The 119,176-nt window shown below is 39.3% G+C and overlaps 3 protein-coding genes and 1 long non-coding RNA gene across 12 annotated transcripts; 2 read left to right on the top strand and 2 right to left on the bottom strand.

Moving 5' to 3' along the window:
- Nucleotides 1-8,260: 8,260 nt before the first annotated feature.
- On the top strand, nt 8,261-47,253 carry ARHGEF38 (Rho guanine nucleotide exchange factor 38). Its single transcript, XM_068187469.1, has 14 exons — nt 8,261-8,584; nt 18,730-18,923; nt 21,389-21,512; nt 25,795-25,942; nt 28,912-28,929; nt 32,891-33,090; nt 33,584-33,717; nt 35,695-35,799; nt 36,984-37,106; nt 38,898-39,218; nt 40,914-41,054; nt 42,181-42,379; nt 42,561-42,817; nt 43,537-47,253. The coding sequence occupies exons 1-14, from the start codon at nt 8,398-8,400 to the stop codon at nt 43,720-43,722; spliced, it is 2,337 nt and encodes a 778-aa protein (XP_068043570.1). The 5' UTR covers nt 8,261-8,397; the 3' UTR covers nt 43,723-47,253.
- On the bottom strand, nt 35,292-42,103 carry LOC137472398 (uncharacterized). The gene is made up of 3 exons (XR_010998147.1): nt 42,023-42,103; nt 40,174-40,297; nt 35,292-35,661 (listed from the first exon to the last, which is right to left on the bottom strand). It is a non-coding gene; the product is annotated as an uncharacterized lncRNA (long non-coding RNA).
- Nucleotides 47,254-49,917: 2,664 nt separating the features above from the next.
- INTS12 (integrator complex subunit 12) lies at nt 49,918-67,353 on the bottom strand. Of its 2 annotated transcripts, XM_068187466.1 has the most exons (8): nt 67,218-67,353; nt 65,637-65,790; nt 60,625-60,788; nt 58,637-58,783; nt 57,922-58,109; nt 54,109-54,268; nt 52,658-52,810; nt 49,918-50,874 (listed from the first exon to the last, which is right to left on the bottom strand). In XM_068187466.1, exons 3-8 carry the CDS (start codon nt 60,778-60,780, stop codon nt 50,293-50,295), a joined length of 1,386 nt encoding a protein of 461 aa, XP_068043567.1. In that variant the 5' UTR covers nt 60,781-60,788; nt 65,637-65,790; nt 67,218-67,353; the 3' UTR covers nt 49,918-50,292. The 2 variants fall into 2 exon arrangements, with proteins under 2 accessions (XP_068043567.1, XP_068043566.1); XM_068187465.1 differs by lacking the exons at nt 65,637-65,790; nt 67,218-67,353 and having other exon boundaries at nt 60,625-60,824.
- Nucleotides 67,354-67,411: 58 nt separating this feature from the next.
- GSTCD (glutathione S-transferase C-terminal domain containing) lies at nt 67,412-113,216 on the top strand. 8 transcript variants are annotated; one of them, XR_010998144.1, is made up of 14 exons: nt 67,412-67,422; nt 69,327-69,384; nt 69,935-70,039; nt 71,506-71,937; nt 73,126-73,587; nt 76,818-77,078; nt 77,799-77,892; nt 101,220-101,335; nt 101,571-101,615; nt 102,004-102,132; nt 104,548-104,681; nt 106,352-106,382; nt 108,031-108,254; nt 110,242-110,311. XR_010998144.1 is itself a non-coding variant. In XM_068187459.1 (14 exons), the coding sequence occupies exons 3-14, from the start codon at nt 69,947-69,949 to the stop codon at nt 112,672-112,674; spliced, it is 2,004 nt and encodes a 667-aa protein (XP_068043560.1). In that variant the 5' UTR covers nt 67,412-67,422; nt 69,327-69,384; nt 69,935-69,946; the 3' UTR covers nt 112,675-113,216. The 8 variants fall into 8 exon arrangements, 6 of the variants coding, with proteins under 6 accessions (XP_068043560.1, XP_068043564.1, XP_068043565.1 ...); XR_010998145.1 differs by having other exon boundaries at nt 109,767-110,311; XM_068187459.1 differs by lacking the exon at nt 108,031-108,254 and adding an exon at nt 112,538-113,216.
- The last annotated feature ends 5,960 nt before the right edge of the window (nt 113,217-119,176 follow it).

Raw genomic sequence — 119,176 nt, 5'->3', positions numbered from 1 at the left:
ACCAAATGCAATATTTTCAGGGGTAATCCCCTGAATTGAATATGTAGGGGTGAAATTCTTCATAGAATCATAGACCTGGTGGGAAGGGTCCTTAAAGATCATGTAGTTCCCCCCTGCCATGGACAGGGACATCTTTTACCAAACCAGGTTGCTCAGAGCTCCATCCATCCTGGCAATGAACACTTCCAGGGATCACATCCACAACCTTTATGGGCAACCTGTTCCAGTGTCTCACCACCCTCACAGTAAAGAATTTCTTTGTTATATCTAATCCTAGACATACTCTCTTTCAGTCTGAAGCCATTCCCCCTTGTCCCATCACTACATACTCTTGTAGGAAGTCCCTCTCCATCTTTCTTCTAGGCTCCCCTCAGATACCAACAGCTCTCCGTAGTTCTAAATTTTTAAAGTTTGTCTAGAAGGCAAACAGTCTGTTTTTCATGTGGAGTAATTAAAAAAGGAAAAACCCATGTAACTTTTTTTCTATTATAATAAAATCTGTTATGTGCTTTCTTTGAGTTGGCCTGCTGCTGAAATGGGCAAAGCTAAAAGGAGACACGTGCCATAAGCCCAGCATTCCACTTCTGCTTAGTTCTGAGGAATCTGGATTTCATTTATGGAAGGTCAGAGCCTTTGAAAATCACTTACTGAGAATACACACAGGGTTTTTACACTTGCAAAGCTGACAGATGGGTGTAAGGTTATTCTAGTAGGAGTCCAATTCATATATATTTTCCTCTACAAGCTGGAAAGTGAAACACACTGCAGTGTCCAGGCATCCTGGTAAGATGCACAAAGTCTGAGCACAGAGTTCTCCATTGCCTTGTGTTGTGAACATGGTCTTACCTAAAACTCTGTCATCTGTAATGGGAAATCAGCTGTGAAACACTTAGAATTTATGAAATACAAACGAGTTTTTGTGCAGGTGCTGTTTAGATGCATAAATAAATGCCATCATGTTACTTAGCAAGGGTAGATGATACAGCAGAAAACCACAGTGACACCCTGCTAATGCTACCAGAGCAGAGAACACAATGTTTTACTACTCTAAGGTATCAAAAATTATCCTAGTACTGCAGAAATAGTAATTCTTTAAATAGGTTTGATTGTATTTTTCAGTATTGTGCAGTGTATTACACAGAATATAAATGAAGTACACCAATATTCCTCAAGTCATATTTGGGTAAGACCAACTCCCTGGTTAGAATAAATTTACCTACCATCCTTGAATCTTTGAAACAAATCAGTGTCTTGGTTCCAATATTTACCTTGAGCAAATTCTCCAGAATTACCAAGTCTTTTACTGCCAAGGGATTTTTTCGCATTCAGTGCCAAGCATTTTGCATCTAGCTCCTTGCATATCATTCCAATTGGGCCAGCAAAAAGCATTTATAGGACTGATCCCATTCATTGACCTTGTAATAGCTCCCACTGAAAAACAATCAAAATATTGCTATTTATTTCAATGGAATTAGAGCCAGGTCCTTAAGACTTAAGTAGAACTTACATGGTGCTTAGGTTTTATGCTTGCCCTCTGCACAGGGGTGAATCTCATTCCAGCAAAATGCCACTGGAGTATAGCAAAAACTCAGCAGCAATATAACCATCTAAGCCTGAAGGACGTCCTTATTTTAAAACTTTGTGCTCTGCAGTGTACATTTACATGGATTTTTGATAAATTTTTATATACACACATAAATATTTTAAAATTAATGGTTTGCCCATTAAAATGCTGTACAAAATAAATGCAGAAAATATTATCTGTATTATCATTTAAGGAAACCCATCCTCCTGAATGAAAATAATTTTCATCTTTTCACCTAATAAAGCTTTGAAGTATTTCATTAGTATGACTACGTGCTATTTCAGTGCGTTTGCTCTTGGCTGGTGATCACATCATTATCATTAAATTTTGCTGTAATAGAAGTTCTATCTCCATGGCTTATAAGACCGTTAATCTGAAGGAATCAGTTCCTGCCAGCCTTCTGTTTTGCTGCTACCTGTGTGCAAAAATCACAGCCAGGCTTCCTCCCTGCCCAGCCACCTCAGTGGAACAGGTCACTCCCTGGGCCTGCTGGCCAGTGCTCACTGGTTCAGCCAACACCATCTCCCTCAGCTGCCAATGGATCAGCTGGAACCAGTGCTCCCCAGGGCAGATCAAACCAGGCAAGGCTACCTGAGGCAGTTTAGGGACTTTGGGCTAAGTTATTCAGATTGCTTTTCAGCCAAAGCAAGTTAAAGGTCATGAACAACTCCTGCAGATCTTAGCACTGACAGTCCTCAGCAGGAGAAGGATGACAAATCATTGGAGTCGGTGACCTCTTTCATTGGCACAGCTGGATTTGGCAGAGGATGTCTAGAGAGCATGTCTACAAGCAGCCAACTCACATATGGATTTGTATATTGCTCACTGATGGATGCCTGATGGCAATGAAAGACTGCATCATCTAACTGAAAAGAATCATTGTGTATTTCAGTAACTAGAATTAGGTTTATCAGGTTACATTACTTTCCATCCCAATGTGAATAAGAACAGAGGCTCCTATCCCAAAGACACTAAGTACCTTGGGTCAGACTGTGAGCTCTTGTTTTGTAGCAGTGAACTCACTTCAGTAAGCCAATTGCTTTAAAGAGACTGGTCTTCTGTATTTATGCAAAATTTGGATTTAGTCATAATACTCATTACTGTTAGGAAGATTTTAAGTTTACACGCTGTTTTTCCCTGAATAAATTGTTTGTCTGAGCTGTTTTGTCTAAGCTGTTTCTTTTTTAACCATGCTTTTTGTTAGGATCCCCTGTGAAGTGTGTTAGGATTCGCTTGCCAGACTTAACTTCTCTGGACCTCTGCCTAGAAAGTGATTTGCCTATCAAGAGGCCAGGACACCACGACCGAGTTTCTGACTAATTTTGTCAGATATGTCCATTTCTTCCCTCCTAGGCATCTGTACTGAGTTAATTTTAAGCTCTGTGAACCAAGAATTTTCAACCTACCCTAACACCAATTAAACTTGTTTGTGAGTATGAATTGAAGCTTAATTTTTTAAAAGACTCTTATCTTTGCTACTCCAAGGCACCTCCTCCATCACAAAACAAAAATCACCAAATAGTATTCTCTCTGGTTCATTCTTTCATTCATTCTTTCACAAATGTACACAAATAAGAACATAGAGAAAAACAAAAAAAGGCTCCAGTTCAGCTGTAAGAATAGTCTGGAAATATGAAATTTTGGTGTGAAGCTGCAAATCTATAATGATTCAAAATAGAGACCTAGAAGAAAAATCTTTCCAGTTGCTCATGATAGTCCATTTTTAGGTTCCATTCCTCTCTTGATTTGTGAATTGCCAGACGGAAGGTTCTCAAAGAATTCCACAGAAAATATTTCATCTTGGTAATTTCTATGCCCTCTTATTTTACATTGAAACACACCAATAATGAAGAATCATCTTCCTATTCTTTTACCTATGCCTCGCTCTCTTGCTTGTCTTTCCCCATTAGCTTTGATATCACAGTGCCATCTACTTGATCAACAGAGTCAGGTTATTTTCCTTAGAAAATTACACGGCTGTAACACTGAAGAAATCAAAGGGCTGCTCGATTTCCTGGCAAGTTCTCTCTCCTTCTCACCTCCCAACCCTTTCAAAGTAGCACTGCCCTTACATGTCCCCCTTTGGGAGCTGGCCCAGCTCCAAGCCTATCAGACCTACACAAAGCCCTGGCTGGATAGTGACAGATCCACAGCACTGCAAGGACAATTCAAGCCCTGCAGACCCTTTTCTCAGCATCCCTTCTCCTCCCTGGCAGGTGTTTCAATTTGAGAGGGTCCCCCTCTGTAGGCAGAAAACACATCAGCCTTTTGTGTGTGTAAACTGGAGCAGAGGCTTTGTTTGGAGTAAGAAAGCGTCACAGCAGTCAGAGGAGATAGATTGCATATCTTGAAAGGTTGAGCCATCCCTTCTTAGAAATATCCACAGCCTAGCCTGAGCCCCAGCAGGCATGTACTTTATGATTTTTTCCTACAAATATTTAGACAAGAAACACTGTAGACAGGGCTAAAAGAAATTATCACTATGCACTTACTTCTAAAGACCTGTTTCTCTACAGGAATCACCAGTCTGGCAAGATCAACAGTAGGAGTGAAGGTGAGACTGCCACACTAAATAACTTTTCACCTACAAGACAGGCTTTTTTCTCTTTTTGTACTATTGAAAGGTGTTTGAAGTTTTTTCCTATGTATATTTCAAAGTAATTGTGATTCATTCATTGTGAAAAATCAGCATGTAGACTCCAGTTTTACCTGTCCCTAAGCCTTATCTTTTTATTGCTTTTTTCCTCACCTGTCATGCTGTTCTTATCTTACCAGTACTGTTGCAAACAGGTAGAGAGTACGTACCAGCCACTTTCCTGTGCTCAAAGTCCTCGATAGGCCTTACACAGGATTGTTCTTATCAAAGCCTCCACGTTTTGTCCCTCAGAAGACATCTTTGCTATGACACGTGCATACAGGCTGAGTGACATGGTACAGGCTTGCTTTTATTTGCACTGAGGCTTCTCTGTATGGAGATGGGGAGCTACAGAGACATCTACACTCTTTGCTGTCATGCTCCACCTGTGGGGAAGGTAGGACAGCTTTCTGCAGCAGTACCATGGCACCTTTCTGCTTCTCCACGCCCGTCAAGTATGATCTCTTTGCATAGGTGAAACTGGCAGTCACTCTGCAGCTGCAGACTGAGATTTTCTTTTCCTTGGTGTGTGTGCCGCCATGGCAGTGAGCAAACTTGGAAACGCCAATCCCATGCCATTGCCACAGGTCTCCAGTGCTGGTCTGTGCATCCACTCAAAGGGAACAGGCATGGCACTCTATCCACACCGGTATTTTCTGTATAACTTCTGGGATCCTAAGTTAAAAAGAAATCTTCTGTAACAGCTGTGAGGTATGACAAGAAAACAAATAACTGTTTGCTTATTGAATGGCCATCAGTCTTTATGGCGCTTCTGGTTCATTTATAGCTCAGGACTGAGATAAAGGTTGGCATTGACCCTACAACAATCAGCTCTTGTATGTGGCCAATACAGTTGCTGGGGAACACAATGCCAATATTTTCTGCGTTGACACCAGCACCTGTTCTGTTTCTTAAGCAGGATGGCTTCCGTGCAAATAACTCCTCTGTGTGTTCGCATCAACTGGATTCCAGTTTGCTGTGTAGAATTGAGCGTAACAGAGTAGTAAAAGAGATTTCCACATTCATTGTAAAAAGAGCATCTTGTCTACGTAGATACCATATATTCCTCTTGTCTTATGGATTAGTGACTTTGGTACTGTTTTCCCATCAGTAGCTAATGGGGGCCAGAAGACAGCGGGAATAAATTGAAATTGAGAGAGGGTTGCTCATACTATTGTGAGTGGCAGTGAATGCTTCTGACCCGTGCTTTCTGTGGTCAGAACACACAGTTCTGACCCATGCTTTCTGTGGCATTTTGTTATAGTCAGTAAAGATCAGCAAACAGTTATAAGAGTTTATAGGGGTCTTGCTCAAATCTGTTACAAAACAATTACATTTTTTTATGTAGTCTCTCTGCTGATTGCCAGCCATAGCCCACTGGTGTAAATCCACGATGGGATTTAATGTGATGATGGATAAACCCGGTTGTCTCTCAAATTTCCCTCCCTCCAAAGGGGATAGGGAAGCCACCAGTTCTGAACATGTCCCACTCATTTGGAGTATCACAGAAGATATGGTATTTTCAGCCTTTCCTATGCTGGGTGGCACAGAGGAATTATTTTGTAAGTTCTCATCTACATTCTAAACTGTGGTGTAGGCCTGCTTTGGGCTCCTGACTTTCACCAAAATAATGCTGCTGGCTAAAGCCATGTAAACCATTCTAAGTACAGCAGCAGCAGCAACTACAGCTGGCTTTCCCATAACAATTTTGTTGCTGGATGAACATGCATTTTTTCACTCCCTGTGACTGAGATGAAGAGGAAGAAGAAGACAACTTTTGCATGTGGGGAGATTGCTGTCGTAATAAACACCTGAGCAAATTTAACTATATCCTGTCTTGGCTGTAACTCTGCACGTGTGCCAGAATTTAAAATGCCAAGAATTCTATTAAGTTTGCTCTTCCACCTTCACCCGGCCAAGATACATTCCCCAGTTCTCCTCCAAACCATTTTAATTTAAAATAATATAATGAAATCTCATCTTAAATGATGGGACCTCTGTTTTCTGAGAAGCATGACACTGAAATCCTGGTGGGGAGAGATATCTTCTCAGGGTAATTCTGGCCTAAGCAACCATCAGCCCTACCCACAGCTGCTCATATGTGCCCTGCGTCATCCCCTGCTTCATGCTGCCACAACTGCTTCCTTAACTGGTTGAGGAACTAATCAGAAGCACAGATCCAGATGGAAAATAGCCCAGGGGAAAGGGGCGAGGAAAGGAGTTTTCTGCCAGATCAGTTCCTCCATCTCATCTCAAATTTGTGTGTTTACACCCTGCAGCAATAATGGGAACAAATTCATCTGGGGAAGGGGGGCAGTCAGGGTGGTGACTGTTTAAACCAGTTTTACCACCCTCGATGAATACCAAGCTATTGCTTCAAATAAAAGCTCCTCCCCAAGTCCCCAGTGTAAGGAAATTGTCCAATTGATTTCCCTAGCTCCCACTTTAGTCTGTGTACTACTTGTTGCTAGAGCTTTGATGCTTGTCACAAGTGTGTCACCAGTCTGTCCTTGCCTACACCTCTCCCTGCTGTCACCACTGCTTTGCCTTTCAAGGAACTTCTGTGGTCTGACTTGCAAAATAAAGTTTCTTAGGAAATATCAAAGAGGAGGCAGGACGTAACACATGAATTGCCTATGTAATATGTGACTCTGTGTGAGCACGAAGTCTTCCCAGTATTCCTCTCACCACTTTATTCCTCTGCCAGGCTGTGTTTGGGCTGGACACTTTGTGCAGCACTGGCATGGTGCTGCAATTTGACGTAGTTTATTGCTTAACAGTTTCATAACCTCTTATTTTCACTACTGGGTAGAAATGAAGGGCTTTGATGAGGAGATTGCATTACAGGACCAGTTTTGTAAAGAAAAACAAAACTTGGAAACGAGGTTACACTACTACGTCTCATCCCAGCTTGTTTTTTACTCGACAGTCCTTCAGGGACATAGCGTGGCAATGCTGAAGCCAAACGCTCTGCCAGCCTCTGTCAGAGGGACATTAGTTATGTCCCCTGGCAGATGTTGTGGCAATAATTGTGCGTGAGACCGACACCGATTAGGCTGCACCACGGGGCTCCCACCAGGCATTTCCTACAGCAGTGAGGGCCACAGGTTTGGGTATCACAGCAGCAGCAGTGATTGCTACTGATGGCTTTTGGGGCTCTTCCCAGGATAAGTCCGGTCCAAGCTTGGATGCCAGCAACTCCTGCTGTTTTGACAAGAGCTTGATTAGACTGGCGCACAGAGGATCACTAGAGAGCACATGTGTGCCAGAGGCCATTGCTAACAGACAGGATAATAAGATCTCTTCCAGGAGCTAACCCAGAGGTATCATGAACAGGTGTTTGTTTTGGTGTCCACTCCCCTGGCTATCACAGCATGGTGCTTGGCTGTGGTATCCTTCTCAGGCCCTTGGCCGGCTTTTGCCTTGGCTTTGGCCCCTCTGTGTGGAGCGGGACAGAGCCTGGTTTGAGACAAGCATCAGCTCCATGCTGCTTCCTACCTCCTGGAGGGGCTTTCATGTCCTCAGCCCTTTTCTTCATTGTCCTGGGGGATTGGTCGCCTTTCAAACCTGTAGATCCGGTGTTTCCAGCCCAAAACCTACACCTCTCAGTGGGGTCAGGAGACTGGCAGATGCAACTTGATATGCAAGGAGCTGGGGTCCTGACCAGGCTGCCGGAGTGAGGGTCGAGTGGGTGGCTGGTCTCCCCTTCCCAATGGCCTTGCTCTGCTTCCGCCTGCCCGGCAGTGCAGAGAGGGAAGGGTCTGCCGTGCCACGCTCGGGCATCTCCCTGCCAGAGCCGGGAGGAGGCAATTCCCGCTCCTCTGTGCCGGCACCCCCGGCCCTGCGGCGGGGTGAGGAGCGTGCCCTGCAGCAGGGAGAGGGCCCGGGAGCGGCTGCGGTTTGGGGCTGGCTCTGAAAGCGGCCCCGCCAGGCGCGCTTGCACACAGGGCAGGTGAATGCAAACGCTGCCCGGGGCGGCAGCTTCCCGGGGGTGGAGCTGCTCCGGCACAGGTGGCAGGGCTGACCCCGGGGCCCTGCGGAGCCTGGCGAGCTCTGCTGCAAAACCAAGGCCAAAGCAACCAGCCTTCACCTGGGCAGGGAGGTCACCTCCCTGAAAATCGAGCTATTGTTCCCCCTCCACCACCACCACCACCACGCAAAGCTGTCCCTGGCGAGCATGGACTGTCCGGGGAAGGAAGGCACCGGGGGAAGGAAGAGGAATTTGACCCTGCTAAGGAACAAGCTGTACATGGGGCAGAGGAGGAGGACGGAGCCCGTGGTAGAGAGCACCACCACCGCCGGGGACCACGGCAACTTGAGGAGGAGTCAGTCCGACAGGACAGAGTACAGCCAGAAATTGCAAGGTACTGGGGAAGCTTGCTGGGTGCTCTGTTGCCAGGGATGCCCTGAGCCGGGGTGGTGTCTCCATGCCCTTCAGGCTGCAGCCTTCAGATAAAGAAGGGAATGGCAGGCTCTGTTCTCCCCACACCCCCCACACCCACAGCTGGAATGAGCAATGGCCCCTCTCAGCCTTGCCCCCCACCTCCAGGCTGTGAGATGTTTCCCCTAATTTTTCTAAATGGTGTTTTGTAGACGGGACACAAAATATAATTGAAGGTTTTGGTGAGTGCCTGCAAAACTCGTATGCAACCAAAATCTTTTTCATTCACCAGAATGCATTTGCAGCACAAACAGTAATGTGAAAATAGGATGGCTCCATCCTATCTGTCTTTGGCTGTCGCATTAAGCGGGGTATGTGCCAAGTCATTAGAAGCATCAAGGAGTTGTGTTTTTTTTCTCAATTAAAAATATTGTGGTCTATAAACTGTTGCATAGATTGTACAAGCCTGAACTAAAGTATGTCCAAATACATGCTAGGATGGATATACTGATGAAAATTATACCATTCTGTGATTATGGAGAGAGTTGCTTTTCAAATAACCAAACTGCATATGGACCACAAATTGTAGTGAAGTATGTCAGTAGTGGGTTTGTCAATCAAAAATTAAATGTGATGCCACAAATTGAGGAAAAGCATGACAAATGTGAATGGCAATTTCTGGGAGTGCTCTGGAACACCAACGGATGAATTTCTGTGGGTTTCCAGGGTCTTGAACAACAGTGTTTGAGTATTATTATAGTATAAGTGTGTATTGCTAATAGTGCTATAACTGCTTAGTGACATTCTTGCAACCATAACCCTTTATGAGGAAATAAAATAGAAAAATTCTTTGGATTGCTGTACTGTGGTTTTGATGCACTTAATTAGGAAGTAGCATTGCTTCAGAGAGACAATAAAAGCAGAAAATAAAATAATAAGCCTGAAAAGAATAGGTTTTCTGTGGGGACTGCATATGCTGAGAATAGAGAGGTTCATCAATTGTGTTATTCCCTTCTCATGATAGCTAATCAATGAGAAGGTGAAAAATGCTCAGGTCAGGCCCACGATTCAGGAATCTGCCAGGGGTGTTTCAGGGCAAAAGCACGGATGGCTGTGTCAAGCTCCTGGCACATATCCCATCAAAACAGCAGATTTTAACTCGTGAATGGGGTTGGCCAGGTGAGGTCAAGGTTATCGGAGAAGTATCCAGCAAAAAAGGTGTGAAATCTTTCTGTCCTGTGTCAGCTGTATTCAAGCCACGAATGTCTCCTGTTTAAAACCTGAAGCCGAGGCGGTGGGGAAGCCCAGGAAGTCATGGCAGAGCGTGAGGTTATGTTTATGGCAGCAGTCCAAGAAGACAGTAAATCCAGCTTTACAGCTCCTGCCACATGCTGAGACTGCCACGGCCATGTATTGCAAAGCACGGTCTGGTATCAGCTCACTCTATTTGCTTGCGTTTGTTTAAGAAAAACAGTGATGGGTTAAAAAGGTACCTGCAGGCTTTGCATTGGATTAGAAGTTGCCTGTCCTCAAAGTGAAAATACAAAGGCGGTAGAAATTCCTATAAAGTGTATTTGCAGTCGCCATAGAAATGCAGTTGTGTGCCAAGGCCTGACCTGGATCAAATTTTTCTGAGGAAGCTGTGCCTGAATCTGATAACGATCACGGATCCCGGACCTAATGTGCTGCCTGCCAGCACTGAGGATGTGCTGTGGTTGTACACCTTTGAGTTCTGCATTTTTCTCGTAGCATTTGGATGCAAAGCAGCTTACAGCAAGGAAGCGGTTTTGTTGTCACAAAGCTTTTGAGTTTTTCATTATTGTTAAGAAAACCAGCAGCTCTGTTGGTGACATGCAGTACATTTGTGCAAGGTGAAGCGTAGGCGAGGCACTTCTCGAGGGCCCTTCCAGCCCCCTGCATAGTCTTAAGTTTTCCCTGAGTAGGAACCGGCATGCTGCCCTCCACAGCCATTTCTAGCAGCTCTGAAGTATATGCTCAAAATGCAGCTCAGTCTGGTGGAAATAGAGGCCCCCAAATAAAAGCCTGTGAAGAAAACAAAACAAAAAGCCCAAGAGAGCAAGCAGTCAGGCATAAAAACTCCTAAGAATTCAATTTCTCCGTTTGGATTTCTTTTAAGTTTTATTTTATACAGTAGACCAGTGTTTTCTATGAAGATTGAGAAAGCTTTTCTCACTCTAGATCTCCAGGGTAATCGAGGTGGTTTGTTCTGTCAGTCTACAAACAGCAGTGCACAATAGCATTGCCAAAGGTGAAAACTTCTGCAAGTGTTTTTCACTTTAAAATTAAGGATTCGTTGAGACACAAGAAAGCATTTTCATGGTTAATGACTACAGTAGATGCATCTATTCAATAGCTTATCTGGTGTGAATGGCCATGCAACATTTCCTGACTTTACTCTTTTTAAAAAGGAAATAAGATGCAAAGTAACTATTATATTCTCAAGGAGCTTGGCAAGCATTCCTGCCTGTACTACAGCTCATCCTGTGGGATAACCAAATGCTTGCCAGCCTCATTTTAGATAGGGGAAAATAAGGTGTTTGCCATCAAATGCCAGTTTCATGATAAAACCATGCAGTCATTTAGAACTCAGATTACACTTGCATACTTGGAAGAGTCTGGGAATAGCTTGATCAGGCCATATATATTTCTTCCATCAACTGGACATTACTTTTCTGAAGAGGGAAGAGTGGGGTTGAGGAAGATATATTCATTAGCATCTGTGGTGAAGATGCAGAAATAATATCAAGGATCATTAATAAGAGCTAAGGCAGAGCTCCTGTGACATTTCTATGCATTGCTCTGCTCTACATTCACTAGAAAATTCAGCAATTCTTTCAAGAGGAATGAAGAAGTTGCAAAACAAAAAGTGATATTTAGCATCTCTATTTTCAAATGTGTTATCGATAGCTGGTTAGCTGGTATGAATTATCTTTTCTACAGTGAAAATCCACCAGTAGCAGCTTTAAAAGTAACTATATTAATATTTATATATTATATGAATGTTGGGATCAGTCTTTGAATTAACCCAAAGCTTCCAGTCTGTGAGTACCTGTGTATTTCAATAAAAGGGGTTTGCTTGATGCAGTTATTGGCACATAAATGTTTGCAAGATCAGGGCAGATTAGCATACAGATGCTATTAACTAAAAAGGGCACACCATGAAAAGGCATTTGAAACATACTTCACTGTCTGTGAGGTTTTGGGCAGATTGCTGGGTCTTGTTAATAATTGTATGCCAGACTTGAGCTTGCTGTGAAAAATAAGCTACAGAAAGTGGTGAGTTTCCTGAAGGAATCAAAGATCACATTTTCAGTGCTCAGCGAAACAACTAATGCCTCAAAAAAAGCATCCTGTCTTACAAATTATTACATATTAACTCCCTTACAACTTTGGCTGTGAATGGGTCAACTGCCGTGGTAAATTATTTGCACACAGTTCAATTTAAAATGCATCAGGGACATACCTGTATAAGATAGTGATTCAAATCACAGAGCTACCACAATGCACTGCCTCAGAGCTCATGTCTGAACCCTGAATGCCGTGTGTTTTCTCTGTCTAATGTAGTTATGAGAAATAACTAACACCAGTAATGATGCAGAAAACAGCAAAATTATACAAATTCTTGGAAAGCTACTATCTCTTGGTGTACAAAATCCCAGTCAGAGGCAGCTCATCCACCTTTGCTCCATCTCAAGCAGGTCACCTTTCTCCATCCCATCCTCCTCCCTGCTTGCAGAGCACACCACTCCTTCCTGCATGGGCTGCCCATGCTGTCAGCTTCTTGCACCTCCCACCTGGTGTAAAGATCCTCTGTGCCACTCCTCAGTTCCTTATTTGCTTTGTGTTAACTTTCTATGGACTACAATGCAGATAATATCTTATTTCACTGCAGAATGTATTGATCCGTGGTGCTACTGGCTTGCTAAAGTACAGTAAGGAGTAAAATTTCAAGTTATTTCCTGACGTGCAGGAGATGGCTTGATGAAAATTCTCCCCCCTGTGATAAGAAGTCACGATCTAACAAATACTTCTATTTTCTCCCATGCAAATTTAGGCTCGGGGGAACTAATTCTGTTAACTTGTGCTGCAATAAAGCTGGAGTTGTTCCCTGAACTTATTGCAGTGTCTGTCAGGCTGGGAAGCGAGCTCATCTTTTCAGAGCAGAATCCATTTTGTGCCACAGTGTTTGCACAGCACTTAGCACAACCAAGCCCTGCCGTGGGGCTGAGGACTCTTAGGAGTTACCACAGTAGAACTGGCAACTGCAGCCCAAGGGAAGACTGGGACACAAGGAGGGTTACGGATCCTCCTCTGAGCATATTAGCAAACATTTTATTAATTGGGATACTTTGCATTGTGGGCCACAGTTCATACAGCTAATCCATGCCAAATCTTGAGGTTCTTCTGTCCCAGAGGAAGTGGTCCAGGTACAGCCCTTCCCCAGTTCCTGCTCTATTAACATATTAGCTCAGTGCCACAGGGATGGTGTATTTATACCGGTATGTGACACCCTGGGAAGGTTTATTTGTAAGTATTGGAGCTAACAATAAGGGCATTCTTCTGTCACCTGATGATAAGCTTTCTTCTCTTCCACCACGGTCACATGGGAGCTCTCTGTAGTCCTGTCAGCACACACATAATTAGAGCGGTCTGCTGTCAAGGAATTGAAGAAAGAACCTGCATGTTGAATGTAAATATTCTCTGTACCTTATGGAACAGAAAAATGATCAAAGATTGAATGACCTAATTGCACGGAAGTCTCTGATGCAGATTTTATAAGCAAACCTGTTGCCCAGGAATACGGGTGCAAGGTCATTCTAGTCCTGCAGTGTTTTCTTCCTGGGTTCAGAAAAGGGGCTTTTTGCATGTGTTGCTCACAGCCTGTGCACAGCAAATCTGCTCCTGTACAATGCTGCTGTTTTTCTTTTATTGAGCCTCTCAATTAAAAAAAAAAAGATTTTCCTCAAGCCCCTCCCAGTACTTTTCTATTTCAATGCCCAAGTTGGTCTTCGGTGGCCTAATTTGCACCATGTTTGCACTGTATTGTTGCACTGTAAGAACTCTGGTGGGAACTGTAAGGTCACTCCATGTGGTCCCTCACAAAGGGAGGGGCATCTGGAGTAAAACTGGTGCGTTATCTAACGTGATGCACTTCCTCTGCACATAGAGTCACACTCCATCTTTCCCCACTGCTTGTCCTGTTTCAGGCTTCCTCACTTCCTTGGATTCCAGTGTCTCAGTGCCCTGCAGCCTTCCCAGCCTTCCACTGCTCCTGCAGTGGATGCAGGCGTGTAGAGAACAGAGCCAGAGCGACAGCATGAGGAGGGAGAGGAAAGCTGCCACGGCGGCAGTCTCTGGACTTGGCTGCCTGCATTTCATTCCCAAATCCAGCTGATAAAAGTCGGTGTACATTCCCTTGTGTAATTGCTAGGTTATCTGAGGGTAAAGGCTATCTGAGAACTTGCTTTCACAGAGGAATAATTTATCCAGGGTGATAAAAAACTCATGTTTAACATGTGAAAACACAGTAATTCTGTAATTTGTTTGTTATACCTTGATAACTTATGCCTTCACCAGTCCCTTGTGCCAGGCAAAATCCGTGTATCTGCGCAGTGCGAGTACAGAACTCGCATTCCTTTGGCATCTTTCAAATGCTGCCTGGGTAACAAAAAGGTCTGTAACTCACTCCACGCACCAGCATCACTGTACTTCTTCCTATATTCTGTGCTAGTTCCTTTGGTTCTACAGGGGAAGCACTGGATGGGGAGAAATCTGGGTCCCCACACCAAGAGCAAACGTAATATCCAATCAGAGCATCTTACCTGGGAGGAAGGAGGGATAGAACAGACCTCTTGGAGCTGCTCAATCTCTAGACATGAAAACCAGGGAGATTTATGCACAGAGGCCTTGCAGGCATGCTATGGCTGCTCCTCTGTTCACTTGCTGTGGGTCCCTGTAGTAAATGAGTAAAATGTAAGGAGTGTTTCTTCATTACCTCTTTGAAGATTACGGTTTGAAAATTAAAGTATTAAGTTACCTTTAAAACAAACCACTAGAAACTGCTTTATTTCAGAAAATGAGGCATCCTGCTGAAAGTTATTCATAGAGCATTTAGTTGATACATTAAGCGAGCAGCAGACTTTTGATACACCAGAGTAGTGAGCAACAAAATTTTGATACGTTAAGCGAGCAAGCAGCAAACTTTTTGATACACCAGGGAGCCAGCCAATGAACTTCATTAAGTGGATGTGATGATTGCCGCCTTCAAAACCCTCTAAAAAAAATGCCTAAATTGTCACTGGGGGGGCTGCACTGCAAAAATCTACACAGTACCGGATTCTTTGCTGTCTGTGCTGTCCTTCGCTGTCCTGGCTGCTCCAGTGAGGCTGCCCATGCTCCCCATCTCGCTCTGGTCCTGCTGCTGTGGCGCTGCTCCCTCGCTGGGTCACTGGACTGCTCTCGGAGAGACTTCACTGGAGAAAGACCCACTGCACCCGTGTGGATCTTCCCCATCGCACTCTATAAGCCAGCACTGGAACCATGGTGGTGGTAACCCCTTTCCTGTGCTTCTTGTAATTATTCTGGCATTTTCCTACTTTTCTGATTTTCTCTCTTTCTTTCCTCTTTTATGAAAAATAAAATCACATTATTGCTCTGGATCCCAACATTTAACCTCGTTTGTGTTTTAATCTCGCTTTCAGGTATGTTTAGCACCTGGTTCCTTTTTGCAGTTGTGGATTGAGGCAAACCTGCCTCTCCTCCCTTTAAGCAGATTGGAACAGTCCCCCAGTACCTCCCCTGGGCCTAGAAGAGAGCTGCTGCATTTACACATTGCAAGCTCTGTTCCTCCATGCCCTCACCACATTGTGGGATGTCTCCCACAATGAGGGACATCTTTAGACTTCACACTTGCAAGAAACTGCTTTTATAGCTTTTGTCCTTGTCATCACTAATGAACCTCTTGTTTTGTGCAACTACAGTCATGTACTTCAATACACAGTTGAAAAACCTAAGTCATCTCCAAAGGAATGTCCTCTAGAAAGGCAACTCCTGCAGACAGCTGACATCACAAAAGCATTAATTACAAACATTGCCTTCTACTTTTTATTCTTATGTCTAGTAAAAGTTCCAGTTCATTTTTTGTAAACCAGGCTTAAGACGTAACGGTTTAATAATCTATTCAACAGGCTATTTTTTCATTTTTCTATACTTGGTATCTTTGAGGACAAATGAGTCAAATTCTTACTGTAGCAGTTAATCCTCAGCAATGCCTTTTCCTGCTAATCCTCTCTTCAGCTGTTCCAGGGCTGGTACACATTATGAGGTAGAAATGAGTCTGATTATATTGCAGATATGCACTCACTGTTTGTGCAATCATTCAACTTGCACTTACTCCACAAGGATTTCAGCAAACTACTAATGTTCTCAAACTGGTCAAAAGCAATCAGCTGAACATGAAATCATATGTTTTGGCTGTAATCATCACATCAAAATCTTGCTGTTGCATTCTATAGAGACAGATATGCCTGGAATGAAAAAGTGAACATATTGAGTGAAAATGGAAAATTATATTACATTTAACTAAAGGAAACATTTATTAAAAAACATGTTTTCTATAAGGAAACAGCATCTAACTGATATTTCTCGTGATTACTTCCTGTTGAGAATAATTTTTCTTTCCTGGCAATATTATGTATCATGCAATAATGATAATAGATGAGCCCTGACATAATTCAAGAATCAAATTTGATCAGGGCTATCTAATGACCCAGACTGAAAGAACAGCCTCTCGAGGGATTATGACTTCCAGCCTGAAGTGAAATACAGTGGCTTTATTTTGCTCATATAATGGCCTCTCCTGCCACCAGTATAAAAGATTAGAAAGTTTTTTTGTATAGCATCTTGTATTTACCTTAAAATTTATACCTTAACATCTGTGTCTAAGACAAAATTACACTTCTGAGATCTTCCTCTCTGTGCTTTCTCAGAAGCTGCCCTGAACTCTTCACATGCAGTTACATGCATGCAATAAGTTTCACACCCAATCTGAAGAAAAATCCTGATTTTGGTGCAAAAGTGAAATAGAAATGGATTGTTTATGTGATTCCTTGTGAATTTATAAACGTGTTTACATACTGTAAGTTTTTAGACAAAAAAGTACCTGATGCTTTAGCATGCCAGCAGCAGGCAAGGTGGTCCCGTTCTGCAACCCTAGCAGTAAATTTCTCCGAGTGAGTTGTGAAGTGATACTGGTACCAGTTTTGCTCTCCTTCTCACTAAAGGGCAGAGTCTGTAATATTCAGCACATGGCACCTTTGGTGGAGGAACTCTGCAGCAGTGCAAACTCTTGTGTAGTTCATGCACTCACACCAGCACAAACTCATCAGTGCAAGGTTAAGCCTAAAATTCTTTTGATAGCCAAGGCCTTGCAGAGGGAAGACATTCTCTTCATGTTTTCGTTTCATTGTCTCTGTACAAACTCGAGGACAAAATGTTCATGCCTGTGTTATACACAAACTTCAAGGCTAAAAGCCCCAAGCTGAAAAGTGTATCTAAATCCAAAAAAGTTTGAGAAAAGAGCTCCCCTACTCCTCTGTCTTCTATTCCCCCTCCCAGGTCTGTTTAGGTTCTTGCTCCTCACTGTTTAAAACTAGTGGTGCAGAGACAGACGTGCCATCCCAAAAGCAGCTATTTAAAACTATCTGTGGTCACATCAGTCTCACTGGAATCTCACTGGAGATTCATTAATAAAAACCTGTTCTTTCTGAATATCAGTGGCCAGCATAATTGTAGAAGGGATGGGCAAAGATGTTATATTGGATTTATCATATTTTGCACCTCTTGTTGGAAGATGGCTCAAATCCCTCTGTCTTGAATGCTGCTTGGCTTCCACAAGTCCAGCTTTGGGCTATCCTCTACTCCCTTGGCTGGTGTTGTAGGGGTGAGTTGTGCTGTTTGATGCTCACTGGAATGTTCATGACCTTACCCTTAACAATCAATTCAAATAACTGCAATATAATCAGTGAGCAAAGCTCCTGATACTGCTTTCTATTACCTCCTTCAGTACAGTCTGTACAAGAAGCTGACATGAAGGTGTAGCAGTCTGACTGTCAGCAGAGATTCCCATCCTTTGCTGCTGAGCAATAAAAGCTGGGGCTGTCAAAGCTCAGCCCGAGTGATGCAGACTTGAGCAGGCTAATGATATGTCCATCTTTGTTGGTACTCTGCACCATCTTGTGGCTAGCAGAAAAACACCAGAATAGCCACCAGCAAGTGGGAAGACCATCATTGCAGATAAGTAGTTTGTGTGCAGGTCCTGTAATGTACATAAATTACCCATCTGTAGAAAAGTAACTTGCATTTTCATGTATTTGAAACAAAACAGATATCCTAGGTGGAAAGTACTGAAAACCAGTGAAGAATGTCCTAATCCAAATGATCTCTGTTGTTCCAAGAAACAGTTGTTATTGATCCTTAAAGGTTTTCTCATATTCTCCTTGAATTCTTTTGTCTCTTTCAAAAAAATATTTTTAAACAGAGCTGGAGGATTCATCATCATTGTTAGTAACATTGTCTTCACTTGAAAATTTGTCATCCAGTACTTGCAGTCCTCAATTTCCCATGAATAGACTCAACGTTACATTGTACAGAACAAAGGTTATTATTGTGAAGCTTTTTTATGGTAAACAGCCTTTTTCTTTCACAGGAGCACATTTTTTTCCATCCTCCAAATCATAATAGAAGTCAGACCATGACTGCTTTCAAAGGAGTAGAAGGGCATCAGCTATCCTTGAATTTCAGTGTGACAAGAATTAGACTCTCCCATGCTCCATAGAAAATTTCTTCCCGATACCAAACATTAAACCAGGGGAGTCAGTGATGGGTTATCCCCTTAATGCCAAATGGATGAGTTGCTTTGGCATACCCCTGTCCACTTTTAGAAGGAGGAGATGGGATGACACTCAGTCTGATTTGGGTTTGCCATTTCTTATGCTTCTTTTCCTGCTCACCATGGTCATTTGTCCACCACCCACGGTCATGCAGGGCAAGCTGGGTGAGCATGTGGAATTATGACACTCCTCACAAATCTCTTCCTTTTTTTACCAGAAAAAATGGCTCCACAGGCAGTGTCCTCAACCCCTGCCACCCCACTGCAGGAGGACGGAGAAGAAGAAGTCAGCAGACGTATGATGACCAGGAGGGTGAAAATCATTGCAGAACTCTTGCAGACGGAGAAAGACTATATCAGCGACCTGGATCTCTGCATCAAGGAAGTGATTCAGCCCCTGAGAAACATGCAGGTGAGTGCCGGGGGCGGAGGATGAGGCAGTGATGCCGAGGTCTCAGCTCAGCCACGTTCTGCTTGCAGACAATCTCCGTGCAAGCACAAGTGTCAGCACAAGAGTGACATGGTGCTGGGAGTGGGTCTGGAGCCAGTGCTCTGGGATGTGATATGTCAGGGCTCTGGTGAAGAGCGTGGAAGGTCAGATATGCTCCTGACCACTTGTGCTGCACTTGTGTAAAACCTGTGTCGAGGTATTTGTCCAGAGGTCAGCTTGGATATTATATCCCTGCCTATGGGCTGCAGTAGCAGCTTCCAGCTCTCCCTTCTGCTCTGTAGTTATAACCCTTGTTACGTGCCATGGCAGATGTTTACTGGTACCTCCAAAATGAAGATTTTTTTCCACAGTAGAGACTGGAATGACATGAACCTCTGTATCAAGGTTAAATTCAATTGTTAAGATAATTTTATCCATCCTTTCAGGCAGCTGTGGTGGATAAATACCATGCTTGACAGGCCAGTGAGGACTTGGTATATTTGTATTCCACACAAAATAGGTACATTTAAGAAAGAAGGCTCATAAACTACCTTTCATGGGAAAGACCTTATTAGGCCAATGATACCTATTATCTTTTTCAGCTGAGACTTCAAAGAGCACTGTTTCCTCAACAGTATTTCAATTTGTTGAAAAATGGTGCTGGAAATAGAGGAGATTTTCCAGAGAATGATTTGTTTTTGTGAGGCCTGAAACATAGCATCCACAGAGGCTGCACAAATGATATCTGCTGCAGAAATAGAATAAAAATAATTTTAAAGAGACCTTAACCCACATAATCTTTATGTAGGTTTTTGTATTAAACTGCTGACAAAATACAGGTGCAGGCACCAAAGTGTCTTTAGGTGACTTTGGAAGTGCCTCTTAACCTGTCCTGCTAAAACTCCTGCAGGACATTTTTGCTTTTCTAAAACTGTCAGAACTTGTTCAAACCCATTTTCAGAAGAGCTGGCATCTGCTGACATAACTTTAAGGAGTTCTTGACTTCTTCTTCCTCCCTCACTCGTTCATCCACTTAGAAGTAGTCCCCACTTGACTTCCTCCCCAGCCTGACCAGCACTGAGCAAGAGTATTCTCTGGTTGAATTGGCTGAGATTTTTGACAAATGTGCCATATTCCATCACTCTTTTTCACCCAAATGAAATAATTATTTTTGATTCTGTCTTTTGCCACTGTGTTAATGTGTGGAAGTGTCCATGTATGACATAGTTCCAAATACTATGCAGACATGCCGGGGAGGAGGTCAGAAGTCCTGTGCTAGATGTATACAGGAAAAGTAATTTAGAGATTATAACTGTCTTGATCTAATAACCTCTGCATTTTTGAAAGGCTTTCAGGAATGTTATATGTTTTTAATGCTAGTTGTCCAATAAACTACCATATTGAAAATTTATAATGTTTAGAAAATTGGTCTAGGCAATGAAACTGTTTCATATTTCCGAATGGATAAAACATGTTTTAGCCCCTATAATGCTTATAAAGAAATTAACTGCATCAGTATGAAAGCATATTTCTGATTTTGTTACAATAGCATGCAATTTGATCCTCCTGGCATCTGGTAAGCTGCTATGTAAATCAGCAATTCTCTTCCAAATGGAGAGGTAGGTTCAGAGACTATTGAGATGGGTGATGAAATTGTCTCATCTTTGTTCTCAGTATGAGCACATTACCTCTGGTTATCTCCAATGATCCCCAAATAGTAACTATTACCCTGCTGTGCAATGAAAAGTACATGTCCTGGAAATCTTTTACTTCCTGTAAGATGAGGAGGGACACAGAACCAAATTTTCTGTTGGTAGAAATTGATACAATTCACTGAAATCCATGTTGTGTGCCCAGGCTCTGTAAGAAGTTTTTTAGGTTGTATTAGTATCCCGAATTAGAAATGTGTTTCTTTTAGTGGAAGTTATATGATCTTGACTTTGGATTTATACGACAACTAACTTAAAATGGCACCAGCTAACTAGAAGTCTTTGTACCTGGTAGCTGGCACCAAAGTGCCAAGCTCTCAGTTTATGTAGTGGCCTCTGATAGTGAGAGGTAATGAGGGAATCAAACACCCTGTCAACTATTGTTTTCCCCAGTGGGAAAGCAAACAAACATTTCAAAGCCAGCTAGGAATCTTTTCTTTATTCAGATGATAATATTTATTTCCTTCCTAGGTAAGCAGTTTCAGATTAAGGATAGATCAAAATAAGGTTAAAAACACTCGATAAGATACACTTTGTCAACAGCATCAACCATATTATACTAATGTGAAAACTGTGTATGTGTCCTTGAAGTCAAAAGGAGGATGTTTATATGAGGTTTTGCAGAAGTGGTGCTTCCTGGAGTGTTGAACACTCTGGGCATAGCAAGAGAAGCTGTGTAATACACAATGTCCTTCTTTATCCTTTGTCAGTAGCTGCTTAATATTTGTATTCCATTAGATTGCTCGCTTTGATGTGGATGGCTTGTTTAGCAACATTGAATTGGTCCATCAACTATCAGCCAAACTGCTGTCATTGTTGGAAGAAGCCACAACAGATGTGGAACCACCCATGCAAATAATCGGTATGTTTACTGTCCTCTTGAGTTCTACAAAGCAAAGTGAAAGAATAAACACTCTCCTGTCCTCTACTCTCATCAGAATTAGCTAGCACCCCTCTCAGAGCCTGGCATGCTAGAAGCTGTCCAAAATGACACAGGAAAAATGACATGTGAAACCTGTCCAGTTGCTGTACTGTACTTGTATGATTATGATGCTTTTTTTCCCCATCCATCTGAATGCTGAGGGGAAGGAAGGAAAAAAAGAGAAAACGGGTTTAGAATGAGTAAAACATGTTGCACTGAGTTATAAAACTTACTGCTAAGATCTGTTTCATCTAGTTTGATATCACCTACCTAAATCCACTTGTGCTGACTCAAACTCTTATTTTGCATACTCAGAGTTGTGCGATTCACGAAAAGCATTAAAAATGTTTGGAATAACAAGCATGTCAAACCCCAACCCACCCCAAACACTCTAAACATGTATCTACTGGTGATACAGTTCCTGTAAGAGGTGGTTAAATGTGCTTGACAGGGACATTGACAGTAGAGAAAGATGTAATGAATCTGAAGTTTGTGAGATTCTGTGTGGGAATGTCTGTAGGGATCACAGTTTTTTTTCAGCAAATAGGTTGGCCCTGGATATGTCACAACAGTCACAAGTTCTGCAGGTCAGGTCATGAACATTGAGGCTGTGATTCATGTGACATTCTGGCACAGCTGGAGAGATTTAAGAAGTTACCAGCACACATCAGCTCTCCCATGACAGCTTTGTCAGTGCAGATGCACCTTAGTGTGAGCTACCTTAAGGGATGAGGTGAGAATTCTGAATTTGCTTCAGTGCAAAGCTAAACAGTTTAGTTTAAAAAAATTAAACAGTTCTGTTTAAAAAATCTTCCAGCTGTGATTCAGAGGTCAAGAGAGGGTCTTTCTTTCCTAACCTGACAACATACCACAGGTACCACCTTATAAAAAGTCCCCCTCTTCTCTCAAATTACTGAGTAAAAAATATCAGTTGCCACTTTACTAAGAAATAGGATATTAAAGCATAAGAGGCTTGGGAAAAATATTAATCCTAACACGTCTCAATCTGGTTTGCCAAGGCAACAGCTTAACGTAGTTTGATGCATCTGTGTTGTTTGGCAGTATTTCAGTAAAAGTGCATCATGATGAGTCATATTCTTAATAAGCAATGTTCTATTCTAGCAGGAAGTGCCTTTCTCACAGCCAAGAGAATCATGCTATTAGTTCCCTGCCACATTCAGAAGTAAAGACAAACAATTTCATCTACCTATTAGGGATTTCTCCAGAATCAGACAAAGAACCATGACAATGCATGGGATCATTGGTCACAGAGTCGGCTAACTTGTGACAGGAAAAAGGTTGTCAAATAAGGTGCGAGACATTCTTCCGAAGGTTGAGACAAACATAGGGAGAATAATTGCATCACTATAAGCAGTAAGTTACTATATTTATTGTCCTCTGAAAGTCCATCAAAGTAGTAATTTTGTTTTCAGGATCTTCAGTGTAAAAGTTGTTGAAGCCAGTCTATAGAAAAACCACACTTATATTCTATCATGTTTAATGTATTTAAAAATCTTGCATTGAAGCATCTTACTTTGGAAGGCAACCCAGTCATGGTGCGGTTCAAAAAAAAAGTGATAATTCACTGCTTTGAAAGCAAAACAATGTGGTTCCTTATATTCATGTCTTATTTTAGTCTGTGTTCTCCACACTTTATGCTATGTCCACATCGACAAGTGGTAATGTCCAATAGGAGCAGACTTGCAGAGTGAGAGTTTCTGCTAAGGAGATGGTATCCATGCTACACATTTTAAGAGTTCTTACTTCAGCTCAGCTGTAGCCTATGCTACAGCATGTGGATGGACATGCCCCTTATGGTTGGACTGCCTAAGATGTGCCCTTTGAGTGTGTCTTCTGGTAATTATCATCCTCAAAGGGATCCAGTTTGTGTCACTGTGACTGCTCCACCACACAGCCAAGACCTGGGAGATAAGGACTAATGAGTGATTGGTTTCAAAACCCATCTCCTAATCTGAGCTAAAATAGGTTAAATACCTTTTGTAGTTATTTTCTGATTTTTTTTTCTCCTCTCTGTTCTGGATACATATTCTTCATATTCCTCTGTATATGGAGGAATATGAAGACTTAGCTTTAGCTATTAGACTCCTTCCTCCCTCTCCTACTGCTGTCTGCACTGGAAGCACCACTGATAGCAACAGGGAGAAAATTCACTGCTTCATTACTCAAACCTTCCTCCTAGGAATTTCTCTTTGAGACTGATGAGCAACATACTCTAGAAGAAGCATCAAGGAGATTTGCATCTCTCAGAATATTTTTAAAGCTGTGCCAAATACAATGTGGTTTTGGTCCATAAAGCAAGCTCCCACAGTGATATGCCCAAAACTCATCTGATTTGGTCCGTACAGCTCAGAACCAAGACGGGCTTTAGGTTTTAGAAATCCACCTGCTGTTTAAAGGCCCTGTTCATGAAATCAGCACATGATTTTTCTCATCATTGAGCATCAATGGCAGTATCTGGCACTGCGGCACAATACTTCAGTGAACAGAACTTGCCCAGCACTTTCCTCCTGGAGAAGCTAATTTTCAGCCTGTAGTATATGCTGAAATGAGCTGTAAGGCTACGTGACCTCACTTGAGGGCTTAGCATAATACAGGCCATACTAAGCACTTGGAGCTCTGCTTAATGTTAGTGAAAATTGTGAGAGCTCATGATCTCTAGAATCGGGTGCCAAGCAGGTGGGATCAAGGTTAAGGCTTGTTAAGGTTTCCCCTTAGGTTATTGGCTAATAAAGACCTGTATAGAGTTCATGGGAAAGCCAGGATGTAATCTGCATTGTTAGCCATCAGCATTAGCACTAAGCACAAGGCAGAGAAGACAGCTAAAGAGCATTTTACTATAGGATGCTGGTGCTTTTCTGACTGTGCCCTTACAGTAACTAAAATGTACTGTGGTGGTCTTAGCTCTTCATTGTTTTTTCCCTTATTTGCACCCTGAAACCAACGTGCATTAGACAGCCCAGTTAACCTTTGCTGCTAGGGGAGAAAACCCAGGGCTGTGTTACTGTGGTAACTGAATCATTTTTCATTTTAAGATGGAGCAGTTCAATGCAATGTATTATGGAACAGCACACTCCAGTCAGGATGAAACATGCAGGATGCCTGACAGCTCAGCGCTTGCTCTGTGAATGGAGAGCTCCCAATTAATGCAGTGTTCAGCTTTTAACTTTAATAATCGTTGCTGTAGCTCAACAGGAATGTTTATAAACATCTATTTGGACTGGCTGCCACATAGATATAATTTTCAGTAAATGTCCGACAGGAGTTTTCAGCATTGCTGTTGTTTATTACGTGCATTTCCAAAGATGCTGATCAGGGGCTGCTGCATAAGTGTGTAAGAATTGAACTAATATCTCAGCAGAAGAGGGGAAGCATGCTGTCCCTGCTCAGATTTCTTACATACACAGAACCAGACACAAGAGTTTTAGGCTGAGAGAATTAGGCTCCAAAAGTAAATGGGAAATGAGTGTAGGATGACTTTAGTGCCTCTAAAATTCCCAACTGTTCTTTCTGGGAAAATGGTGGTGTGGAGGACTGGAAATGGAAGTGTTCTCCTTTTTCAGCTGTATATAAACCTAGATATTATATAAAAATGGCTGTAATCCATGGTGGTTTTATTTAATTAGGGGAGGGTTGGAGGTTTTTCTTCTGTTGTGTGGAGAAAATTCTCTATTCTAGGTCATAATAATTGCCATTTCAGGTTTTGCAAAACAGATAAAATTGAAATGACTAATGGAAGATAGAGTCATTATTCCTGTTATTACCCATTTAAATTCACATTCATGAAAGAAAGTCAAAAGGAAAACTAAGAGGCTCACATTCATCCCTCCTGCCAGTCCATGACACAAAAATGGTCTCCCTTTATTAGTTAAGCTCTCCTGTGTGTTTTCCAATGAAGGGGCATTAAGCTGGGGCAGTGAATTAGGAGGCTGTGTTTGAAGGGGTGTGAGGTATAGAGATTTCATGCTTTTCCCCTGAGGGAATTTTTGTGCATTAACACTGATATAATGGTGCCTGGCTATGACAAAGATGAGCAGCTGAGAAATACATGTAATAAATAATGCACATAAACACGCAAGATCATTTCTAAGGGAAGTAAAGTGGAAGCCAGCCTTTTTAGCTCACGGCTAATGTGGTGGAATAATAAAACTCCTTCTGAGATGCTGTTGTCTGACTTGACATGCTTTGTTTTTCTCCTTAACAGGGGAAGTGTTCTTGCAGATTAAAGGCCCACTAGAAGACACATATAAAATCTATTGCTATCACCATGATGATGCACACACCATGCTGGAATACTATGAAAAGGATGAAGAACTGAAGCAGCATTTAAGAGACTGTGTACAGTCCTTAAAGTAAGATCTTTTCAAATGATGATTTCCGTCCATAGTCAGTTGCCTGGCAGGGAACATTTTAAATGGATGTAGATGAAAGGTCCCCTGTAAATCCGGAGTTTTATAAGGCTTGCTGGGAGCTCTGGCTTATGCTGCTTTCATGAAAAGATGACAAGCCAGGGGCCATGATTAGATTTCTTTCTCTCTAAGATGGCCAAAAATAGCACAAGAAAGGTTGCTCTTTCCTTAGTTTCAGTGCCCCATACTGGCAAAAAAAAAAAAAAAATGCTGCATCATATCATGGCCTATTAGGAACACCTTTTCCAGCTCCCAGGAAACTTGCTGCCCCCTGTCTTCAGCAAGTCTGCTCCTTGAATTGGAATAGCCTGTTATGGAGCTACTCAAGTGCACTGGCAGTTCTGGGCTGCAGCTACAAGGCCCCAGGATCTGGAGCTGCTGTGTAGTTCCCAACTCCTCATGAAGGGGATATCTGAGAGGAAAGAGTGGTGGAGCAAGCTGCCAGTTCCCACCAGAGGGAGGGAAAATGTATGGAGAACTGGGGATGTTGCCAAATAATGGATCCACCTGTCTTCCAGCACAGCTTCCTCCTGCAGCTAGTGGCAGGGACCAGCTCATCCACTCCATGGAGAGCGCTTCTCTTCCCACCCATAAATCCCCTTGCCCCTCACTTTCCAAAAAGCATCACACAGAGATGTTAGGAGGGAACATGCCACAGATTCAGACCAGAGGTCTGGCTCCAGCTCCAGGAATGGCCCATGCTGCACACTTGTAGGAGAGATATAAAGTTATCACAAATAAAGGAGTGTACATCAGCAACAGATATTTCAACCACACCCTAATTTGTGATTGGTCTGCAGAGATCACCCTAAGTTAAGACCTGGAGATGGGAAGTATGTCCAAGTGAAATCTGGAAAGAGTGGTGAAGGAAAATACTAATAATATTATAAGAGAAATGTTTGCTTTGAAGACAGGTTATGTTAAAAATGAAGCTTATCTTGTGCAACGTGTCTGGCTACCAAATATATAACAAAGTGTATGTGCAGGGTTCTCAAGTTTTAGCTACCCTGGAAGTTGGAAGAAAAATTTTCATATAAAATCCAGCCTTCAGGCTAATGGATGGCCGGGTATTTCCTCTAAGTGGGTGTTTTGGTGCTGATGCCTACAATAATCTTTCCTGACTAATCAAGAGAAGCCGCTGCTGTCATTCATTTATTCATGCTGCTGAGGCAAGGGGACATGGAAGGGAAGAAAATAAAGATAAAAAAATACATCCATGTACATCCCAGGGTTGATGTTGCCACTTGAATTCCAGAGCCAGCAAGTGGTGCTCCTGTTCCAAAAGCTAGGCTTTGTGAAGAGAAAAGATATTTTGTGCTGAGCCACTGTAGCCTTTGCTAGCAGGAAGTGACAAGGACTTCCTTACAATGAAGCCTTGTTTTGTCTTATTCTTTTCTGATTAGCCTTTAAACAGGAACCAACGATAAAAGCACTGGTGTGTGTATACTATGTTGTGATTTTTCCCAGTGCCTAAAGATTGCAGTCAATTCAGGTATTAAGACCTGAAAGTGCATGCTGAGATACAGAATTGTGGTCATCTAAAACTGTTTCTACCCACTGGAGAATATTTGCCCTAGGAAGAAAACTATGCAGGATTGTTACCAAATAAGTTACAGGCTGTTTTCCATTGTGAGACATATCAAATGCGGGGGTTGGTGCTGACTATCTTTGAAAAATGTTTACTTGTTAAATATTTTTCTTTTCCCTTGGAAAGAATATTGTTCCACTTGAAAACATCTTAAATGAACTGACATTAGTAGGGGCTTTTGTTCCTCCGCTGAGTAATATCTGACATGTGAAAAACAAGTTCTATATCAGGAGCAATTTGAGAGTGCCACTCCACACATCTGTACAGACAAATCAGATTTAATTAGCTATGTTGAGATTCCTGTTCCTTTTGACTGAAGAGGAAAAAATCCATCCCAAAATGTAGGTGTCTGCATTGGAGACATGTGCAAATCCAATTTCTGTAGAGTCCCATGTTTCAGCAGTGATTATGCAAACTGGGGATGTTGTTTGCTAGCCTAGCCAAAGGAATGCAGCTGGTAAAAATGAAAGGATGCTGGCAACTACCTGCTCAGCTTTCAGCCTGAAGTAGCTCGGTCAACTATTACAGGGGCAGAGGGACGTCACAAGCACACAAAATGCTGACAGTGCAGAAGCAATGAAAGCAGCAGCTTCCAGATGCTCAGCTAGGCACTGGTGGGCCAGGAGATAAGAGTGCAGGCAGTCAAAAAAGTGTGGCTGAGGATGTGATGTCAGAAAAGCCTGATGCAGAGATGGAGACTTTTGGTTCTCTTGCATTTGAGTGGATTCATACCATAAAAAAACATTCTATGCACGAGTTTGCAAACTACAATTTTAAGTCCCTGATACTTTCAGTATATGTATCAACACCATCCTACTCCTGAGAGGTTTCAGTTGATGTGTAGTCTACAAAAAACTTCACAGCTTCGTTGACTCTACACCCTAAAATGCTGAAATGTATTCTTTTTCTTTTAAAAACACATTTCTGTTTAAAGAGAGTAGACAGAAATGTATGTAAAGTGTAAGAATGATGTTTAGTTTTACTTTTTGTATTAGTGGCTTGATGTTACCTACAATTGTTTGCAGAGTGATCCAAACTTCCTTCTCTAACAGTGTGAGGACAAGGCTGGGTCTCACAGCCAAAGCCAGGTTTCTGACAATCCTTTCTCATTTGGGGCTGTCCATTCAAAAAGTTATAGGGTCAGACTCACAAGTACCCTCTGGCTGCTTTGTGCAGTTCTGCTGACACACAGCAGCCATAAACCTAAGTTAGCTTGCCAGTTATGGCTACCCTGCGTCACTGAAGTGTATCTGAGAATCTCCTGGTCTGTATAAATCCTTTTAGGAGGAATCTAATGCATGTTTTGTTTTCTTCTCTTTTGCAGAAAGAAATATGAAGAAGAGTAAGTACTATGCCTTTTTTTACATGTAAAATAATCTTTAAAGTATCTTTGATTTATCTTTAGTGTGTCTAAAGTTGTACAGGTGGAAATTTTAAGAACAGAAGCCTTTTGTGTCAGTATAACCTGGAGAATTTTCCGGGACATATGCAGAATGCTCTGAGGTTTGCAGGAGTGTCAACAGCATAGTGTCAGTCTTTGAAATCTGATTTCCTGCTACAATTCAGGCAGGCCTGTAGGTAAAGCTATTTCTAAACTGACAACCCCTTCAGTAGCCCTATGTGAGAAGTCCACCTTAGGATCTTCCGCTGACAGTGGCTGGAAGAACATCAGAAAAGGACAAGCTCATTGCAACTTAGTCAGAAAACTCCCCCAGCCATTGATGAGTTGTGGTTAAGGGACTTCTGTGCCAAATGTGACATCTTTGAAAAGCTATAAAGGAGAATTTATCACAGCTGCAGTTTCTGGACATCCAGCATGTTGGGTTCATTGAAATGCAGCACTGCCTGTAGTTGCCTGCAGTGAGAGGTCAGAGGAGGGGTTGTCTGAACTGAAGAGAAAGATTACAACCTCAGACAAAATGTTAGGAGAAAGGAGGAGCAAGTGTGGTCTATAGTGGCAGGAGAGGAACAGACGTTGAGTCAAGTCAGAGAATTTGTTAGTCAGTCAATTGCGTGTTATAACTACAATCTGCATAAAATACACTTTGAAAGACTTGCATGTTGAAACTCTGCTCTTGGGGGTTTCAAGCTTTTGTCTGTGATAGGAAATAGTTTCTCTGCATTTTGTTTTGATAAGGGATATTCCTGTGTACTTCTGTCCCACAAGTAGTGTGGCTCCAAGAGATACAAAATATCCAGAGGGTCACAATATGATCATGTGAGGCAGCAACACATACAGAAATCACACAAGACTGGCTGTTCTGCCTTGTGTAACCCTAATAGATATGAATATCTGGTTTTCTCCTTCAAACAGTTTCCAGTTTCTCACTTTCTGAGTTTGAAAGGACTCTTACAAAGCTGTGCAGACTGCAATGAGCAGGTTTAGCTGTGGGACCCTCCCTGAGCTTGGCTACCTCACAGGCAGGGCACTCAAGAAGTCCCATCACCTACAAATCAGAAGTTGCAGAGTTGCAGCGGCCCTTGGGCAGGACTGCACCCAAAAATCTGATTACTCCTGAACTGGAAAATAACTCCCCCCAAATGGTCTGTGATGTTGCTGTTCCCAGACTGCTTTTCATTCAAGCATGATCAAGAAAACAATTACATAAATACCAGACAGTGCTGCCCTTTGCTAGCAGCTGAATAGGTTAAATTCTGCTTGGTTTAACAACTGTGCAGCCTCAGTGAATTCCCTGGGTTTGCTTGAGAGACTTATGGCACAGTGAATTATTTGTCCTACATGTCTTGTACTAAAATAAAGCCATGCATAGCAGACCATGAAGCCCAAGATTCTGAGTCCTACTGCAGCCTGATTCCTGCTCACCATCTGAGAACTGGCAGCTGCAAATCACACCAGCCTCAGCCCGGCTGTACCATGCTGGCTGTCATGTTTGCCACTGGACCAAGCTGCCTTGTAGTGAGAACAAATGAAACTAAATCCTGCCTCCCCTGCCTTTGTGTAGCTCACCACCACGGGCTTTTTAAACAAGTGGGAATGTGTCTGTATTAGTGACTTTTTTTTGTTGCGAGGCAGGAGGGAGGCTGTGCCGTGGAGCTCACTGCAGTTTGCCAGTACTGCAGTTTGCCAGCTGCATTTACTGCAGTGCTTTGGTAATAATTTGCTGTGAGATTAGTACAGTTACCTGTGACTTAGAATACTTGCTAAATTCAAAATAACGTGGGGGAAGGCTGAAGTAGCATCACAACTTAATTTTCTGCACAATAGATGTCACAAGGCATTACTCTCCTGCTTGAGTGGTGTGGCAAGGCTGTGTCCTGCCCAGCGGCCGGTGGGTCCTAACAGGGTTCACTGCAAATGGGACTCGTCCAGGGAGAGTGGCTATCTCAGCTAATCTTGCTGAGGAGAATTAGATGAGTCGAACTTTGTGGCATTTTGTGCCCCAGGGAGTCATTATCATATAACAAATCTGCTATCTCTCACACCATATTGCAAGACTGTGTCATGCAGATACTGAACAGAGGGCTGTTTATCACTTGGGCAGCTGTCCAAAGTGCAACTATATAAAGAGAAGACAGTTGAAGATTTTTCCATTCATGAAGCAGCTTTTATAGATTTGCATTCATAGGGCTTTTCAGAGAAAACAATAACAATTTAAGATTTTTTTTTTCATTACTGCTGCCAGAAGCTGAAAGAAGGAAAAACAGCTCTATTTAATGAAAGATACAGGGGAAATGAGGGGGATTGAAATGATGAGAATGTTTCAGGACATGAGGAAGCCTTAAAAGGCATCTACTGTTAATTTTTTTTCATGCAGAATTTTTTACAGATAATGCCTGTTTGAGAGAGATGGTTTAAATATGCAGATGTCTCTTCTCAAAGGCATTCAAATTGTTAGTTAATTAGTCAGCAAGTAAGGATTGGCTCTTGTACTTTTTACACATATAAAAGTAGGAATGAAGGGGTTTTTCTTTTATGCTTTCTGTTGCACAAAACAATAGATGTCAGCCGGCAAAACCATGTGGCTGTTCCCTATTTTTTGTACTTCCTTCTACATTGTGTTATTTCATCTTTCCATATGCAGAAATCCTTCTTTGTCTACCCTTAACTCTTGCACAGTTAATGTCAGAAAACCTTTTCTGCTCCAAAAGAGCTTTTTTGGGCATGCAAATGGAAAGCGTGCTGTGCTTTATTGCCTTCCACACTGTCACCAGCAGCTCATGTTCAGTTTCAATGGGGAGGTACCAGGTAGCTGGTGCTGGAGCTGATGCCTGGTTTGCTGAGGAGTGTGCTGTTGTGAGGGGAGGCCATGGATATGTCTGTCCTGCTGCTGGAACCTCAGCAGTGGCTGGCCCTGGTCTTGGCCACCTGGTGTTACCCTTTCTGGAAACCCATGTTTCTACTAGCCACATGGAAAGTAGTGAAGGCACATGTGGTTCAGTCCTTCCCTGTTTCCTTTGAGGCTGTTGTGACAGCCACAAACTGCACAGCCTCTCCCGTTCCAGCCTGGAGAGTGAAAGCAAAGGCTTTTGTCTGGAGCAGGGAGTGAGTTCAGCTGGCTGGGACCCAAGAGCTGAGGGAGGCCTTCATGGCCTGAGCCACTTGAATGCCTGGGGATGCTGCTCTGCTGCCCCTGCCCAGCCAGTGGGGATTGAGCCTAGAGCCACAGAGCATCCCTGTGCCCATGCTGGATGCTGGGACTGACCTGCTCTCATCCTTCTGCCACTCTGGCCAGTTGCCTGCTTTGCCTTTATGTGAAGGAGCCTTCCAGCAGGTTGGATCAAGCCTGTGTGAATATCCTGTGTGTTCAACATTTCCCCAGGCCAGCTTTGGTACCCTTTGGAAGCTGAGGCATCATTAGAAAGAACTGACTGGCAGGCAGCAAAGAAAAACCACGGGTGAAAGGTCGTAGAGCTTAAGGGTCACTGAGCCAAGTCAGCCAAGTCAAGTCAGGCATCCCAGTTACTCACAGCATGGAGATGTTGCAGTTTTAAGCCTGAGGGCCCAGAGCAGGATGCAACAGCCCTGCTCACACACATTTCTCAAACTTTCTGTTATTTGTTCTTCCACCTACATCTCCCTTCCTGAGTGTTGTGATGTGTGAGTTACACCATATGCACCTTGAGACTGAGTGGGATGGTTTCAGAGCTAATGTCTGCTAAGTTCTGAAAACAGAAAATTCAGAGACCTGGGGTGTATTTCTCATTGAGGGGGGGACAGGGTTTAGGGTTTCCTTTACAACACCCCTGTTCCATCACAGATGTATCTTATTTTTTTACTTGAGTGGTAATTGCAATTCAAGGAATTTCTAGTATTGTGACAATTATTTTGGTGTAAATTGCAGAGGAAAGCCAAATCTAATGGACCTGGGATCCCTATTGATCAAACCAGTGCAACGGCTGATGAAATATCCCTTGTTACTCCATGAGCTCTTGAACTCAACTCCTGCTTCTCACCCTGACCATGAGGCACTACAAAACGCCCTTTTTGCTATGAAAAACATTAATATGAACATCAATGAACTTAAAAGGAGAAAAGATTTAGGTAAGAAAAGAGCACAGAAAGTTCTTTCTTTGTAGGTTTGAGCTGGCCATTACAAGACATACTTCAGCTCAGATATTTCACTATATAAATTTTAGCTGGTGCCACCCAAGTTGTGTAATACATTGAGTTTTAAGAGGGTAACAATGCCTTAATGTCCCTTGACCTCAGCCAACTATATCACCTGACTGGTAACTCCAGTATGAAAATAGGGAAAAAATTCATGTTACAGTGTCTGTAATGCAGTTGTAAACACTGATAATAATTAAGATGCAGTAATAGCAATTTTTTTTTTAGATTTGCCAGGTGGAAACCCTAACGTCACTATTCCCAAGGTTAGTGTAGATAATGGGGTTTTCCTCTTGAGCATTTTCACACAAGATTACCCAAATGACATCAAAGTGTTGCTCTCAAATGGTTTCATATTTGTGTGCCTGTCCCTGTGAAAAGTCCTGTGAATACAGACTATTGATGTAATGAAATTCTCTGTCTGTAGTGCTGAAGTATAGGAAGAATGATGATGATGAAACCCTTAAAGAAAAGTTTTCCCGACTGAATATTCACTCCATTAGCAAGAAATCCAAGAGGGTCACCAGCCATCTGAAAATACTGACAAGAGGAGAACCTCAGGTACTTACTCATCCAACTGCAGATTTGCATTGACAGCTTCAGTTCTGCTTTTGCATAGGGTGTTTTTCAAAACGTGTTGGAAATGGAGTTTGTGGTACTGCTTTTTTTCCTGCCTAACTTATAATGTCATTTTCTGACTGTCACAGAAGACAGGAAAGATCTTTGTGATTGAAATAGAAAATAATGTAATATGTTCTCCACCTTTTCCTTTTTCACCCAAGAGTTTCTCAAACTTTAGGTCTTCAGCAGAGAGGAAGTGAGAGGTAGTTTTGTGTAACTCAGCCTGAGGTCAGCATTTTGCAGATACCCTGGCAGTAATTATTGTCGGGGCTGAGAATATGTTCAGTCCATCTTGCTCATGTTGTAGCATTAAGGTTTGGAATCCACCAAGGAAGATGAGCAATACCTCTAATTAGGAAAGGCCACAGGGTTTGCCTCTACATGTGCAAAGACCTGGAACTATCAAAACTACAAAGACCTCTGTGAGGAGTCTGATGGGTGTTGGGCAGCCAAAAATAAAATCCTCCTTCATAATTTCAAAGTTATAATTCAAAACCTATCAGGATAAACATTTTCAGGAAAGCTTAAATCGAAATCTCAAAGAAAATCAATTATAAATGACCTTGAAAGTGATATCCAGTGCACCTCACTGCATGAGATGGCTGATTATACAAGGTCACTTGCCTTCCTAGATGTGACTTTACAAGATACATGCCATTTTTTCCTGGTTTGTTTTTTATCAGTAGTTCTCCTCTTTCTCTGATCCAAATCACCCACATATATTTTTTTCTGTCCATTTATTTATACAGTGGAAATTTTTGTATTCAGAATGTGACAGACACCAGCAAGGCTATAAAATCAGAGAAAAAGGGAATTAAATTTGATTAAGAGGATATGTGATTTTTCTTTTCCTTTTTTTTCCCTTTAGAAACTTCTGGTTTATGTTTTCTTGGTTTTGTTTCTAATTAAGCTTTAAACATTTGAGGATCATTTTAGTATCAGAATGCATCTGTTAGAGATTCAGCCGTCTCTCCTGCTTAATTAGACTGAGAAGTTTCCCAACTCACGTCTTGAAACGCGCTGACACCCCCACGGCAAAACCACTGAGACGTGACTTGAGATTTCCGAAGCCCCTGCAGGAAAAGCGGGTAGAAATGACCGCGTTTTCAGGGTGTTCCCAGCCGGCATAAAGAAGTTTCCCGGGGCCATCGGCGGCTGCCGGCGTTTCCAGAGGAAAGGCTGGCACGGCTCTGGGATAACAGCTCCACCTAGAGCCGGCGTGAGGGAGAGCGCCCCGGCACCGCGGGTGCGGCCCCCCTCCGAAACATCCATCCCACCTTTTCCTCCCAAACATCCATCCTACCTTTTCCTCCGAAACATCCATCCCACCTTTTCCTCCCAAACATCCATCCCACCTTTTCCTCCCAAACATCCATCCCACCTTTTCCTCCCAAACATCCATCCCACCTTTTCCTCCCAAACATCCATCCCACCTTTTCCTCCGAAACATCCATCCCACCTTTTCCTCCGAAACATCCATCCTACCTTTTCCTCCGAAACATCCATCCCACCTTTTCCTCCGAAACATCCATCCCACCTTTTCCTCCCAAACATCCATCCCACCTTTTCCTCTGAAACATCCATCCCACCTTTTCCTCCGAAACATCCATCCCACCTTTTCCTCCGTCCTTTCCTCAGGTGGGGCAACAGCACACAGGAAAATGAAGCGTTTTGTTGGTCTTGTAGTAAAGCAACTCCCTGCTCCCACAAGGATTAAAAATGAAATTCTCTGCCGTGTTGTCTAGTGGTTTTGACTTTTCTTGAATTACAGCTGGAGCTTGGGAGAATTAGGGGTTGATCTGTTTTCAAAGGGAGGAGTTCAGGGATTTTTCTGTTTTCTAGCAGCACTCTGGATGTTTCTTTCATTAGCCGGGCTCCTTTGGGCTGTCAAAATAACAGAGCAAATGTCTATTTTAGGTGAAAGATGGAACTTTTAATAAGGAAGAAAAGTTATTTCAAAGTCTAGAGAAGACTGTGAAATTGTGTGTGAAGAACATTTCGCTCTGTTTGCAACATCTCCAGGTGGGTACAGGCCTTTTTGCAATCTGTGGTCACAAACTCTGTCCATAACAAGTTTTACACACATTTCTGCCACTGGCTGGGCAACACCAAATTATTTATAAGCATGGCTGTGTACATCAGAATATTAACTAAATAAGCTGTTCTGCCACTGCATTACTGAACCTATAGCAAACAAGTTTTGAAGCCCACACTTCTGCATTTTTCCCCTGATAGAAACGGGTTCTGTGGAGACCCACAGGTGCAGAGAAGAAGGTTCTGTCTGGTGGCACAGTCAGGACTTTCAATCTCTGTGTGAAGCTGTCACCCCCATTAGCTGCACTGAAGGACTAACTGCTTCTCATTAAAGATTGAAGAACTGAGCTGCAGCCACATGAATTAAAACATCCTAAAATACACATCCTGCATGGAAGGACTCCTTCCCTTTTCCTGTGTTTCGGCTGTGTTGAGGGCTAGCATTAGATGTACAGATTGCTCGAGTTCTCTAAACTGTCTTTGCTTCAACCCTCCTCTCCAGAGATGAAGGTTGGCTTGTGATTTATCAACCTGCCCCTCCCACAGACTACTTGCCAGCTTTGCAGATGGCATGAGGCCTGTCCAAGTGTAAGTCCAAGTGCCCTAGCCAGGCAGGGAGGTTGTCTGGGAGACAGGCAAGATCAATAACCAGCTGGCCAGGGCTTTTGGCAAACACACCGTGTTTGGTTCTGCAAACAGGGAAAGGCCAGGAAGCTCAGCCAACGAGGGCTGTTGCCTGGAGTGGTGCTGACAGCTCCTTATCCAAATGGATCCACACTTCATTAAAATTTAAATTCTGAGTAACTGAAATACACCACTGTAATCCTACTTAGTCCCCCAAAAGAGACTTCTGAGGATGCATGGTGAGCTAGCTTCTTGCTGAGGAGTAGCTGAATTCTAGTGAGATATTCATTAGTTTAGGGCATAACTTTTTCAGTTGAACATTAACAGTTTGATTCTTAAGTAGTTTACATTGATAATAGACAAAGCACAGGAAAATATTATCACCTTAAACAACCTCACAATGACTGGAAACTGCACAGCAACTGCACAGGTGTCAAAGATGGAAAATATTTCTGATTCCAGCAGTATTATTGAGTAGCTGCATGAGCCAATGCAGCATATTAAAATGGATTGTAATAGTTTCATCTTCCTACCATCTTTTCATTTAGGATTCTATACATCTGGCTACCCAGAATATAATTGGGCTTCAGGAAATCCTGCAAGATAAAGATGACGAAGTCAATGACTGTTCAGAAAAACACACCAACACTGCAAATTTATGTGAAGACTTTGTAAGTTAATGCAATGTCCAGTATCACACAGCTATCTGTATGTCTGAGAAAACAGCTGTATGTGAGGAAGACTAAGACAAAAAGAGGAAAAAAAAGGCTTAGGAATCTGTTGGGAAAGATAAGTGGGGGTTTTGGTTGAATTTCTGTAAGAACTAAGATAAAATACAATATGAATGCATTGTGTTTTCCTTAGAAGAACTAAAGCAAAACTATCAAGCTAAATTCCTAGTTTTATACTAAAATCTTTGTGCTAAATTTGTATCACCTGAACAGTTCTGTATTTGTTTCATCTGAACTTCAGAAAACAGCAGCAGATTGTTGCCTTGCAACTTTTGTTACCAGCACTTGCAGTTTGAGTGACTTTTGTGATTGATAGTGTGCTTATGTACTGTTAGCTCCTGGAATCACAGATCTGTAAAAAAATCTCAGATTTATTAACTGGAAAAAGGCCTCTCAGATCATCAAGTCCAGATATTAACATAGAGCTGTCAAATCCTTCATATTGGGAAACCATGAAAAATCCAAATATAGCCTATAGTAATTAATAAAGCAATTTAAAAAATAGTAATAGTTTTTCAACTAGTCTTCTGCTTTCAGAATTAAAATGAACTCTAATGCCTCGCTATAATAAGATACTTAAATGTCTCTTCAAAATGGGACAGGCTGCTTATTCAAACAGCTGCTCAAGCTGGAAAAATTCAGAGGTGGAGGTGCATTTGACAATAATGTATACCTTCCTCTCTCATTAGATTTTTTAGAAAAAAAATTCAGGCCAGAAATTCCCAGTAGCCTCTTTTTAAGAAATTAGGTCCAGCAGTTTGGAAGAATTGTTTTCTTAATGCATCAAAAATTGGTTCACTAAACACAGCCCAGTTTTTCAGGTGGAAATAAAATAGGAGCTATTTAGCCAGTGTACATCATCTTGGCCTTGGAGAGCAGCTCTGGGGCTAAAATGGATCTGTCCTCACCTCTGGTATGTTTTTGAGAATGCAGAGGCAGCTGCTTTTTTATTCTCACATCCAATTCAACAACTTAATTTACACAGAATGTCCAAGAGCTTTAATATGATGATGAATTTCACTCACTATAAGCCTGTGCTTTATCTGAACAAATGACTTACAAAAATAAATTTTATTTCATGCAATATTAATCCTATGAGACAATTAGAGACTAATGGAAAAGTCTGAGGAAGACTATTTTTTTTACCAGGTGTCTAATTTTGTTGATTACTAGAGATAAAACCAACAAGCATAACCTAATTTAATCAAATCAAATGATTGTTTGTGTTTGCTTAAACAGGAATTGAGTTACAGCTGTTTCCAGACGAGAAAAAAAAAGAAAAAAAAAAGAAAAAAAAAGAAAAAAAAAAGAAAAAAAAGTAGCTTTGAGAGAATTCAAGGCTGCCACTTAATAAGACCTCATTGGCTTTAGACTGTATATTGCTGTGGGCCTTGCATCTAAGGAAATACCAGTTTTATTTGACCATTTGACCAATCCTTGCTGTTTTCTCCCAGCGGCAGCTCCCTAGGGGCAGTACCTGAGGCTGCATGCTCCAAGGGACCACTGCCATTTGCAGACACTGTAAACCGAAAAACTAAGATCTAAAAAAATAACATGTCCCATTATGAAGGAGATTCTAAGTCATGCTGGACCCTGCTTGAAACTGCCTCTGGCAGCAATGTTTTGTGAAGAGTGATTAACAGATTGCTTGATGGGTTGCCATCAGGCTCAACCCCTTATGGCATCTGAAGGACTGTATGAATAAGGTAATGAGAAGTTTATACTTTCCAGATAGCTCAGCTGGACAAGCTTGTCTTGACTCCTCTCTCAACACTGCAAGCCCTGTTTCCAGGCCCTCAGAAGCTCATCCAGAAGCGCTATGACAAGTTGTTGGACTACAACAGCTACCTTCAGAGGTCAGCTGGAGAAGAGCTGGACATGGCAAAGAAAGACTATGAAGCTCTAAATGCACAACTAGTGGAAGAACTTCAGGTATTCAACACAGCAGCCAAAAAGATTGTGTTGAACTGTCTACATAGCTTCATCACCCTCCTCAGGAATATTATGTTTGAAGCACTTCAATCAAACTCTGCTGTCGTGGTGCCTGTTCCAGTAAGTACATTAGACACAGGTGTAGCTGTGCCTTAATTTCTCTTTTCTTCTTTCTGTATGCTTTGGCTAAAGTTATGTAGGACACATATCTACAAAGCTACACTGATTTACTGATTTTGTTTGTTCTGCTGAGCACAGTCATATTTGGGGTTATTTTCCTTTGCAAGCTTAGTACAATTAAGTTCATAGAATCAAAATTGTTTGGTTGGAAGGGATCTTAAAGACCATCTAGTTCCAATTGCCCTGCCATTAACAGGGACACCTTCCACTAGACCAGGTTGCCTAAAGCCCCATCCAACCTGACCTTTAAAGCTTCCAGGGATAAGGAACCGACAGTTTCCTTGCAGAAGCCATGTCAGTGCCTCACCAGGGTCACAGTAAACCAGTGTAAACCTGCCCTCTTTCAGTTTAAAGCCATTCCCCCTTGTCCTGTTACTACATGCCCTTGTAAAATGTCCCTCTCCAGCTTTCCTCTCGGCCTCCTTTCCATACTGAAGGCCACAGTAAGATCACTCTGGAGTGAATTTTGAGAAACCTCTGTTCTGAACTTTTGTCAGATCTGGGCTTTCAATCGAGAATGATCCTAATGGAACTGTTCCTGCTGTTGCAGTGATAGTAATGGTAAGAATATTACAGGGAGGCAAAAAGAAGGCAGCTGCTAGCATATCTTAGCATGTACCCTGACTAGCCCAGAAAACACAGGAAATTATAAGAAAGTAGATGAAGGCCTCCTTTGCTGCTAGACTGCGGAGTTACCAGTGACTGCAAAAGAGAAACAAGTTAGGAGATCCAATAAAATAGTTTTTATGAAAATCAAGTTGCTTTAAACCCCAAATATGATGCTGAAACTCCTGCAGATATCTCTTGGCAGTAATGAATAGCCTCGTCTGGAGGACTTGAACCTCCTGAGAAACACAGCTGCAACAATGCCTTCCACACATACTAATCCACTCACCTGAACAGAAGCAAGGCTGCTTGGGAAACACATTCTTGTAAGGCAATTCTGGAGTATTCCTTTCCATCAAGGCTGGAACAGAGCACATTATAGTAAGGGGCAGCTGAAAAAGTAAGCAAACAAGCTATGGTGTTTAATGGGAAAATGAAGGCTTTTTCTGCATCAAGAAATCTCATCCCTGTAATTTGATGTTTTCATGTGTTGAAAGCTGTTGTATTGGGTATTGTTTTCTGTGAGGGTCTGGCTACGAAATTACCTTCTTTTTCTTTTTTTTTCCTGTTTACATCAGCAAATGCTTTTGGTATTAGGCACGGATGTAAAGCACTTATTCAGTGCCACAGACAGAGACTCAGTTACCCAACAATTTTTAACCTGTTGGCAGCTCTCAGTTGCACAAACACACAGCTGTGGGGTAAACTACTCCAAGCCTTGCAGGTGGCTCAGTAGCATAAATGCAAGGCTCTTCATTTTCATCACCATTTAGATATTTTTAATTATTTAACTTCAATTCTTATGTCTTTTAAATGTAGTAGCATCTATTAGAAACTTTCTTTAAGCAAAGACCTTTCTTCTCTTTACATCTCATATGTAGAAAGTGCACTGCTTATGGGCTCTGCAGAAAATAGGCATAACTTGTCAGATTTCCTGACTCCTAGCACTCAGCAAATTAAATTAAATCTGTTCTCTCCAATCTCCCTACCATTTTGTACATGAGATCTAACCCGCATTTGTGTTTGCAGCTGTCCTCCTCAAGCATCTGTGAAGTGCAGAATCAATTGATAGAGGAGGTTCACAAGCTGAATTTTGTAAAAGAAAACAGCAGTGCAATCTTTATTGAGAGAAAATTGAGCCTGGAAAAAAAGAAACCTGTTCCTTCTCCGGTGAGTACCATACATCCGAATTGTGTATGAACCATCCTCTTTTGATCACTTTTGAAACAAATCAATTTTTATGTCATCTAAAGGTTTGGGCTATGTCTCTCCCAAGTGACACTGAATCAGGTTATTGGAGTGAAGTTTTCATTGACCAGTAACTTCTGAAGATTTTTCACTGTTTTTCATGTTAGTATCTTGAAATTCCACTTGAAATTACCTCTGATTGCCCTTAGGCCTTTAAGCATCTGGCTAAGGTATATGTAAACTTTGGTAACTTCTTTTGTTAAATATTCTTATGGTGCATCTTAGTCTTCTAATTCAGAAATTTTTTTTCCTTGTGCTCAGCTCTGGTTATATGTGTACTAGTGTTCACACATATATGCACAAATATACACACCCACAGCAGAAGATTCAGAAAATCCACCAGGAAATATGTGTTCCCAATCAGATGTTTCTGGAGGTTTTAGGAGTTTAGTTTACAGTAAAATAAGGACTTGGGTGCAGGTTTACAGGAGAAGCTGGGGCAGTTGTAGAATTCCTTTCAGCATCAGTGAAGGCACAGGTGCTTTTGCTTCTCTGGTATGTTAAGATCCCACTGATGTGCAGCACCCCTCTCCCTGTCCTCTAACCAAACCCTTGGTTTGATGGCATCTTGCCCTCATTTAGAGCAGTAATTTCACACAAAAAGCATCCAGTTTGGGTACCATTAAATTTTTTGCCTAAAGCCTTATCATGCAAGTTGTTACGTGGCCTTAGCTCACCTCAGCCCATTTTTGGATTATGCTTTTTTTGTGATATTACATGGGATTACAAAGGTCATGGCTATGGCAAACCAATTAAGCAGGAGAGTTCACATACAGAACAGCACCTCTTTGAGAGCAGAGGACAGACTAAGAGGTCTTTAATTAGTGAAAATCCTACATTTCTTTAAAATCTGCCCTTTATTGCTCACGTGTTAATATAGCAGTTGGAACAGGTTCTTCCTGCATATGCAGAGGAGATTTGGTCCCGGTGTAACTAACTCCTTGGTCTGCTGTAAAAACACTGGGTCAGTTCCACATGCAGCACACAGATTTTTATCTGGAAATGGTCTCAGCATTACTGAGGACAAATACAATTTGTTTGTTTCCAGCTGGAGTCCCCACACCAAACAGAGGAGCACAGGTCCAAGCTGCTGTCCACGTACAGCACCGAGTCGCTGTACCAGGCTAAGCGCAAGTGCAACGCCGCGCAGGAATTCGATATTGACTTGCATGAAGGAGAACTGGTGGCTGTTGTGGAGCAAAAGGACCCCTTTGGAAGCACAAGCAGATGGCTTGTTGACACAGGAAGTAAGTTCTCTGCACAAATATCCCAATAACAGCTTCCCTTTGGGATATTGATTTCTTTTCATTCTGGCCCCATCTGTTTGCCTCTGTCATACTGACAGCTGCATAAAATGGTTGGTTATGAAATGATTTTAGCAGCATTTTGCTGTTTATTTATTTCCTGTACCTTTATTCTGGTTTCTAGTCCTCACAGGGTATGTGTATTCCTCCTTCCTGAGGCCTTACAATCCAGCCAAAGCACAGAAGGATGTAGCAGAAAATGGCTTTGGTGACGATTTTGATGACATCAGCCTCTTTGTCTCTTCACGGCCCCCTGCTGACAGCAGCACAAGGAGTCCAGAGTACAAGAAGAGTGACAGCACCTCACCTTTTCACTTCTGTGAAAATCCCGCAATTAATGGCACGGGGACTGGTGCTCTTCAGGGTATGGATGATCAGCAGGTAAGTATGATACACACTGTGCCTGTCTTCTTGTTGTTCCTATTTAAAACCTAAAATTATACTGTTAGTAATTTAAATGGCTTCCTTTCACACCAGAAAAGAGTGGCACTAATCTGTCAGTGTGACATAGGAATTTGTTATTCTCTACTCTTAAATATCTGTGAGGCAGGGAAAGAGAATCTGTTAAATTGTGAATTGCAGTCCCGTGGTCAAAGAAAACACTCTTGCATCATCCCACCCCATGTATGCCTCAAGATTCTCATATGGAGCAGGAACTTGCAAAATAGCTCAATTCGGGGTTTTTTTCAACTTACTGGTGACAAGAAAGCTGATCAGCAAGGCACAGAAGTGACCTGTGTGCCACATTTGCGCACAGGAGCTTTAGGAGAGGTGATTCTCCGTGAGGAAACCTTGCTGAAAAATTATTCATCCAATCCATGGCCACTTGGTGTGAGCTGAAAACCTTACCGGTGTGAGCTGAAAACCTTACCCGTGTTGTAAGGTGAGGAGGTCTTGGAGATTGGTTTGTTTGTCATGCGGATGCTTCAGTTTTACGTTTTATTTTGGCCCTGTCTATAAATTTCAAGCCATGGAGTTGAACACTGGTTTGTACATGTTATGACGTTTCTGTATACAGAACTACTGACACACAGCTACACAGTAACATGTGGCTAGACTTTTCAATTCAGATTTTTGTTTATATGCCTTTCCTTTTTCAGATCTTCTATGCTGTTTATGCATTTCAAGCTAGAAGTGATCAAGAACTCAGCCTTCAGGAGTACCAGAGGGTGAGGATACTTCGGTTTTCCGACCTGAGTGGCAATAAAGAATGGTGGCTAGCTGAAGCAAAAGGTCAGAAGGGATATGTACCATCTAATTATCTAGGGAAGATGACATATGCTTAGGAGGGGAAGGGCCTGTTGAGGCAGACTGTCTGAAGCAGACAGAATAATCAGCTGTTAGGTTTGCTGCAAGCAAAGCAAGCTCGTAATTGATTGACAGAAGCCATGGTATCCAGCACACAGATGATACTGAGAACCTCCATTCTCCAAAAGCCGTCACCTTGTCAAGACCTGAGGGAGGAAACATTTAACAGGAAGACTGAGTCTGATTAACATGCTGAAGAGCTTGCTTTTCTATTACCCCATAATTTTCTCTTTTGTCAAAGCGTCGTACATCAAGACTCAACCTACAAGTACAAATCACAGATGAAATTACATTTTTCTTCCATGGTATTTAGCAAATAATATTCAAGATGAAGAGAATTAGCCTTGAAAAAGGACAAATTCTGTCATCAGAGATACTGTAGGCTGAGTTGCTCCTGAACTGTTATCTCAGTGAACACAGACACATCTTAAAACTTGAGTTTTTTGATTGTCTGTTTTTATCCTCAGCTGCTTTTGTGAGGAATCTTTTTTCTCAGTGGAGATTATTGGATTGGGAAAAGAAAAAGGGCTTCATTTTTAAGGAAACATTTCAACTTAAGACATACCAGGTGTGGTGGTACCAGTGACTAGTCCCAGGGAAGAAGGGATGTTTAGTTAAAAATAGAAATGCAGGAAGGAAAAGAGGGGACACTAGAAACAGGTACTGTGACATAAAGAAGTTATAATTCTCAAATGAATTACACAACTGCTTCATATGGTAGAAACAGTTTGTAGCAATATGGAAGTGCCCCAGGTTTGAAATCTACATATGTCTCCACACTAACTGCTTTAGTGCAAGCTCTGTGTAGTGAAATGAAACCTGTGTTATTAGTCTTGGGAAATTTACTGTTAAAAAAAAAAAAAAAGAAGAAAAGCTGAGTGGTGCCTTGCAATGACTATTTAGTGCCTCTCTGATTCCTTAAGTCAGACTTAAGGAATGACTTAAGATCCCTTAAGCAGGGATCATTAATATCTAGTCAATAAGTTTCTTTAGGTTCACTGACTGCAGTGATTCCTAGGTCCGGCTGGTGCCCTGCACTTAAGATAGACTGAATGGTGACAGCAAACAGGAAACACCTCCTTGTGCTTCTCATTGGTATCTGAGTGCTCGACACAAAGTATTTCACCACAGCAATGCCAAGGTCCTCTAGTGATTAACGAAGACCTGGTGCAAAGCACTGCAGAAAGGAAACAAAAAAAAGTGATTATGCCTGCTGCAAATAGTGCAACTGAAAGTAAACTCCTGTCAGGTATTTTCTGTATTGCATATTTGCTTGTGCTGATGACAAAAATGACAGCACTGTTACAATCAAGGTCGGGGGGGGGCAGGTAGTGTTGCTGATCAAGCAAGGGTAAATAGAAATTGTTCTAAAGCTTTTGTCTGAGTTTCTACTTCCCATAATTTGAAAAGTGATGTTTGAAGATTAAATTATTCACAATGCTTAGTGAGATGTAATAGAAAATAACCTGTCAGCAAAGAAAGGATGAGAAAAGTTAGGGAAGTTGCCACACACAATAGCTTCTGCTGTACTGATGAACCTGGTTTCATGTTCTTTAATGTCCTTAATTTTCAGATTATATTTATAGAAGTGTAGAAAAAGTTGTCAGTCTTGCTCAGAGACTGAATGCAGCAGGAGATCACAGAGATTAAACCTGAAATTTGTGCTGGATTAAATCATATGATAGAGAAACTTTTAGAGTTCTCAGAGATAGATATCCAGAATCTGGTGTGGGAATCTCTGTGTACTACTGCTATCCAGTGAGCATTATTTTGCCTTATTGTATATCACCTCAGGCACTTAAGTCTTGCTGTTCCCATAGCAAGCAAAAAGGGTTCTCAATCATTTAATGAATGAATGAACTGCTTTTTATGGAAAGCTTCACTTTTGGTTAAAAGAAGAAAATAAAAGTGCAGAGGGAGTATCAGCTTGGAAGAATGGACTGAAAGACTCACTGCTACCCTTTTCACTGCTTTGGCTTTTATATTTTGAGATTATGGGGAAGATAAACATAACAGAGTTTTCAGCTCTTAAAATTTAGACTATTTTATTTGGAAAAGATCTATACTTTCAAATGGATGAAACAGTTTTAGAAATTACTGAATTGTACTTAATAGGCTTAATGCAGTCATGTAAGTACAATGATGAAGTTTTGTATTTCAGACAGCAAAATTAATCAAGGAAAAGAGGGAAAAAAAAGATTTCTGAAGTCTTAGCACTGAGAACTCAGCTTGAGTCACAGGAGAGCTCAGATTTTGAGTGTTAGGTACATTCCCCATGAAGAATCAGATGCTGTGAAGCTGTCTCAAGGAGTACTCAAATGCTGCTTTCCAAAATATTTGCTAGGTATCCTGATCCTGAAGTAACAAGGAATGAAGGATGAATATACTGGAGTTGACCACCTGAATTTCTGGGGGATCTGGGAACTCCTAGTAGGCCAAATGAAATCCCTGTAGGATTAGGATCCATAATAATTTTTATATTGTGGGATAATTATATGACTTTATTGTGACCTTGTAACTTGGGATCCAGTAAAAGTATGTAATTAGGTACCCAGGTGGATTGGCTTAGTCCATTTCAGAAATTCAAATTGTTAGCCATTATAATTTTATACTATGAATATATCACACTTTTATTTTTGTTTAAAACAGATGAAAGCAAACAGCAATTGCAAAAAACTAAGAGATGCTCCTTGAATCTAAAGCCTTCCAAATTAAGGATTTACAACAATTCACATTAGATTTGCTCAGTCACATTTTTATTAAGACAGTGCTTTAAATACTAGAAACTGAGCTGTGTTAGGGCTCCAGAAATTCGTAAGAATATGCAATGGTTTTGATCTGGATTTTTTTTTAATATAGGGAAGGTTACAGTATTCTAAGAGCTTTCTTATTCTCATTAATGACAAAACTAATTTATTTTGATTGAAGCAGAGACAGGCGGCAGTTTGCTGGATTGATCTTGCATTTGTTCAAAAGTGTGTTTTACTTGAGCTGTTGTGACAATAAATATGTACAAGTACTTCCAAGATTGGGTCCACTCAAACTGAAGTGCTTCTCCATTCAGGGAATATTTTTATGTGTTGCCATTGATAACCTGGAACCCAGAAAATGTCCAAGCCAGTACACAGCAGAGTCCTAGGCTCTGACCTCTGGCACCTCTGTGCTTCACCATCTTTCCTTTGGCTGGGTGATCTTTCAGTAGGGGTTCAGCTTTTCAATGCAAACACAGATTGAAGAATTATTCCTTCTGACTTTTCATCTTTGGAAGCTTCACTGAGTAATTACCTCCTTCAAACACTAAAGTATACTTTTGCTGTCATTTTAAGATAGCTTTTAAAAATTAAGATAGATGAAATGGACCTACCACCTGCACTAGGAAACACAGCCATGATAATCCTTGTTCCCATAGATCTGTTGCTGTTAATTCCTATTACAATATTGTTTGTTGAGAACTAGTAAAAAAAATCTTCTTTTAAATTATTGTAATAATAAAAATCTATTTTTGTAAAGATGTTTCTTCTTATTTATTTTTTTAAACATGATGTTTTCCAGAAGCAAAGAGCTTTATATGCTATCCAAGATCTGCCTGCAAAGTTAGCAGAGGAAAGTTAGATGCCTCAGATAAAATGCTGCATTTCTAGGATGCATCCTAGCTTATTGATCAATACATTAGACTTTTCAAGCACTATCAAAAATACTAAGGAAGTTTAAAAATACTCTTCAAGGTTCCTGATGTCAGCATAGCTCTGTTCTTTTCCAGCTGCTCCTGAGATTGAGGCCACTATGAGCTGTAGTAGATAAAAGTTTGTAAATCACAGAGCCTTGTGTTAGACCTTTCTTTTTAGACGCAGGTATCACCAGTATCCCCTAGTCCAGCCAGAAGGTGCACTCATGGAACCAAAGTAACCTATAATTTCACATTACTGAGGGTATCAGAAATTGGGCATCTATGAAAAAAACATCCTATTTAAGTGGAAGTAAAATACTACCACACCAATTTCTAAAACATTTAAGAAAAGTCAGGTAGCTATTTTTATAGTAAATCACAGAGCAATTTGGTTTGGGGGTAGAAAAATCACAGGACTATTTTCCAGTTATTTTTACTAAATAGGAGGCATGCTTCTCAAAATTCAGATGGGCATTCCTTCTTCCTGCCCCACACTACATTCCTCAACCTGACACACGACTTCAGTCAAACAAGCCTGTAGAACAGACTCCTTTCCTGAAAATACAGTTGTTAATTCCATCCTAACTATAACATCAAAGCAGAAAGCAACTGTTCCCTTCAATCTTCTCTATTTTTCAGCAGTGCCTTGTTAACATATTCAAGCTAAACACTTGATTTAAAAGACTGGTCTGTGCTATAAATCCTTTCTGATATAATACTTCAAAGAATCACAATCCTAACTGACATTTTTATACCAACAGAAGACAACTTTGTATTTCATTTAGGAAGCTGGGAAAGTTACAGTGGAAGAAAGTATTTTGCTGATGCAAACTGTACCTGTATTGCAGATTTGGCTAATGCAGTGCTATCGATGAGTGCAGCCAAACTTGGCCTTATTAGAGAGAAAAGAGAGGCACGCACAAAAAGCACAGCACCGCTTATTTCATTCTGAATGGAGGGACCCTACAGTCCATCTACACCAGAGTTATAGATGCAAAGATGAATCAGGTCTGAAGAATATTCTAAATGGCACTAGCTACCACGATTTGAAAACAAGGATCATTCATTTTCTGCCTGTGTTCACCCCACTGGTGGTACCTAAAGTAATGGGCATAGTTGAGATGTAATCTCCTGCACTTTCACAAGCAAAGCTTCATGTATGTTCAGAGGCAAGACAGAGGCACCTAGCACATTGAACACTCCTCTGGGAGCAAGTTTTACTACTGGAATGAACACTTCACATAGGAGCACTCGGCCATTTAAAGAATCTATCTTCACACTACTTCTTACTGTAGGCACCAGTCTTCTGATTAACACTTAGGGAGAAAATATGCCTTCTGTTTGCTAATGGAAGTTGCATCAGTGTCTTTTCCTACTAGGCTACCATTAAAAACCCTCAGTGCTGGAAAGGAGGAAGGATGGGCTGATCAAAAAGCAGTAAAAGTTCTGGATTCTTCCTCCTCATGCTGTTATTTTTATACAGCCCTGGAAGCTGCAGGCACTACAAAGATAAAACCTTTTTTTTTCCCCTCCACAGGAAATAATAGCTGAAAAAAAAATGCAAATCTTCCAGGCAGCTGAGGCAATCCTGAGTAAATGAAACTATTCCTTTGGCTGTTTAAGGAACATCAGCCTAAATCTTAATTGTGAAGAAAGGAAACGAGGTATGGGAAATAGCTGCCACATATGAAGCTTTACACACACTTAAAATATAGGACGGCAAAGAGAAACAGTAGCTTTCACCTACCTGTGCCTGTCCGTGTGGTGGGTTGACCATGGACAGATGTCAGGTGCCCATCCCAGCTGCTCTGTCACTCACTCCCCTCCTCAGCTGGGTAGGGGGGCACAGAAAATAAGATGGAAGGGTCATAGGTCAAGATAAAGGGAGTGGGAGATCACTCACCAATTACCATCATGGGCAAGACTTGGCTTTGGGAAGATTAATGTGATAAGGAGAAAATAAAACTGGCCATGCAAACCCAATACACTCCAAGATGTTTTCATGTTTAGAGATGCTCCCCTCAGCACAGAAGGAATGGAGGGAAATTGCCACGTGCTGGTCACAGAGAGCAAGACTCAAGGTCATTTTCCAGTGCCCACCTTGAGCCAATTCTAAGCTGAACACAACCTGGAGCAGCTGGGACGAAGAGAGGGAGCACAAACCACGAAGTACAGGTCAGGGGTAACAGTGGAGAGCTGGAGTACCTGATACTTCTCAAATACAGGATGGTTCTCTACATTTTAAGAAAACTTGAAGACAGTTTTGACTCTCTTCTGTTCTTTTTAGTTGAAGTTTCTCACTGTATGAAACCAAAACAAGCCAATTTAGCAAACTACCAAACCAAAAATCTCAATTTAAATACACTGTTGTTGAACAGTTAAATTTTAAAATTAAAGTATTTTTTCCTCTAACAGCTTTATAATTTGAGGTAATAAACTGCACAATGTTGAACATCTGAAGCATTTTAAGTATTGGAATATGGGGCGAAAGAAGAGTGGCAATGGCTTCCCAGATTAATAATCCTTTTATTACAAACATTTAAGAATGATGGTTTCAGCAAGTTCAATTTATTAAGTATCTACATAAATGTGGGGGTTTTAATATTAAAAAATACCCAACATCTACAATTTCAAGTTTCAGTGCTTTGAGCTACAAAACCAGAAGCATGTAATAATGAATTCCTCTAACATATTCAATTCACAGATTTGGAAAGGCAGAAGGAATATCAGAATTATTAAAGTTTGACCTTCTGTATAACATAGGGTTTGGGCTTCCCTGATTTAACCACTTTCAGTCCAGTACCTGGGGGATTTCCTTTAAGTAAAACACCGACGCTGCTGTCTCACTGCACACAACCAACAACACCAGCAAGCAGCCAGACTATTTCTTGAGCTTCTTTTGAGCAGCCTTCTTCTTGACCATTTGCAGCCTTTTCATGGCGTTGAGCTGGGACTCCTGCGAGGTCGGGCCCTTCAGGGGCGCCGGCTGGCTGCCGGTGTCAGCCGCGGCTTTGCCGGCGCCGCCCGCGCTGCTGCCCGCGGAGCCGCTGCCGCCGTTGCCGCCGCCAGCCTGGCCGCCGGTGCTGGGGGCGACGCTGCTGGGGCTGGGCAGCCCCGCCTTGCTCACGTTGTCGCTGCTCACCGAGCGGCTCAGCGTCGTCTTCCCCAGGGTCAGCGGCGGAGGAGGCTTCAGCTGAACGGGGTTTGTGCTGTTGTTGGCAGAAGCTATTTTGGCCCCCAGTCCCGTCTTTGAAGTCGCCAGCCCTGACAAACCCACGGGTTTCTGGTTATTTGAAGAAGCTGCAGGTTTCCCGCTGGCACTCTGTGCTGTCGATCCCAGTTTGGCAGTTGATGGGTTGGCAGAGGAGGTTTTGGCTGCAAAAGCAGCCCATCCTGTAAGGCCACTCGTTGCTGAAGAGGAAACGCTTGTACTGGCAGAGTTCCCCGAAACCGCTGCTGAGGTCTAAAATAAATAAGCATTCTTATTATAGCAGCATCTATTTGTGTAACACATCGCAGCAGGAATACACTGAGCCTCTGATTCAGTTCTTTTCCCAGGAACACCCAGTGAGTGGACAATATTTCATCACTGGTCACCACAGTTGAAAAGTACTAACAAGAACAGGAAAGGATGCCAGGTGCAGCCAACTTTTAATCTCCCAGGCACAAAGAACATAGTATTCCTTCTCCCCTTTCTTCTGTACACTTAGCAGACTACCACACAGCACTGTGATCTCTCCATAAACAATAAAAGCCCAAATTTGTGAACTATATAAAAGGTGGTGGCTTATCTTCTTTTTTACTTGTTTACTGTTGTTACCAGGTGTCACTTTTCAACAAGCTGACATGCTCAGACAAAATCAGACACTGAGCAATTAAGTATTGCATTTACTTTAAGAAACTGTCGAAGTAGCAGTATCTAAACTGTTTCCTTTCTTCTGGGTTCTTAGCAACTTGTACCACAGAGAGAATAAAAAAAAAAAAGTACTATTCTATAGTCTTTTCCCATTCACGTACTGCAAAAGACAAACTTTCTGCAAACATGGGTTCCCTTTGCCTGTGAAGCAGACACTCTATCCACACTGAGTTCCCACACCTTAAACTCTACAATCACCAGGCTTCAGATGAAGATGATTTGTTGCTTTAAATCAGAGTTAGACCAAATAGCAGAGTCAAAACAACAACTAAACCTCTCTATTAAAGTAATACTCCTTTTATACTACACCCAGACAACTTCTAAACAGTAAAGTTGATGGAAGAAATCAGGCCCCAGGTCTTACAACCTGTTTAGGCACATAAATAATTGTGCTGAGGTAAAAAAAGTCATTCACAAATAAAAGTGCTAGAGCAATACCCTCCTAAGTATTCAGGATAGTTTGCATCCAGGCAGAGCAATGGCAAATATAACTTTGAACACATGAATAAATGTTTTGATTTGCAGATAAAACGGTGTTTTCCTAAGAAAAGGTCATGTTTTATTAGACTACTCTGTTATTTATAACACTGCTTCTGGTTTACCACCTTTGACCAATTTGACCTTTTGACAATATTTTAACTTGGAAAAACAGAAACATGAGGCAACATAGAATTAAAGAATCACAGAATGGTTTGGACAGGAAAGGACCTTAAAGATCATCTTGTTCCAACCTTCCTACCACGGGCAGGAATGCCACCGCCTAGATCAGATTATATTTAAGAAGCTCCTAAATTAAATCTCACAGAGTCAGCAACACTTTCCCTACAACCATCTAGGCTAGAAAACACCTTCAAGATCATCAAATTCAAGTGTAAACCCAGCACTGTCAAGACCATGAGAAAAAGCCTTCCAAGTGTCAAAATACAGGTAAGTTACTTGACTAGAGAGAGCAAATAATGTATTTTATACAATTCATAGAATCATAGAATTGTTCAGGTTGTGGAAAGGACTTTGAAAATCATCTAGTTCCAATCCCTCCCCCCGCCATAGGCAGGGATGCCTTCCACTAGACTAGTTTGCTCAGAGCCCCACCCAGCCTGGCCTCAAACACTTCCAGAGATGGGGCATCCACATGTGAAGTGAGGCTTTTCCCCCCCCATTCTTTCAGTGTTCATGCAAACCCACTATGCTGTGCTACTACTCAGTCCACATAGTGTGAGAGACTATTTTCAATTATGGTTCTTTTGTGAAAAGATTGGTTTAATTGAAAAAACCCTATTATCTATGCAGTGAAACTAACTCTTCCTCTGGTAAATTTAAACTACATTACCTTGACTTCTGTTCTCTTGAATGCCAGAAAAGCTGGTGGGGTCTCAGGTTTTAACTTGATTTCTGGTTTCTTGACCAATGGATCCTTCAAAGCTGGTGCAACTGAAACCACTGCAGGAGCTGGTTTTTGAGGTGGTTTTTGTGTCTTCTGAGCCTGTGTAAATGGTAGGAAAAAAACACCCTGAATAAGTTACGGGCCACATAACATGGACTGTTTTGACTTAACAAAAAGCATGAGCATTTTAAGATTGCAATCTAGCCTTCACAATTTCAGATTTAATGGTCCCTGAGAAATGAGGCAACAGGGGATGTGGAGATGTGCTGGGTATGGTACTGGGGACAGGGACCAGCCAAAAAACATCCTGAACAGAACTTGCTATTTCAGTGTGGAGAGGGTGGCAGTGTTGATGCTTGGAGAGCAGGAAAGCACTGGGCATTTACAGGAATAAGGCAAAGACAGATGAACTTGCAGAAGACATGGACACAGTCCAGCAGTACTGGGATGTAGACTGCAAGAGCCTGCTAAGAAGTGGCAGGCAAAATGGCAGAATTCATGCCAAAACAAAAAAAAGGAAAGGCCATACTGAAAGCACCTGCTAAATGGCTAAACTGGCTACCCTGTGCAGGAACTGACCTCGAGCAAACACTCCTCTGAGTTCAAAGGCCTGATGATCATCAGAATAATCATGTATTTCAGTCAATGTTGGTACATCCTAGGCCAGGATCTTACTTTGCCTTCTTTCCTTGTTTCTTAGTGGTGCCATTTCAACAGATAACACTTGCTAGTTATTGCAAAGCAGTTTCAAAACACATTCTCTGCTGTATTTTTCTGTATTCTGTGTGTGATTTTAAAACATCAGAACTAAAGTCACTAATGTTGCATGCACCCAAATCTCTTACGTTTCTTTCTCATAATGAGATGAGTGGGAATCTGGTAGGATACTGTTCAGTCATGCAGATAAATCAAAATAAAGGCTTTTTTTTAAAATTTTTTTTTTAAACTGGAATGTGCTACCCTCAGCTTATTTTTGACCCTGAGGACATTCAACATGTCAGATTGAAATTGGCAGTCTTGTCCTACAGGAAAAGAACCATTCATATCCAAAGCTGATAAGAAAACTTAAACTGCAGGGATATTACTAAAAGCTGAGTATCACCTGAAATTTAAAAAAAAAAGTTTTAACTTCTGCTTGCCAAGCAGGAAACAATCCTATTTCACTCCTGTTCACTCACCTTCTGATTTTTAAAAAGCTTTGTTAAAGAAGTGCATTACAGATACTCTTTGAGATGCTACATTAAAAACCACAGCTGCAGCAAGGGAAGCCCTGCTGAGAAAAATGGTTCTCCAATGTGCTTCCTAAGACTTGTCTAACCCAGGAAATATTCTCACACAGTAGAAACAGCCTGCTGTATTCAAACAGTGCTCATATGAGACAAAAAACTGACTCCTACCATTCTCTTCATCTGCCTGGTACAGCGGGCACAATACCAGACAAGTCGAGGATCATTCACTTCCTTGTCTGTCACCTGAGGTTTATGGCAATCCTGGTGGTAGAGATTATGGCACTCCTGACACTCCACTAGCTGATTCACAAAAGTAACTGTCATTTGCCTGCAGAGCAAATAGTTAAGAACAGATTATGGGAGAAAGCACTTAGAGGATTACCCAATTGTTGAAAATTTTGCAAGGTTTAAGATAAAAAACAAAAATATTTTTTCTTTCACATATATTTTCTACCTGTGGCAAATTGAATGTATTCCTTTTCTTCCTGGCAAATTGAATGTATTCCTTTTCTTCCCGTATCAGTTCTTCCTAACGAACATTTTAGAAATTTGGTATTTTTTAAAGGCAATTTCTTTCAAGAGATTTGAAGACTTCCGAATTCTATTAAGTATGTGTATATGACAGTCTTGATTTCTCTGTTTGATTTTTAGATTAGAGATGTAAGTCTTGCCTGCTTTGGTTCACCTGGGCATTTTATGGATACATCACAGCACGCCAATTATGACTTCCTCATTAAATAGCATATGAGGGACAGTCTCCATTTGGGTAATTTTCCTGTCAGCTGCAAAGCAGTACAGTTCAAGAACAAATAATTTCTCAATGACAAGCATGTAGGAGTGCTTTCTGCTGCAGGATTTAAAAGCATCATCACCCAAGCTCTCTGCTACTTTGAAGATGTTTTATTAGCCATCCCTTTGGTCTCTACCCCATAAACAGACACGTGGAATTTGAGATAATACCAGAATCATGGAGAGATGGAATAGAAAGGATTAATTGTGCAGTCCTGCCTTGAAGCAAGCATGCAAGCTGGTGATGAGGGTTTCATTTTGCGTGGGCCTTGCTGAAAGTAATCACGCTGTATAAATGACACATTAGTGATATATACATGGCTGGGAGCCTGCCTGTGAATTACCCAAATACCATTTTCCTAATGATTCCTTCTTTCAGATGACAAATCAAGCTATTTAATTGCTAAGCTGCTTTTGCTCATATCCCTGAGGAGCAGGTACCCAGGTAACCATGGAAACTCTATTTGTAGATACATGGGGAAAGGTAATCCCTTATTTCTTTATATAACAGAAAAACAAAGTCTGAAGGTATTGCCCATGTAAGTACTGGAACATTTTCTAAAAAAGACTTCTCTTTTAAACAGGCTACTTAAAACGAGAAAGGGAAACCTTTCTGAAATTCTACGGTCCATTATTTGGCATTCAGGATATTTAAAAGATATTTGGTTTGTTTTTTATTCCTAAATAAACTGGATCAGAACAAATGGTCTCAAGAAGGGAGACTCACCCCATTTTAAAATTACAGAAACCAATCCCCAACTGATTAAAAACCCATGAACTCTTCATGCTCAGAAACACGTTAAACCACTTACTTTAAAATTCTAAGACAACTAAGAAACAAACCTAATGATTTTTTACCTTCAAAAACGAACCAATCAAAGAAGTATTAATAGAAAATTAGGTTGTTATTTCCAAACCAGTCTTTTAAAATTTTTTTTTTGGGAGGAAAACTTCACTATCATCTACAAACTGCATGTAGTATTTCCTCTTTGTACAACTGAGGAGCCAGTGAGGAGCCTACATAACTGGTAATTTGTCCTGTTTTTCCCAGGCTACAAGTACTGGAGAGGATGAAGTTATTTTAATACTCCCTCCCTCCTTATGCCTAACTTAGTAAAAAAGAACAACTAACTTGATATGAAAGAACAAGAAGAAAAACACCACAGGCATCAACAATAACTACACTTAATCACTATGAAAATACATTTGACACTTGACAAATCTTGAAAAAATATTTCATGCCTCTGCTTTAGTTTTTACATCTATAAAAAGGAATATTTACTATTCAAAAGCACTTTTTTGCATTTGTGAACCCACAGCTGGGTTCTTGTTAGCTTGTCTTCTTAAGCAATATAAACTCTTTTGCTATGAACTCCACCTATTCTGCAATTTGACATGTTTTCATTCACAACTGTTTGAATAATTAATTATTAAAAGATGTAATTTTAAAAATGTACAGGGATGTTATTATTTTGGCTCAAGATATTACCCCAAAAAGGGTGCAATAAATAGAGGAATACTGTCTGACCAATGTGCTGGATTCAGAACTTTAAAGCACAAGTCCTCTGAAAAACATCCAGTCCAGAGTGAGCTGGAGACAGACAACCATGTGACATCAGTTTCAGCAGGTTCCATGTAAAATGAAAACAATCCAGAGTGTTGGGGTGACTGCTGCCACTTTCTCTCTAATGAGTTGTTCCTTCTCCCTCTGTCTGGCATCAGAGATATTTTAGTTAGCCAGGGTAGATACATCTTTTGCAGGAACACTCGAGTTGGTGACCATGAATGGGTAGAAGCAAAGCCTCCAGCAGCCAGGTTAAATAAACACGGATTGTGGAACAGCTAATGGAACCATGTATCTGGCCTGTGCCTTTCAAAGTCTTGGCTACACTGGGCACAGGAGTTGTATTTTCTTTCTTCTGTTTCTTTACTTTGCAGGCATTTCTCATAATGCCTACAAGTGTTTTGCTTTGCCAGGGAAGACACAGAATTAATCATCCACAGCAGGTCAAGACTGTATAAATAGAACTTCATTATCCCCTCCTAGCAAACAAGGTAATACCTTACTATTTTTAGTAGCATTTTAACATACCACTAAATGGGGCTTTGCCTCTTTTAGGAGACAGAAAAAATGGAATTTGCAGGAAAAAAGGTAAAGTTCAGATGTTTATATACTTCTTCCTTTTTCAATGTCTATAATAAGAAACTAAATCTTTGAGCTAACACATGGCAATAACATGAAATCCCATCAGTCCCCCACTGGTCACCAGCATAATCATCTATAACTACAGAAATTTATCCTCTGTGCACTGACAACACTTCCCTATCTTCACAACAGGAACAACCATGGAAATGATGAAAGAATAATATTATAGGACACCGTTTCCCAACTGACTCAAGCTGAGCTAAAATACTGTCCCTCTTCTCTGTCCTGGCTCTACACTCCTGCATCCACACATGTGCCAGCATAAGAATTTACTCTTACTGCGCTGACTGAAACTCAAACCTACTGAAAAACCCACGTGGAGAGCTGATCCAGCTGATCACAAACTCTACTGGCAATACACCCCCCTAAACAGTCCAGGGAAGGCGGTAAAACTGGGAGAGCCAAACTGTTCCCTTTGGCAGCATTGGGGCCTAAAAAGGTTATAAATGATCTGTGAAACAAAATCCTGATGTGAGTGATTTGATCCTAGGACGGTTATTCAAAAGTATTTTGTACATCTGTTAACACTAAATGGTCTGCTAATACCATGTTAATTAGTCCAGTTTTAGAACCTAAAAACAACCTGTCTTCACTGCAAGATATATTTGCTGATAAAACACAGCTGTGTGTAAACTAATGTCAAATGATTAGAAAAAGAAGAGCAACACATGCAGATCTCATAGTAATACCACCTGAAAGTGCTTTCATTATTGTTTTCCAATAATTGAAAAATGTGTTTGTCATCTTATCTAGTTTTATTTTTCACTTGTCCTTTCCTGCAGAAAAAAAGCTGGTTCACTCTCTGAAATTTCCATTTTCAAGAAACCACTCTTATTCATGAAGGAGCATGAATGTATTATCCATTTTGGATATTAAGTGATTAAGTGATTTCTGGAATAAAAACTTTGAGAAGCATTAACTCAATGGTACACAATTTAAAAAAAAAAGTAACTACACCTCGCTGGAAAGAAGCAACGTTGACTTACCTGCAAACAACACAGGCTAATCCCATTTCCATAGCAAAGTCATCAGCACTGGTTTCCTCAAAGCTAGATAAATCAGGCATGGATAAATCCTTGCTTGTCTGAACTGTAATAGGAGAGGAACGAGCCTCTTGCTTCTCTACCCTGGGCTTCTTTGGTGCATCAGCTCCTTCAGCAGGATCCCCTTTTGTCTATTAAACACACACACAGAGAACGTGAAAATACAACAAGCTAACAGATTATTAAAATGAGTTAAAATGGAACAGTTATATTTGCAGTATAAAAAGGTGTACTTTACGCAGCGTACACACAATGTATTTCTTTAGTTACATATTTTCTTCAAAATATTTATGAACTAGAAGCTCAAGCCCCCTTTTTGTACTTCACCTCAAAATCCTTGAAAAAGCTTTGGGAATATCATATTTCAACTTGCTACATTTTAGTAATCTTTTATGAGATAATCTCTTAGGATTTAAAACACAGAATGGTTTGGAAGGCACCCCTTAAGTTCAGCCTCCCCACAATGAGCAGGGAAAACAATCACAGAATAATTACAAGATGACATTTATTAGATTGCCTAAATGGCAGCATGACTGGCTAATGTAGATCACAGGCTAGATGAGCTGAAGATAAGATAAGCTGAAAAGGGGAACTTTTGTCTAAAACACCTTTGGGTTTATTAACCAAGTTATTTCACTAGAGAACAAAAATAACTTACTTTATCTGCAGATCTCTTTTCTGTTTCTTTTTTCACCTTTTCTGATGCAGTGGGCTTGCCATTGTTGTTGCCAGAAGGCAAACTGGATGAAGCTTTAGGCTCTTGCTTAATGGGTTTGGTGACAGATACTTTTGGTTGCTCTACTTCCTGGAAACAGAAACAAAAATTGAAGCCAAATTCTGCTATTGAGTTTCTACCTAATTTGCAATTAGTGAGATAACAGGACAGGCAAACAATATACCGTACAACACTGATCATCTACATACAGACTTTCCAAAATAAAAACCCATTTCTTAAAATATTTTCATATCACATCAACAAATTAGCATTTAAATTACAGAGAATTAATAAAATCTTCCCTTACCACTCACCTTTCTGAGGACAAGATGCTCCTTTTCCAAAGACAGATCCTCTTTGGAACATTAATTAAAAAGGAGATTCTGCTTTTAAAATTCAAAGAGGCAATGAACATGAATTTTCAGACAGTTCTAAGGACAAAATTCAATATAAGCTAAAAACACAAGCTGACAACTGATATAACCAGACATCAATAATTCATTCCTTCATGGAGACATATATTGACCTCCTCTTAATCTCAGTCCATATTTGTCTATCAGATTCACAAATTTAGATCTCAACAGAAATCAATGGTGATCACTAAAGACACATTAATGTCAGCAAATGGATAATAATCAGGAAATCCTGTAAATGAGTGACCAGTCACACTGAGCAAGGTATCCCCTTCCAGCTGGTAAGATGGGAGGAATTCTCTGTTGTATACTGGGACAGGTCCTAAGGCCTGAGCTTCAGCCCTCCAAAGTTCCTTGACTTGACTGTGGTAAACCTGTGCTCCCTACTCTCTTCTTGGATTTCATGGTCAACCACAAATTCACCCTGCAGCCTGCAAATGCAAGGAAAGGAATGCTTGTACTTTTTTTCATTTCTGACCTTTGCAGTCCTGCTGATATTAGATATATACTGAAAAGAGAATGAAAGATTTCTTACTCTGGCCTGAGCCTCAGTTTCACCTAAGGGCAGGTGACTTCCAGCCAAGCTGTTATTAGAATTGGCTTCCCAAACCTCTTTGCACTGTTATTCGGCTCCCTGCTTCATCTTTAAACCACACATTTATTCTTTGTGCTCTGAGATAAAGGGCACCTGAGAGTTTTGAGACCTGTGTTAGGTTTCAGGGAGTTAACAAGATGAACAGAAAGGAGTTACACCACACAGTAAAGTATGATGTATGCTGAGCAGTACTAGTGCCTTTCAGTTATTTGGAGCCACGTAGAAATGAAATATTGCAAATGTATCAGCATAGAGACCATCATTAGAACATAGCAGGCTGACATGCAGGCATCGTAGGGGAGAACAAGAGCTCATTATCCATATGGCAATACACAGCAGCACAAGGATATCTCTGCTTGGTTATTTCCATACGCTCATCTCAGAGTCAAATATTCTTTCTAGCAGGTCTTCAGTGATTTTCAGTAGATGAAAAGTAATGTTTGTCCATTGGACAGCAATGGTTTCAGCCTGCAAATAATTTCTGTTTTGAACCATTTGGTGTTTTTCTCATATGACTTCATCAACAGAATTTCAAGGAAAGAGATACAGCTTTATTAGTAAATAGCTTATTTTGTTCCTTATTTCTCTGTGGCAAAAGTAATCTATATCTTAAAGAACTTTTAGCTCTGAAATGTAACTGCAGAAATATGTAAGTTTGGGTGCACCTTACACAGCATGTCTGATATAATGCTGAATATCTCTTTTAAGTTTTGGTGGATCAACAAGGTAAAGAGATATTCTTCCCATTAACTTCCATGAATTGAATGGATTATGTTGTATGGAAAAGGGGAATAATGAATATGAACACTCCATAATTTCTTTTTCCTCAACTTCTGATTCTCTTTTAACCTTTCAGCTGTAAAAGAGGAACCAGGAATAGCAGGAGCCACACAAAAAGGAGCCATGCTCCCTAACACCAGTACCTTCTGAGAGGGACGATAGCTTGAGTCAGTTCCTCTGGCCAACGACTCGTCAAGAAGTGCTTTCAGCTTTTCAGCAGAGTCCTTACTCTTTGAGTGCAAAAAGCCCAGGGCTTTCAGAAAAATGGGATCCAGCTCCAAGTTCACTGTAGCAGCCATAGTTGTGTCTTCAACGTGAGTTAAAAGAAAAAAGAAAAACAATGACAACTTGACAAAAGAAAAACAAATATAACTTTATTCACATGGAGCATAATTCAAACAGCATGCGGCAAATAGAAGATTTCTTTTCTTTTTAAAATGAAATTATATTAAACCACAGCAAGGATTATATGTGAATTAATTATCATTAGAAGATAACTGTGAACTTCAGTGCTGCAGAACTTAGAATATGACTGGACATCTGGAATGCCAAATTCATTCTTTGGCATATATGATATTCAGAAATGAAACTCATCATACGCAAAGGAAAAAAATTCATACTCTTGCAAAATAAATATTAACCTCAAGGAAAGCAATTACTACCCTTAACACTTTTTGCACATACAGTGATTTCTACCTCGTTGATCATTTAAGAGCAACTAGGAAAAATCTTACTTGTAGAAAAATTAACTTTTGAAACTTCTAAAAAGAACAGCTCATTGTAGCAGATAAGATATAAACAGCTAGTGTATTATTTTTTATATCTATATTTTTTATATCTGAATATATCTATATTATTTTTATATCTATATATATATTGTATCTATAAATAGCTGAAAAATACATTTTTAAATGTAGCTGAAACAGTGAAAATATTTGTAACTCAGATTGTAACCTATCCACATGCTCATGTGACAGTCCAAGTGTAATGTCAGATAATGACTATCCAGAGCTGCGAGATGCCACAATGTCCACGGAAATGGAATAAACTGAGGAAAAGGTTACAACAACTTTAAAAAACTGTTTGCCTCATAGCATTCCTGCTCTCTGGAGCACTGTGTTAATTTATTTAAAAAACTCTAAGGAACAGCATTTACACCAGAAATTGTTCCTACAAAGATAGGTACCTAACTTAAATCAGTAAATGACAATTAATAATTTAAGAAGTTATATGGGAAGTTTCCTGATCTTTTCTAAAAATGTATGAGAAGTGTTATTGTTAATAATCCCTTTAAGTCTAATTTAAAATACATCAGGATGTTTGTGGGTTTGGATTTTTACCTACAATAATCTAGAAGACATTCTTGAAAAGCCTTTTATCAGTTCTTTCATCAAAAGCACTGTCTGGACACCTTTTTCAGCTGAAGCTTCTAAGGTTTTGTCTGATGAATTCCTTTTGATATTCATGGCAGTGAACTTTTACCTCTCTGGCCAAAACACCAGCACTGGCAGGCTGCTCCCTCAACACCTGCCTACCAGTCTCCAGGAACCTTTATCTCATGCTGAGCTTTAACAAGACAACGGAGAATCACTTAACTGAGACCATCAAGGGGTTCAACACACAGAACTTCATAGGGATTTTATCAATGGACCCAGCAGAGAGTTAAGAAACCTCTTCAAGAGCCCCTTCTCTCTTCCTTAATCTTTGCTACTTGACAAATCATTTTCTGGTGGCCACAGAACTTCTGCCAGGAAGTGTTACACACCAGCTACTCGGCTGTGTCACTGATCAAGCACAGACTGCAGCGCAAGCCCCGTCCTGGCAATTCGGTCTCTCTCTGATGATTACAAAAAGTGAATTCACAGAGCACAGAAAGCATATACCCTCTTTTCTTTATCCATCTACCTCTGATAAATGTTCCGGCTGCTCTTGAGATCTGTGGGTAGATTATGTCCCACATTTCTTTGTTCAGTGAACATGCCTTCCAAGTGGCAGTTCCACACACTCTTAAACCAGGACTCTGCTAAACCCTCTGTTGAATGAAAACTGTAGAATCGATACACCAATTTCAGAAATTTTGTAGAACTCCCTGTTAAAAAAAATATCCTTCAAGTTCTTCTCTGAGCGAAAGAGGAATTCTACTAGGAATATATACTTGTGTACATGAGAAACAGGCAGCCTCAACAGCCATTCACAGCCATTCTCTAATATTTTGAGACTAAATGTAAACATAATTCAATTTTCATCTCTCTGAAGGTAACACTTCCCAGATTTGTTTTTAGCTATAGCTTTTTAAAGACATATATTGAAAGGGACTGTTAAACCCCAATTTTCAAAAGGGTTCTCCATATTTACTCTTTTATTTGCTATGTAATTGCAGCAATTCATTCTCTGTTCTTGAGGACAATTATAATGTCCCAGGCTACTAAGCTTACAACTAACAGGAAATTTCTCAAAAGAAGAAAGGAAATTTGGCTTAGTAAACAGTTCAAGTATGCTCAGTTTAGTAATGTATTTTCAAATTAAAAAAATCTATTAGTGAGTTAGAGAAGGTAAGTATATTCAATGGAAAGATGAACACATCAATAACTGTCTTAAAAATAGCACTATCTGAAAAAAGCAAATTGATAATTATGCTCTCCTTATGGGACCATAGTAACACTGCTGTCAAACAGGCTACTAACAACATCTGTCCTGGTCCAAAAGGCAAATTATTGCCTTTGGTAGTGGCCCTTTCCAGATGTTTGCAGATCAAACCATTTCTAAGTATCAGCCAGTGGTTTGACACTTATAAACCCAAGATCCAATTTCATTCATTCATGTTTTCATGCACAAACTGCTCCTCTGGCAGTCAAGTCAGCATACAGCAATGTGACAGCCTTGGGACAAGGACAGCAGAGTGTTTCAATGATGATGCCATAGGCTATTCTGCAAGACAGACCTGCTTGACTTTCTTCTTGAAGTGGAATCTTTGTACAGGAAATAATTCAAATGCTGTTTAGAAACGAGTGAGTATGACACTGTCTTTTCTGCATTAGATTGATAATGCAGCTGTGAGATCAGAGGTCTGTGTTAAAACCTTTGAACCCTGAGGAGAACAAGTTTTGCACCAAGCAAGCACATCCTTTTGCAACCCAGCATTCACCCATCAGCCTAACCCTCAAAGCACCTTTCTCAACCTAGATCTCTGTTACCTCCCAAGGTGGACTACTCCAAGTGATCTAAATGTGGACGTGACAGCGTGGTCAGAGAGTGAGAAAATGAGATTAGTTTTCTCACAGTGGACTTGTGAGACTTTTAGGGAGTTGTAAAGAAACGATAACTTGTTAGTATAAACAACCTGCAGGTGGTGTTTTCCTACTCTGTTTTTCTGTTCTTCTCAAGGACTGTTTGTGAGAAAGATGTGTTTGTTAATTAGCCAATCAAGTAGAATGTGTTGAAGCTGTCTATAAAAGAGAAGAGTTTTCGTATAAAAGCGGCTGTTGTACAAACCAGCCTTCTGGTGAATCTGTGTCGTTTCTTGTTCAACAGCGACAATCTAAATCCATGGGGAAACATAGATGTTAATCAGTGAGTTGTTATTCTTAAAACATACAAGATTTGGATTCTTTCATTTCTCGAGTATACCATTGTCTTCTGCCAAATACAATCAACCTCAACTGTGCACTCTACAGAATACGTGGTCTTCTAATTTAAGACTTATTAAATTTATAGGATGTAGGAGCCCTCTTCTTTTTTTCATTCATTTGCCATCTACTGTTTTGCATACTTGCCCATGTATTATCTTATTCATCATAACTTGCAGCTAAATGGATCTACTTCCATTACATTTTCAGATATGGTCATATTTTCAACCATCTGTTTCTGAGCTCCTATTCCTATTATTTTCTGAGGCACGTGCACTACTAAAGATGTTTTTCAAAGAAAGTACACACCTTCTATTTATATTGCAATGCTATTAAGGACTTCTGCTATTATGTCATCCTTTTATAAACTCATCAATATTTTTATTTTTTCCTGCCACTTATAAGGCCTTTCACTCACATATCCTTTTCAGCTACCTTCAAGATCTGTAGCAGTTACCTTAAAAAACAGTCACATGAATCAACAGCTTATAATTCCTTCCAACACACTCACAGCACTGTTTTTCATTTACCACCATAAAAACAATTCACTTTTCCCTGTCACTTTGGATCCCTATGTTCCTCAGAATTTACCCTCTTCCTGACTACATCTTTTAACAGTGACAGTGGCAGCTTTTGCTTATTTACCAATAATGCTTCTTCCAGGTCACTTTCAGATCTGATGAGTCTTAAGAAAGTAGATCTAGGAAAATCTTAAAAGTAGGAAAAAATGAACTTCTATTTTCAGCTAATTAACTATCTTAATCAGCACTTGATTTATGACAGGATAATTTCTCAGTTACTTTCCACAAGGGACATTTCAAAACTCACGCACTTCAGTAGTCTGGATAAATGTATTAATGAGAATAACTGTATTAATCCATTCTAATTTTCTTGTCATCGTCTTCAAAGAATCTTTTGAGACATGTATACGATCTCCTGCTATGGACTTACTAGTACTGGCACCTTTAATTTTACATTCTATTCTACAACATATTTTATAATGTTCTTTTAAATTAGTATTCCAACCAATATCACTGCAACCAGCTTATCCAGTATTTTGAAAATTACATTAATGGCCTATATTTGTTGTTTTCTCCACAAAAACAGTGAATTATTTCAGGATTACAGAATCATTCCTTGTGGAAGGGACCCCACAAGGTCGCCCTGTGCAACCTCCTGTTCAATGCAAAGACAACACTGAATTCAGACCAGCTTGCTCAGGACTCTTCCAGCTGGATCCTGAAAATCTCCAAAGACAGGAATGTAAAAAATCCTTCTGGCCAACCTGTCCCAATGCCTCATTTCCTTGCTTTGAATTGGAGGTTTTAAGTTGTGCTGTCTCTCATTCTCCCATTGTGCATGTGAGTATGAAGACTGGCTCTATATCTTTCCAATAACCCCCCTAAGCCCTCAGCAGATGGTATCCAACACTCCCTCCATGTCCAGATCTAGCTATTTAGTCACAGAGGACACGCCAATTGATCAGGCATGAATTATCCTTGGCAGATCTGGCTCTTCCCAGTTTCTACCTTCTTTTGCCACAAATGGCTTCTTCCACGAACCTTTCACAGGAGGAAGGAATGAGGCTGACCAGTCTGTAGTTGTCTTGCTTGTCCTTCTTGCCCTTTATGAAGATAAGATTTGCGTTTCTTCAGTCTTTGGGATCTCCCTCAGTCTCATGACCTTTAAAAGATGACAGAAAGCAGCTTTGTGAAGATGCTGTCAGTTGCTGGCACCCTTGAATGAAGTCTACCTGGGCCCATGGACTTATCAGGGAAACAATCCTGCTTCAATCCTCTTCCACAACTTGTAGTTCCTCCTCTCATTAAGCTCTGCCTCGTGGCAAAAGGCCCTGGGGGACCTTACAGGTCAAGTCTGTGGCAAAGAAGACATCAACTCTTTGACCCTTATCTGTGTCTGCTGTCACTAACAAACTTGTTCCACACAGCAGCGGTGATGTATTTTCCTTGTGAATCCCTTTCCTGATAAATGGCATGATCCTTGTGAGTGCCTTTCAACTCAGGATATTTTGTGATAATTGTACCTGCATAACTGAGATTTGCTAAGCCCTGCTACCACTGAGCTTCAATATTCCGCAGCAAATGGACCTGATGATGTTTCAACATGTCTCTGCTCATTGGCTTAAAACACTGGCAAATTGAGTACACCCCTACTACTGCATTATTCACCTCTGCATTATTCAACATCCACACTGAAACTTATCGAGTGTACAAATTCCCGGGTATCATTTCTCAGAGAGAGAAGCAAACTTTAGTTAAAAACGAATTTCTGAAACAGTTACGCCAAAGCCGTGACCCTCCACAACCTACTCGCTGCAAATTTCTCCCTGGGATTTCTTTTTACCAACAAAGGAAAGGCCTCTCATCCTAAAGCAGCACTTTAGAATGCTCAAAAGAATAAAATGCCACCCTCCTACAACCATTACTGCCCCGCACGCACTTCCTCAGGGCCGCGGCTCCGGGCGTGCCCGTGTGCCCAGGAGGGGCCGTCCCTTGGCACCACGCGTCCCACAGGGACAGCGCGGCCGCCGCTCCCTCCGGGCCCCGCAGGACACCCAAAGCTCACCCGGGCCCGAGGGGAAGAGCGGCCAGGTGTGCCCGAGGGCTCCCTCTTCCTCCCTACTGCCAAGCATCCATTTCACCCATCCAAGCTTGCCCTCGCTGTCCTCTGCCAACCCCTTTTTTCTCGTCCCAAACACCTCTTCCCGCTGCCAAACCTGCTCTTTCTCCCCCCTCCTAAATTCCTTTTCTCTTCCCCAGACCCCTCTGCTCTCTCCCGATCTCCCTCTTCATCCCCGCTCCCAAACACCCTTGGCCTCCTCCTAAATCCTTCTTCCTCCCCTCCTCCCAGACCCCTTTTCCCCTCCCAACCCCAAAATTCCCTCTTCCCCTCCCAACCCCAAAATTCCCTCTTCCCCTCCCAACCCCAAAATTCCCTCTTCCTGTTTCCAAACCCCCTCTTCCCTTTCTCAACTCCCCTCTCCCTTCATCCTCCCAGTCGCTCTCTTCCCCCTTCCCACTCCAAATTTCCTCTTCCCGATCCTCTCTTCCGCCTCTCCAGTCCCCTCTTCCCGCCCGCTGGTGTCTCACCGGAGACGAGGAGGAGGAGGACGAGGAGGACGAGGAGGAGGAGGAGGAGGACGAGGACGAGGAGGACGAGGAAGGCGCCCAGGCAGGTCCGCCGCCACCGCAGTCCCCCGCGCAGCGCGGGCCGCGGGCGGCAGTTCCGGGCGGTGCGTGCGGGCCGGGGCGGCGCAGGAAGGGGCGGAGCCGGGGCGGAAGCGGCCGGGCCGGGGTAAGGACAAGGAGCGGGAGAAAGGGCAGGATGGAGGGAAGGTGGCGGTGGCAAAGTCCCGGGGCGGGTTTGACAGCGCTGCGTGGGCACCGAGAGCATCTGAGAGCAGAGGCTTTAGGGAGCGGGGCTGCGAGGGAGCTGTGGTTCGGTGGCGTCGCTCTCTGCAGTAGCCGAGCTCAGGCGTGTGCTGCCGTCCCGGCTCTGTGCCCCGAGTCCCGGCTCTGTCCCCCGAGTGAGTCCCGGCTCTGTCCCCCGAGTGAGTCCCGGCTCTGTCCCCCGAGTGAGTCCCGGCTCTGTCCCCCGAGTGAGTCCCGGCTCTGTCCCCCGAGTGAGTCCCGGCTCTGTCCCCCGAGTGAGTCCCGGCTCTGTGCCCCGAGTCCCGGCTCTGTGCCCCGAGTGAGTCCCGGCTCTGTCCCCCATGGCCAGCCCGCGTCTGGCTCTCCAGAACTGTCCACACCTTCCTCTTCATTCGTGGACCCGCCTGCAGCTCGGGTCCGAAGCTCCTGTGTGCTTCCCCCTCTGTGCAGGGGTGGCCCTGAACGCGTCCAGTGAATGGATCGTCTGGGGTAGAAATACAACTCCAGGCTCTCGGGTTACGTGCCTTAAAGCACAAATAATGCTCTGCACTAAGTTAAATGTTTGCCGCGTTGTTAAGTGGCACTATGTTAAACGTTTCTTAAATGCTAATGTGCCATCTTACCAAAAGTTCCGTTTTACTGTGTAGTAATCAACAAATGAATAGGATATTTTTCATCTTTTTCCTTTCAAAAGGAAGAGGATGGTTATGTATTTGTTTATTTGTCTTTAATTTTTATGGGAAACACTTGTTTTTAAAGCAGTGCTTTTCTTTATTACATTGTTAACAGGGCAACTGAGTGAACCTAATTTAACTGTTGTTTAGAGCGTGTTGAAAGGGAGGAGAAAATGGTAAAAAACAGCACAGCTAGTGAAAGTTACACTTGCATAACATTTATAATTTCAAAGTAGGTGTCTTTTATACCAAAGGTAGGCAATGCTATTTAGCTTTGTCATTTAAGTTACGGTACAAATCCTGTATTGATCATTGCTTTTCATTTTCTCTCTTTGAAGCAATGGCTACTGTAAGTATGGCCAATAGAATAAAAATCTGTCTCTTCCCCCAGAATTTATGGTCTAATTAGAGAAAAAAGTGCTGGGAAAAAATACTATGAGCAAATAGTGCAATGTCTTACTTGGTTTGGTTAGTTCTGTATTGCACATTTCATTTTATTGTGTATGTCTGCATCTGCTTTTGTCTCAGTAGGCTGCCAAGGGATTAATAACACATTTAATGGATGGGTAGTAGTTTTGTGAAAAGACTTAAGTGAGAATGGACAACCAGGTAGGCTGTTAAGTTTTTGAATTGAAAATCTGTGCACGAATCCACAAGGAATATAGATTTTTCAGAGCCAAAACAGTGTGGAAGAGCACCGGTATTGGAAACAAAAAATATAGGAAGTGACTTTATAATGTCAGTGTTTAGAGACAAAATGTTGAGAGGAATTCTCCAAAAATATGGGAGAGGGGTTGAGTGTGGCAGTGTAAGGGTGTACAGCTCAGTTGAAGTGATGATTCAAAAAGGCCTTGCTTCTCACAGGAAACAATGAGGAAACAGAAGTAAAGTCACTTATAGACAGAACTCTTGGACACATTATTTTAGTTTCTCTTCTCTGAGAGATTTGAGAATAAAATTAGCCTGACTGTAATTTCCATTGTCATAGACTGACCTTAAAACCCCCCAAAATCTCACAGCCAACCAAACAACAAAGCCTTTAAGGAAAAATGTCCGAATTTTTGGCTTGGTGTAGGACAGACTTCCAGTGTGACACTGAACTACAGAATTCTCTTTGTGCTTTTGCTTTTTCACTTGTGTAACATAAACACAGGAAACTTTCACCTTGCAAGGCTCTCTGAAAGGAAAGTCTGTGAGATGTTCAGTTACTGGTGTGGTGGAGAGACTTGGAAATTTTTTCAATAATTAACAATTCAAATAAATCCAGACTGAATGTGTTGATATTCTAATGACCTGTGTATCAGGTTGCAGTCATTATGGAAGCCCAGTTTGTTAAAATTACTTGTAAGAAGTTTTTAAAAATAATTTTTAACAACGGGTGATTAATAGATGGAAACTGTGGAATAATACTAGTATTTCCGAATACTTCGGAAATAGAAACCTTGTCGGAGGTTACCAAAATATTTAGCAGTTTTGCATAGCATGAAGATGACCAAAATAGCTGATTGAGTCCAGGAACATCAACTAGAAGAAAAAATTGAGTGATAAGGTGAATGTGTTTTTCTGAGTGGTTTGCATGCCCAGCAAAAGATGGACTTCTGAGTTCTTTGAGTTCCCATGGAGACCAAAAATTTTAACCCAAATGCATACAAGAATACTTTTTAATATTGAAAGAGGTACTGTAGTTGAGGAGTTTAAATGCTGAAAGCTATGGGTGTGACTATGGTAGCAGTAACTCTTCTGCATTTACCTCTCTGGCAGTGCCTTCACTGGATGATTTCTACCACAGAGGTGTACTTAGGATTTAGAGTCTGTCTCAAATTCCATGCTGTCAAGATTTACCCAAATAAAATATCTTGTGGTAAAGTAGGTATGGCATTGCGTACTCTCCTGTTCTTTGTGTGTCAGTGTATTAATTAAAGAAAAGCAACAGTACTCCTAGCAGAGCCACTGTTCTTGTCATTTAGTGGTTTAAAAATGTTTCACTATTAGCAGACATTAGTATTCTTAATGTCAGGAAGACTTGATTTTATTCTTCCACTTCCTCCTTTTGGGCAACTGTTTTGGCCCTCTGGTAGGTAATATAAAGTAGTAAGTGTGGTGTACATGTCTACATGGAAAAATAAATTGAATAATCAAGATCTATGAAATGAAAACTTTTTTTAAAAAAATACTTGCATCATATGTGTAATTGTGCAAAGACCTTATTAATCTAGACAGTTATGTGAAAGACTGGTGCTGTTCCAGTGTCACTCATGCTTTTTTTATATATATATACATATATATACATACATATATATATATACATATATATACATACATATATATATATACATATATATACATACATATATATATATATATATATATATATATATATATATATATATAAAACCCTCTTCTGGCCTTTCTCAGCACCATTTAAATTTCTCTTCCTTGCTGCGCTGGAGCTGTGGCCTGTGTCACTTGTGGTAAGGGGGCCATCTAGTGTCTGAGGCTTTTCAGTGCCACCTGCCATCTCTCAGGTAATGGGCAATTCTGCTGAGTGATGGAGCAGAAAAATTACTGCATCAGCGCCTTATGTTAAACTCCTGTGGAATACTGTAGTAGGAAAAATGTAGCTTTCAACCCACTGTAAGGAAAATTAATGTGAGTTTTTAATATACTGAGAAGATAATAATTTCAGCTTTGCTACTGTTGAATTTGACTGCTTTAAAGTAGTTGTGTGTTTGAGGTGTTTGTGTAGTATCATGAGATGAATGTTTATTTGCTTGTGAGTCCTTCACTTATTATCTCACCCAACTCTCGATTAATTTCTAATACAGAAACCAGTATTACTTCCCATGGCCTAAATACCTGCTATAAATGCCTTTTAGCAGTTACAAAAAGACAGATGTTTGTATTAGAGAACTGACTGTTGTAGATATGTGCTCAGGAAATTGTTTTTTTTAATAATGCATGGTTAATATTGTGGAAGATTTTAACATTAGAAAACAAAGCCTTGCTCTAAAATGTTTATGCACTTAAAAATTGAAAATGAAACATTTTCTTTAGGTTTTAGTTGATGTCAGAAATATGCTAAAATGAAAAAAAAAATTTACCGAGGTAATTTTCCTATCCATGATCTTGTACTTGAAGAGACAGTGTAGATGTGAAACCATTCTTTTCTCTTAAGAAAGGGCCTGCCAGTTATTCATGCAGGATGTCTTTAGCGGTGTCTTATGTTAAAATTAGTTGTAGCAGATAGTGGAAGAGCCAGTGATCTCATTTTTTAAAATTTTTTTTTTATTCTGTATTCTTTTATGGATGTTGTACTCTAATTTCTATTTCAGGAACTTCATCTCAGGAAGAAGATGAAAGATAATGTCGCTGAAGAACATTTATATTTGGCTTTTTCTCATCAGTACAGAGATAGTATCTTTCCTCTTCATACATCTATCTCACTGTTTTTGCTATCCTACTGTGACTGCAAATTATTTAAAGTTTTTTTAGTGCCAACTGGCGAAGATGTGGGTGATCAGTGTGTGACAAAAAACCTCGTTGGCGATCTTGAGGTCCACTTAATCTCCAGGTGTCAGCTTCCAGTGGTTGTGCAGAGCTGCAGTTTACCTGCTGTTGTCGTGAAAGATGACAAATTCTGCCGAGCTGGGCTTTCTGTGGTCTTAAGACATATAATACAGAAAACATTTGAGGCAGATCCATCTAAAAAGGATGTTTTGGAACTCTTGGGCTTTAAGAAGACCTGCTTAAAAGCCTGTGCGGAAGTGAGTGTGTCTCTCTCTTAGATACATTGATTGTTTTTTTAATAAGCATTAAATGCTTTGAAGTAGACTCTTAATATTGATGTCAAGTAAGTTCTTTTAGTAAAAAACTTAATTTGCTTAGAAAATGCAATTTTCTCTATGGAGAAGTACCTGTATTTTGGCACAAAGATGAAAAATAATTATTTTTGAAGATACTACTTTTTAGCAGCACAAAAAAACCCCATATGTTAAAAAGTATGTCAGATCTTTGCTTCATGTCTAGCAGTATTAGTTATAAAGTTTGAAGTAAACTAAGAAACACCTGATTTCTTGCTGATTTTGATTTCAAGATCATTGTATATTGTTAGCCTTCATTGTCAAGGTGACTTCTGTTTAGCTTCCTCACCAGGTTGTCCAGTGTCTTTTCAGCAGAGTGGCTAACTGGCCAGGTGGTCAGTCCCTAGCCTGTACCATTCCAGGGGATAAGTCCCTCCCAGGTGTGGAATATTCTGAATTTCACATCAGTTCCTCTCAGCTCATTCTCTAGTCTGTACAGGCTCATGTGAATAGCAGCTCTACCTTGGAGTTTGTTGGGAATTTGTTGTCTGCTCTTCTCAATTCCATGTCATCCTTGATGGGAGTGTATTCCATCTCCCCCCTCCAGGTAAACATGATGAAATGGGATAGGCCTCAGCATAGACCCTTAAAGATTTCCACTCCTAACTGGCCTTCAGGTAGAGTGTGAACTGTTAACCAACACTACCCTTTGAGTTGAGATGTCAGTCCATCTATCACACAGCAGTTTACTCATCTGGCAGCTCATCCATCTGGATTTGCTCTCCTCAGCCTCTCAGGAGGCAGAGCTCCACCCTGGCATGATTGCTGTTTCCATGGTTGCCATTGATCACCGTGCCTTCAACTCAGTTCACAGATTTGTTTCTTACGAGCTACACAGCCACCCTAATTTTACGTCAATAATAAGAAAATAAAAATATGCTGTACTGGATAACCATTCTGTTATATATAAAGATTTAGCTTCCTAACTCTCCTGTTGTAAAAGCAATACAGAAATATCTGAGTTTCTAAGACTAACAAAGAATATATTTAAAGCTGGAATTCCTTTGTTTGAAGTGATTGAATAACCAAAAGTTACCCTGGATTTTGTTTCTCTTTCTGTAAAGACATTAATTATGTAAATTTATTTGACAGGTTAGCCAGTGGACCAGGCTCTGTGAGATCAGCATACCTCGGGCTGTTGAAAGATTTTTGACAGCCTCTCCGGAGCACTGCCAGGCTATTCCCCCTGACATTTTACTGTTGGAAAGGAAGCTTGGAGAACCTGTCCGAGTACATAATGATGACAAAATTCGAAGGCAGAAACTTCAGCAACAGAAGGCAGGTGCCAAGGCTGCAGTGCCTGTGCTTGGTGAAGAAGCAGCAGAGGAATTGAAAGCAGGAGAAGTCCATGAACATCCACCATCAAGTTTGGAACTGAGTGTAGCTTTCTCCAAATTACTTGCCCAGGAAGCACCAGAGGCAATCAACAGGGAGGCCCCTCATATTAGGAGAACAAAAACCTCTGACCTTCCACTCTTGGACCACGTTTTTGCAGAAGGGCTTTATTTCACTGTGGCAGATCTAGTGCTTTTGCCATGCATCCATCAGTTCTTGGTAAGCTGACAAATTCTGCAAATGTCAATTAGTGTACTTGTATGTTTTTTAGGAACCTAAAAGTTGTAAAATATGTTAATTTGGAATATATAATGGTGTTTTCAATGTGACCTTAACCCAAAATCAAAGATTTATATTGTTTTTGTTCAAACACAGAAAACAGGGAATGGTGAGGTCACTAAAGTTACTTCTAGATACAGAGCATATCAATGGTTAGTAAAACACTGTTAACTGTTAAAATATTATACTGAAATATTTTGGCAGCAGTTTTCCCAGAAAGTAATAATTTTAAAATACTAGTACAGGTGACTTGAGCTCAACTTAAAAGCTAGTTCTACAGTGGGAAAAACTTCCATGGTAAGACTGTGCAAGAGTATTGCTCAGCACAATCTGTGTACTTAGTTTTATGGGGAGAGATGCATAGGAGAGATTTAAAGAAATTACAACTATGTCTTTATTTTCCATCACTGTGAAATGAGTCAGTGAGTTTGCCTCCTACAGTTCTATTCCTGCAGTTACCGTATGAGATTTATAGCTAAGCTGGTGTCTATTCCAGGAATATTTGCATTTTGATTTTGCAAGCTGGTTTGCCAAATTTCCCTTATGGTGTTTGAAAACAAATGGAATTCCTGGAGAAGATGCTGTTAGTCCGATTGAGGATAACAATCTCAAAAATCAAGATAATTACTATCAAATATTAATAATATGACAAATGTCCACTTTATAACTTCTTTAACTGATGTCATCATCCTCAGTGGATTTCTGTGTGATGATGGCAGCAATATGAATGAATTGAGATGATGAGCTATTTTACCGAAATGCTTCTTAATTCACATCTGATTTGTTTTGCAAATCACATATTTGGAGGTAAACAGCAACTTCTGTATGGATTATACTAAACAAAAGTATTAAGACAATTTATTTAAAAAAATTAAATGTATTTCAGCCATTTCAGCTATTAAAAAAACTTTAATGTATTTCAGCCCTTGTTTTTCCAAGACCTTTTTAAATAAGAGCATAACTTTGTACAGTAATATTTGACTTACTGGTGCTAGGCATGAGAAGATTTTTGTATCAGATGCTTAATTGATCTCAGCAATGTAGTTGGGATCATTCTATGGAGGTACTGTGAGCAGCCAAGAATTTTGTATTTATTGACTTTTTATGTTACCCTTGAGCCCTGGCATTCTGCAGTTCATGAGCTAGGTATTTTACAATACACTTGTGTTAGCTTACACCAAGGATTGCTCTGAAAACCTGGCTTTCAGTTTCGTTTTTACCTAATTTACAAGAGTTCTGGGATAATGTTTGTTTATTTCTGTTCTCTGGTGAATTATCATTTTCTAAGCAATTATACCTTGATGCATACAGTTGTCATCAAAATTGAAAAACTTGCATTTGAAAGCTTCTTGCAGGCAGTGAGTTGAGACTGCTCTTGTTGATGGAATTGAATTCCCGGAGTTCAATTCTGTATTAAAGCATTATTTGTCACTTGTATAACTGGACTTGCTGGATTGTGTTTAAAAAAATCACTGTAGTTGCAGTTCCACTTTGAATTAAGAGTGTGAATAATAATGAAGTCTTAATGTGTCTGGAAAATATCATCCTGTAAATATGAGGAGACCTGACTAGCTGATTGTAATTATAATTACAGAAAGTAAGATAATGAAGCCGAAGTGTTGTTTTTCATTACCTCATTTCATTGCTGTTATCATTCTGAGGTTACCTTTGTTATGCCTTCTATTAGTTGTAACTGTTGAAAATGAATAGAAGTATAACAAAAGCTCAGGTCCTCATCTGGGAAAAACACTATTCACTTTTTAAAATACAATTTAGAACACTTGATAACAAGTTTAACAGTGCCTCTTAGAATTGGTTTCCAAAAGATTTCTTCCTTAACTGAATTAATGTGGTTTTGCCCGTGTTACTGTTAGGTTATTAAATTAGACACTAAAGTTACATAGTTTGTCCTTTTGCTCCTTTAGCTATTGCTAATTACTCGTGATTGCCCTAAGTATATTATAAACACAGCATGCAGTAGAGCTGTTGGAAATTTCATGTAATTTCAAGTGTTCTTTACCAATTTCTATTTCCAGTCTTTGGACAGCTCCGGGGAAGAATGTTGGTTTTATGTGGTCTTTTCTGCCTTTTCTTATAATCGTGATTTTTAGTTTTCTGTTTAAAGCAGGCACAGCATCACAGAACAGTTGAACTTGGAATAACTGAGGTTGGAAGTCACATCTGGAGCTCATCTTGTCTAAGCACCCTGCTCAGAGCAGGGTCAGCTAGGGCCAGTTGCCCAGGATCATGTCCTGTTATATTTTGAGTGTCTCTAAGGAGACTTCACAACCTCTCCTGTAAGAGGATGATCTCCATTGTTCTAGAACATTTGGGAATCTAAACAAAAGTTAGCTAATTTCATCAGGTGCATCCTTTTAAAAAGCTGGACTTCATCTTAAAAAGTGATAGGGGTATATTTTTTTTTCTTGCTTAAGAAATGCATTTATTTCATTTTTTACACTTAAAATGCTAGTTTCTATTGCAGGCCATTAACTCATTATCACATACACTTAATTCAGAAAATAAATATACTAGTTACCATTTTTGTATAAAAATGTGAAATTAAGATTGTAGAAAGTAATACATGATTTAAAAAAATCAGTACTAATTAAAAAAAAAGCCGCAGATGTAGTGCAAAGATTTGAATAAAGACCAGGGGTAATGTATGCCTGTTACCACAAAGTCTGAGATATTTCAGGCTTGTAGTTCCCAGCAAAACAGCCGTTGGTGGAGGAGCTTTTAATGGGTACTTGTGGGAAAGACCATTCAGGTACCATAATGTCATGCTCAGAGTTCAGTATTCATTGCAAATTACTGCATTGGGGTTTTTTGTCTAACGACCAACCAAACTGAGCAATTCCTATGTTAGGAAATAGCACATATTTAAGAGTATTATTTATATGGAGTTTTCCTGTTACTGACTGAAATTATGATTAAAATTGGTCATGTGAACCTTTTCATCCTATTGAGCAAATGGGAATTGCAGATAAAGTCTAAATGGCTGACTGGCAATTCCACCTGGAGCTCTGAACCAGCTGATGTTTGTATTGCCGTCACGCTGTGAGTGCTTGTGCTCAGCATGGAGCTGAGCTTACTCCTGTAGTTTGTGCCTTTTGGTGGCTTGTAAGAAATTTACAGTAGCCACTGACCTTCTCATTTTATTATTTTAGGTTTCCAGCAAGAAACAAGGCAAAAATCTGGTAAACTTGCCACTGATATCCAGTTGGTATCGAAGAGTTCAAGAAGTACCTGGAGTAAAGAAAGCTGCTGGCAAATGCAACATGGAGCTTCTCCAGCTTCCAGAGTTGGTGTCTGGTCCTGAGGAACAGCTACAGGACTCCACTTCAGTTCCTGATGAGTTAGAAGAGGATAAGGATAATGAAGACAGTCATTTTTTAGGTGGTCCAAGGCCAACCATGACTAAGTTAATGGTAATTTAAGCTTTTTAAAGAGTTATTTTTATAGTCATAATTGCTTGATTTGGAGTAGGTAGAATTTATTAGAATTGTACAAGCTAATTTTGACAGCCTTAAACAGTTTAATATCCTTTGTTTGTCTTAAATCTGATACACGTTGACTTAGAAGTGATTCTACTTTTTTCTTCTCTTCTGATATTTGATTTATTCAGGAATTGGGTAAAGATAGGACTGCTGGAGCCCTAGCAATAATTCTGAATAATCAAAGTAACTTTTAGTTTGAATTGCAATATCGTATTTCTCTTTTAAATATATTTATATAAAGAATGACAAAAATCTGTTGCTTTTATGTTTGGCTTCGTTATCAAACCTTTTTCAATTGGGTTGTTTTTTTTTTTTGTTTGTTTTGTTTTGTTTTGTTGTTTTGTTAAAGCTTTGACCATCTGGGAGCCCTAATAAATTTTGTTGAAGAAAGCTCTCCATCATGTTCCATAATTCAATATTTTTTGCATAGAAGCTGACAGCACTTCCTAAAAAAATTAGGAGGGCTTTTTTGTGAGAATGAGGGAAATACATAATTTGAATGTTGTATAATGCAGAGTCCTCTACCTGTCCAGTTTCACTTAAACCGACAGTGTTGCAGTTTGATCTGATGCCATTAAATTTAGGGAGAATTCTGATGCCATCTTAAGTGGGTAAAATGTTTTAATTTATTTTTTTCCTCCTTTCATTTAGGAAAATGGAATTGAAGCAAAGTTTTCTCTTCATCCATGCCCCAGCTGGACCCTAGACTGGACCAGTCTTCCTTCTGCAGTCAGTCCTGGGGAAGGTGAGGGTTTGTATGTCTGTGTGTGTATTTAACAGAGTCTTCTTATGGTGAAGCTACTTAACTGTTTCATAAAAAAATATGCCAGTTTTCAATATGTTCCAGAGCTAAGACAGGTAAGCAATTTCAAATCTGTATTAAAATTCAGTGCTTGGTTGTCTTGAGTCTTACATAGAAGTAAGGGCATCCATAGATACCTTCCATAGGAATAAAGTTACTGTGGTTGTCAGTATGTACAGACAGTAAAAGGAGGGTGGCAGGTCAGAGTATAAAAGTGTAGGTAGTCACAATGTGAGACAGAAAGAAAATCAGATACATCATGTGATTATTTCCCTGTACTGATGTATGTCATCATAGGAAATGTTTTCATTTTTTCCCTAGCCAGGCAGAAGCTGAAAATTTTGGGAAGAGGGGCTTATTGAAAGAAGACTGTTGAATGGAAATACTGTGCTTCTGCTGATTATATGTGAGGTTTGGGAAAGAGGAGATTATATTTAATTTGTGACCAACAAAGAAATGCAACATCTTCTCTATGGTTTTATTAGGCAGCATTAGTTGCTTTTTGGAACTTCAGTCAGTCATGGAGTTTTTGCTTGTGTTTCTGGTCCTGTGTGTGTGAATGGATTCATTGTCTTCAGGTTCATTTCCTACTTGCTGCAAAGGCTTTGTGAGTAATAAGATCAGTTTAGCTGGATATGATTAGAGGTGCTTCCTTTGGGCTAATCCAAACACATTAAAAAGAAGGGGAAAGTGTGTGAATGTGGGGTTGGATGGTGATAACCCTTGTTGCTGCTTTATTACTCTGAGGATATATGGAGATAGAAGCCTTTGGTACTGTCACATTTGTTCATCAAACATTGGGTTCACTGTGAAACAAACAAAAAAAGAGATTTTTTTTTTTAAACAAGAATTTATTTTTTTCTTTAACACAGTTTTTTATTTATTGACTTTTTTGTCCAACTGTGAAATTCAAGAATGAGAGGTAACTGACCTACAGTCTTACAAACCCTTACTACTTTTCTCATGAGTTGAAATACTTGTTAAGCAGGAAGTAAAAGAACTTAAAATAACTGCTTTATTTATGGTATATCATTTGAAATGAACCATCATTTCAGTAACAGTATGCATGAGATGGTATTTACTTACAGAGTAAAACAGTGTTTACATTTGTAGTTTAGAAACATCTTTGAAACTTAAGTACCTCTGAATAACACAGGCTAGAGCAGTAACACAGAGCATGGTATTCCAGTTCTGTGGAATTAACTGATATTTTGATTAAACAGTCTTGGCTACCAAACAACAGTCCTGAAGGATCAGTATTAGCTTCAATTTCCAGAACTGTTATTAAGTAAGGGATACTTTATTGTAGTGTGGCCTCTCAACAGAGAAAAGAAAATTTTGAAAATCTTCTAACCCTCATCATAAAAAAAATTAGTTTTAATGAAGGGAACAGCACTTAATGATGTAATTATCTTCTAACCAATATAAAAGTTTGTGACCTTGTGTCCATGTTAAAGTTGTTTGTAATTGCTCATAAAACTGAATAACATACTTGTGGAATAAATGTTGTATTAGATGCAGAGCCGTTTGATTTGGAATGGCCAAAATTGATTTGGTATATCCAGGTTGTTTCTGGGATATTTTTTTTTTTGTGCAGCTAGGTCACTCTTTGTTCTGCTTTTTATATTGGTATTACCTTTTGAATATTTTGACTTGAAAAATGCTTTCTGAGTTGAGACTACATTATGCTTAAAAATCAAAGATGGTTTAGGGAATCTGACATTTTATGAAAACTTTTGCTAATCAAGATATGCAAATTGTGTATTTTATTTTGAAAGTTAAAAGCAACTGTATTTTTAAAATTAAATCCAGACATTCATTTATTCTGTAAAACAAAAAGAGTTTAAAGAAACACTTTAAAGTTCTCTATTTCCCTTTCAAGCCTGTCAGAACTTTTTGAAAGACTTTGAAGATTTTTTTAATAGTGTTTTAGCCTATTTCAGTGTCTCAGGCATCCTGAAGCAGGAACTCATCCTTCTTCTTCAGCTGATCTTTCCATATCAGAGAGCTCTTTGCCTGCAAGCCACATGGGTGTAACAGTCCAAGGGAAATTCAACTGAAGCTGCTTCTCATTAACTTTCCCTTAAGTTACAGTTTTTCTGCACTCATTTAAATAAGTTTAAACCATGTTTGTGTGTGCAGTTCAAGATTTGGAAAATCTCTGATGGCAATACAGCCAGGTTGCTTCACATTCTTGATACATACTTGAGAAGTAAATAATTTTCAGTAACAAAGATAAGGCAAAGATGCTCATTTTTGTAATATAGACAATACTGGTATATCTTCTTTTACTGGCTTGCCTTAAAAAGAGTATTCTTGCAAAACTTTGTATTTCATATGTGACTTCTTAGGATCTTTTCAGGGATATAATGTTGTGTAGTTGGCCTGAGGACAATTTTCATACAAGTTTGAATGCAATTATTAAATTTTAGACCAAAAATTCTTCAGGTTTAACTGGAAATAATAACTTAGGCATGTCACCAAACTAGATAACTCATGGATGGCAATGTACACTGTTCCTACTGTTACTGTAGTCTTCCTTCCTTTTTCTTTTGTGATTGTCTTGGATTACCAAGCAAAACAATGGATGGAAATTAGTTATTTTGTATTTTTATAATGCTTATTTGGAGACAGGTGGCAAAGCTATTACATGTTCAAGTTAAATTAGTATGTAGTAATGATTTTTAGGCACAATGATTTACTAAAATGAACACTCTTTGAAAACATAGCTGGTTTCTATGCCTCATGAAATCAATGCATATGCATTGTAAGGAATACAAGTTCAGTATATTTATGCTGGCTTGCAGTCTGTTGCATTTTCTTAAGTGATGTTTTGATCTAAATGACAAGCCTACAGCCTTTGAAATACTCAAAATCTGCAAAGAAAAAACTACTGTTGCTAGTGTATCTTATTAAAAATCACACTAGAAAGAATGATACCAAGTTCTAACAGCTGCATTTTGATTCAGGTGAGGACACATTCTCCTTCGTGTTTGGTCTGCTCTGTAAAATCCTGTTGTGATGAGTGTTTGATGGACTTTCATGTGGCTCGTAGTCATACTGGAAGGTGTCACCTTTGTTTCAGTGCCATGCTTTGTGAAGTGTAAGCCCTCAGAGAATTACTGAAGCCATAATGCTTCATATTGAATATCCCCTACAATAAAAGTTCAGGTTTTGATGACGTCTAATTCCTGCAGTTCTTTAATTTGCAGTTTTAATTTTACCTGATTACTGATTATTTTTACTGTTTACAAGTCCTTGTTAATTGGGAGTTTATTAGGCTTTGGAGAGATTTGTTTTGTAGAACTCTGTACATAAAGTTCAGTGTATGCTTTTTTAGTCCTGTTGTGGTTTGTTTTTGTTTACTGAACATACTAAAGAATTAGAATTAAATACTGCAGTTTGGCAGTTGAAATGTTTTACAGATTTATGGCTTGAGCACTGAAGACAATTCATAATGATTTATTTTTGTAAATTCACAGTTGTCTTGGTTCTAATGGTTGAAGCGTGTTCTTGATTAATCCACAATTAACTTTGACAAAATGTCTGCACTTGACAGTCAGTGGCCTAAACTGACTTTACCTGCATAGAATTTGAGTGAATTTGATTTGTCCTGGATAGAAAATTAAGTTTTATTTGTTAGAATGTGAGGTTTTTTTCTCTTTTGTCTCTGAAGTTATTAGACACGTGGAAGGGCATAAACCCCAAAAACATTAACTCATAGGTGCCTAGCAAATATTTTTTAACAAGCTGTTAAATTAATTTTTCATATCTTAATCAGAAATCTTTAATAAATATTAAGTAGCCTGCTAAGTAACTCTGCCCTTTGTTTCATTTAAACTATTCGGTCTTTCTTTAACTCCTTATATAATTGTAGTAGAATTTACTAGATTCCTTCTCCCTTTTATATTTCTGTGTTCCTTATTCATGGGATCACAGAGCCCCAAAGTTACATTCTTCATCTCTTAAGCCAGAGGTTTAGAGGTTACATTTGTGCTAAAGTACTCCACAGCATGGAGGTGTAGGTCATTTTTTGTGGAAGATTACTACTGAGGAGTGAAGGAATGCTGATCCATTCTAGCAGTTACGGTGTGGAACAATGTCCAGCAAATATCCAGATGATTAATATGATTCAAAAAGACATTTTCTTTTGAACATGGCTCAAAATCATCATCAGAGGTATTTCTGAGGAATAGAAATATAGAAATTAATATCCTTTAATGGTCAAAAAGGAGTACTTAAGAGTGATGTGGTGCTACAGAGTGTCACTTTGTAGAGAAGGCAGTGATGTCATATTTGTATTAATTAGAAAGATTTAGGAGGAGGAGAAATTAACACTTTTCTATCTCCAAATATTCTAGATATGCTATTGGATAAAATGTTAAATTGTTGTTGACATTTCTCTTCATAATCTTCTTCCAGAATATACTAATATCTTAGTATTTCCAGTTATTGTAAAATTTAAATTGATTTTTTGTAGCATCAATCTTGACTTTAAAAGGGATATTTGATCTGCTTTAGTATTCTGGTATTTCTTGCTGTAAATTGCCTTCACTGCTTATTTGAAGATTGTTCTGTATGTTTTGTCATTACATTTAAATCCCAGTTACATCAATTGGTAGGATGTATGTATGGCTTGTGCCCTTTAGCTCTTTTGTATCACCCGTTTGCCATATCCCAACGTGTGGGGATTCATAATTCACTTACCTGTGTGGCATAATCAACACAAGGATTTAAACTTCTGGGTTTTTTACCTGTCTTTGCAGTATTTTTGTAGGTCACTTACATTGCTGTTTTCTGCACATTGTACCTGAGGGACAGGTGAGTTTTAACATAGCTGTTCTGTGTTTCCTCTGCAAAGCCTAAGTGGTCCTTTCAGGCAGAGGCATCAGGAGACTTTTGGTACCTCTGCAACAGCACTTTGACTTTTTTACTTTCTTCAAAGTGTAATGTTTAGCTATTCAATCTGTCTTTCAAGAGCAGAATCAGAGTATTTCTCAGCTCTGTGTGTGACTTCTGGCGCTTAAAATCTTCACAAACCACAGGAGGGCAGCACAATCTCTTTGCATATGGAGCTGTACCTGGATGGATGGAGCTGTGTCCTGGACTAGAGTCATCCTTGAGAAAGATGCTTTTTATGTGGCAGTTTTCAGCTCAGTAATCTCTCCAAAATTTGTAAAAAGTGATTTAAAACGTTTTTCCCCCTCTTTGAATTAGTGTTGGTAATTTAACAGTTGACACATTCATTGTGCTGGAGTACACATAAGCAATAATTGCTTGAGGCTGTATGAACACATAGCAGAGTAACACCTTCTGCCTTGAAAATTTTCAAGTCCAAGAAAAGAGGTAACAGCTGAGCAGGGAGTGAAGGACAGGGAAAGTTGACAGCTCAACTTCTGCTGGAGTTTTATGTTCTTTGGGAAAAAGGAGTAATTCTGGGAAGATATTTCTAAAGAAATGAGGAGCTTAATGGAAATTTCTGGAAATTTTTTCTGCCTTACAAGTAACAACATGCAGAAATTTATGCAAGCGATTTTCTTTTAGTTGGTCAATAAATACTGCAGTAGTTCAAGGGCCAATGTTTTGGAATTAAAAAACATGGTAGCGTTGTAGGCTAGGCTGTGGCTGGAATTCAAAGGAAGGGGAATTAACTTACTGAATATGTTAGAAGAAGAAATAGACAAATGAAAGGATGTAAAGGAACTAACCAGTAAGTCACTTATTTTTTATTTTGTAGCAACACTCTGAGCACATATGTGACCATCCTCATTAGGATGGGAGAAAAGTGGAGGTCAGAATGTGAAGAGCTGTGTGGCCTAAACATTGCAGAGAAACAAAACATTGAAAATGAACCCCAGAAACAAGGCAGAAAAGATTCTCTCTCTTAATTGAACCTCTTATGAATTCTCTTCCTGGTATAATCTTGCTTTCAAAAATTAAGGCACTGGGAAATTACACAGAGGATAAGATCAGATTGACCTAAGTATGAGAAGGAAGGTGTAGTCTCTGTGCTTATGCATAGAAAAGATTACTACCTAGAAAGCAAATGAAACTGAGCCCAAGTGTGTCTCCTTCTCTTTCTCAGTGACAAAATTGTGCAAACACATCAAAAGAATTCAAATTATGTTCTCACTCAAATTTATTGGCACTCATATTCTGTTGTGGTGCTAAGTCCTTTAGAAACATTATATGTTGTTTCTTTGAGGGGAAAGTAGGACTTGCTGGAAGTTGAAATACTTCATAGATGATTTCATTTTTTTTTAGATCTTTGGAGAACCCATTAGATTATTTATAGATTATTTGTGAATAGATAATTCAAGCTGTGTTCTTAATTTGCAGTTTTGATTTTACCTGATTACTGAAACTCTATTAATCTCTCCTACTTATTAATTAATATCCTTAAGTAGTTATTTCTAAGGCTACTGATAGTTTCCAGAGTCTGTGATTGCCCAGATTTTATGTGCATTCATAAATTATCATAGTCAATAAAATGGAGTTTTATTTTGTGGTTATTAAACTAAAGAGTTTCCTTCAGAAATGTAGGCAAACATGTTTTGAACAACTTATTTTCCAGCGTCATGATTTTGTACGTTGCAAGTATAGAAGAGTACATCAGAATCATTACCGAGGTATTGTCAAGTTTCGTGCAGCATTAGTGAATTTCTGGGAGCTCTTCACTGACATTTTATAAGGAGTTGATGACTCACAGGATATTTCATCCCAGCACATAAAACATACTTGAACATAATGTTTGTGCTCAAAGGTGAGCGCTGTGCCAGGGGCTGCATTCACCTTCTTCTTCCTTCCCCCAGTCTTGCTATGTTGCAGAGTTGAGGTACGGAATTCGTTTCCAAACCATAAATCAGCTGTGACAAAGTGTGAGTTAAGGAGGAATTTTTCTGTCTCTTGGAGTTGCTTATGGCTTCCATCTGCACTTTCATTGGTTTTGGATATTCGTGTTAAGAACCATGAATGCATTACTTGATTTGGATGCAGTTTTACATTGGATAAGGTCACGAGTTTGATTTTGGCTTTTCCTGAAGGCAAGTTTTTATGCACAGTTGTTCATTTAAAGTTCTAATCAGCAATTTCGAGGAAGTCAGTACTGCTGTGTTTAAGAAAAAAACCCCAAACCTAATAGTGTTAAAAAAAACATGTAATATTATTTTGAATGATTCATAATCTGTTCTGAGTAGTTTGATGCTTTCAAAAATTTTAATTACACAACGGAAAGGTCAGACTTCTGTATGTTTAGTGTTTTATTGAAGGTGGTATTAATTATTTTGTACTCTAAATGCCTCTTCTCCAGATGGTTTGGAAATGCTTCTGAAAAGTTAATTTTTGGCTCATGTCTCATGTCAAATTTCTGGCATCTTACCATAGCAATATCAAAAGGAGTTCACATCCTTTAGAAACTTTAAAGTATTGAAGAGCAAATGCAAGTAGGAAGTTCATCTGTTTTGTAGAATTATTTTGTAAGTTGAGAAGAATTGGAGTATAATCTCAATATTAAAATGAGTCAAACCTAATCTGAAGCAATAAAATTTGTCCCCTCCTAGTGCAGAATATTGATCTAAGCATCCAGAGGTAATGGAAAGAGCTATGGTGCTTGTATTTCAGCTTGTGCTTTAAAAGTTCTGCAGGTCTGTCATGGAGTTGTTGGTCTTTGTGCTGATGTTTGAGTGGCTCATGTCAGTAGTGTGAGTAGACCAGTTGAGGTATCATTAATGTAGTCATTCCATCAGCACACTTTCCCGAGAATTTTCTGATTTATCTCATTGGTGAAGGGCTCTTAAATCTGCTTAAATGCTCTTGAATATCCCACTTGCGGATCTTCCATGTGTTCTTGTGTTTTTAGTGACAAGAAATAAGAAACAAAAGAACATCCTCTCACCTCAAAGTTTAAGATACTTCTGAGTGCTTCCGTGAAGCTCAACTGGACAAACTTTTTACCATGGCTTTTGGTTGCACTGCATGTTTTCTGCAGAATTTTATTTGTTAGGAACCAGAGTATGCTGGACAAAAGTAAAAATGGACTCTTAAACTCTGCTGTTTTATACAAACACGCCTTGCTGTCCTAAACTTTGTACCTGATACCTTTAAGGCTGCACTGAACATCAGCTCAGGTTGTAAATGGTTCTAGGCTGGATACATAACATTCAAGGCTGCATATGGAAACTGGTTTTCTTTCTCTGTCCTTCATAGCTTGAGACAGGGAGAAATGTTGGTGCATGTCATGGACTGCCATGAGCTAGATTTCATGCTGCGTCCTAGATAGGGTCATGAGTTTTGGTACAAGTAAAGGGGACTTTAATTAACCAGTGTCTTTCGCGAACAACACAGTGATTTTACTTGCGCAATATTTGCTAGTTTTGTGCAAGAAATAAGTCAATTTCTAGATACAATATCTTGAATCATGCCCCATATTTCTATTACAAAACTGTAAGCAAATACTGTGAAAAGTCTTGTAACCAGGCGGTTTATTTTTTTTGTATGTAACTTTTAGAATCAAGGGTTAAGAAAAGGATGTTTACTCTTGAACAGCTTCTGAATTTATTCTTGCAGCTAATTTGGTTCTTTACCATAGTATAGCTTTTCTGTGTGTGCTAATGCTGAATATTGAGGAATATAATCATGAAAGCCAACATAAATTGATATATAGCTATATTTCAAAATTGTTAGTGTTCTATAATGCATTTTTTGAGCACAGTCTATTACTTGACAATTTTCGTGAAGCCATTATTTCTTCAGTATGCTCTCATCGTTTTTGAAAGCCTGAAAACAATTTCTTCATTAAAATAATCTGCTTCTCTAAAACAAACCTCCAAAAACCCCAGCCTGAACTGAGACAAAACACTTCTTAATCCTCTATTTTATGCTACTCAAAAACATGTGCCAAATGGATTGCTTTCCATCTTATCTACAGCACGTATTTGACATTCCTCTGCTTGTGCTTGTTACCGGATGCTTTGGCCCAATTGTGATCTCACTTGATGTATATTGGCATTATGAGCTCTCTGTAACTTAGTTGGATGATGTTAGGTAAGGCATAATGCAGAAAATAAATCATGCCTTCAGTCAAGTTTTCTTGACAATTTGGATCTTAATTGTTTTGTAAACAAAGGTTAGTTTGTTCTTGTTTGTGTTGCCCACTTCTTTTTTTTTTTTTTTTTTTGTGGTTAATGCATGCATTTTGCACCTCTGTATGCTTTTAGCTGTACCATGAAGATCATGATCACAGCTGATTCCCACTCATAGGGAGCAAGTAGAACATATGGCAGAGATTATCAATGTTGAACTCCTATTTGAGCCTCAAGGTCAGAAATTTCAGGTAAAGATCAGGTTGGTAGGATGTTACAATGACAAAGAGTGGGGCTGAAAATCACAGGAGTAACTTTCTGCAGAACATTGGAGTTGCTTGTAGATTACACTTTGCCTGGGTTTGTGTCACATTCAAAACATGCAGGTTTAGGTGGACACATTTGTTCATGATTGTGCTGTTGGAAAGATGAGCAGATATTGTGGTATATTTTTTCCTGAAAGTCCTGCAAGGATAAATTAATCTTGAATATTTAGGTAGTATCTCATATCTAGTTTATGACTCTTTATGAATGTAGAGGGTTTTTTTTTTAATAAGTTGTTGATAATTTTAATAAATATGGAAATAGTTGTTTAAAAACTGTCTGTTTCTTAAGCTAGCTAAACAGATACAAGGAAACATCCTTTTGACTTTGTTTTTATTTAGTAAATTTAATTTTTGCAGTGGCATGTGGAGCTTACTCTTCCTCACTGCAGCCATACGTGTACTTTGTTTCAGAGTAGAAATAGTCCTGCTGAGGTCATGTAAAAACTGAGCGACAAGAGCTTCAGTAGAATCATAACTTTTTAATTTTATGTTCTTCATTAAGATGACTCAGATTTGCTACTGTGCAGTATACACAATGCTGAAGAAATAAGCATTGACTACTTATTTCTTTCCATTTGTATCAGAAATATGATACATAGGTGAGTGCTCCCTACTGCAGGAATTTTATATTTCATTTAATTTTGTTGTGTGTTGGAGAGGGACAGAGCACAGTGCTCAACAAATTTTTCTGAAGTATTTTCACTACTAATTAATTACTTAAAAGAAAAACCCTTGCACTGTAATATTTTAGTTATTAACTCAATACAGCTTTATGGAGAATTCAAATCTTATAGAATATGGTCTGTTGTCCATTTGTAAGACATCCAGTGGCTGCTGCATGAGTAAAATTAGAAGCATACTTTGTTATTATATTTTTGTATAAAGCTGCATTACAAGAGAAGAAATAGGCTTTACAGACTTTGATTTATCAAAGGATCTTGAATTCCTTTGTACTTAAGGGGGGAATTGAATGGGAAACCATTGATTCTCTTCCATGCTCAAATTTCAGTGCCTGTAGACTATCTTGCATTTTTCTGCCAATTTTATTTGCCATTATGCAGGTACACAGTGGAGGTTGTGATTTCTATTTTGCAGCTCAGGTTTCCATGGCTTATTGAATTAAAAATACCTCTTAAAATTACTGAATACTCAGTTAAGGATACTTCTGTAGTCCCATACAGCCTTTTTTCTTCCAATAAACACTTTTCCATGTAATTGCAGTATTATTTTTATTATAGATATGCTTGTTCTGACTTTGGGTCTTCTCAGCTTGGTTTACTCCAGAAGTGGTTTAATCTCAGTAAAATAATCCCATCAAATTGCCTCAAAATAATCCCACTCTTAAAGCAGAAACACTCATTTTAAAGATTTTATTTATATAACACTATTGGCTTGACTGATGAACCTACTCACTGCGGGTTAGGCTTTGTGCTGTGCTGCATTAGTTACTGTCAGAACAGTTTTGTGCCTTTGGCTTGAGGAGAATTTGCACACAACATCCATACCCTATTAGCTTACTGTTCTCCAAATGCTTCCTTTGCTCTCTGGGTAAATAAGGGCTCGAGCATCTGCAGAACATCTGTCTCAGAGCTCCCAGCAGGAGTGTGGATGTGTCCTGCTCTCAAAGGTGGGGTCCATGCAAAGGTGAAGGATCCCTGTGTTTCTCAGTTCCTTTCACGTAGTTAGGGGAGCTTTTATTTCCTTGAGACCAGTATTACTGGGATCTTTCCTTCTCAATTCCCTGCACAGTTAAAAGTCCAGAGAAAGAATGCTGGCTGTCAGTGTGTACACTGTATGTAGAATGGGATGAAGTAGGAATCTTGCAGATTCTTCTGTGTGGAGTTTGTGAATAGGAAGACCGAGGACAGTGGACATGACATAACAGAACATGCAAACTATTAACTATTCTGAAGAAGGTTACTGTTGCTGTCTGAGCTTGATATGCATTTGCTTAAGCCCAGTTTGTGTGTGTTCATATCACAGGCCAAATTTGTTCAAATAGACCAAATAGAGGTTTTCTTTTCCTCTTTATGTAGTGATTTTAGAATGTCCTCATTTTTAAATGATGTGAAGCATTCCTGTAGCCATTTATCAGAAACTTGTGCTTTTACATATTAGAACACATTTTATGTTTAAGAGCTGCTAGCTGAGACACTGCCTAGCAGATGCACTATTGAGGCATTTCTTCAACAGGTACTTCTGTAAAGTCTACAAACTATTCATTTGTTTCAATGCTAGACATGCCTTCTTGCAGTTTATTAAGTGATTATGGGGTCTATAGCCACTGATACTTGGTGACCTATTAGATCAATTTCTGCATCAGCATTAAAAGATGACGACAGAGTAAATGTGTCTGTATGACCTGCAGTACCACAACTCTATCCACATTTGGTGATGGTGAAGGAAAAGGAGTTCTGAGATGGGTTTTGCACTAGAAGGGCAGTAGGGCCTCCAGAGCTCTTACCCAAAAAACCATTGCTGTGATGACTTTTTGTACTGGGCTTTTTTGTTTAGTTTCCAGCTCTTGGCTCCTTTGACGTTATACTGTCACATAAAGTTTGTGTCAAAGCCCATTTGCTACACAACACACTAGAAATAATTTTTTGTTGTTTGAATATCTTAGGCTTATAAGTTTATGTTTAGTTGTGTATTTTTTCATTATAGCAGATGTTTCATGAACATGCCTTCTGGCAGTTAGTGGGAGATATATTTTCTTTTAAAATTTCTGATGGCAGATATTTCTTTAGTCTGAGTCTTTGTTTAGTTGAGGGAGCTGATTAATTTCTGTTGGAAAAGAGTTCATAATTTTTCATTTCTGTTGGCTTCAATTTACAGAAATTCAGCAAGCTGTTTGAATTGACTTTGGTTCATGCTGCACAGTTTTTATCTCCATCCCCTCAAAACTCTTTGTCTAATTTTGTTCACATATTATAAAGTAACAATATGAGGACATGAAGGGGATACTGTTGTACATTTTCTCCTTTAAACTAATTAGTACAAAGTTTTTGTGTGGGAGATAAATTTATGGATGACCTTTCTGTTTAGTTAGGTGGCCTTAAGTATGCTGGTAGTTTGCAGAGTAAACAGAAGTGATGTGTAAAGCAGAAAGTGCTGCTCTTTGTCTGCAGCCAGCTGCTCCAAGTCGCTTGCTGTGGAAGGGCCAAATGAAGTCATGACTTTGTTTCCTAATGCTCCTACTTGAAAAGCCTGGGGAGCTGGAGTGCAGTACTGGGCTGGTGCCCACAGTTTCATTAACTTTTTTTCCCCCCTGTTTAAATCCAGGTCTCTGTTTCAAAGATGGTTGAAGGGATTTATGGATTTTCTTGATTATTTGCTTTCATAAACTATGTAAGAATAATACAAAAGGCCACCTGGCACAAAGCTGCTTACGACACAAGAAAAAGGAACCTTTTATTATTAGAACCATTGATTGAGCAACAAGTGCCAATTTAATGTATTTGTTGTCTTGGAAACTCACTTTTGCCTCTGCTTTGGATTTCAGGAAAATGAATTAACCTGTGACAGTATATTCAAGCTTGGATACTTTTACTCCTTATAATAAAAGAACACCTTCTTCTGCTCTTTTGTCAAGCATGTATGTAGGTAGTGGAGAACTGTGTGCAGAACTAAATTTTCATCGGTGTTTCTGAGGTTATCTTTCATTGGATTAGCCAGAATTAAAAAAAAAAAAAATCCACCATTAGGTAGCTTTCGAATTGATATAATCAACTTGTCTCTTAACTGATATTTTATACATGCTCTGAAAACCTTCTAGGAATGTATTTGTGATGTGCTGTGTAGCATAAGCTGACCAGTTCTGTGTTACTTGAGAGGCATTTCCCCCGTTTTTTAGTGTGTAGTCCTTCAGAAATGCATTAAAACACATTGAAATTTTATTTAATTTTCATCTTCTAAGCTTGATGTAAAATGTTACTGTCTTCATGTTGCATGTTTTTGACTCGTCCTGAAGAATTTCAATTGATGGCAGGATTGTTTAACTTCACAATCTTTCTGACATAAAGGGTGCAATAAAGTAGCATTACTTGGTAATGGGTGATTATTGCTATGTAATATGATCCAGATGACTACACTATCGTTTATATATATTGAAAGGAGAGGAGTAAGTATTTATTTTGTTTGTTTCTTTGGTTTGTCTTCCACTGTGTCATAATTTGTTTGTGCTGATTATAGTCAATTTGTGCTTTACCTAACTTGGCAGGATTTGAATGGGTCATTTGGATTACTGACAACAATGAAAAGGAACACTTTGAACAGAAGCATTCTGCAAAATGCCCTGATTCTGTTAGTGTGGATAAATATCTGTTATAACTTTAAAGGTGGTGGTGGTACCAATGGAGTGGCTGTCTTTAGGAATGTGTTTGTTACAAAGCCTGGGTTATTTTCTCTAATAGTAAATGCCAGTCTTGATTAGCCAGTGGTCTGGTTCTTTCTACTTAGTTACAGCACTTTTCCCAGCTGAGAATGCTGGTTTCAACCCAAACTGGTTACTAAGAGCACCATAGACATTGTAAAGGGCAATTTAGGAACTGTACTTGGCTGTGGCATGCTACCTGCAAAGCTGCACAGCAGGCATTCTGTAACAGGCGTTTAACTGTGGCTGAGGGACTGCAATCTCAGCAACTTGGGGCTTACTCATTGTGCCTGAGTCTGAGAAAACACTGGAGGGAAAAGAGTGTGGAAAGAGAAATGCTGATTGAAATTTTTTGTTAGTGGTGGTATTGTTTGTTTGCTTTTCTAAAATCTGTCATATGAACTACTAATGGCAAAAGTTTGTTTATTCCAGAGTGCAGCTCTGGAGGTTAAATAAACTTTAATGTTGATCATCAGCATTTACAGTGGTAAACTGGTAACCTGGCACAAGCAGATACTGATATTCAATATCAGAGATGAAAAGAACACTTAGCCAAAGCTGGTGAGTCACTTAAATTATATGGAAAATATCCTACTTAGCTATATATTCAAAGGAAATAATTGTGTTTACTATCTAAACTGCAGTTCATTTTGATTCCCCTCTGCCCCAACTTTGCTTCAAAAATTAATTAAAAAAAAGAAAAAGAAATGAAAGGAAAAAAAGTTGAGTGGTCAAGCAGTTACTGTTACTGAATTAAAACCTTATGATGGAGCTCGGTAATTCCTGTATTTCCTCTGAACTCTTGAATGTTTTTTCAGCCCTTTTAGCTAACATAAAGCACATGAATATCAAAGACACTCATTTCATACAGAAAATTTGATTGAATTTCCTAAAATTTTCATAAACTCCAGATTTATGCAGGATCAAGGTATAACTGCTGTGATAATTGCAGTGTGTAGATCAGACAGAATTCAGAGAATGGAGAAATGTGTAACCTTGGCCTTTCCACGTGCAACTCGGATGGGATGTCTTTGTTTGGAAGTTGTATACAGCCATTGTGAAATTATGTTTTTTGCATGTTGAAATGTCAGTCATCAAACCTTTGCAGTGTGGGATTTAATTTTTGTAATGACTGAAATTCAGGATGAAATTTCAAGGATGGAATTCCTTTTCATCAGGATGTTCTGTAGGAATTCCTTCAGCCATTCATCTTTGTAAAGTAAACTGGCTTAATGTGTGAAGTTAAGCTGAAAGTCCTGCTATTTGTCCTGCAGCCAGTTGTCCAATTGTTTGACACATAAGGGCTAAATGAAGCATGTCTGTCTTTCAAGCAGCTTTTTTTTTTGTTTCTGGTTTATTATTTCAGGTTCTCTCACTCTTAGTGATAAGCAAATCAAAGAGAAAGGTGGTGATGGGAATTCATGAGTTGGTGTATATACAGTGTATTGGATTGGTTCTTTTGGGCTTTCCTTTAATTCTTTGCAATTCACGACTTCCAGTACAGAGGCAATTCAGTCCTTATTTTTACCTTAACAATCAGTTATAAACAATTCAGCATAAAGAGCTCCGAAAGGGAAGTCTCTGTTCTGCTGCCTCTTAACTGCTGAGAGCTGGTCCCCTGCAGGCAAGCTGCTGCTGGCCAGCTGTGAGTGTGAATGGCAGGGGCTTCTGGCCCCTGCTCTGCCCTGGCAGCAGCTGCCTCTGGTGCCTGCTGGGGAAGGAGCTCTCCTGTTGTCACAAGGACAAGCACTCTTAGTCCCCGGTGAGAACTGACTTCAATTCCCCTTTCTCAGCCAGACAGTAGCTGTTAAATCAGTATATTAGGCTTGTGAGAGGTAAACAAAACATTTGATTCTGGTTTCCTTGTCAGGCAGTGACATCTTCATTTGACGATACTTTGCAGAAAGCGAGCAACCCCTGCCTCCCAAGCCTGGATGTTGCTGACATTTGGTATAAGACTGTGCATAGGTAGAACAGCAGTCCTTTTGGAGTTAGAGACCTTTTCCCACATTTAGTACAGCAGAGGCTGCTTTTCCCTTTCCTTTATTCTTCACCAAATGTTTTATCATCTTTCACTTTTTAAGTTTTGTATTGCTGTGCTTTCTCCCTCACATCTTAAACACTTGGCCATAAGTGCTAGGTGTGTTTGGACACATAAGGAGCATAAGATACAGGCAAAATAGCTGGCTTGATGGAATCTTGACCCTAAAGGAGTGAAGGTAAGGCAGAAAGGTGAAGAAAGAAGAGTGGGAAAGAGGGAGTGTATGAATACATGTGCAAAGAAGTGAAAGAAGGGTGACTGCAGAGTCTTTTGTTTTTGCCCATAATTCTGTCATGACATTTTAAAACAAAATAATTCCCTAATCTTTGGGATTCTAGAAAAATAGCTTGAAAGTATGAATCTCAAAGGCTTCAGAATGAGAAGAAGGGTGAACCAACATTGTCAGCTTAAATGTGTAGGAGCTGAGAATTTTGGAACTAATCTAATGTTTTGGGAAAGGTGCTGACACGTGATTTTTGTGAAGATTGCTGTTGGCAATATTATAATGTGAAAAACTTGGAAGAACATGGCTAGCAAATACATACTAGTGAGGATAGCACTCATTAAGTACATATAGAGGCTTCATAATCTAGTACAAAATGGTTTAAAAATGGTGTAAACAGTAGATGAATGTGTTAACATTCTGTTAGGTCTTTGTTTTCTAGTTTGCTTTGCTGAATATTTCGAAGAAAAGTTTTGAAGACAATTGGGAAAAAACCAAACAAATCTTTTTAAAGTAGAACATAGTTACATTCAGGGGGACCTCAACATTAATTTTCATTTTTTACTAATGTTTGTATGTCTTTATGGTTTTTAAAGATACCTTACTCTTTTGTTGCTTAAAATACTTTAATGCAATAAAAAAAAAAAAAAAAGAAAACAGGCCAAGTTCGTGCTTAGGTTGTCAAGGGTCAGTTTTCATAGCTGTTTGACCTTTTTAGACTACACCAAGATAGTGTATGTGAGATGTAGGGGGTTTTTGTGCCTGAATGATAAAACTATTTTGCACAGCTTGCCTTAATAAAGAGCAGATTGGTTAGTAACATCAGGAGGGACTCCTATCTAAAAAAAACCCAATAAAATGCACTCATAGAGTGCAGTTGTCTTTCCTGTCCTTTTGATTATTGCCCAATATATTTTAAATCATGTATTGTAGCATTCTCTTCTCCTGCTCCTTTGACTGTAGCTAAAACATCATCACATTTCATCTTAACCTATGTAATAAAAAGTCATTTGGCCTCTGGGATTTTCTTTTCTGGCCTTACCTGTTGACTCAAAGTGAATGCTGCACATTCTCCAGAGGGGTAGTTTATAGGCTTCATTTGTAATGTTTAGGAGGTTTGGTTTGTTTGTTTTCTCCCAGCCCAGTGAATGCTAAGGCCATTTTTACAATATGTGCACATGAGTGACTTTAGGAATGCTGCTCATTCTCTGAGGCTTCTCAGGAACATTCAAGTGTTCCAAGTCTGGTCTTTGCAGAATGGAGACTGATGCCTTCTGAGCTGCCAAGTGCAGAGTAGCCATGTGTTCTCAGCTGTAAGGAGGCTCCAGGCAAAAAATGTTGGCCTTTATCAAGCCATTTGTTAGTCCCAAGCTTCTCAGAGGTTATTTAAAAAGGAAAACACAACTTTCCCGAAAACCTAATAATTGTTGGGATGAACTAAAATAATACAGTGCTCTGATAGGAAATAGTGAATAGACATTCCAACTATGCCAAGACAACTGAATAGCAATTTTCTTCATTTGATAGAGATTGCTGCTTTTAGAAATACGTGAAGCTGCAGAGTTGGCATATGTGCCTGTTACCTCTTAAAAAAGTAAGCATTTACAGGCCCTTTAACCAACTAGTAATGGCATGTGGGATGTTTCCAAACCTCATAGTTCTAAAGTATGTTTTGATAAACATCCAGTAGGGTGGAAAAAAGCTTACAAAAACAACAACAACAACAACAAAAAGAAGCCCAACCACCTGCATCTGAACTGTGTGGATAAATGTGACTGCTGATTGCTTTTATTCATAAAAATACACTCTGGCCTTCAGGATATGTTTGCTTCTGCTTCATATAGGCCTATTATAAAACAAGCTATTCCATAAAAAGTTAGTTAGTATTAAAAAGGAAGGAAAATTAGGTTTTCTGCATTGCAACCTCATCTATAAAACAGTGTTTTCACTGAATCTCTAGCTCATATTTTAATTCTCCAAGAGTGAATGGAGAGAGAAATTAAAAATGGGAGGAGGTGAGCTCTGGTGGTCAGTAATAAAAGCACAGCCCTTTGGTTAGTGTTGCTGGTTGGTTTTTTTTCAATGTCTGGGAGAAAGTGGTATATTTCGTGATGGGACTAATGTGTTAAAACTCTGATGCAAAAGTAAGGAAATACTTATACAATCAGAACTAGATGGTTTTTTTTGATTTGTCCCAACTCCATTACTTTTGAACTTAAATCAGTAAAGTGTTTTAAGAGGAAATCGATATTTTCATATCACTTGTGTTAAAAGAGAGATCAGAATAGCAATTTTCAAATGTAAAGAAAGAGCAAATGAATCAATAATAACCCTAAGCTATCTGATCTTGTATCTGATTGCACAAATGTTTTAGCCTTTGTAAACAAACACATCAATTTAGTTATAATATAATAGACTTCTATTTCACTGAGAACTAAAATGTAATAATAGATTGTTGTGAGTCATCTCTGTTAGCAGAGTTAGGAAACAGGCAATTATCATAGATGCTATTCTGTTTTACACTGTTTTCTCTTGAGAATTGTTCAATGAGCAAGCTTCCTTCCTTGCATTTCTTTCAATATAATATCCAAATTTAGGGAAAAAGAAAAGGTTGGTAAATGTTGTCTCTTGGTCACACAAATAATAAAGTATATCCTTTAGTCCTTGCATAGGAGTTTATACCTGGTTAAAGAGAAGAAGTGAGTTACACTCTGAGGGCTTCACTTATGACTGTGTGCATTGAAAAACCTACAAGAATTATTACAATCTCCCTTTGTAAGTACAAAACAATTCTGTTTGGTGCTAAAAGCTGTTTGGCTTTCTGCACCAGTGTCACAGTGCCTGGAGAAGGCCAGTGAGGAAGCTGAAGTGTACATATGCTGTTTACATATGGAGTGCAGCACTGGGATGTAGCTCAACACGCAGTTGAGAGAGACCCACGCCATATGGAGTGGTGTAGCACCCCACTCCTAGAAGTAGTAGTACAGACAAGGGAATGGTAGAGAAAGGAATTGTTTACCTCTGCAGTAACAGGGCTCAAACTGCTCAGAAAGCCAGCAGAGTTGCCACATCATCTTGTGTTAACTGCATCTTTTGCTGCAGCTTGTAGATGTGCCCTTTGGAAAGGCGTGAGCATTTAGTTCTCCTGGTGGTATTCAGAGGTCTCTGGCCCCTCTGTCTTCATAGCACATTGTAACTCTGTGAGATTCTCTGCAGAGCCAGAAAGCACAATACTTTCCCACCTACAGGTTTCTTTTGGGTATACCTTGGGAATAAAGTCTTGGTAAAGCAACAAGATCAAGGGAATGAAAAAAAAAATTAAGGTTTGCTGTAGTTTTCTCTAAATAAAAAAAAAAGTCCAGCATAGAGCTTTGGCTGCTAGGATATTTGATACTTCATGATGCTTCAAAGTGGTTTTTTTTTTTCTTTCTGATGATTTTTTTTCCCTGGCCTTCCAAAATGTGAATTACACTTCTACATTGCTGAAGGTAGAATAACAGAAATATTATCTCAACATAATGTAAGTGCTGATTAAAAGCTTATTTTAAAATTTCATGCTGTTCAGAGTTAAATGTTTCCATTTATTTTCCAATGAGAGTGATTTTTGAAATTTCACCTATTGTGTAAGTTAGTTGCATTAGATTTTGCGGGCTCTGATAGAATGGAAAATGTAAAAGCTGTGAAACTTTTGATAATTTGATGATGTTTTCTTTGTGAATTTCAGCAGATTAGGTATCCCACATTATAAGAAAGACTTCAATGATCAAATGATATGATCATTTTTTTTAATGATTTTTTTAATCTTTGATGTTCAACAGGTTTTTTAAAACTACTCTTTTAGAGGCCAGCCTTTGAATTCTGCATTCAGGTCAGAGCTCAAAGTCTGACCCTTAGGCTTAACACACATAGTAAAGAAGTCTATTCTTTGTAACTAAGAGGCAGGCTTCCAGTGTCAGATACTGTTTAGTCCAGTATCACTTAAACAGCCAGACTGAATTATTTGACAACTGTAAGGGAGTTGAATGTAAGGAAAACAATTTCTACTGAGCCTGACAAGTGCAGAGCCAAGGTCAGTGTCATTCTACAATCTAGATTGCATTGAGGAGTTGGTTAGAGACATTTTGTGCTGTTGTTTTATAGCTACTCTGGAGTGAAAGTCTGCTTTATTGCCAAAGCTGAAACCATAAGAATGTAACTTTTTGCTTTTAAATTGACAGATTTATATTAGTGAGGAGGTATTTAAGTCCCGGTGCAGGATGAGGTCTGACTTCTCTCTCAACAGCCATGCTTGCTGGGTCCCCTACTTTGAGTTACACCCAAGTGAACAAGCCACAGGCCCACTATTTGCTGTATTGAATTCAAGTAGTGCTCAAAAAATGTAATCATCCTTTTTGCCCAATCAAAGTTGTCTCCCTCCACTATTATAAAAGATAGAAGAGAATTGAGACACATTTGCCTCCTGCATGCCTCTTTGCCTTTTGATGTAGTGTGTATTTCAGACTGTGATTCCAATGGGTCTTTGCCAGGGCATCCTTGGAGATGATGCTGAAACTGACTGGCCCATCTCCTGATGCTTCTTTCCCTCTCTCCTCTGGTGTGGTCATGCAGCAAGTAGGGAACAGATTCTGCTGAAAGCTAACAGGTTGCTGCTTGGGAGAAAGGGAAGGGAACTGCTGGGAGGCGGTCCCAGGCTGGAGAAGGGAAGGGCAGATTTGAGCTTTCAACACCAGCCCACACAGACTTTAATAAAAGCAGCTGAAGTTGAAGAAGAACATTGTTCAAGTAACCAAGGTGACCAATGGACCTCAGCAAAGTTATTTGCCTTGCTAATTGTATTTATTGCAAGATTTGGCAGAGTTCATTGGAAGAAGGTTTGTCGGTATTATTTTTGACTGTTGAAAGTATTTCTTTGTAAATAAATGTCAGCTGAGCTGGATTCCTTACATCTCACAGCACTCGTTCAGAGAAAGTGTATTTTCATGGGCGCACTGGCATTGTGCCAGTGTCAAACCATGACAGGAAACAATTAGAATATCCTGAATTATCTAAGGAACTACCATTAAAAAAAGCAGGGGTTTCAGAAAAACTTGTTCAGTTTAGTATAAAACAGTAAAACGTTATCTGTTGTTTTCTAGTTACTGAGCCTTTTTGCTGTACTTAAACAGTATAGCAATGAATACACTTCCCCTGAATTTCCATGAAAAGTAGAATCATGTTATCATTTGAATTAGTTAACCAAGGCTTATGCAAAATGAAAAAGATACTTCTGCTGAAACAATAGAAGTATGCAACCCTACTGTATGTAATAGGAGAATGCACATACTGTGTTACATGTCTGTGTTGTTAGCTGTGTGTGCAGATGTACTGTGGTAGGATTTGGAAGTTGAATAGGGTTAAATTCTTAGAGGTGATGTATGGGTTGTGGGTTTTTTTTAGGGTACTTTAGTGACTTTTCAAGTTTAACTTGAGAAATATGGAAGAATTATTTGAGGACTAAAGGATTACAAGAACTTGAATGCTGACCAAGATAATACAAAAATAAAGGGGGCTTTGCCTTCTGAAAAGGTAATATTTATTTGTGCCAAAGTGCAAGACCTCTGAATGCACAGAAACTTTAACGTTCTGCTTGACATGGGCTGAATTAACAGTAATGTTGGATTTGTGAAACCAAATAAAACATTTTTGTTGTGACCATTTATTGAAAACTAATTTTTCTGGGACTGTATGGCAATCTATTGGTTGGGTTCTCAATGAAGGAAGGAAATCATTTTACGGGGACCTTTCAGTGTATTGTATAAAAATGTCAAGTTTTTCAAGGTTTTGTCTTATAGGACTAAATTTCAAACTACTTTTTTTCTTACTGTTCTTGAAGACAGCAATTAACATTGCTTACTATCACAGCTTGTGAAATGCAACGTGAACTGTAGTATTTTTAGATGCAGAAGTTTTTGTTGAATTTATTTCCTGTTTGCTGTAATGAAGGAGTAGTTAGCCATGCTAACTAACATTCTCTGCAGGCCACATCACAGCTTGCTGTGTTTCTGTAATTCTGGCTACCAAGCTCAAAATACAGAGGTGGAGCAGGCAAAAGTCCTATTGATTCAAGCTTGATTTTATCTATCTTTCAAGGGGGTATTTACTACTTATTGCCTGCACAGTAAAGGAGGATGAACCTTGTTAGTTGGTGACCATGAAGAGTTAATTGCCAGAGTTTTTGAAGACTATTGGCTAATTCTTAAAAAATTCTTTTTCTTAATAATTGAATACTCATTAAGTCGACTAACTGAGTACTAAGTAGTGGATCTGGTTTTGCTGATGAAACCTGTGACTATTTTACTTTTTAATTTTTAGGAATCCTAAAATCTATTTGCTGATTTTGCACAGTATGAAAATTTGATGGTGTTTTTAGGAGTTGTACTTAATACTAAAGAGTCATTGCAGTACTTTTTTCTTATTGTGAAGATGAGCTGTCAATATCTGTGTCAAACTCTGCTTTCTGAACAAGCAAAAGGAGTCTTCAATAGGTCTGTCAGCACTCAGCCCCACTGACACAAAACACAGCCTTACAAATACATAAGTGCTGACTCAACAATTTTGTTATATCTGAAGTAACTCCAAGTTGGACTTTTCCAAACACATTTGAAAGAAATTAATAGGTTTTCCAGTTCTGGTTGTTATAGATGTGATGGAAAGCCAGTCTTTGCTATGTAGAAATAGTCACTTTGAGAAGTATCTTCTTGCACATGCAGTAATTTAAATAAATAGGGCGGGTTAGTATGAAAAGTAAAAATTGACAGTAGAAAGAGTACAAGTTTTAAAACCAAAATGCTAAAGGATTGTGTATATAGATACAGTAAATGAGGATTTATTTTGATAAATATGCTGTGAATGTGTTTGAACTCTGTCTCTGGGCATGAATCACAGGATTGGAGGAGAATTAGGCCAGAGCTTACAGGAGTTTGATTGCTTTACATTAAGTTTATATGAGTTTGTTCCTAAGGATACATTACCCGCAACAACTAGAAAGTTAATTTTGGAGAAGGTTCTACCAAATATTTAATATGTTAAATATGAATTTAGCTTGAAGTGGATTAAGACGTGCAAGTGTTCCAGTCATTTTTAATCTCAGCTATAAATGGCATTTGCAGTGCTTTGCAGTTACCCATATAAAAGTGTCACTTTTGAGAACTGCTGATCACTACTTAGGCATTTTCTCTGTCATCCCCAGGAAAGATGTCTAGAGACCGGGCTCTCAGGAAGCAGCAGCAGCTGAATAATTTGGTAGCAGCAGTGACAAAGCTCGCGAAACCTGGAGATTTGATTGTGGATTTTTGCAGTGGAGGGGTAATGTATATTTTTGTTTATGTGGTGCATTTTCTTTCAGCTTTCATCTTTGCAGTGCTGGGTGGTTGCTGCCACAAAGCAAAGCAGAAGTGCAAATGCTGAAATTTTAGCTGCTTTCAAAGGTTCTCTCATTGGTATGGGAATGCTCATCACATAATGAGTGAACAACAGGGAGTGTTCCCTTTTCAGTGTTGAAAAGTGACTCAGATTTTGTTGTTTGTTTCTGTTTTCACAGGGCCATGTTGGAATTGTTCTTGCTTATATGATGCCATCATGTCAGGTAAATCCTCAATAAAAAGATTTCTGGTAATAATCTTAAAAAGATGTGTATGTAGAGAGGACACATAGAAGTCACAGTTGTCTCAGCAGAGGACTTAGGTTTGAAACATGCAAATTTTTTAGCATAGTCCCCAAATGTGTGTGGTGCTTTCCACAGAAGACAATAGTTATAGGAAAATATAAAATATTTTCAAGCTGATTAATATTGGCAAGTATTAAATGCCTTTGTTCGTTCCTGGGTTTCCAGCTAATCATTTTGTAGATCTCAGACTCTGCCACGAGTGATTCAGAGGTTTTCTCCACAAACTACAAAGTTTTTTGCTTGGTAATATTGTACTTCGATTTCTCAGTATTATTTTGCCTTACTTTCTCCTGTGTGTGGAATCTAGGTGATACTCATAGAAAATAAGGAGCTGTCTCTGATACGTGCTAAAGACAGAAGTGATGAACTAGGTTTAAACAACATTTGGTTTATTCAAGCAAATTTGGACTATTTTAATGGGACTTTTAACATTGGGGTAAGTGATTATAACTTTTCCACTCAAAACTTTAGTGTCTGATTAATTCTTAAAACAGCCGATATACATGAGAGAATAAAATTCTGTCTTTACAGACTGTGAAAGTAAATGAGATTAATGTCCTGTCTAGAATTTTGCAGCTCTAGTAAAGAATAAAGGCATAAATAGTATTTTGTAGCTCTGTAAATATTCTTGTCATCTATTTTTTCATGCAGTTAATAGAATATGAACCTCTGTGGCAAGGTGCAAGCTTTCCATGCAAGACTGACTGTTCTTTAAATCATCCATCTAAAATCCTGTTTTGACTGTAGCTGGGGATAGGTAATGCTGGAGGTTTATGGTACGTGAACAGTGCTATTTAAGTGTTTGGTTGGTTTATTTAAGAAAGGACAAGAAATTAAGTGCAGGAGGAAGAGGAGAGAATAAATGGTTTTAGCCCAGTCCTTCCAAGTGTCAATTTCCAATTCTCTAGTTTTATTTTCTGTGCTACATTGTCAATAAATCTCAGTGGGTTGAACTAGAGAGCTGTTTCAAAATACCAGGATATCATGAATAATACACTGAATTGTGTGTGTGAAATGCTTAATAGTTGTTTTATGAAGTGAGTCTCCAATTTTGTGGTCATTGAAATTCCTGTCTTGATTTCCGGGGGCCCATTTTAAAGGTTAATACAGTGTTAACCCTGTGGAGTTTTTATTTAATAAAAAAGTATTATATTCTCTCTTTCAAGTTTTGTGACAAGGGAGATATCAAAGTATATGTCAGAAGAGTCCACTTGGAAATTCTTCTTTTCCAGCCCTTCATTTCCAAATATCTGCATTAGTCTTCATATTTTATTTTGTTTCAGATAGTGAGTTCAATATATAGGGTACACTGAAAAAGCTTTGTCTATAATTTTATTTGGGATTTTTTCTTAACTAAATGGGTTTTCAGAAAGCCAAAGAAGAAATCATTTGGTGTAACAGGTCATAGAGGCTCAGTAAAGCTACTGGTTTATCTGCTGCTGTTTTAAGGTCTCTTTTTCTGCAAGCAAAGCAGAGAGCTGTTTTCCACTTGGATAGATGAGGAAGTAACTATAATTGCATTCCATGATAATCTGATAGCTGTGATACTAAGAATCTATTTCTGATGTTAACCTAGTTTAATTTTGTTGTTAAATTCATATGAGCAGAAAATTTCATTGTGCAATTATTTTCTTGTTAATTTTTTAGTGTTCTGCCTGAGACAAAAATATTTGTTTCCATCTGTGTGCAATTACAGTTCAGTTGATGATTAATGGTCTCCTCAGCTGAGCTTACAGCAAGCAGACTGGAAACAAAAACGACTTTGTTTTAATGTATATCTGAGAGCAAAGTTTTTACCTTCCCAGTTGCTCTACCTTGAAAAACAGCTTTGAACCCTGAAATCTGAGCTCTGCAGTCTTAAACCTCTTCTCTAAATGTACAGTGAACAAAAAGCAAAGCAAACTATGTAGTTTTATAAATCCACACTGCTGCGTAAAAGCAGAAATGTGCCTCAAAAATGTCCTTAGTTTAAGCATGCACCAGGCCTACTCCTGGGGAGGAGGCAGAGAAGGTAGTGCCCCATTTCAGTGGTGCCTTTGGCATCCCAGGTATAGATAGGAGAGAGCTGCCTGCCTTCCCTTGCAGTATATTGAGTACTGCAGTCATTTGCTTTTCTATAGGAGAGAGAGCAAAAAGAATTTGGGTGGAGTCTGTCTCTTGCCCAAACATGTCAGTGCTCGCAGGTAGATGTGATCAAATGTTATTTTAGTTTTAGCTGAAGAGCCCCTCACTAAGAAAAAGAAATAAAAGATTAAGGAGAGGGAAAAATATTAAAGGAGGGCAAATTGTATTTGATGCCTCCCCCAGCTCCAGTGTATGTTTCCTATAGGTTTTTCTCAGCACTTGAAAATCAAATTATCGAAATTTATGCTTTTTTTTTTTCTTTAGATGTGACCTTCAGGTATATCTGTTTCTTCTGTTACTGTTTAGTTGAAATACAGTTTTGACACAGTTCTTTGTATTTCTAAGTTCCTTTTGCTTGACAAAAACTTCTGACAAATCACCACATTGTTTTTCTGTTATTATGTATTCCGCAACTACTATTTTTCTGGAGATTTGTTTTGAGTTTTTTTGATAGCACCATGAAGTGCACCTGCCTTCTGAGTGCTTTTGGTGAGTGACCCTTCTTCAGTGTTGATTCTTTGTTAATGAAATAAATTTCCTCAACATAGATATGAAGGAGAGGAATGAAAAACTGGGGAATTGAGGATCAGACCTTTGGTGTATCAGCTTTAGCTGCAAAAACGTCCTCGTGCATTTAATTAACTAAGTCAACCAAAAAGTGCTGGATTGTATTTAGAATGTTCCAGTGATGAGTTTTCTTGTTTCCTTGGTTGTTTTCCTGCTGTAGGTGGCCCTGCACGCCTGCGGGGTGGCCACAGACATGGTGATTGAGCACTGCCTTAGGGCACGGGCAGCCTTTGTCATCTCCCCCTGCTGCTACGGCTTCATTCAAAATACAGTCAAGTTCAAATATCCACGCAGGTAAGCTAAAGCTTGCAAGATAAGCCCTAAAATATCAATTTAAGTGAGGGAATAAAATCCTGGAAGAGTACAGAATTAATCATTTGAGGGTCATTGAGAGTGACTAGGCTAAGCTGATTCACATTTACAAGGAAACTGTTTCCTCCTGTTTGTCAGCCCATCCTCACAGGCAGATTGGTAATTCCTGGATTATTTTTTTCTGGATTTATCTATTCATGGTTTAGAAGGCTTTATACAATCAACATATTAGATACAGTATCTTATATGCAGACCTTCTACCTTAAATCACAAAGTTCATAGAAAACTCATGAAAATTACTCTAAGAAGGGGAATTGACATTTTAATATTGGAGGAAGATGTAAGCAGTCAGTTTAAAGAAATGGGTCTGCTTTTTACCACATTTTACTGCTTGTAGAACTCCTTTGATTTATTCACAAGTAGATAAGCTCTCCTGTGTTTCAGTTCATATTTTTAATACTTCTTCAATGAATTGTGTACATATTTTGTCTTCAAATCTGCCTTGTGGGAGATACTAATATATCTCATGCTTAAGAATTTTAATGCCTTTGGTATAAATAAAATGTAAAATATAAGCATAAAGTGGCAGAAGATAAGAGGTTAAACAACCTTCCGAGTCAGAACTAGGTGGAGGAAAAGGGTTGTGTTTTGGTTGGCTTTTTTTTTTGTTCATAAAACTGAGCTTTGCATTTTGGATGTCCAAGATGAATTAGATTCAATTCTAGCAGGAATTACATCAATGACTTAAGTATATATGCTAAAATAAGAAACCGAAACACGCAGTCTTAAAAGGTATCAACAAATCTAAAGAGATATTATGCATTCATGTGAAATATTTTTCACACTTTTCTATAATATCAAAGTGTTCTAGCATGGAAGTGCATAGAAAGCAATTCTTGTTATAACTTTATAACGGCTCTTTCTTAGTCAGTTTGATACTTCCATCTATTTTGTTTTCTCTTGTGACACAATAAAACAAATCTTCTAATGAAGAGGCAATAAAATTCCAAACCTTCTAAAATTAACAGGCATATGATTTTTCTCAGTAGATTTGTTTTAAAATTGGCTGGTTTGTGTTTACCTTTTCACCAGCTGCATTTTTAGACCACAAAGACTGGAAATGATCACTTAGAAAACTTTTGTTGCTGTGGGTGCTGCAAGAATGTTTGTGTTTGCTGAAATTTTCAATCTAACCTCGTAAGTCTATGAAAAACTATCAACATGGTCTTGAGCTACATTTTAGGGTTTGCTTTTTCTTTCTTTCCTTATGTTATATGATCATAAAACATGATAGCCTGGCTGTATCCCCAAAATGGCTATGTTCTGTACTCAATTCCATTGTTAAGACCCTTTAGCTTTATGATTCAAACAAAATATATGTGTGTATTATTAAATATATGTAAAGTATTTGTGTGACAGTGAGAAAACCACAGTAAGTATGTGTTAGCATTTTTAATGATTTAAAGTGAGAATTTTTATTAATACTAGGAAAACTGGAACTGTAATTGGTTTTGGCATTTTTAAAGCCTTTCTGTATGATACATATAATGCTGGTTTTATTAAAATGTGTTCAAGTATATAATGATTGCTTCTATTTTCCACCTTTGCTGTTTTCACATGTGAATTGAATTGATCTATTTATTTTTTTTCAGTCGTCAGTTCAAAGAAATTTTGTCCTACAAGGTATGTAATAGGACAAAGGGAAGATGTTTATGTGCAGTCTCCTGCATTTCAATGGGTCTTCTTATCAAATGAAATATAGGTGGTTATCTTCTAATTGTGAGGAGGGGCATGTGTTAGTGAAATGTTCATTATCTGTGCAGGTGCCATTGTGTTTTCTCTCCACCATCCATTTTTAAAGGCTTTTTTCTTCAATAAAATTAAATAGTTTCTCCACCAAAAAAACCCTTTTTTTGTCATAATGTATAAGTGAGCCATTCCTAAGGTACTTCAATGTGTATCAGTTAAAACTTACAGGATACCAATTTGTTTAGGTGTTAAATACAGCTGTTGTAATAAACATTAGATTCCTCCCTCTAATTTATGTCTAAAACATTGGACATAGTAAATGGGAAGAGCTTAAACAGATCAGCAAGAATTTAATACAGTATTTATATTTTATACGGTTTTTAAAATGTTGTTCAAAATTACTTTTAAAATAGTGAAGTCTGTTTTGACCCTGCGCAGCTGAGGTCTGTGAAGATAATCTGAGAGGAACACAGGAGAAATTGTCAGTGAGGCATACAGATCTGACTGAGTGAAGGGTAACAGGAGAGTGGAAAAGGACTAGAGCAGAGAGGTGGGCAGCAGAAAACTGGTACTGGTCTGTTTTGTCTTGTGAGTTTAAACTAGTTAGTCATGAGCAACCCAAAATTTGAAGGTTAGAGGCACTTAATGGAGCACGGAAAGAACATGTTTAATTTTGAGAGAAACAACGTTATGTAAATTTACAGCTCAAATCCTAGACAGGACTCTTGGCTTTTACAATATACAAGTGATTTTTGGAAGTACAGAATAATTCTTTGTAACAGAAATATGGAAATGAAGGAGGCTATTTCTAATATCCAAATGCTTTTGGAAACAGTGGGAAGTGCAAAGATAAAGTATGTGGCAGGAAAGTAGAGATTATCCTTTTTTAATCCCTAAATTAGAGGGAGTTTTAAAAATTCAGAAAATCTCCAGCCATCTTTCATGGGAAGTTCAGTTATGAGGTAATAAATGTCCAAAGACTGAGATGCCAAAAGCCAGATGATGGATTTGGAGCTGCCATTATTTTTTCCCATGATTAATGTTCCTTTCAGCATCTCTGTGACATAATCTCAAAGAACTCGGGTTTAGTTCAGAAAAAAAAATATTTACTAGTATTATTAAACCTGCTGACAGTACAGAGAGAGATGGTGTCAATTATGAAGTCAAGGATGCCTAGATTAGGATAGTGTGTATAATCTCATTGCAATTCAGTGAATTTCTTCTTAATCTGTTAAACCATGGAGATTTAAATCACGGGATTTGTCAATATTGCAGAAGCTCCAGAATTTTATTATTTGTGTTGTAGAAGGGCACAGGAGTCAAAGATAAGGCTGAAAGATATTGCTGCTCTTAGTAACATGAGAGTCTATACAATTGGTCTAGGCTGGTTGGTGCCTCAAATAATCCTAGTTATAAATAACTTCTGTTATGCAGCTAGCTATATGTGTTTTTACAGTTCATATTAATAAATTCTTACAGGTTACTGGCTAGCAGCCAAAGTTGCCATGTGTTAGCCAGACATTGTCTGTGTCACCCACTCCAGTTCCCATTTTAAATTAATTTCTCTTATCTTTCATTTTAGTGAGATCTAAAAAGACATCCAGAAGTCTGGCATTTCCAAAACTTTTTTGATGAGAACATTATGCTGTAATTCATTTGTTTATAGTTGCAAGGAATAAGGTTATGCTAGCTGTAGATTTTTACTATGATACATTTTGAGACTCTGTCAAGACACAAGGAGAATTGGAAAGTAGAACTGTATAAATTTGCAAATACATCTTTGGAAATTTAATAGGAATTGAACAGGTGGGTGTTCTAGTAAACAAGTTAACTCTGTATGCACACTTTGGGAAGTTTCTAATCATTACTTTAGAAATGCTTTTTATTTCAGCCAACAGGGAATATGACAATGTAATCATTGTGTCAGGGAGAAACAATGTAGTCATAACAGATTCTGGTTTATCTTTTTGGATCACACTGTAAGAAGCCAAGGATTGGAGTCAGTCCAGATTTTCAGGTTAAGTGACAGGACTTACCTTGGCTCTGGTCTGGTCCAAAGAGCTGGGTACTTGCTGTTGCAGAGAGCCAAGTTCTGTCAGGTGCGTGAAGACTGGTGAGGAGTTGTGTGCTAACATGGGTCTTCTCCCTCTCCTATAAATCCATCTTTTTCTCCCCAAGCTGCCTGTCACTGCTGCTTCTCTGCTAACAGTGGCCACATAGTCCATGGGACTATGGACTTCTTCTCTGTTCTTCATTGGTCACATCTGGGTTTAACATTTTCACCTCTTCTGTACTACAGGAGTAGTCACATTTGACCTGAATCGACTGGGTGTAACATGTTTAAAGCCCTAAATGTGTTATGACATGTTCTTATTTTGCTTCCATATTTTTTATGAAGCTGTGAGCTGGAAACCTTCATGTCAATGCACTGTACTAGGGAACAAATATCCTTGCATCAAGATATTATAAATATATTTCAATGAGTGATATTTCTGTATTAAGCAATTATAATATTTCATTTTATAATATACAGGAATTTTTATTGCGGTCAGGTGTCTATTTATGAATTGGGTGGAGTGTACTGGGGGAATTGCCATCTTGATTTAATATGAAGGCTTTTTTTTGTGGAGTGAAGGTTTGGATGTTCATGGCCCTCTAAAACAAGCTGGAGTAAGTATCCTTACTTCAGAATACTGGAAGAGCCTGAAGTATCCTTAGGTGAAGTTACTCTCTCCACCTGTTACAAGAACCAAATTTTTAAAATCATAATTTTATGTCAGGCAAGAATAAAAAAAAATCTTTTTGATGCAAGACACATGTCCTTGTTTCAGAACTATAGCTCTGGAAGCTTTGCTTGGGAGAGTACTTTGTGTTGTGGCCCATTTCTGTTTCCTCCCCATAACATTACAGGAGACTTGGGAACGTTGTGTGATTCTAAGATGGTTCTGATTTACTCTGCTCTGCTCTGTACTGAGTATTGCAGCTGTCCCACAAAGCACAGCTGTCATCAGAGCAGTAATTCCTCTGCCACACCTGCAAGGCTCTTGCTCTCACCACCTGGCTAACCTGCCTTCCTTGGCTTGGCTGGTCTTTGAGGAGCCATTGTGCTGGCACGAGTGGTGGGCATTGAAGGCAAGTGAGGATGGGGCTCTGCTGCTGCACCCTCCCCTACACTATCCCCCTGGCTGAGTGGGCAGGGAGAAATTCTTCTACAGAAGTGTCTGCAAGACAGGGGAACAGGGGTAGTTTGAAAGTAAGTTGTGCTCCTTTTGTTGGAGGAAACTTTCCTATTCACAGCCAGGTATTTTTTGCCTTCAGGATCTGATTGGATTTAGCAGGGCAGAGGAAGTTTGACCCACCAGCCTGTCCTGGGATTCAAAAATCACTGCTCGGGAGAAATGTTCAAATCAGCTGTTAAAGAATTTTGTCTCTGTTGCTTATTGATGCAGGGAGGCTGCCCTATTATAACTCTGCTAAAAGATGGCTGTGTTGCTCATCAGTTATTGAAGGCAAAATTAGTCTGCAGGATGTCTTTGAAGAATGCTGTCTTGTATACATTGCATCCCATTCAACTACTGCAAAGAATTAGGAACTTTAGCAAGAAACAAATACTTATGAGGAGAAATGAGGCAGTGATTACAAACTCTTGACTTAAACACGTGTTTGCAGTATAAAAATTGGGATTTCTGCACAATTTTTTCAGAAATACTGGCTTCAACGTGGTAGCATTTCTGATACACTTAAGCATTTAATCTGATTGTTCTTGATGAATCTTTTTTTATCTTTTTTATAGGAGCACATGATCCTTTGCAGATTTGCAGATCAGACAGCTGTTCAGCTTCCACCTGAACGCAGGCTAATTGGTATGAATTTCTGCAGGTGTTGTATAAACCATGCCAGTAATGGTTTTACCTTGATACATAAAGGAAGAAGTAGGACATTTATGAGTGGGGAATTAAGTAGATGTCTTCAGATGACAGTTGAAAAATTTAAGTTCCATCACATTTCACATCTTGCTGTTCCCTTCTTGCTATAGAAATGTTTTTCTTCTTCCAAAATCATCAGTATTAAAGTGACAGTTTGCATTTTACTGTCTGGCATTATTGTTTTGATGGAAGCTGTAAACTAGCTTCCAGGTCAGAAAAGACAGAAGGGGCTAGGAACTCAAAGTCTGCTTAGAGATAAGTCTGCTTTTTTGGCTTAGAAGAAACATATACAAAGTATATTACAGCAGTACTAGCTAATAAGCATAAAATTTTTAAGAAGCTTAATTTGAACAATTGAAAGTATTTCTTATACTCGCTGCAAAAAAGGAAATGATAGAGATCCTGTATAAAAGCTGACAGTAAATTTGTCAGTTTCTTTTGTCATCATCACAATATTTGAAAAACAAATTTTAAAAAGGTCAGTATTCACTTACTAGTCTTGGACTCCATGCTGTGAACTGAAAATTGAAATAGGACCCAAAATTTTTTTTGAGAGATTGTAACTTTTATCTGTTCTTAGTGTCTGAAACTGCAGGATTTTTTTCCACAAATGCAACTTCTAAGTGTTTTGCCCCAACAGTGTGGACACTTGTAATAATAATATTAGAGACTGTGGCCATTTTGTTCAACCAACCACAGAAGGTGGTTTTCTATGAACCCACAAATGTGGAAGGATAGGGCCACAAAATGTAATTTGCAGAGTTCTGTCTGGTTGGTTTCTAGTGATTTCTCCCTGCAACATACAAATCCATACAGGACTGAATTGGAAAGATCTTTTTCAGGCCCTCCCTTATAATTCTATCTTTAAAGTGTCTCCAACCCAATTACTACCCCTCTCAAATCTCAAGCTACCAACAGAACTGAGTCCAAATGTCATAATAGTGAATTCAAAGTAGTGAAATTCTTTTGTAACTAAGGAATCCAGCTGAGAAGGAGAAGATTGTTCTGGCCATGGGCTCACTGTTGGTTGGACTGAGCCCTGCATTCAGTTGTGGTGTGCACCAACTGCTCTGAAATACAAGGATACTGCAGGGTGTGTTAGTGCCACCTGCCCAAAACTTCTGGAGGCACCTGACCAGGGTGCATAACAGGTCTGGTAATGATACAGGCACAAAAGCTCTTTATATATTCAGGGAAGAGAGGTAAGCTGTTCCAGAGGGTAGTTTGGCATGCCAGACTCCTATTCCAAAGGCAAACAGGATGTGCTCCTGTCTCTTCATCTCAGACCCCAAATACATTTAACTATAGAATTCTTTCAGGAACAAGGGAAGATGCAGGATCATTATGTTTGAGACTGAAGCAGGATTGTGCCCTGTTGACTTGAAACTGTAACTACCAGTGATAAAACATTTCCAAGTAGCATTAAATTTTCCTTTCAGTAGAGTTTCAAGCTGCTGAAAATACAATCTGACAAGTCAATTCTGTTTTTTAGAACATAATAATCAATTATGAGTAAATAAGTAAAGACAAATGGTCCCATCATCTTGTCATGGCTGTATCATAATAAAAAACTTTTAAACAGAAAAAACCCTCTATCCTTCCTGGTTTTTTTCTGCAGGTAAATCTAAAATAAGCTTATTTTGTGTTACCAATTTAGTAGGTTTGTTTATAAGTAGTTACAGTAATATGTCTCATATCAATTACACTGGATCACTTTTTGGTATTTTAGTCTATTGTTTATGTTCAATAAACAGAGATTTTCAGATTTTAGGTGAAAGTACAGGAGGGAAACAGCTATGATTATAAAGGGAGTAGAAGTCTGGCAGTTGAGAGGGCTAAGGGGTAAACTAGGCATTTTTCTTCTTCCCATTTACAATAAAGCATGTTTTTTTCTGTAAGTTTGAGAATACTTTTAAATAGTTTTGCCTTTCTTCATATATAAAAAGTTAATAATCTCTTCAAGGTCTTTGCTAAATGAGGGTTAGTAGTCACAGATGTGATTTGGAACATAAACCAGATTAAGATGTTTTTTTAAAGTAGATTTGGAACTTATTTTTTAGATGGCTAACTGATGTGTTTTCCTGACATTGAATATTTACGTGCACGTTTCTGATAATGTTTCTACATTTTGAGTTTCTGTGCTCTTCCTTGCTCTCATTTTAGGAAAGCAGTGTATGGGACTTGTGGATCTGGATCGGGCATGGGCTGCAGAAGAGCATAACTACTCTGTCCAAGTTATATCTATGGAGCCAGAGAGTTGCTCTCCAAAGAACAATATGTTTGTGGGCATCCCTACTTAGAGTGTGAAACTTGCATTCGATTTGAAGCTGAACATAAATCTTCAGTGCATAATGGCATCCAGCAGATAGAGGCAGCGCTGGGAAGCAGACATCCCGCATCTTGAACGCATTGCCTTCGGAAAGGGAAGCAGCCCCAAAGTCCTAAAAAGCAAACTGCATGCAGAGCATCACAAATCAACTTGTAATGTGTCATTAAGCAACTTTTGGTTCTCATACTGAGAAGTTTCTGGATCTAATGACTGTGCATGGAATTATATCCATCTGTAAAAGTTTAGAAAAAACTGGCTTTGTTGAAGGAAAGGTGATTTCCTTTTCAGTAAAGCTGTGTCTTGGCTGCTTGGAAATTGCATTCGTGGTCAAAACAGAATTTGTGTTCATAAGCAGAGCACTTATCAGCCAGCAGTGCTGATCACCAGAGGAACAGAGAAGATCAAATTTACTGTGTTACTGAAGATGGCTGTGCAACAGGTGGTGGCCTGTCTTTGCTAAAGAATTCCATACTACTGTAGGAAGATTATTTTTAATAAAAGTTCATCAGAATACCTTGGGCCTCAGTCTGCTTATTAAAAATGTATTATACCTTGCTAATAATTTTTTAAAGAGTTCAGAATTACCTTTAAATATTATGCAAAGATTCTGTAACCAGGCATTTGACGTTTGGTTTAAAGAAACCAAACTCTTCATTATCCATTGACCAAAAAATGGGAGCTAGACATGATGTTAGTGAATGGATCCTTCACTGTTGCATTGGCAATAGGAGTGTGTTGATTCCTATTCATAAGAAACTTGCTGTCCAGAAGAAATATTTAAAAACAGTTCATGTGTCTACATGCATCATCTTCATTGATTTGATACTCAGTTTAAAATTTGACGAAAGTTGCAGTGTGGAACCATTTGAAAAGATAATCGTGGTTACGCTGCTATAAAATGAAAATAAGCATTTGCCTGTGCTCCATTTCCCCCCAAATTTTAAATCACGTATTGACACAAACACAATGGAAGGTAGCTCCTAATGAGATTTTTATTGCATATTTAGGAGTTTTACACATCTGTGAATTCTGCCATGTTTCAATTTAAATAATCTGAAGTTTGAAAACTGTGACCATAGCTTCAGGACATGGCTAACTGAATTACAAACAATGGGTATTGGAGCAAAAAAAGGATCCAAAAATATTTTATTGTTCATGAAACTTAGATTTCTAAAAGATCTAAATACTTGGGTTTTTGTAGATGTGAACACATGGAACGCTACCCACTTATTTAAAAAGCACAAAAGTGAGCAAGGAGGAGTGAATTCCTACCTTTAGCCTGAGTTCTTCCACAGATAATGATGAAATACTACTTCTGCAACTATTTGTGGTTACAGGAGGAACTTGAGTTTTGAAGAATATATGACAAATACAAAATACATGGCGATACCAAGTTGTCTCAAGAGTTTTCTGCAATACTTGCCCAATGGGAATTCAGTTTCTAAGTTAGTGGTATGACAATCTGAACATTAGTCATGTTAAATTACTTTTCTGGAGTGAGCATATTTCTCTTTATGACCTCCTTGTGCTGAAGGAAGAACTTGTCAAGGTGAGGCACCTGTTGGAAACTGTGGATGCTGTTTACAGTAAGGGTTTTCACACTTCTCTGCTCCAGGCAGTGGGTAGCAATATCAATGTTTTAATTATGGCGGTGTTGAACATTTGGCGTGGTTTGATACTATGCAATAATACTGAGCTTTCAGCAGAGCAGAATTCTCTGCTCTTACATGCTTCACATTTTTTACAGTATCTGTATCAATAGTCTGTAATAGTTTTTTGATCTATCTGAAAAGAAGGAATACATTTGTGATGTGCAACAGGGAACATGTGTGCTACTGAATAAAAGTTAATTTTTTTTTTAACAGGCAAAACCAGGATTTCTTAAAAAGAGAGGTGGAAAAGGAACCTTATTTGGACGAATGTCCAAGAGTTTATTGGGTGCTTCAGATGGTCTAGAAAAACAGGTTAAGTTACACAAGAATCCAAATACCAATCTCTGTTTAATTTGTTGATTTTTTTTCCCATTTTATTAAAGTACCTGTTTTTGTGTTAATGACAGTTTCCCACAGGTGTTGCTTACTTGTGACTTAAGTAAATTATTTTGTATCTGCAACCCCACAAAGAAATAGGCTTCACAGGAAGAAAAGATTTATAGAAGCAGGGGAGAAAACCTGCAGAAGTAGTGCTGTGTTTATATGCATGATGACATCTCATTTTTTCTTGGATGAGCCAAACTATACAAAGTGAGTTTATGACAATTTTTTTTCCTTCCCAAAATTTGGAATATTTTAATAGCATCTCACAATATCCGTGATTTTGGTGGCTTACAGGATTAGTGAGGCTGCATTCCATTTGTGATACTGGTGTGAGCTTGTTGCTATTGCATCATTGGGCTCTGGTTTCTTCTTAGGAGAACAGAATCTTTCTCATGTCCAAGGATGGAGTTATGGTATTATGCATAGTAAAGCCTGAACTATACTTCAGATGAACTGATGCTTATTGAAAACTGAAGAGAAGCAGATGAAAAAAACATAAAAATCAAGATTCGCAGCAAGAGATAATATCTAATTCAACACAGATTAAATTGCTAAACTGTGGCATGTACTTTTCTCTAGAAAAATGAACTCAGTTATATTAATTTTGAGGTATGTTACTTTGCCCTATGTTTCTGTATACATAAATGGCATGGAATTAATAGAGCCTAAAATTGCCTAAGCAAGGTGCCTAGACAGTGTGGTCCTGGTGAGTGAACAACTGTTGTTCTGGCAACTAGTTATGCAAGGAGCTATCTTGATGTCCAAGGTGCATATCTAAATACTATTTGTGTTCTTCATTTGTCTGGCCCATTGGGACCAGCTGCAGGTCAGATTGTCCATTGACAGTCTTTTATGTTTCCCTTGTATGCTGTAATGCTGGAAAAAGTAACCTTATAATAGGAAACAGATGACCAAGCCTTGTTAAAAGTTAGTCATCTGTATGGACATGTATCCTTATTCTTGGTTTTTAATTTTTGTCTTTATTGTGTTATTTATCTGCTTCTTCAGCCATATTTCAAGAGATCTTATTATTGCCATATTTAGGCAATAATAATAAGGGACATTCCTAGTGGGTTCATTGTGCCCCTTAATTTTTATGTCGCTTGATCTAAACAAAAAAAGGTAAAATGTTACTATTATTCTGATAAAGCCATCTTTTGATTTTGTGCTATTAATGAAAATTACATGCGTGGTCAAAATTACTCAAAGATAATCCTTCAACAGACGCAAATAAAATTATTTAATTACAGGATGGCCATAAATTTTAGATGTTTTCTGTTTCTCATTTTTGCTAGACTTTTAGCTACTTGATGGATGCAATGACAGTAAGCAGAAATGTCTTTCTAAAAGCTGTATTCCTAGGTGACATGCAATGCCAGGTATTCTCATTAAAAGGAGCATTTAAGGAAACCATTTATGGTCAAGTAAATTAAGTAACCTGCAATGAAATGGCACTCAGCTGATTTTATAATAGGTTTAAACAGATGTTAGTATGGCTCAACACAATCAGCTGAGGCAATTTTCTTTTAAAATTTTGGTATAGGTTTAGTAATTAGCCCTTTCAATTTGTGTGCATATATATATATAATTTTTAGAAATTATTAATCTAGGAAAGCACTGATTAGCAAAAAGGAATTGAAGAGTTGAAGCATTAATTTTGGTCTTGGTGCATAGCTGTCAGCAGAAGGAAAAGCACATTTTCCTTTATGCACGATCAAGTACTACTTTCAGTGCTTTTGCCTTGGACCATTTGCCTGTCATAACAAACTCCTTGTGTACAATCTCAGTCTAAGTTCCTGTGGTTTTATTGCCATTTTTTAAACAAAATTGAAACCTAGGTATCATGCATTTGCCTGTCTATATGTCTAGTGTTACTTACATGCCTCTAATCAAATGAAGAAAACCTCTGAACTTTCCATGCTCAGACCTGCACTTAAACTACCTGGCCATCAAGGCTTCAGTTCAGTAGTTTGTGCTTAGCAAGTTTCAGCTTACTACAACTATCATTAAAAGAAACTCAATTTTCTAAGTCAATAATATATTAGAATTCTATACAAAAAGTAAAACTGAAAGCAACTTAATTTTCTTTGCTTGTAGCTTTTATTTAATCAGAAATTACATGAGTAAAGAAGTACCCTTCTCTGCAGTCTTCTCATAGTGAATTTAAGAAAATACTTGAATTTTCAAAATAGATAAAGGTGCTGAGGATAGTTTTATAATAAATCACTTAGGTAAATTTGAACAATACAAGGGGAGGAATTAACATTGTCCCACTATTACCCTCTAAAAAGATGATCAGCCGTTACAATTTTCCCCATTTTTTGTCTCACTTGCTGGACTTCAGGCCTGAAATGTGTTTTCCTGGGCATGAAACCTACAGAGCAAAACAGGAGTGAGACTTGGGTGGCTGCTGTCCCTGTCCCCACCACAGGGAAGCAATGTGAAGCTCTTTCACTCTTGTTTTTCCCCCTTGGTAATGTGGGAATAATGTCACTCATTCTCTCTTAGAAAACACAGACTCCAAGTATGCATGTGCTCCATTGTAAAGAGCTGTCTAAAAGCTGTGAGATTATTTGACCCATAATAGGGTTTCTTCCCAACCCTAAATACCTGAAATTCTTGCTGTAGTAATTTTATCCCCTGCCTTTTCCTTATTTTGCTTTACCAGCTATGCTGTCTGTACACTAATTACTGCTGCTTCTGACACACAGGGACAAAATAACTAATTTTTTATGTCAGACGCAGCTATGGGAAATAGAAATATGTGCTTAATGACTGAAGCTCACCTAAGGTTAGTGCATTGTCTTCGTACTGCAGCTGAATCCTAATGACAGTGTTTCAAAATTGGCACAGCAAACCAGTGTGTTAGGTGTCCTAATTTAATGGGTGGAGAAAGGGAAAGAGTCTGGAATATTTTTAATCAAACATTTCTGGATCTAGATATCACCTTATTTCTGCAAACCACAGCAAGGCTTTGAAAGCTGCAGTTTTTCAGGCAAGTTTGTTTCCAAGTGCAAAACAAAGATCTTTATCTCCTCTTCTGACCCACACCTCTGCCAGCTGCCATATTATCAGATCACCTGGCACAGTTCAGGAAAATAGAGGGTGACATGCTTTAATTTTATACTTCCAGAGGATGCACGGGTACATAAATTCACACCTGCTTGCCCCAGCGATGCAGGAACCCCACTGACGTTTTCAGTGTCAGGATTCCTCCTCCTTATACTTTGGATTTAATTTAAGATCTGTGTGGAGGTAGAAAGCTGAGTGTGTGCACAAAGCACTACCATAGCTGACCCAGCCCTGCTGTGTTGAAGAGGGTAGTTTTTAACAAAGCCACATGGAGCAAGGCAGGGATGTGTTTTCCAGACTACACATGGCACAGGGATGACTCCTGTACAAATTCCTCCAAGGAGTATATGGTGCACACCCCTCGAAAGGGAAAATCCCCAAACAGCTCCATCCATCATAGGCATAGGAGAAGTGGGGTTTTTTTGGCTCTGAAAGCCAGACCAGAAAGACAGCATATTTGCAATGTTCATTTCTCATAATCAGTGCTTTTGGATTCATACAAGGTGCTTGATTATTCATATATTAAATGTATATTTGCAATTGCTTTTAACATCGTTGCATTTTTATATAAAGTGTTAAATCTCCTTTGGGATTTTTCAAAAAATGGAAAAGTCATCCCTACCCATTCTTCAACAGACAGCATGTTGTCAGTTACCCAAAAGGATGAATTGTAATAACAGAGAAACTTTTGTAAGAAAAGAGCCTCCTCATGTAGAGCATGAGCTGAACATATCCTTGTGCTCTCCACAGCACTGGATCAATTTCCACCATTCTCCCCACACCCCAGAGCAGCCAACGGGACCAGGGGCTGAGGAGCAGCCCTGTACCTGGCAGGGCTGAGATGGGTTCCCTGCGGCTCTTAGGAGCCACAGCCCATCCTTCTGAACACAGGTCCCGTGGCAGAGTGGCTAGAAGGAAAACTGAATACTAATTCTGCTTTTTCTGCTGTGTCACCTTCCATAGCAGAGCAGTGCCACAGGAGGAAGGTGCTGTCCCTGGGAGCAAAGCAAAACTCCTCAGCCTTGTTGGGAAACTCTGGTAGAGGAGTAGTTGAACACCTGAAAATGTCAAGACTTCAGAGACTTGAAATAATGATCTGAACTGTTAGATTTTCAGCAGTTTGGAAAAAACCCAACAAACTTGGATTTTGTTTTAATTGCTGTTTACTAGGGTTAAAGTTCACACACTCCAATACAAGTTAAAACAGCAACAGACTAATAAACCTGGAGGAGGAGGGTTAAGGAAGGGTTTCAGTGTCTTCCTGACTTGGGGAGGTGTGGCTTGGTGGGGTTTCTTCAGCCACAGAGAGGCTCCCGTGATGCTGGGGTTCCTCAGGCTGAGGGCGGCGGGAGGTGCAGCTCTGCC

Source organism: Anomalospiza imberbis, chromosome 4 (assembly GCF_031753505.1).
Source record: "Anomalospiza imberbis isolate Cuckoo-Finch-1a 21T00152 chromosome 4, ASM3175350v1, whole genome shotgun sequence".
NCBI classification, from domain to species: domain Eukaryota; kingdom Metazoa; phylum Chordata; class Aves; order Passeriformes; family Viduidae; genus Anomalospiza; species Anomalospiza imberbis.
The sequence above is the reverse complement of the archived record's forward strand: the minus strand, read 5'-3'. Positions and strand labels throughout refer to the sequence as shown.

Bases quoted from the DNA above. Each gene is read 5' to 3' on its own strand.
- ARHGEF38 (XM_068187469.1), top strand. From the start codon at position 8,398: ATGGACTGTCCGGGGAAGGAAGGCACCGGGGGAAGGAAGAGGAATTTG. The intron at 21,513-25,794 runs GTATGTTTACTG...TCTCCTTAACAG, and splicing joins ACCACCCATGCAAATAATCG to GGGAAGTGTTCTTGCAGATT. The intron at 41,055-42,180 runs GTGAGTACCATA...GTTTGTTTCCAG, and splicing joins AGAAACCTGTTCCTTCTCCG to CTGGAGTCCCCACACCAAAC.
- INTS12 (XM_068187466.1), bottom strand. From the start codon at position 60,780: ATGGCTGCTACAGTGAACTTGGAGCTGGATCCCATTTTTCTGAAAGCC. The intron at 54,269-57,921 runs GTAAGTCAACGT...TTTGCTCTGCAG, and splicing joins TTAGCCTGTGTTGTTTGCAG to GCAAATGACAGTTACTTTTG. The intron at 52,811-54,108 runs GTAGGAGTCAGT...CCATTTACACAG, and splicing joins CCAGGCAGATGAAGAGAATG to GCTCAGAAGACACAAAAACC.
- GSTCD (XM_068187459.1), top strand. From the start codon at position 69,947: ATGATTTCTACCACAGAGGTGTACTTAGGATTTAGAGTCTGTCTCAAA. The intron at 70,040-71,505 runs GTAGGTATGGCA...TTTCTATTTCAG, and splicing joins ATAAAATATCTTGTGGTAAA to GAACTTCATCTCAGGAAGAA. The intron at 102,133-104,547 runs GTAAGTGATTAT...TTCCTGCTGTAG, and splicing joins ATGGGACTTTTAACATTGGG to GTGGCCCTGCACGCCTGCGG.